The sequence below is a fragment of the Dipodomys merriami genome, unplaced genomic scaffold (assembly GCF_024711535.1).
Source record: "Dipodomys merriami isolate MVZ:Mamm:240054 unplaced genomic scaffold, mDipMer1.0.p SCAF_286, whole genome shotgun sequence".
NCBI classification, from domain to species: Eukaryota; Metazoa; Chordata; class Mammalia; order Rodentia; family Heteromyidae; genus Dipodomys; species Dipodomys merriami.
The window spans coordinates 555,240-680,444 of NW_027204337.1; the positions used below are offsets into that span (position 1 = coordinate 555,240).

At 39.0% G+C, this 125,205-nt stretch overlaps 1 protein-coding gene, 1 non-coding gene and 1 pseudogene across 2 annotated transcripts; all 3 read right to left on the minus strand.

Annotated features, from left to right (window-relative positions):
• Positions 1–13,645: 13,645 nt before the first annotated feature.
• On the minus strand, positions 13,646–14,729 carry LOC138838631 (zinc finger protein ZFP2-like; annotated as a pseudogene).
• Positions 14,730–14,913: 184 nt separating this feature from the next.
• Positions 14,914–93,054, minus strand: LOC138838632 (zinc finger protein ZFP2-like). The gene is given in 9 exon segments (XM_070038033.1): positions 14,914–14,941; positions 17,148–17,284; positions 20,087–20,145; positions 60,695–61,395; positions 61,564–61,824; positions 64,282–64,418; positions 67,232–67,375; positions 89,881–90,024; positions 92,893–93,054. Coding segments are annotated over 9 exon segments (1,773 nt in total).
• Positions 92,878–92,984, minus strand: LOC138838652 (U6 spliceosomal RNA). Its single transcript, XR_011375697.1, has one exon. It is a non-coding gene; the product is annotated as a U6 spliceosomal RNA (small nuclear RNA).
• Positions 93,055–125,205: the final 32,151 nt, after the last annotated feature.

Sequence of the window (125,205 nt, forward strand, 5' to 3'; positions counted from 1 at the left end):
AGTTAAAGACCCAGGACAAAAGCTAGAGCACACACTTCCTCAAACCAAGAAAAGACCAGGACTTGCAGTACTGAGGGTGGGAGTCAATGGCACTGAAGCCTTTGCTCACATTTTGTCTGCTCCTAGCAGACACCCCAGGGTCTACAACTGTCTCCCTCTCTCTTATCAGAGAACCTACATTTGTCTCTTAGGTGTTTATTGTGATTTTTTTGTAATCCCTTCCATAAAAAATAATTGGGAAAGACTGGATTGGAAACTTTCACTTTTGATTTTAGTTCTCCAGTGTATGGGTTCTCCATGTCTCTATTGTGGACCAGAACTATTCCTCATGAAAATGGGAATCAAAGAGCATATTTGAATGTATAGACTTCAACTTAAAAGCACCTCTAACAATATAAAGAAAAAATAATTTCATTCTTTAAAACTAAATTCCTGGGAAATGGGGCTGTGGCTCAAGTGGTAGAGCGCTCACCTTGAGCTGAAGAGCTGAGGGACAAGTGCTCAGGCCCAGAGTTCTAGCCCCAGGACCAAAAAAAAAAAAAAAAATCCTCCCTAAAACTAAATTCCTGAGACACAAAGAGATAAGGATCAGGTAAAAACTGGGGTGCTCCCAAGAGTACCTGTGAAATGTAGTTTTCTTTTCTTTTTCTTTTTTTTTTTGGTGGGGGGGGTTCAGTCATGGGGCCTGAACTCTGGACCTGAACTCTGTCCCTCAGCTCTTCAGCTCAAGGCTGGCGCTCGACCACTTGAGCCACAGAGCCTCTTCTGGCTTTATTATTTTAGTTGATGTGGTGCTGAAGAAACAAACCCAGGACCTCATGCATGCAAGGCAAGCGCTCTACCACTGAGCCACCTTCCCAGCCCTCTTTTTTTTTTTTTTATGTTAGTCATGGGTCCTGAAGTGTGGGCCTAGGTACTGTTCCTCGGCTCTTCAGCTCAAGGCTAGTGCTCTACCACTTAAGCCACAGTGCCATTTCTGGCTTATTCTGCTTATGTGGGACTGAGGAATCGAACCCAGGGCCTCATGCATGCAAGACAAGGACTCTACCACTGAACCACCTTCCCATCCCTGAAATATAGTTTTCATTGTTCAAGCCTACATTTGTGATGAATTTCTTTATTCTTTTATCCTTTTGTTTTGTTTGGTTTTGTTTTGGGTCATGTCACTTGAACTGTGAGCCTAGGAACCATCACTTAACTCTTCAGCTCAAGTGAAGTGGTCTACATTGTGAGCTAAAGCACCAATTCTGGTTTTCTGGTTTTTATTGGAGATAAGTGTCTCACAGACAATGCTGGCCAGGCTGACTTTGGACTGCGATCCTCAAGTTTCAGCCTTTTGAATAGCTAGGATTAAAGACATGATATAGCAGCACCCAGCTTGCATTTCTTTTCTTTTATGTCCCAGCCTTGGGGCTTGAACTCAGTGCCTGGACACTGTCCCTAAAGTTTTGCTCAAAACTAGCACCCTACTCCTGGAGCCACAATTCGACATTTGGCTTTGTCTATGTATGTGGTACTGAGGACTTGAACCAGGGCTTCATGCAGGTTAAGTAAGCACTCTACCACTGTTTCAGGACAGCCACAACACCAACAGTGCTCTGGAAGGGCAATGGGATGATAATGGAACAGACTGAGAGAAGGCCAATGACGAATCTCTCTTTATTCCAGCAATAACCTTAGCTATAGACACTTTCTAGATCTGTCCAGTGCTTGCATCACATTTTTGAAGGACTCACTGTGCCAACAAGTGCAGACCATATGCATCCTTCCTCATTGTATTTCAACCTTTGTCCAACAAACACCTAGAGGTAAGCCTCCAGGCCTAGAAGCTAAAAGGAACACTCCCTCCTACAAAAAGGGCAAGTACTTATAGCCCTGAAGATTGGAATCCATGGTTGTGGAGCTTTTGCTCACCCCTTGCCAGCTCCTGGCACCTCATGGTCTGCACCACTTCCCCTTATTTCATTTTGTAAATTGAGCAAGTGTTTATCAGCCTGAACCTGGAAAATCAGCAGATCATACATCTCTTGAAGAATGGAAGAAAAAAGAAATACCAAAACAATAAACAGGAAAATGCCTAAGAAATAGCAAAAAGAGTGCTAATTCCCCAGGTGAATCCCTGAAGGTAATTGAGAAGTGATACAGCTAAGCCTGCGTGGTGCAGTGACCAATACCAGATATCTGACCCTGAAGCTGCATAATGCCTAAGCTTAAATGATCAGAGGGCAAGGTTCCTCAAATATGTCACTAGATATTGGTACAAGTCATATTTCCATCATATTTAAGAAGGATAACACAGATGTACTGACGATTAGCATGACACATCATTTTTAACTGGGTCTTTAGCAGGTCTATGTGATTATCAACATACATCATTGCTGTTTCCAAATCATAAAACATATCACAATCATTTTATCTACTCCCACCTGCATATCAAGGGTACCAAAAACATTTCAAACTAAAGCATTAACATGTTGTGCTGTATATATGGTTTCTACAAGGATCACAGGAGAAGCAGTAGCGCTAGCAACAAGAGTCAGGTTAGCAATAATGAGGGCAACCAATATTCCCCAAAATCTGCAGCAATGGCTAAGAGTCCTCTGAACCTCAAAAGCAAACCGAGACCCAAACTTGTTATACCATGGTTCTATGAACAGAACATGCAATGTAAGTTAAGGGGATTGCATAGTAAGCTAGGATTACTCATGCAGTTAGTGAGAACACTGCAAGAGGCAGGAAACACCACCTCACCCATGAAAACCATACCCAGCCCAACTACTAGCATGTATGGATACATAACACAAGCTTGCACAGTAAATGATACAAAACCATGAAACAGGACAGGTCTCTGAAACAGAGGTATGGGATGGTGAGTGGCATTGGTTCAAATAGGCCTCATGGCAGCAGCCAGGCTCAAGATGTCAGGGTGAGCTTGTCCACACAAACAGACAAACATGGGAGCCAGCAAGATACCACTAATCACAACACTCCTCTGAGACCAGTCCTGCCTTACATACTGGGAGACTCCTACCACCAGAATAGTGGACAAGATGTGAAATCCACAGGCCATCCAGGGCGATGGATCATCACAACCATGGGAATCGCTGGGCATAGTGGAACCCAAGAAGGATGCACCACATCTCCTGCCAAAGGAATCCTACAAGTGTTATGCATAAGGTCCATCTTTTTCCATTGGTTCATCTTTTCCTCCAGAGGAAGTCAGATCCATAATCTATCCCTGAATACCTTACCATACTTGTACCTTCTACCTCAGGATCTGCAATAGTCAATAACTGTGATCAATGAAGAAAGAGGATATAATATTTGTATAATAATGAGACTTACATCTGTGAGCAATGAACAATTCAAAAATAATGTACGAAGTAAATTCTATTTATACAAGTACAACAAACATAATACTTAGAAATGAATGTTTGAAAAATGTAACCAAGAACAATGACAACTATGGGAAACAGCTAGTCTAGGAAGCACCCAATTTTACCTGATCCTTATGTCCTAGCCTCTCAGGAACTTACTTTTAACTTTTACAGAAAGGAAGAATTATTTTTCCTTCATATTTTATAGGTGCTCCAATGTTGCCGTCTATCCATCCAAATGTGCCTCAGGATCTCCATTTTCATGAGGAATAGCTAAAGTCCACTAAAAGAGGGATGGAAAAACCTTACATTGGAGGACTGAATAACAGGCATGAAAATTTCCTACACAATCCTTCCCAATCATAATGTGGGGAAAGGATCATCAACAATCACAACAAACCCTTAAGAGACAAGCTTAGCATGTCTTATATGAGGTAGGGAGGCAAAAGATTTATTGCACAGTGTAATGGATACAGTCTGGGAAAACAAGTCTTAGGTCCCCTAGATATGTGACCTAGACTTGCTGACAGGAACTTCTAGGGTCAGAGAAGAGGTAGAAAATCAAAACAAAATAGTATATAAAAAACAGAAAAGTAAAAACACACTGGTTTGCAGGAAGTAATCAAGCTTCACATGAACATAGACCTGCGCTGAACTCTACCTCCTCCCACATTCATACTGATCTACCTAGACAACCATTTTTTTTTGAAGAGTCTTGGAGGAGGTGTACCATTTTCTAAGAAAATCCTGGGAGGAAACTTTTCACTAGTCTCCTGAAGCAATTAGTAAAAGAAAGGCAAGTACAGCACCGCAAATGCACACAGTGCCCAAGCTCTGAGTTCAAGCCACAGGACCAATAAAAAATGAGGGAAAAACTTTATAAGGAAAGGCAAATTTCAGACACAAATAACCAAAAACTTCTTAAAATTTCATACACGATATTTGGGAGTAACTGGGAAAGTAATGAGTAAAATTTGACAAATCAATTTAATTCATACATTATAAACTATATCTGTCTTTAAATTCTGTTATTTTATTGCAGTATATATATTAGAGCAGGGGAAGATGATGCCAGAATCAATCATTTTACTGTCTGCAAGTACTTTTTTTTTAATGTACTGAAGGTGAGTACATTAAAAATTGAACCAAAGGAACACTTCAAACATTTTTGCTTATGTGGTGCTGAGGATTCAAACACAGGGCCTCATGCATGCTAAGCAAGCACTCTACCACTGAGCAATCTTCCCAGACCAGTTACTATCAAATCTGATGTCATGAAGTATTCCTCCCCTTCTCTCTTATTCTCTTCTTTTCCCTTTCCCTCTGTTCCCCTCCTCTCCACTACTCTCTTGTTCTTTCTTCTTCCTTCTTTTCCCTAACCTTTTGCTTCCCTTCCCCACCTTCTCCACTCATCTTCTTTTCCCTTTATATCTGAGATGAAGACTTGCGAGTATCAGTACAGTTAGGTTTCTAACTTAGAAACACATGTAATACACATACTTCATGGTTTTCTTGAGCTACTATTGGAGCTTGAACTGCAGGTCTCACAGTCAGTCACCTTCCTCACTCACTGTTGGCACTATCACTTGAGCCATACCTCTAACCTGTTCATTAGCTGCTTAGTTTGAGTTGTCTATCCAGGCTGGCTTGCAGACCTCAGTTTCCTCCTTAGTAGCTAGGCTAAAATGACAGTCTTGAGCAAGAAGTTCTTGCCTTGATTTTTCTTACCTCAACATTTAACATTAACACTTAATTGGATACTACAATGAAAGTTTATTGTTACTGGTTTATGTAGAATTAATATTCAAAATAAACTGAAATAGTTTATCTTTCAAATTAAGTGTTGTATTGTGTTTCTAACAATTGTAACTGTTCTAACTGCAGTATATTTCTTCACTAAGCAAATCATTTATGCTGGAGGTATTTTTTATAATTAATGTAATTTAATGTTATTGTGGAGGTGATGTATAGAGAGATATAATGATATGGGTGAGGTGAAAAATACCCTTCCTTTCATACATTGTCTTCCATGCCTTCAATCTCTCCCTCCTATCTCTACTCTTGAATTGTATATTTTACTTTCATCACCCTATTTCCCTCACATTTTATGGCTCTGCCATACACACCAGAAGGTACACACGTGAAAACACCATACATAATTGAAAGCAATTGTTTTTATTTCACAAGTGAAATAAGAAAGTAGCTCCCTTTAATATTGAATAAATCACAATGAGAGCATACATATGTTTTTACATATTCATTCTAGTTTCCTTCTGTTTGTTGTACTGTTAGATTATTAGCAACATATTGTTGGATTTCATTGTACTTATATCATAGATTTATTTGTCATACTGATTTCAAGACAATTTGTCTTCAGATCTATTCTCAGTGTGTCTGTCTTGGTAAATATAAGAGCATAGTGCTTTATAAACAGCATTTTGTAAAGATAATGCAATCCATGTGTTTCTAGTGACCTTTTGTCTAGTTACTCAGTCATTAAGAGGAGTATTACTTCTCCCATCATAATGATAGATTAAAGAAATTATCATTCTTTGGCCTTTTAATCATGTCTTTGTAGACTTTACTTTTCAGAATCGAACTTTTGTTATACAGATTTATAATTTGCCTGTTATTATCAATGCTCTGTATCTGTGGTAACACAATTTGTGCTGAGGTTCTTTTCCTTTCCTATTATGACTACTTGTATTTTTCAGTATTGATTGTTGCTTATGGTATGTTTATACTGATTTACTTTTATTTCTCAATAATTAATGTATGTCTTTTTGGCTTATTGAGTTTTTTGAGTATGTTTTCTTCTGTTCAAATCAGACAGTACCTGATATAGTTACTATTTTTATATTACAATATTAACATGGTTTCATTTTAGTGATTACTTTGCTATTTATTATGTTTGTCTTATCTGATGTGTATTTCTTAGTTTGCTTTCATGTAACCTGCACACATCGTTCTACACAGTGCAAATCACCTCTCATATAATTTCCAGGGAATATTATATACACCGTAAATCACCTCTGATACCTATTCCAATTTAAATCCTACTAAATAGTTGTTACAATGCATTGTTCATTGGATAATGACGGTTTTTTCAAAGGCTGCACGTTTACTATAGGTACCATACTTTGTCAAGTCTTTGGGTTCTATGGTTTGTTGAATCAGTGAAACAAACAAATATATAAGGCCTAATATATTCCTTTGAAAATGCTACTGTAGGGGCTGGAAAGGTGGCTCAGTGGAGAATGCTTGCCTTACATGCATGACGCCCTGGGTTAGGTTGCTCAGCACCACATAAACAGAAGAAGCTGGAAGTGGTGCTGTGGGTCCAGTAGTAGAGCATTAGCCTTGAGCTGAAGAGCTGAGGGACAGAGCCCAGGCCCAGAGATCAAATCTCGTGAATGATGAAAAGAGAAAACATACCACAAATAACATAGCGCATATAATAATATTTAAAGGTGCTGGACACAAGGGTCTCATGGTAGCAAACCTGAGACCCGAGGATTGAGATTTCATCCAGCCCTTTCAGAAAAGTCAATGAAACTCTTATCTACAATTAATCACCTAAAAATCCAGGGGTAGAAATTGATAGATGGCTCCAGTGATAGATCCTTAAGATAAAATGGTCAGGGACAGCACCCAGACAATGAGATCAATACCTAATATTGGTATATTTTACTGTGTTATATGGAAATAAATGCTGCTTTCCAAAGGGGATGGAATTGTGCAAAAATGCATATTGTTCAACAAGTAATGAAATCAATTGAGTAATCAATCAAGTAATGAAATCAATACCTGGCTTATGTAACTTTGACATACATATATACCTCTCTCTCTATATATATATATATACATATATACACACACATATGTATATATACATAGGTGTATATATGTATATATGTATATATACATAGAGGTATATATGTATACACACATATGTATATATACATAGATGTAAATATGTATGATATACACACATATGTATATTTATGTACATAGATATGTGTATGTACATGTATATGTATATATAGACATACAGGTATATGTATGTACAGATGTATATGTATATATATCACATTTACAATAAATTTTTTTGTGGGGTCTGGTCCTGGGGCTTGAACTCGGGGCCTGGGCCATGTCCCTCAGGTCTTCAGCTCAAGGCTAGCACTCTACCACTTGCGCCACAGTGCCATTTTCAGCTTTTTATTTTCTTTTTGCTTATGTGGTGCTGAGGAATTGAACCCAGGGCCTCAGGCATGCAACCAAGTGCTCTACCACTGAGCCACCTTCCCAGCCCCAAAATAATTTTTATAAGAATGCAAAAACAACAGAAACATAGAATAAGTTCTCCTATGGATGTAGGTAGCATTTGGAGCCAGGAGGGTGAGCACACACAGTAAAGGAGGTGAATACCGTTAAAAAAAAAAAAGTGTGTGTGTGTGTGTGTGTGTGTGTGTGTGTGTGTGTGTGTGTGTGTGTGTGTGGTGTTTATCAATGAAACTTGCTGACACTGGGTTTTTTGTTTTCATTTGCTCATTTGTTGTTGTTGACATTCCTGGGGCTTGAACTCAAGGTGTGGGAACTGTTCCTGAATTTCATTATTCTGAAGGCTACCACTCTCCGACTTGAGCTACAACACCAGTGCTTCTAGGGGTGTTTGGTAGTTTTTGTTGTTTGTTAGGTATTGAAATATCAAACTTAGTGCCCCATGCATGCTAGGAAAGCACTTTATCACTAAGCCACATTGCCAGCCCCAACCATACTATTTTCAGAAAGGAGGCAGGGCTGGGAGTGTGGCTCAGTGGTAGAGTGCTTGCCTTGCATACATGAGGCACTGGGTTCCACTCCTCAGCCCCACATCAGCAGAAAATTCATTGTGACTTATCACCAATTAAATGCCACAAAATTAGAAGTGACATTCTGGCTGGAAGTGGTAGCATGCCAGCCTTTAGTGAAAAGCTTAGGGAATATGCCAGGCCCTCCCTGAGTTTAAACCCCACAGCTAACAATTAAAAGAAAAAAGAAACAATTATGAACAAACAAAAACCTAAATACTTGCTCATTGCCTTTGTTCTTCTATTTTTCTTTGTTATTGTAACTGTATACTTCATATCATTCCATTTTCTACTTTCTTCCTTTCACTTTGGGTAATTGAACCTTGGGAATTGCACATGGAAGGTGGATACTCCATACCAACCTATTCTTTTTTCTTTTAACATAAAAACTCTACTAATAGTACAAGCAAGGTAGCAAAGTGGTATAGTGCTTGCATCGCATGAATGAGGAGCTGGGTTCTATTCCTCAGGTCCACATGCACAGAAAAACCTGGAAGTGGGGCTGTGGCTCAAGTGGTAGAATGCTACACTTTAGCAAAAGCAGCTCAGGGACAGCACCTGGCCTCTGAGGTCAAGCCTAAGGATCAGCAAAACAAAACATCTGCTCATTTAGTCAATGTTTCCCCTGCAATTTAAAAGACAAACTTACAAGTGACTTTAGTTCACTTGCAATACTACTGTCCTCCTTTCCAGTGAGTGCAGGGGCCGCACACAGAAGAGACTCTCTGCCTCTGCTGTCACTTCTAAACTAGCTGTTGTACAACAGTAAGCAGCAACACATACATTTCTCTTCTTATTATTTTGAACACAATGGCCTTTGTCAAGATAGGTAAAAATAAGTGAAGGAAACCTTTCCTTTTCACTTATTTTGTGATTGAAATGGATCTATCTTGCTGATGAATTAAGTTGGACACTCTTGTCTTTTGAGTTCTCTCTGAACTATGTTTCAATTTGTTTTCTCTTAGGACACACAGACACACAGACACACACACACACACACACACACACACACACAAATATCCTGAAGAATTTTAACTAGTTCATCAGACAATAGTTTTATTACCAATTCTTCTTGTCCACAGCAATTGTATCATCTATACAAGACAAGACAATTACATTAGGCCACTGGCTTAACTTGACTAACAGGTCCCTGTGTCAACAATCAACCCTCCTGAAACCTGGGCACACCATGTCCCATGCTAGATTTGCCAGGTGGTGCTGGTGGTGTACTGATGGGTAGCACAGGCCCTGTTCTGGGCTCCTCACTCCTGTTCCAAGGGTCTGCCAGGCTTGCATATTTCATGAAGACTTTGGCACTGTGCTCCTTTCCTCGGCTGTCTCCTCACCAATCTTTTCTTTCCTGTATCTTCCATTTTGAGTTCTGGCCTAGACTATGAGCCCAGACAACTTCCAACACACCTGATGAAGTCTCCACATCAAACTTTTGGTAACAAACATTTAAGTTAGAATGCACATATAAAGATTTGGTCTGGTTTTGCTCAGACCCCATGGACAAGTGAAGAAAAGATGGTTAGCTGTGGATGCCCCAGGTAGTGATCTTCTCAAAGTACTGACAACTCTATAACAGGGACTTCATACAAGGATGTTTCTGATCCAGAAACCTGAACAAAAAAAATTTAAAAGAACCTCAGAATTCATTGAGGAAACAGAAAAGAGAGGTTAGGGTAAGATGTTTCTCAAAGGAGGAGGAAAAATGTACACTTAATACCATGCTAATTATGGGAGGAAAAATGACCTAGAGGTGGACAACAATAAAGATATAAGTGCTCAAGGTAATGGAAGGAGGCCTTGAGTGGTCCCTGAGGTTCTAGTGAAAATCCTATGAGAGCCTTGTTCAGTATCCACTGTGGTCAGTATCCCAGCTTCTGTCCCTTCCAGTCACTCTGAAGTGAATCATTCCTGGTTAACCTCAGGAAGAAACAAGGATTCACCTAAAATCCTGCTCTCTCATTGGGATCAAGATTGCTTGGGAACTAGAGGGTTTTAGTTAAATACTTAGACCTCTGGAGAGCAGACTCTTCAGGGTCATGACTTTGGGTCATATGAACTGCCCCTGCTGATGATATCACAATGTTCATTTTTTTTAATTTAATTTTATTTTATTTGTGAACATACTGTACAGAGGTGTTACAATTCCATGGGCAGGATAATGCGTACATTTCTTACCAAGCATTGCACCCTCCTCCTTTGGTTTACCCTTCACATCCCTTCCCAGCCTATCACAATGTTCTGTAACATAGATGTGACTCTGTTTGTATACTTTATCCAGTAATGTTCAATGAATGGCTATTGAAAATAATCTAATTTAGAGTTGAAATCTTTGAACAAAGGCACAAATCTTCTAAAGCCTAACTTTGGATATTGCTACAGGATGAACATTGTGGTAGGACCATTGACATTCTGAAAAATTATACAACTAAACCCACTTGTAGTGATTAGGTCTAGGATGGATATGTACCCAAGTCACGGTTCACCACTTTTCTTCTCAGGACATAGGAGCTTTTAGAATGAGCTGAAACTAAACATCCTGTCATTCACCCCTGGGTGTGGCCTAGAAATAAAGTGTAATCCATAAGGGAAGAACAACAAAATTGCTTCTACACATATGGACAGAACAGACTGAAAAGATAATTTCTCCTACATCTGTGTGCACACAGTAGAAGACCACTGTTTTCTCATTCAAATATATTGGTATTCTGGGATCATAAATGATCACTATTGACACCTTCTTTTCTTATGATACTGATTCAAGCATATTGAAATATTTGGCCACATTTTATATGTTGAGATCTCTCTTGGAATGTCTAATTCCCACAGATGTGGACCACATTGTCCTACATAGTAACTTGAACCTCTGCAAGGACGTATGAACTAGTCAGAAACATAAAGGTATATGCATGTCTATTCACATGACAAAAGATACCAAACTATTTGTGACAATTTATCATTACCCAGGCTTTAAGACATTTCAATATCAACTTCAATTGATGGACAATGACTATACCCTATGGAGTATTTTAGGTTTCTATAGGAGTAGAAACTTTCCTGCACGAAGACCAAAGAACCCATTTTTAAAAATACCTTCCCCGGCCTTGAAGTTCTTTCTACTCAGGGCCTGGGTACTGTCCCTGAGATTTTGTAATAAAGGAACAAAAGTGATGACAGTCTATCAACATGATTCACAGCACTACTTGTGGGAAATTAGGTGAAAACAGTCTCAGAGCATTCCTACCTAGTTGGCCTTTCAATTGTGATTTTAAAACTCATACTCTTGAGCAATTAAGAATTCCAATGTGAAGCACCAGTGCCCTGTTAGATCAGGAGATCTTAACTACTTGATCCAAGCAGGACTCATGGTTTCCACAGAATACGATATAAAATTCATAACATCATATTGACATAGGCAAAGGTCCTTTTGCAATCACTTGGTAAAGGACTGTTTACCTATCATTCTGTAAACCACATCCAAATTCTTCCACTAAATATTTGGAAGAATGCATTGTTTGCACAGATCATATTAGTGGTCCTCAGGTTGAATTCAGGGACAAAATTAGTGAGGCTTCCTTTACCTTCTATACCAGATGCCTTTTTGTATCACTGATTTTTCACCTTAAAGTCTTGCTTCTTTGTCTGGGCCTTTCAACACACTAATTTTATACTTACATATCACAAGTAGCAAACAAGATAGGCACATATGACCAGATCCATCCTTTTATTGGCTAAGAAAACATATTCATGAAGCTTTTGCACTGAATGGCCTACAAATACTAATTTTCTAATTTCAGCCTCCTGAGTAGCTAAGATTCCACACATGAGGGAGTGTCATTGCTCATTTTTAATTGCAGGTTTTAAATTAAAAGAAAGAAAGGGTACTTTACCAACTCAGTGAGCAGTAAATCCCTTAAATTTTGAGCTCAAGCAAAAGTATTTGCCAAAGGATAATATTGAATGACACCATCCCCACTCAACACGACGAGAGGATGACAAATGTTAGCTCAAAGAAAGCTGACGAGTGAAGAATGGTTTCCCTTCACACCTAGCTTACCTCTTCCATGAAGGATTTCTCCGTACAATTTACAGAGGTTTTCTGACAAAGATTTTCCTACAGTGGGCTTCTTTCCTGGGTGAATGTTCTAACATTTGCTGAAGGTTGGCTTGTGGTTGAAAGACTTCCTCTCATGTTTATATTTACAGAGATTCTGTCATGTGTCCAGATCTCTGATACCTGTACAGATGGAACTTTGGGCAAAATGTTTTCTGTACTCATAATTTCTTTCCTGTCTCTGCTCTCACATATGCTGAAGACTCAGTTCTGATTGAAAGTCATTTCACATATGTTCTATGTACTACTTTCTTTTCTCCTATGTGAGTCAGTTCTCTGATAAACATGAGGTATTTCTTTCTGATCAAAGGATTTCCACATTGTAATAGTTTTCATTTTACTTTATTTTTTTGTGAACATACTGTACAGAGGGGTTACAATTACATGGGCAAGATAATGAGTACATTTCTTATCAAGCATTGCAGCCTCCTCCTTTGTTTACCCTTCACATCGCTTCCCAGCCTTACCCTACTCCACCACCCTATTCTCCCCCCCACACCAAAGTTGAAAAGTTCATTTTTGACTTGACAACTTGTACTTCTCATTGTTGCAACAGGTCCACCTGTATGCTTAAATGACTTGTTTTCCCCCTTCTCCTCCACAAATTATACTGACATCAAATATAGTGAAAGCAGGGATTATACTGTGGGGGAGGGACATACAAAGCAACAAAGAAATAATCTTATAAATGCATTAGAAAGAAATGCATGAAAGAAAAAAAAATATTTAAATACATAGCTAAGGGTTCATTTTCCTAACAGCACATTATCTGACCTTTTCTGCTTGACTCATACATATACTAGATATTGCAAATAATAGGTCCGATGGTTTCCCTTATTCACATTTGTAATATTTTTAAGATTACTCTGTTGTGTGTGTCCTATGAACTTGGATCCATGAATACTTAGTAAAGGACTTTCCACAATTGTTACATTTGTATATTTTCGCCTGTGTCGGTTCTCTGATGCAAAATGAGTTAGGACTTTTTTTTGAAAACGTTTCCATTTATTTTTCCTACATAGGATTTATCTCCTCCTTGTGTGTGAGGGTGTGTGTGTGTGTGTGTGTCTCTGTGTTTTGTGTGTTTTATGATGAACCATGAGCTGTGTCTTACAAGTCAAAGACATTCCCATTTGGTACAATCCTAAGTTATTTCATTTGTGTGAATCAACTTCTGTGTGTTAAGCTGTGACCTCCAGGTCTTTCCACACTGGTTGCATTCATAAAGTTTCTCTCCTTGTGTTCTGTGATGGATGTTAAGGTTTGCCTTCCAGATGAAAGAATTTCCATGCCTACTACATACATAACATTTCTCTCTGGTGTGTTTTTTTCTGATGGACAGAAAGGTGTATGTTCTGGGTGAAAGACTTTCCACATAGCTTACATTCATAAAATTTCTCCCCTGTGTGCTCTCTGGTTGACAGTAATGTATAGATCTTGGCTGAAATATACTTTCAACACATATGACATTCATAAGGTTTCTTTCCTGTGTGTTTTCTGATGGGCAGTAAGGTATGACTTCTTGGTGAAAGACTTTCCACACACGTTACATTCATAAGGTTTCTCTCCTGTGTGTGTTCTCTCGTGGACAGTAAAGTGTATCTTCTGGGTGAAAGACTTTCCACACATGTTACATTCATAAGGTTTCTTTCCTGTGTGTGTTCTCTGGTGGGCAGTAAAGTGTATCTTCTGGGTGAAAGACTTTCCACACATGTTACATTCATAAGGTTTATCTCCTGTGTGTGTTCCCTGGTGGACAGTAAAGTGCAGCTTCTGGGTGAAAGACTTTCCAGACACATTACATTCATAAGATTTGTTTCCTATGTGTGTTCTCTGGTGAACAGTAAGGGGTGACTTATGTGTGAAAGACTTTCCACACATATTACATTCATAAGGTTTCTCTCCTGTGTGTGTTCTCTGGTGTACAGTAAGGTCTGACTTCTTGGTGAAAGACTTTCCACACATGTTACATTCATAAGGTTTCTCTCCTGTGTGTGTTCTCTGGTGTACAGTAAGGTCTGACTTCTTGGTGAAAGACTTTCCACACATGTTACATTCATAAGGTTTCTCTCCTGTGTGTGTTCTCTGGTGGTCAGTAAGATATGTCTTGCAGGTGAAAGACTTTCCACAAATGTTACATTCAAAAGATTTCTCTTCTGTGTGTGTTCTCTGGTGGACAGTAAGGTATGCCTTACTGGTGAAAATCTTTCGATATATTTTACTTTCATATGGTTTCTCTCCGGTGTGTGTTCTCTGAGGGACAACAGAGTGTGTCTTCTCAGTGAAAGACCTTTTACATTGTTTATATTCTTCAACTACAGAAGACACCTGGGGACTATGTACAGCACACATCTTACCAGGTTCACTGAAAACACCCATGTTCTGACACCCAGTGACCTTTTCTGTCCTCATCCCTAAGGAATTCCCATTATTCTTAATCAGTTCTGACTTCTGTTTTGAGCTCAAATTAAAACTTCTTATAAGTCTCACTTTTTCCTCCTCTGGGTTAATATTCATGACTGCTACTTCAGAGAGATATTTATTGTGATTCTCCTGACAGGTGCTAATCACATCCTCTATTTGTGTTACATCTAAAATGCATAATATAAAAATAGACAAAAACATAAATGAGATCCATAAATTCCTTACTGTAAAGGTATTTTCTCACATTTTAACTGTTACAAGATTTTCAAATATCAAAGCATTTTTTTATGCAGAATATAAACTTTTCTCTGCATGTACTAACTATGAATGTAGTACTGACTTTAAAATGGAAAATAATGTTTTTCTGTATTTCAGATTTTTTTATTTTTTTCTAGGAAATATTTACTGAAATTATTCATCAACATACTCTTAATGGTTCCATTCTGAATGTCACTCTATGCCCAGCACAACTCATAAGCTATTGTCCTGATGAGAGAATAGCAGCACTACCATTCTCCTATTTTCCTCCTACCTGCATAATACTAGTTTAAAAGAAAATGAGATCTCCTTTTGTACATTTCTTATTGTCTTTTTCTCTTAAAGAATGACTTCACCAGGCGCTGGTGGCTCACGCCTGTAATCCTACCTACTCAGGAGGCTGAGATCTGAGGATCCCGGTTCAAAGCCAGCCCAGGCAGGAGAGACCGTGAGACTCCTATCTCCAATAAACCACCAGAAAACCAGAAGTGGCGCTGTAGCTCAAGTGGTAGAGCAATCGCCTTGAGCTGAAGAGCTGAGGGACAGCACCCAGGCCCAGAGTTCAAGCCCCACGACCGACAAAAACAAAACAAAACAAAAAAAAAGAATGACTTCTCTACAGACAAAGAATTGCTAACATTAAATACACTAGCACACCAAATTCAGTTTGCCTCCATGTGAATTCTGGATTGACAATTCCTTGAGACAAAGGATCACCTACTTCTCTGCCACACATGACTCAGGGGCACTAGGAATACTATTGCTCTGTACAGCTCAAGATAAACAGACCAACTGGGCTCTGGACCCATCATCACCATTCAAGATGCTTTAACTCACCTATAAAATTCTTGTCTGAGGCTTCTCTTATCCATGGATCTGCACCTTGCTCCAGCATCACAATCAATTTAGGTTTAGGAACACAGTGTCCTATGATTAAGAAATACTGGAGAATTATTGCTCTTGTTGGGTCATCATTAACGTAAGGTCACAGACATCCTGTTCACAAGGTTGCTCCTAAATCTGGTTCCTCAATTGTTTTTGGGGGTTGGGGGTCCAGTTCTGGGGCCTAAACTCTGGTTCTGGGCACTGTCCGGCAGATCTTCAGCTCAAGGCTAGCACTGTATCACATGAGCCACATAGGCAATTTCAGCTTTTTTTTTTCTGCTTCTGTGGTACTGAGGAATCCAACACAGGGCCTCATGCATGGAAGGCAATTCCTCTGCCACTGAGCCACCTTCCCAGCCCATGGTTTCTCAATTCTTAACAGCTCCATGGTGGAGCAGCATCCAGCTTTGGGTTTATTTTGCCAACTGTGTGGCTTGAACTCAGCTCTTTTGCTAAAAGATAGCATTCTACTAGTTTGAGTCTTGGCTACATTTCTAGTTTTTGAATGGTTAATTGGAGATAAGAGTCTCATGGTCATTTTTCTACAGCTCCTGGTTTCAAACTGAAACCTTCAGATGTCAGCCTCCAGAGTATCTAGGATTGGTAGCTTGAAGCACTAAAACCTGTAGCAGGTTTGGCTTACAAATACAAACTTTTACCTATTGATTTCCAGAGCATACTATCAGTAGTAATGTATGGTCTATTCTAGACTGTAGATCCACCTATAATAATTACCCAAGTCTGGGAAGTCAGTCTCCTATTAGTGGATCATAGCTTAGAACTTTTCTCGAACTATTGATTTGCCTTCTTAAAGAACGAGAATAAAATTAGCTCTTGTGTTACATTTAATGAAGTTGAAGTTTCCCTTAGAAAAAAATAACACTTCCCATGGCCTGGAATCTTTTTTTTTTTTTTTTTTTTTAGAAATTGTAATGGTCCAAATGCTTACACCTGGAATCCTACACTTAGGAGGTGAGATCAGAAGAGGAGGCTTGAAACCAACTTGGGCACGGAAACTCAGAATATACCCCAGAACAAAAGTGAAAATAGAATTGTGGCTCAAGCACTAGTGTGAAAGACAAACAACACCAAGCTCTCAGACTCAAATTTGACTGGCTTTTATACTAGCAGTTTTTTACCTGGGAATGGACTGGAATCTTCTCCCTAAATAACATAAATAGTCTAATGTCTACTAAAATAAAGGCACTTGATCTTCCAAGTGAAAATAACCTTTGCTCACCCAAGGACATGAAGTTGCTATAGGTCTCCAGCATTACATCTCTATGAAGGGTCCTCTGACCAGGATCCAGATCCTGCCACTCCTTCCAGGTGAAGTTCACAGCCACATCATCAAATGATATCAGCTTCTATAATGGCACATTTCCATCAAGAAATTAGACCTGGGTTATGAGAATTCCAACCTGGAATTTCATTATGCTGCAGGTATGCTTCTGTCTTACATAAAATGTTTGCAGCTAGCTTTGTTATCTATTCACTAGGAGAATTAAATACCAAACTAGAAATATTTGACAATACATAAACCTGGTCGTGAAAATACACAGATTTGCAGGGTGCTGGTGACTTATACCTGTAATCCTAGCTATTCAGGAGGCTGAGGTCTGAGGATCAAGGTTCAAGGCCAATCCAGGCAGGAAAGTCCATGAGACACTTATCTCCAATAAACCACCAGAAAATGAAAGTAGCACTGTCACTCAAGTGGTAGCACTCACCTTACCCTGAAGAGCTGAGGAAAAACAGCCAGGCCCAGAATTCAAGCCCCAAGACCAATAAAAAATTACAGTTTCCATAATGCATGCAAACACATTTCTGCTGCTAGCAATAGAGTCAAGATCAAAACTCTAAGGAGACAATAATCTGGCATGATAACATTAAATCTAAGGAGGTGTCTGAAAAATTATATTATTATTTTTGATAAAATTTAATTACATACCAGGGTAAAAATGAATTAAACCAATATTTTTCCTGTTTGACACATACTGCTTCACCATAAATCCTATTTTGACCTTCAATTAACAAGTACTCTCAAAAGCAAGCAGCACACATTCAGGATATCACATGGAATACAGAACATAGAACATTGCTAGATCTATGAAAAGCAGTGTCCACATGAATATTAAAAAAAAAAAAACAGTAACAGTACTCCAGAAAGTAACTAATGATTGATTAGGCCCTTATAAGATTTAATTGAGTTCCCACATAAAATATCCATGGTTTACCATGTTTGGTTTAAATGCTAAATATTGAAATGTGGTCATAGATATCCTGATATTTCCTTCTCATGTAAAAAAGAACTGCTACCATGAAATTTTGTAAACTTTGCCTACATTCTACAATACTAAATAAAGGTGGAGGGAAAAAAATGTTCCTTACAAGGTTTTCATTTTAATAGCCCTTCATGGAAGGTGAAGGCAAATATAGAGAGGCTCAAGGAACACTCAAGATGACAAAAATGATAAATATGACCAAATGCTCAAATGTGTTACATATTCCTGAGTCCTTTCTCCAGTAGATCTCTAAGGTTATATTTTCACTTGTGTTAGTTAATAGTAAAATACCTCAGAGGTCAAAATCAATTAGTGAGCCAACATCAGTGAGATTTTGTGACAAGTGATATTTCTAATAGAGAACATCTTGTCACTGTATTATTTTTTTTCAACACTAGTTCCAATCTTATACTGGCAATGAATTAAAATATTCAAAAGTAGTGGGAAAGAAAAACAAAACTGAATAGCACATCAAATGAAGCTAGACCAACACAAAATCAGGAGAAAACAGATTTTCTTGCAGTGTATCAATTGGTAGAAGGAAGTACTTTTCTGTAGGGAACTCTGAAGTTGAGCTGAAGGGGAAAAGGTTTGAGAGGTTGGAATTCTAGCCTGACACCACTGAGAGAAATGAGAGCTGGCCGCAGAAGGGTTAAAAGAGAATTCTGGAGAGGGTTAAGAGACTGGAGTACAGGCCTTTTCCATACTGTTGGAAAGATAGCATCTGAAACTGAGCTGCTGTTCACCTTGAAGGCTAGGTAAGGTGAACTCCATGTCTGCATTTTCTCTTGATGCCAGTCTTCTGTCACAGGAGAATAAGGAAACATGTTTTCCTGAAAACCTGTTGTGGCTCTGATTGTACTATTAATATAGATACTTCATTTTGGCATGTTATCAATGGTAATCTTCCCTGTGTGAACTCAAGGAACTATGCTAGCTTGATGGCACCCAGGGACCAAGTGCCAGAGAGCCTTCAGAACCCTGGTTTCCCCTAAGTCTATCTGTTTATGTTTTTGTGTTTCTCTAATTTTCTTTGTTTCTGGAATCCTGTAGAACTCTCTAGGCAACAATTTTCCTATACTATGGGTAAGAAAAATGTCAATCCTAAGAGCCATGTGAGCAACATAAAGCTGATCTCTAAGAGAATCTTGTTCCAGATAGATCATTTGAAGAAACAACTGAGACACATATGGAGGAAAGAGGGATTGAAAAAAGAAAAAAATGATAAAAGATACAATGAGAGAGTAAGAAAATTAACCAACACTAGTGAGTAGAAAATCAAAAATGGAGGTAGAAAATAGAGGAAACAAATCTTGTGAGAATACTTTATAAAACAAACAGGACTGTGTAGAAAGACCATAAAGCTTAGCAACAAATACAGGCTAATTTTCAAGTAAGACCAAGACCATGAAGCAGTCCAAGAACTATATATGGAAAGTAATTTAAATACATATAGGTTAATCATTCCTTAATAACACACAAAGGTGTGCATGACCACGCTATTTCAGCAATTCCAGGAAAATTTCATTGAGATAGTTTAATGTTATTCATGAGGAAGTGATCTGGTGGCAATCTATCCTTCAACTTCCATGAGAAATAACCTGTTCTGTGTCATTACATCACATAACAGGTGTGACTACATTTTATGACAAGTTGAAACCTAGACATTCTGAAGCCAATCTGAATTCAACTTAGAATATAACCATTCAATCTGCTAAACCTACAAGCAATCTTTATCTGCTAATTTACAAGCCTTCTTTATCTGATTTATGAATATGCTCCTGAGGCTGAATCTGTGTGGTTGGTATTGTTTTTAATTCTTGGACATCTTTAGGTTGATATAGTGGAATGGAAAACAAATGAAAAATAAAAAAATCAACTCACCAGAGATCCATTCATTCTGTCTTGCTGCTGACAATGATCAGAAGATTCGGGAAGCATGGCTGGGATTTAAGGGAAATGATGCATTCAGAAATGAATCTGTGAGATTTTGGGCCCAGAATTTCCTCTTGCAAACATGATACATGTACTGGAAAACTGTAAAGCCTTCTTTTTTTAATTTTTATTTATTTTTTATTGTGAAAACCTAAAGCCTTCTTATAAGCGAAGAATTTTTAATGTCTTAGGCAGAGCATTAAAGTGTCCAATAAACACAAATCCAGCCCATTTCCTGATAAATAGATATTATTTAACCTACTAATTTATATATTTATGTACACACTAAATTGGAAAAAATGAATGTTCCCACTGAAATTATTGAATAATTGAAAGCAAATACATATATTTCCACTAAAAGTCATTCGTTATTACTGAATATACTTCAGGATGTATGAACTGCTTTTTTTCCTTTTTTTTTTTTTTTTTGCCAGTCCTGGTGCCTGAACTCTGGGCCTGGGCGCTGTCCCTCAGCTCTTCAGCTAAAGGCTAGTGCTCTACCACTTGAGCCACAGCACCACTTCCAGCATTTTCTGCTTATGTGGTGCTGAGGAATTGAACCCAGGGCCTTATGCATGCAAGGCAAGCACTCTACCACTGAGCCACTTTTCCAGCCCATGAAATGCTTTTTTAATGCAAAAGTATCCTCGGAATCCTTGGGTTTTGTGTTCTACCACATTCATTTACATATTTAAACACCATGGAAAGCATTTATGATGTAACAGTAATTTTCACCCAAAGTTAGATAGAAAAATGTATATAGAATATATTTCTTATGTTATACTATTTCAATAATGGGTGTCAAATCGCACATTTCACTCTACCCATTGCACACATATGCAATGATTAGCAATTTGCCATTTAAAATGCTTTGTCCAAAGGACATGAGTAAACATGAGGTAACCCAGATTTGAGAAGTCCCTAAGGTTCATTTCCCTAAACAGTCATGCGAAGAACCTTGGCCATCCTAAAGATATAACATAAAATAATCGATATAGGCGTGACACACCTGAAGATAAGTAACACCTACAAAGCATACAATCTTGAGTAAGACATATTACCTCAAGTTTTCTTCTGTGAATTTTCTTTTTTAGGCCACATGTCCCAGACCAACACTTTCTGTACTACCAGGCACAACCAACTGATTAGAGCTAGGATTAGCAAATCCATAGATGGCACACTTAATGTAAGTTTGCATGATGACATACTAAAAATCATTGTTAACAGGCTGAATAAATTAGCAAGAAGAGGATTAGGGATTACTACATGAATAGATACTTTCAGTCATAACAATTATTCCAACATCCCAAACCACAGCCTCAGATATCCTTTGATAACTTTGCTCTGGCTTATTCCTCAATCCAGCTCATCACGACTCCTAGAAATTAGTTTAAATCTTGCAACAACACAAAGTGATTGAGAGTGGTGTAGGAAAGAGTACCACCTGAATCTGGTGCTCAGGGAAGTAGCAACAATTTTTGCATAAGGCAAAGGAAGCTAGCAACATCTTCCCCTTCTTGTGGTTTTCTGTTTTTCCCTTTAGGGATTCTCAGAATTGACAGGGTCTGTCCATTTATGATGGAGATTCCTATTAATAGGGTGCTCTGCTTCAAACATTGCTAGGCTTCGTTCCTAAAAATACAGGACCAATATCCAATATCCCATGTACAACTGTCTCTAGAAACAGAGTCGAACACAAACACTTGTGAAATCAAGCCAGGAGATTAAAAACTCAAGCCAAACAGATTAAAATATCTCTAGGAGAAACAACACAGAAGCAATAAATTCAACTTCAATGTAAGAGGACTCAAGGCAGTCACAAACCCTACAATTTCACTAGAATTCTTCCTCTACTCCTTTTACACCTAGGCAAAGCAAATAAAGTCATATGGGTTAATAGAAGAATCCCTTGGTCTTGGAGTACAAATGCACAGCTCTTGGGCTCTCCTCATCTGCAGAATCACCAAGCTTGCTCTCAGATATTTGGGAACCAGGTTCTTATACCTCAGGGCCTAGAGCCTAATGACAGCACAAACTCCTGAACCTCAAGCAAATTACCAACTCCAGACTGGAGAAAAGTCTGGAGGGGGCAGTAGGAGCTTTAACCGAAGTGTAATGTTCTCCCTTTGAGCTGACGAGCTCAGTTATGGTGCTTGCAGGCCCAGAGTTTAAGCCACACCAATGACCAAACAGAAACAGAAAAAGAAAAAGAAATCCGTGGAGGGGAGACTCCGGCAGCAATCCCACAGTTCCTACCTGACATCAGTTCCAAAGCCTGAGATTCCTTCAAGTTACAGCTCCCAAGCTCCACTGCACAGAGCTGTGGGCCGGACTCCTGGCTCCCACCTATGGAAGGCCAAACTTTACTTCAGGGCACTTCCAGCAGCAAGGCAAAGGGAAAGAATCCAGAAGAAGCCCACTTAAAATGCCCATGGTGGGCGGGGAGACGCATGCACAAAAGGATCTTCTGCCCCACCTCTGCCCTCCAAAACAACAAAAACAACCCAGGACTATAAATGAAAATGTCCTTCTTGGAGACTACAATTCCCACAATGCCCGGCACCACCCTGGTCACAAGAGTGCTTGAATGCATTGGGACTTTTCTCTCCCTGCTGTAGGAGCTAAGCTGAATTTTACTTGTAAAACACTATTTCCTTCCTGAAACCCGCCACAAAATGTAAATATATGGGGACAAGTGGATGCATTGACTGTTTGGTTCTTTGTTCTAATAATGAAATTGAGTTCATGTGACTGTGTTGCTCATATATTTCTTTTTGTTCCATTCCTGTGTTCTGCTGAATGTAAATTATATCTCTCTTTTGCCTTAAATTGTTTAATATCTCCCCTCCCATCTTACAAAGGTACTCACAGACACTGAACTTATACCAGGTCAATTCCCATTGCTGTAATGTACACAAGGGCATAGAATAGGAAGATTGTTACATGGATATGCAGCATAATCCTTGTGTTGATTTGCATTTCGAAAAAATCTAACAATTAATTTTCCAGAACATCCCCAATTCTATCTATTAAATCAAAGGAGTTTTAGGTTGTTTCTGCAGTTTGCTTTTCATCTAAGGGTGTTATGATTGTTGTTTTTGCTCTTGGTCCTGTGGCTTGAACTCAGAGCTTGTACACTATCTGTGAGCATTTGCTGTGCTCTATTTGCATGTCCTTTAATAATTTCTTCAGGTAAGTAGTGAAAAGTTTCCTCACAGGGATTCTGAAGTACATGGCACATTACCCTGATTTTCCTACAAAGAGAGTGATTTGGGGGTCAGAATGAATGCAGGTGTGTAGAAAAGTGAAGTTTAGGGTAGGTCTATGTTGATGTAATGCTTAATCACTTGCAAATCAGTCTGATTTTGTCTTTTCATTTTTGCATGTGAAAATCTCTTTAGTAGTCTTACCTCCTCTCTGAAACTTAAAGTTCCTCTCAGTAGCTTTAGGCTACATATCTAGGGGACCTCAGACTTGTCTTCTCAGACCTTATCCATTAAGCTGTGGAATAAATCTTTTGTCTCCTGCCCCAGTCTCATCAGAGCACAAGCAAGACTTCTGTGGTCCAATGGGATGGTAATTAAGGAGACAGAGAGTGGGCTGATGGCACAATTCTGCTATGTCTCTCAAATGCTTGTGTAATATTGGTCTAAGCCCACTCTGCCAAAAAGTGCAAACAGCACACTTCTTTCCTCATTCTATTTCAATCTAAGTTTTCCACCAAAGCTTCCCTTCACTTAAAGCCCCAGGCCAATCAGCTAGAACACACACTTCCTCAAACCATAAAGGGCAAGGACTTGCAGTCCTGAGGGTGGGAGTCAATGGTCCTGAAGCCTTTGCTCACATTTTGCCTGCTCCTGCAGGAACCCCAGGGTCTGCAACAGTCTCTCTCTCTCTCTCTCTCTCTCTCTCTCTCTCTCTCTCTCTCTCTCTCTCTCTCTCTCTCTCTCTCTCTCTCTCTCTCTCTCTCTCATAATCAGAGATCCTATACTTGTCTCCTAAAACTTATTTTGATTTTTGGTGATCCTTTACATACAACATAATTGGGATGGATTGGATTGGAAACTTTCTTACCTGATTTTATTTCTCCAGTGTATGGGTTTTGCATGTCCATTTTGTGGAGCTGAACTATTCCTCATGAAAACTGGGAATCAAAGGCCATATTTGGATTATAGACTTCAACTGAAAAGCACCTCTGATAATATAAAGAAAACCTAATTTCATTCTGTAAAAGTAAATTCCTAAGAGGCAAGGAGAAAAGGATCAGGAAACACTGGCGTGCTTCCAAGATTATCTGTGAAGTGTAGTTTTCACTTTTCCATCCTGTATTTCTGATGCATTTATTTATACTTTTATCCTCTTTTTGTTTGTTGTTGGGTCATGGCACTTGTACTCTGAGCCTGGGAACCATCACTGAGCTCAAGTGCTCTACTATGTGAGCCACAACACACTTCCGGATTTTTAGTGGTCACTGGAGATAAGTGTCTCACACATGTTGCTGGCTAGTCTGACTTTGAACTGGGATCCTCAGTTTCAGCCTATTGAAAGCCAGGATTACAGACATGAGGGACCAGCACCCAGCTTATATTACTTGAGTTTTATGTCCCAACCCTGGGGCTTGAACTCAGTGCATGGACACTGCCACTGAACTTCTTTTGTTCAAGACTAGCACCCTACTACATGAGCCACATTTCCACAGTCTGCTTTTTCTCTGTATGTGGTAGTGAGGAGTTGAACCAGGGCTTCATGCATGCTAGGTAAGCATACTACCACTGCTGGGGGCCAGCCACAACACCAGCAGTGCTCCAGAAGAACAAGGGGATGATAATGGAAGATACAGAGACAAGGCTAATGATGAATCTCTCTTTATTTCAGCAACAACCTTAGCTATAGACACTTTCTATATCTGTCCAGTGATTGCATCACTTTATTCTAGGACTCAACCTGGCAACAACTGCAGATTATATGCATCCTTCCTCATTCTACTTCAACCTTTGTCCACCAAACTCCTACAGGTAAGGCCCCAGGCCCAGAAGCTAAAAGGAACACTCCCAGAATCAATCAGTTAAGTGTCTGTAAATACCTGATCCTGGGCTGGGAAGGTGGCTCAGTGGTAGAGCACTTGCCTTGCATGCTCGAGGCCCTGGGTTCGATTCCTCAGCACCACATAAAAAAAAAGCCGGAAGTGGCGCTGTGGCTCAAGTGGTAGAGTGCTAGCCTTGAGCTGAAGAGCTGAGGGACAGTGCCCAGGCCCAGAGTTCAGTCCCCACGACCGGACCCAAAAAAAAAAAAAAATACCTGATCCTATGGTTTGAACTCTGGGCCTGAGCACTAACCCTGAGCTCTTTCCCCCAAGTTGAGCTCTCCAGAACTTGAGCCACAAGGTCACTTCCATTTTTCTGGTGGTTAATTGGAGTTAGAGCTCATGAACTCTCCTGCCAAAGATGGGTTTAGACCAGCATCTTCAGATCTCAGCTGCCTGAGTACCTAGGATTACAGGCATGAGCTACTGGCACCCAGCTGCAAATACCTTTTTAAACTGAGAGGAGAGATATTCAAATTTTTAAGGCAAAACAGAGACATAATTTATGTTCAGAGGAACATACACTTTGAATAAAAACAAAATCAATAACCATGGAGTCGTATAACATCAATTACATTAATAAACTAAGAATTAAAAAGCCAAATTATCTAATGCTCCTAATACAATTCTATGTTTTGGTTGATCTCACAATGTTTCAGGAGGTAAATGGATTTTACAAGAGGAAACTCACCTTAGTTTCCCACAGTTGGGAGAGAAATGTCCCCAAGCAACCAAGCACACTTAGGACCAATTCTCTGGTACCAGTCCAAACCCTGTAACAAGCCCACTTCCTCTAGTTGAATGCATGGTATTATGGGAATTGTAGTTTTTATTGGGGCACAGATCCTTTGAAAGTGTGGAGGGGGGCTAGGGTAAGGCATTTGAGTCTCCTTGGCTGCCACTGTTGGTGTTTTTAGTTTGCAAATTCGGGTTTCTTTCCTTTTACCTTGCTGCTGGAAGAGCTCTGAAGTACAGCTTTGCACTCCATAGTCAGAGCCAAAAGGAAGAAGCCCAGTGCCTCTTCTTCATAGGCACTTGGGAGCTGTAACTTGAAGCAATCTGATTTGGGAGCCAGAGTCTGCCCTTAGCATCTTTCCCTAGTCTGGGGTTGATGATATTTTATGGGCTCTTGGGTTTGTGCTGCCATTAGCACTTGTTCCTCCAGCTGTCAGAAATTGGCTCACAAACCTCTGGTCCTGTAGACATGGAGAGTCAGGAGTTGTGCGTTTATACTCCTGAACCTAGAGATTCTGGTACTGACCCTTGTGACTTCATAAACTTGCTTTTTGTGTATTGAAGCCTATGAATAGTAAATATTCCTTGAAAAAATGTCTTATATAAACACATTGATCCTCTTTTCACCCTGTGCACTTCCTATGGCTTTCAAAATGCTGCTGGCACAGATATACTCCAATGAATGTATCTGTTTTTAACAAATTACAATTTCTCCACTAATATAATTAGCCTATTTTACATCACTTAAATTGAGAGAGACTGGCTGTCAGGTGGTTCAGTGGTAGAGTGCTTGCCTTGCATGAATAAGTCCCTGGGTTTGAATCAAACATAAGTAGAAAAAACTCACAGGGCACTGTGGCTCAAGTGGTAGAGTGCTAGCTTTGAGTTTAGGAGCTGAGGAACAGTTCCCAGGCTCAGAGTTCAGGCCCAATGACAGCCAAAATAAATGAGAGAGACTTTCTATATATGTATTCCAAATCAATTGTTAAAATATAATTTGAATATAATACAATGACCTTGATATATGTGCTTGTCCTGATTCTAGAATTCAAGGTCTGGAAACTGACTATGAAATTATTTGGCTACTTTATTGGAGATAAGTCTCTCAGACACTCTTGTACCCATGACTTCAATTTGTCATCCTTGTAGTGATCCTTTAGGTCCATCCCAGGGGACCAAAAGCAAGCACAGGAGAAAGATTATTATAAGGTTTACTAGAAAGACAGTATTTCCCAGGAGAGGGAGCACATTCATCTGTCTCTTTTCAGGTAGCAACAGGAGCTGGGGGCAGGAAGTTAGGTAGGTGCATGCTCAGGTTGGTGTGGGTAGAGAGAGGGAGTGGTCAGCAGTATGGAGAGAACTCTAGGTCTGGGAGGAGCTCAGGTCTGGGTGGAGATGAGGAGCAAAGGCAGGGATAATACTAACTTTCCTCAGATCTCAGCCTTCTGACTAGCTAAGATTACAGCCATTAGACATGAGAGCCCAGTTACAATGTCCTCTTTTAAATTCAGATTCTATTCTAATAAAATAATATGAAATAGAAAACTTGAAAATTTTAAGGCAGGATGTTCAGTCACTAATGTGGATGAGGTTGGTCCAAATCCCAAAACAAACAGCAAATACCCCACCATGAAATCTGTAACACTCCTCAGCTTAAGTATTGTGAATGTGAACACTTAGACTATAATAAATTCACTTTAAGTTTTTCAAAGTAAGAAAACATTCTTGTGATGTAGGAAAACCCATTACTAATGTGCAAAACCTGCTTTTAAAGGATTCATATGGTCTTTCCTATCAAAAACTACCTCACTGAAGTAAACAGAATAGATTTTCTCTTTTTGTAAATGTCACTGCAAAGTTTATGTATTTTATGTTATCAGTTACCATTGTGGGTAAGTGTAAGGAAAACCAGGATGCTGGATAAAAGAATTTCCTGTATACCAACATTTATGAGCAAAAGCACATCCCTATATAAGTTGTTTCTTTTAAATTTTATGGATCTACATTTTGGGGTGTATTTTCTGTTAATATTGTTTAGTAACACATAAGACTTTACTCTTCTGTGGATTTGTCTTTAGTGGAGACTTTAATGCTCTACTTGATTCAGGAATGTTTCTTCTCCCATAAGGCTTTATGCTTTTCCAGTCCACTATCATGTTCTGACCAGAAACTTCGAGGGTAAAATCACACAGTTTCTTTTCTGACTCTCTCATTTGGCTTCTCTCTAAGCCATGGCTCCAGAATCTTTACTCATTGTCATAAGCAAGAAAGAGTGAAAGGATCTCTGATGAGATTCTTTTATTTCTCACTCTGTTTGACATTCCATGTTATGAACCTAACTGTGTCCAAAATTGAAAAACAGAAAGAAAAAAAAAAGATTCAGCTTTAGGAACATGTTTCTAAAAAAGCTAAGGATGGCTTGTAGATTTAGTAGATGATCAAATCTTGCCTTCTAAGATAAGTGCAGATTTGCTTTAGTTTGTTTCTCATTTTTTAATGTGAGGACAAAGTTACTTCACTTTTTTGTGCTTCAATGACACCTAGGAGGTAACTTCTCATGGAAGGTAAAGGTTGGCTAGAATCTGGTCGGGCATCACATCCACAAAAATAACATTAGACTATTGTAATAAAGTTTTAATGGATTTGCTGAAAAAGTGTGTTCAAACATAATTTTGACTGCTGTACAGGACTGAGTGTATTATAAGTAGTTCAATTAATCTCTGTAAATACTTTTGGACTTCTTTGTGGTATTTGTCTTTCTTGAAACTTAGTCCTTATTTGATGGCATTTATAGAAATCTTTATTTTTCTCTAAGTTACGTACAAGTGTAGAAGTGCTGGACCATATTTCTATGTAATTCTATATTTAGTTCTTTTTAGGACTTTTTGTCCCATCTTTGACAGTTTTACATACCTGAGAGAAATGCACCAAGTTCACATTGTTGTCACATCTCTCCTAGCTTTTGTTAGACTGTGGAAGGATTTTTGTTGTCTTGTTTAAAACTATGGCCACATTAACATGTATAAAATGGTTATTTTATTGTACTTCTGATTTGAATTTTCTCATGATTATTGATACTTTTATATTTTAATCTTCACAATAAATTTTTTAAAAATGGAAAAACAAGAGAAACACAGAGTAAGTTCTCCAGTGGATGTAGGTAGCAGTTGGTGCAGGGAGGGTGAGCAGACATAATAAAGGAGAGGAATATGGTTTTATAAAAGTGTATTTGTGTGTGTGCGTTTGTGTGTTGTGTTTATCAATGAAACTTGCTGACTTTGGTTTTTTGTTTCATTTGCTCGTTTCATCTTGTTTTTGTTGTTCTTGTTTGACATTCCTGGGGTTAAAACTCAGGGCTTGAAAACTGTTCCTGAATTTCATTATGCTGAAGGTTACCACTCTACCATTTCAGCTACAGCACCAGTGCTTTTAGGGGTATTTGGGGGCTGTTCTTGTTTATTAGCTACTGAGATATCAAACTTAGTATTCCATGCATGCTAGGCAAGCACTTTATCACTCGCCCGCATTGCCAGCCCCAACCACACTGTTTTAAGAATGGAGGCAGGGCTGGGAGTGTGGCTCAGTGGTAGAGTGCTTGCCTTGCATACATGAGGCACTGGGCTCCACTCCTCAGCCCCACATCAGCAGAAAATTCATTGTGACTTATCACCAATTAAATGCCAGAAAACTACAAGTGACAGTATGGCTAGAATTGGTAGCCTGCCAGCCTTTAGTGAAAAGATTAGGGAATATACCAGGCCCTCCCTTAGTTTAAACCCCACAGCTAACAATTGAAAGAAAAAAGAAACAATCCCAAACAAACAAAAACCTAATTACTTGCTCATTGCCTTTGTTGTACTTTTCTTTGTAGTTATAACTGAATACTTCCTGTCATTCCATTTTCTACATTCTACTTTTCACTTTGAGGGGTTGAATCTTTGGACATGCACATGGAAAGTGGATACTACATACCAACCTATTCTTTCTTCTTTTAACATAAAAAGTGTGCTTATAGGACAGGGAAGGTAGCTAAGTAGTACAGTGCTTGCATCCCAGGAATGAGGAACTATTTCCTCAGGTTCTCATACACAGAAAAAGCCAGAAGTGGTGCTGCGGCTCAAGTGGTAGAATGCTACCCTTAAGCAAAAGCAGCTCAGGGAAAGCACCTGACCCCTGAGTTCAAGCCTAAAGATCAGCAAAAAAAAAAAAAGTCTACTCATTTAAATTAGTCAGTGCTTCCTCTGGAATTTAAACGACAAACTTACAAGTGACATAACTTCACTTTCAATAGTATAGTCCTCCTTTCCAGAGTTCAGGGACCGCACACAGAAGAGACCTTAGGCCTCTGCTGTCATGTATAAACTAGCTGTTGTACAACATTAAGCATTAACACATACATTTCTATTATTATTTTGAACACAATGGGATTTGTAAGGGTAGGTAAAAATAAGTGAAGGAAGCCCTTCCTTTTCACCTATTTGTTGTGATAGTAATGGATCTATTTTGCGGTGCACCTAAGTCCCACACTTGTCATTGAAGTTCTCTCTGGGCTGGGAAGGTAGCTCAGTGGTAGAGCTCTTGCCTTGCATGCCTGAGGTCCTGGGTTCGATTCCTCAGCACCACATAAGCAAAAAGAAAAAAGCCAGAAGTGGTGCTGTGGCTCAAGTGGTAGAGTGCTAGCCTTGAGCTGAAGAGCTGAGGGACAGCGCCCAGGCCCAGAGTTCAGGCCCCATGACCGGACCCCCCCCAAAAAAAAATGGCAGTCTAAGTTCTGGGGCTGGGAAGGTGGCTCAGTGGTACAGCGCTTGCCTTGCATGCTCAAGGCCCTGGGTTCGATTCCTCAGCACCACATAAGAAAAAAGCCGGAAGTGGTGCTGTGGCTCAAGTGGTAGAATGCTAGCCTTGAGCTGAAGAGCTGAGGGACAGCGCCCAGGCCCAGAGTTCAGGCTCCACGACCGGACCCAAAAATAAATAAATAAATAAATGAAGTTCTCTCTGAACTACTTTTCAATTTCTTTTCTTCTTAGGACACACACATTCACCCACATCCTGAAGAATATTTCCTAGTTCATCTAACAATGTTTTACTACCAATTCTCTAGTCCAAAAGTAATGGTATCATCTACATAGGACAAGACTATTACATTAGGCCACTGACTTCTCTGACAGGTCCCTGTGTCAACAGTCAGCCCTGCAGGAAACACGTGTACACCTTGGCCCATGCTGCAGGTGCCATGCTGTGCTGGTGGTGGACTGATGGGGAGCACATACCCTGCTCTGGGCTTCTCACTCCTGTCCCAAGGGGCTTGCCAGGTTTGCCTATTGCATGAAGACTTTGGCACTGCCCTCCTCTCCTCAGCTGGCTCCTTACCAAACTTTTCTTTTGTGTACCTTCCATTTTGAGTTCTGGCATAGACCATGAGCCCAACCAACTTCCACCACATCAGATGAAGTCTCCACATCAAACTTTTGGTAACAAACATTTAAGTTAGAATACACATATAACATTTTGGCTGGGTTTGGTTCAGACCCCATATACAAGTGAGGCAAAGATGGTTGGCTGTGGATGCTCCAGGTAGTCATCTACTCAAAGTACTGAGACCTCTATAACAGGGACTTCAAACAAGGGTGTAAGTGATCAGAAAAATGAAAGAGAGAATTTTAAAAGAATTTCTTAATTCAAATTCATTGAGGGAACAGAAAAAATATACACTTAATGTTAAGCTAATTATGGGAGGAAAAATGACCTAGAGCTGGACAAACATAAAGATATAAGTGTTCCAGGTAACACAAGGGGACCTTCGTTGGTCACTGGGAGTCTAGTGAAAATCCTATGATAGCCTTGTTCAGTACCCACTGTGCTCAGTATCCCAGCTTCTGCCCCTTCCAGTCATTCTGAGGTGCATCATTCCAGGTTAACCTGAGGAAGAAACAAGGGTTCACCTAACATTGGGGTCAAGAGTGCTTGGGAATTGGAGGTTGTTGGTTAAATACTTAGATCTCTGGAGAGCAGACTCTTCAGGGTCCTGACTGAATCATATTAACTGCCCCTGCTGATGATATCAGAATTTTCTCTAAAATAAATATGACTTCATTTGTATACTTTATCCAATAACATTCACTGAATGGGTATTGAAAATAATCTAATTTAGAGCTGAAATCTTCATACAAAAGCAGAATTCTTCTAAAGCCTAATTTTGAAAAGGGCTACAGGATGATCTGTGTGGTAGGACCCTTGACATTCTGAAAACTTTTGTAACTTAACCCATTCTTAGTGATTGTGTCTATGGTGAATATGTACCTAAGTCATGGTTCACCACTTCTCTTCTGAACATAGCTTTTAGAATGAGCTGAAACTAGATATCCTGTCAATCACGCGTGGGAGTGGCCTTGAAATAAAGTGCAATCAGAAAGGGAAAAACAACAAAAATGCTTCAACACATCTGAACAGCTCAAACTGAAATGCGTATTTCTCCTACATCTATGTGCACACAGCATAAGACCACAACCTTCTCGTTCAAATATCTTGGTATTCTGGGACCTTAAATCATCACCAGTTGATTCCTTCTTTTCTTATATTACTGTTTCAAGTATACTGAAATATTTGGCCACATTTTATATGTTGAGATCTCTCTTTGAAGGACTCATTCTGTACTTTACAAACATGGACCACATTGTCCTGCATAGTAACTTGAACTTCTGCAAGGACCTATGGACTAGACAGAAACATAAAGGTATGTGCATGTGCATTCACATGAAAAAAGATACGAAACTATTCGTGACAATCTACCATTACCCTGGCTTATAAGATATTTCAATATCAACTTCAATTGAGGACAATGACTATACCCTATGGAAGAGTTTATGCTCATACAAGACTGGTAACTTTTCTGCACGAGGGCCAAAAACCCATTTTAGAAAATATCTTCTCTGGCCTTGGAGTGCTTTCTACTCAGGGCCTGGGTACTGTCCTTGAGCTTTGGTAATAAAGGGACAAAATTGTTGACAGTCTATCAACTTCATTCACAGCACTACTTGTGGGAAATTTGGTGATAATTGGCCATAACACTCTCACAGCAATTCCTACCTAGTTTGCTTTTCAATTGTGATCTTTAAACCTCATACTCTTGAGCAACTAACAATTCCAATGTGAAGTACCAGTGCCCTGTTAGATCAGGAGATCTTACTTACTTGATCCAAGCAGGACTCATGGTGTCCACATAACAGGATATAAAATTCATAACATCATATAGCCATATGGAAAGGTCCTTTTGCAATCACTTAGTAAAGGACTGTTTACCTATCATTGGGTAAACCACATCCATATTCTTCCACTAAATATTTGGAAGAATGTATTGGTTACACGTATTTTATTATGGCTCCTCAGGTTGAATTCAGGGGCAAAAATTTGTGAGGCTTCCTTTACCTTCTATACCAGATGCCCTTTTGTATCACTGATTTTTCACCTTAGGGTCTTGCTTCTCTGCCTGGGCCTTTCAACACACTAATTTTATAATTACATATCACAAGTAGCAAACAAGATAGGCACATATAACCAGAGCCATGCTTTTATTGGCTAAGATACCATTTTCATGAAGCATTTCCATGGGATGGCCTACAAATACTATCTAATTTCAGCTTCCTGAATAGCAAGGATTCAACACATGAGGGAGTGTAATTGCTCATTTTTAATTGCTAGTCTTAAATTAAAAGAAGGAAAGGGTATTTTACCAATTCAGTGAGCATTTAGTCCTTTAAATTCTGATTTCAAGCAAAGTGTTGGCTAAATGATAACAGAAATAATAAAAAAAATTAATTAAATAAGTTATCATCAGGCATACTTTGAATGAATGTGGCACATTGGTTCATAATTTGAGCTATATAACAAGCCTAGGTGGGACTCTGATCTGTGAACCATCCCTTTTCAGAAAGTTTCCAGTCTTTAAACATGGGAGAATGAACTATTTCCAAATGGATGTGGTGTGTGTGTGTGTGTGTGTGTGTGTGTGTGTGTGTGTGTGTGTGTGTGTGTGTGTGTGTGTGTGCGCGCGTGTGTGTGTGTGGTACAAGTAGGAAGGCCAAGGGCACAGGTGCCTCCCAATACCCCTATTTTTTTAAACTAGGCCTCTGTAGATAAGCAGAAGGGTTGGGCTGGGAAGGTGGCTTAGTGTTAGAGCACTTGTCTTGCATGCACGAGGCCCTGTGTTTGATTCCCCAGCACCACATAAGCAAAAAGAAAAAAAAGCTGGAAATGGCACTGTGGCTCAAGTGGTAGAGTTCTAGCCTTGAGCCGAAGAGCTGAGGGACAGCACCCAGGCCTAGAGTTCAGGCCCCACAACTGGACCCCCCCCAAAAAAAGGAGAAGGGTAAACAATGTGAGGGAAGGGGTTAAAGAGCAACTACTTAACTCTTGCAATGTGAACTCCTCTGTCCTTATCTTATAAATAGAATCATAGGCAGGATTAAAGGATCCTTTTTTTATTGTGAAAATACCATAAAGAGTAGTTATAATTTTTGAACAATTGAAATAAATACAGAAATTATTGAAGCCACAGGAAGCCTGAGCTGAAGCACTGAAGCAAACTTCCTGTTACCAGAGAGAGATTTCTTCAGAACAGCCCACAGGGCTCATGCTCTGATTCCTAGCTTTTATGGAGACCAAGATGAGACAATCTACTTTGAAGCCAGTTCAGGCTGGCTTCAACTCAGGTCCTAAGTTCAACAACTTATATTGGCACAAAAACATTCCTTCATGAGAGTGTGAAAGTAGAGCTCTTCATGTAACCAAACAGCTCTGGACATATCTAGAATGACTGGCATTTAAAGGATCTGGAGTCTTGGTCTAGGTTTACCAATTAAGCACTTTCTGATATAACAGATATTTTTTCTAAAGACCTCCAGGATATCTTTAATTACATAACTATACAGTGGCATCTATCTTGGCTCTAGAAATTCTAAATTTAGGTCAACCTTTGTGTTTCTGTAAAAGAAGACAGTATATTTGTTGGAAGCCACATTTTGGAAGATGGAATACTGGAGTCTATTACACAGCTAGCTGTCTGCAAGCAGCCTGTTGTAACAAAGACTTGCAGTCCACAAATACACTTAGACAACTTGGAAACAGGACAGAAAGGGGGAAAAAGGATAAAAACAACACCAAGAAACCAATCAGCACCAAGAGAGTGCTGAATTGGGACACTATGATGACCAGAGACAAGCCAGGAGACAGGACAAAGGACATGATTACAGAGACATGTGGCATGGCATCTGGTGCCACTGCTGGTCCAGCCTAAATAGGGCCTAAGCAGGAGACAGCGCTACAGGAAATTCCCAGTCCCAGGCACTGGACTATCAGTTTGAGTAACATATCAGCCAAATGCCCATGCCTGCTTGCAGGGATCCAGCCACACCCATCATTTGAGAGGCAAGTGATGGATGGGGCATTTCCTTCACCCTGCATGAAAACAAGATGCCAGACCCCACCATCTACCATGTGGCCAATAGGGCACCAGCCACACCTGACCTCATTACTTAATATTACTGAATTATTAAATCAATTTATAAAATGTTACATCCTCTTTATCATTTTGTAAACAGTTCAAGAATTTGCTTTTTATAAAAGCCATTCTTCTTGCGCCGGAGCTCTGAAAAAATAATGCTCACATTCACCAAAAATTAAACATTCTTCTTTTGTTCTCATGTTCTTGCCTCCTATCATAACAGTCTTTACTCATCTATTGTACCCATAACCATGTTGCAGATGATCTGAATCCAGTCCCGAATGGCCAGAGCTAATATTTCTAAGAAGAGTTTTTTAAATTACCTGACACAAAATTCCTTAGTATAAAAGACACAAGTTAATAACTTCAATCTCTGAATTACTCATTGAGACTGGTTGTTTCTACATGCTTTGGATAATATTGAATGACACCATACCACTCAACACGATGACAGGATGAGGAATGTTGGCTCAAAGAGAGCTGAAGAGTGAAGAATGGTTTCCCATCACACCTAGCTTACCTCTGCCATGAAGGATTTCTCTGTATAATTTACAGAGGTTTTCTGACAAAGATTTTCCTACATTGGGTTTCTTCCCAGGGTGAATGTTCTAATACTTGCTGAAGGTTGGCTTCTTGTTGAAAGACTTCCTCTCATGTGTATATTTGCAGAGATTCTGTCATGTGTCCAGGTCTCGGATACTTGTCCAGATGTGACTTCTGGCAAAATGTTTTTTATACTCATAATTTCTTTCCTGTCTATGCTCTCACATATGCTCAGGACTCAGCTCTGGTTGAAAGTCATTTCACATATGTTTTATGCACTACTTTCTTTTCTCGTATGTGAGTCAGTTCTCTGATGAACATGAGGTATTCCTTTCTGATCAAAGGATTTCCAAATTTGTAATATTTTTAAGATTACTCCATTGTGTATGTCCTATGAACTTGGATTCATGAATACTTCGTAAAGAACTTTCCACATTCGTTACATTTGTATTTTCTCGCCTGTGTCTGTTTCCTGATGCAAAGTGAGTTAGGACTTTTCTTGAAAACCTTTCCATTTATTTTTCCTACATAAAAATTTCCCTCCTCTTTCTGTGTGAGGGTGTGTGTGTGTCTGTGTGTCTGTGTTTTGTGTGTTCTGTGAGGAACCCTGAGCTATGTGTCTTGTAGTTCGAGGACTCCACATCTGCTATATCATAAGGTCTCTATCCTGTATTGGTTCTTTATTGCAATTTCAATTTTCTTACAGATCAAAGACTTTCCCATTTGGTACAATCCTAAGTTATGTCATTTGTGTGAATCAACTTATGTGTATTAACCTGTGACCTCCAGGTCTTTCAACACTGGAACACTGGTTGCATTCATAAGGTTTCTCTCCTTGTGTTCTGTGATGGATATTAAGGTGTGCCTTCTAGGTGAAAGAATTTCTATACCTGCTACCTACATAACATTTCTCTCTGGTGGGTTTTTTCTGATGGAAAGAAAGGTATATGTTCTGGGTGAAAGACTTTCCACATAGGTTACAATCATAAAAATTCTCTCCTGTGTGTGCTCTCTGGTGGACAGCAAGGTGTACCTTCTGGCTGAAAATCTTTCCACACATATGACATTCATAAGGTTTCTTTCCTGTGTGTTTTTTGATGGACAGTGAGGTTTGAATTCCAGGTGAAAGACTTTCCACACATGTTACATTCATAAAGTTTCTCTCCTGTGTGTGTTCTCTGGTGGCCAGTAAGATAGTACTTCTTGGTGTAAGACTTTCCACACATGTTACATTTAAATTGTTTCTCCTTTGTTTGTGTTCTCTGGTGGACAGTAAGGTTTGATTGGGTGAAAGACTTTCGACACTCATTACATTCATAAGGTTTCTCTCTAGTATGTGTTCTCAGGTGGACAGTAAGGTGTACCTTCTTAGCAAAAGACTTTCCACACATGTTACATTCATAAGGTTTCTCTCCTGTGTGTGTTCTGTGGTGGCTAGTAAGATATGACTTGCAGGAGAAAGACTTTCCACAAATGTTACATTAAAAAGGTTTCTCTTTTGTGTGTGTTCTCTGGTCAACAGTAAGCTTTGAGTTCTTGGTGAAAGACTTTCCACACATGTTACATTCATAAGGTTTCTTTCTTGTGTGTGTTATCTGACGGACAGTGAGATTTGACTTCCAGGTGAAGGACTTTCCACACATGTTACATTCAAAAGGTTTCTCTTTTGTGTGTGTTCTCTGGTGGCCAGTAAGCTTTGATTTCTGGGTGAAAGTCTTTTGACACATGTTACAGTCATTAGGTTTCTCTCCTGTGTGTGTTCTCTGAGGGACAACAGCGTGTGTCTTCTCAGTGAAAGCCTGTTCACTCTCTTTGCATTCTTCAACTACAGAAGACACATGAGGACTATATGCAGCACACATCTTACCAGGTTCACTGAAAACACCCATGTTCTGACAACCAGTGACCTTTTCTATACTCATCCCTATGGAGTTCCCATTATTCTTAATCAGTTCTGACTTTTGTATGGAGCTCAAATGAAAACATCTTATAAGTCTCACTTTTTCCTCCCCTGGGTTACTAGTCATGACTGCTACTTCAGATAGATATTCATTTTGACTTTCCTGACAGGTGCTAATCACATCCTCCATTTCTGGGACATCTAAAATGAATAATAGATAAATAGACAAAAACATAAATGAGATCCATAGATTCCTTAATGTAAAGATATTTCCTCACATTTCGTTGCAAGATTTTCAAATACGAAAGCATTGCTTTATGCAGAATATATACATTTCTCTGCAATGTAGTAATTAAGAAAGTATTACTGACATTTTACAATGCAAAATAGCATTTTCTGTATTTCAGATTTTTATATTTTTCTCCAGGAAATATTGACTCATATTATTCATCTACGTACTTTTACTGCTTCCATTCTGAATCTCCCTCTAAGCCCAGCACCACTGATAAGAAATTGTCCCAATCAGAGGATAGCAGCCCTAGCATACTTCTATTTTCTTCCTACCTGCATAATACTAGTTTAATAGAAAATGAGATCTTCTTTCTACATTTCTTATTGTCTTTTTCTCTTTAAGAATGACTTCTCTACAAACAAAGAGAATTGCTAACAATTACTAAACTGTTATACCAAAATCAGTTTGTCTCCATGAGAATTCTGGATTAACAATTCCTTGAGACAAAGGATCACCTAGTTCTCTGCCATACATGACTGAGGGGCACTAGGAATACTATTGCTCTGTACAGCTCAAGGCAAACAGACAAACTGGGCTCTGGACCCATCATCACCATTCAAGATGCTTTAACTTACCTGTGAAATTCTCTTCTGAGCCATCTCTTATCCATGGTTCTGCACCTTGTTCCAGCTTCACAATCAATTTAGGTTTAGGAAGACAGTGCCCTGTGAATATGAAATAGTGGAGAACTATTGCTCTTGCTGTGTCATCATTAATGTAAGGCGGTAGACATCCTGTTCACAAGGTTGCTCCTAAATATGGTTTCTCAATTGTTTTATTTTTTTGGGTGGTGGGTTCTGTTGTGGGGCCTGAAATCTGAACCTGGGAACTGTCTCTCACCTCCTAAGCTCAAGGCTAGCACTCTAACACATGAGCCAGAATGCCAATTCTGGTTTTTTTTTTCTGCTTGTTTGGTGCTGAGGAATTGAACACAGGGCCACAAGCATGCAAGGCAAGCGCTCTACCACTGAGCCACCTTACCAACTTATGGTTTCTCAATTCTTAACAGCTCCATGGTGGACTTTCCCCCAGCTTTGGGTTTTTTTTTTGCCAATGTGTGGCTTGAACTCAGCTCTTTTGCTCAAATCTAGCATTCTACTAGTTTGTGTCTTGGCTATATTTCTAGTTTTTGAATGGTTAATTGGAGATAAGAGTCTCATGTTCATTTTTCTACAGTTGCTGGCTTCAAATCAAAATCTTCAGATTTCAGCCTCCAGGGTATCTAGGATTCCAAGCTTGAAGCAATGTAACCTATGTCAGGTTTGGCTTACAAATATACACTTTCACACTTTCCATTACTGATTTCCAGATCATACTGAGAGTAGTAATGTATATTCTATCTAGACTGTAGATCCACCTATAATAATGACCCCAAGTCTTGGAAGTCAGTTTCCTGTTAGTGGATCATAGTTCAGAACTTTTGTCCAACTACTGATTTGCCTTCTTAAAGAATGAGAATAAACGACTGGGAAGGTGGCTCAGTCATAGAGCACTCACCTTGCATTCCTGAGGCCCTGGGTTTGATTTCTCAGCACCACATAAGCAAAAAAAAGCCAGAAGTGGCGCTGTGGCTCAAGTGGTAGAGCACTAGCCTTGAGCTGAAGAGCTGAGGGACAGTGCCCAGGCCCAGAGTTCAGGCCCTATGATGGGACCAAATAACAACAACAAAAAAGAATAAGAATAAAATTAGCTCTTGAGTTACATACAATGCAGTTGAAGTTTCCTTTCAAAAGAAATGACATGTCCCATGGAGTGGAATCCTTTTTTTTAAGAAAATTTAATGGTCCAAAACTTTACACCCATAACCCTACATTTAGGAGGTGAGATCAGAAGAGGCAGGCTTGAAACCAACCTGGGCACAGAAACCCAGAATATACCCCATAACAAAAGCCAAATGGCTCATGCAGTAGCATGAAAGGCAAACAACACCAAGATCCCAGACCTGAATTTGGCTGGCTTTTATACTAGCAGTTCTTTACCTGAGAATGGACTGGCATCTTATACCTAACTAACATAAACAGTCAAATGTCTACTAAAATGAAAACACTTGATCTTCCAAATAAAAGTGACCTTTGCTCACCCAAGGATATTAGGTTGCTATAGGTCTCCAGCATTACATCTCTATGAAGGGTCCTCTGACCAGGATCCAGATCCTGCCACTCCTTCCAGGTGAAGTACACAGCCACATCATCAAATGACATCAGTTTCTGTAATGGCACATTTGTATCAGGAAATTAGACCTTGGTCATGAGAATTCCAATCTGAAACTCATTATACTACAGGTATGCTTTTGTCTTACATAAAATGTTTGCAGCTTGCTGTGTTATCTATTCATTGGGAAAATTAAATAGCAAATTAGAAATATTTGACAATACATAAAGCTGGCCATTAAAATACACAGATTTGCAGGGCACTGGTGGCTTATGCCTGTAATCCTAGCTATTGAGGAGGCTGAGGTCTGAGGATCAAAGTTCAAGGCCGGCCCAGGCAGGAAAGTCCATGAGACACTTATCTCCAATAAACAACCAGAAAACTGAAAGTAGCACTATGACTTAAGTGGTAGAGCACTTACCTTGATGTGAAGAGCTGAGGGACAACAACTAGGCCCAGAATTCAAGCCAAAAGACCAATAAAAAGTTACAGATTCCCTAATGCATACAAACAAATTTCTGCTGGTAGCAATAGATAAAAATTCTAAGGATAGGGGCTGGGAAGGTGGCTCAGTGGTAGAGTGCTTGCCTTGCATGCATGAGGCCCTGGGTTTGATTCCTCATCACCACATAAGCAGAAAAACCCAGCAGTGGGGCCAAGACTCAAGTGGTAGAGTGCTAGCCTTGAGCTGAAAAGCTGAGGGACAGTGCCAAGGCCCAGAGTTCAGGCCTCCACGACAACATTAAGTCTAAGGTGGTGTCTAAAAATTATGTTATCTGTACAACTCATTATGCTGAAAAATGAACTTTACAACTTTGGTGGGGAGGACCGGGGCGGAGGGGTGGGGGGGAGGATACGAAGGTATCTGAAGTAGAAACAAAGCAGGAGGCTACAATGCTTGATAAGAAATGTGCTCGTTATGTTACCCATGTAATTGTAATCCCTCTGTACAGTATTTTCACAATAAAAACGTATTTAAAAATTTATATTATCATGTTTGATAAAATTTTACTACATATCAGGGTAACAATGAATTAAACAAATATTTTTTCTACATTTACATTTACTGCTTCACCATAAATCCTATTTAGACCTTCTATTAACAAGTACTCTCATAAGCAAGCATAACACATTCAGGATATCACAAGGGATACAAAACATATAACATTACTAGATTGATGAGAAGCAGTGTCCACATGAATGTTAAAAAACAGTAACGGTACTCCACAAAGTAGCTAATGATTTATTGGGCCCTTATAAGATTTGATTTAGTTATCACATAAAAACATCCTAGGTTAACCATGTTTGGTTTAAAGACTAAATAGTGAAATGTGGTCATAGATACCCTGATACTTTGTTCCTATGTAAAAAAGAACTGCTACCAAGAACTTTTGTAAACTTTGCCTACATTCTACAATACAAAATATAGGTAGGAGGGGAATAAAATGTTCCCTGACAAGATTTTCATTTTAATAGGCCTTCACAGAAGGTGGAGGCAAATTTATACAGGCTCAAGGAACACTCAAGATGACAAAAATGGTAAATACTTATACTGGCAGTGAATGAAAATATTTAAAAGTAGTGGTATGGAAAAGCAAAACAGTACCACAACAAATTAAGTTAGACCAAAGATAACAGAATCAGGTGAAATCAAATTTTCTTGTAGTTTATCAACTAGAAGAACGACGTACTTTTCTGTAAGGAACTCTGAAGTTGAGCTGAAGGGGGAAAAGGTTTGAGAGGTTGGAATTCCAGCCTGACAGCATTGAGAGCACTGAGAGCTGGCTGCAGAAGGCTTAAAAGAGAATTCTGGAGAGGGGTAAGAGACTGGAGTGCAGGCCTTTTCCTTACTGTTGGAAAGATAGCATCTGAAACTGAGCTGCTGTTCACCTTGAAGGCTAGATAAGGTGAATTTCATGTCTGCATTTTCTCTGGGTAGCAGTCTTCTGTCTCAGGAGAATAAGGAAACATGCACCCCTCAAAAACTGTTGTGGCTCTGATTGTAATATTAATATAGATATTTCAATTTTGCATGTTATCAATGGTAATCTTCCCTGTGTGAACTCAAGGTACTATGCTAGCTTGCTGGGAACCAGAGACCAAGTGCCAGAGAGCCTTCAGAACCCTGGTTTCCCTAAGGCTATCTGTTTATGTTTTTGTGTTTCTCTAATTTTCCTTGTTTCTGGAATCCTGTAGAACTCTCTAGGTAACAATTTTCCTATACTGTGGGTAAGAAAAATGTCAATCCTAAGAGCCATGTCAGCAAAGTAAAACTAATCACTAAGAAAAACTAGTTCCTAGATAGATCATTGAAGAAAAGAAAAAACTGAGAGACATATGGAGGAAAGAGAGAATGAGAAAAGTAAGAAAAAATGATAAAAGATAGACACAAAGAGAGAGAAAGAGAAAAATAACCAATACAAGTGAGTAGAAAATCAAAAGTAGAGAGAGATTGTAGAGGAAAGAAATCTTGTGAGAATACTTTAGAAAACAACAAGATTTTGTAAAAAGACCATAATGTTTAGGAACAAATATAGCCTAAGCTTCAAGTAAGACCAAGACCATGAAGTAGTCCAACAAGTATATATGGAGAGTAATTTAAGTACATATAGGTTAATCATTCCTTAAGAACACACGAAGCTGCGTATGACCACACTATTTCAGCAATTCGAGGAATGTTTCATTGAGATAGTTTAATGTTAATCATAAGGATGAGATCTCCTTGCAATCTACCCTTCACCTTCCATGAGATGTAACCTGCTCTTTGTCACTATATCACGTAACAGGTATGACTACATGTTATGACAAGATGAACCTAGACATTCTGAAGCCAATCTGAAATCAACTTAGAAAGAATATAACTATTTAATCTGCTAAACCTACAAGTAATCTTTATCTCCTAATCTATAAGCCATCTTTATCTGATTTATGAATGTGTTCCTGAGGCTGAATCTGTGTGGTTGGTATTGTTTTTAATTCTTAGACATCTTTAGGTTCATATAATGGAATGGAAAACAAATGAGAAATAAAAAAACACTCACCAGAGATCCATTCATTCTGTCTTGCTGCTGACAATGAACAGAAGACTCTGGAAGCATGACTGGGATATAAGGCAAATGACGTATTCAGAAATGAATCTGTGAGATTTTGGGTCCAGAATTTTCTCTTGCAAACATGAAACATGGGCAGCAAAACCATAAAGCTGTCTTATAAGAGAAGAATCTTTAATGTCTCAGACAGAGAATTAAAGTGTCCAATAAACACAAATCCAGTCCATTTCCTGGTAGATAGCTATTATTAAACCAACTAATTTCTATGTTTATGTACACATTAAATTCGAAAAATTGAATGTTCCCAAAAACTATTGAATAATTGAAAGCAAAAACATATCACATTTCCACTAAAATTATTTATTACTGAATATACTTGGGGATGTAGGAACTGATTTTTTTAATACAAAGATATCCTAGGAATCCATTGGAATCAGTGTTCTACCTCATTCATTTACATATTTAAACACCTGGGAAAGCATGTGTAATGGAACTCAGTAGTTTTCACAAAAGTTAGAGAAAAAATGTATAAAGAATATATTTCTTGTGTTATAATATTTCAATAATGATTGTCAAGTGGCACATTTCACTGTACCCATAGCACACCTATGCAATGATTTGCAATTTGCCATTTCACATGCTTTGGCCAAAGGAACATGAGTAAAGATGAGGTAAACCCAGGTTTGAGAAGTCCCTAATGCTCATTTCCCTAAACAGTCTTGGGAAGAACCTTGGCCATCCTAAAGATACAACATAAAATACTCCATATAGGAGTGACACACCTGAAGATAAGAAACACTTACAAAGCATACAACCTTGAGTAAGACATATTACCTCACATTTTCTTCTGTGATTTTTCTTTTAAGGCCAAATGTCCCTGACCAACCCTTTCTGCACTACCAGGCACAACCAAACAATAAGAGTTAGCATTAGCAAATCCTTACATGGGACATTTAACATAAGTTTACATGATTACATACTAAAAATCATAGTGGTAACAGGCTGAGTAAATTAGCAAGAAGAGGATTAGGGATTACAACATGAATAGATACTTTCAATCATAACAATTACCTCACCATCCCAAACCACAGCCTCAGGTACCCTCTCATAACTATGCTCTGGCTTATTCCTCAATACAGTGCATCACAATTCCTGGAAATTAGTTCAAATCTTCAAACAACACAAAGTAATTGAGAGTGGTGTAGGAAAGAGTACCACCTGAATCTGGTGCTCAGGGAAGTAGCAACAATTTTTGCATAAGGCAAAGGAAGCTAGCAAAATCTTCCCCTTCCTGTGCTTTTCTGCTTCTTCCCTTTAGGGCTTCTCAGAATTGACAAGGTCTGTCCATTTAGGATGGAGATTCCTATTCATAGGGTGCTCTGCTTCAAACATTGCTAGGCTCCATTCCTAAAAATACAGGACCAGCACTCACTACTCCAATATCCCATGTACAACTGTCTCTAGAAACACTGTCGAATACAAACATGTGTGAACTCAAGCCAGGAGATTAAAAACTCAAGAGAGCTGGGCGCAGGGCTCCTGGCTCCCACCTATGGAAGGGCAAACTGTACTTCAGGGCACTTCCAGCAGCAAGGCAAAGGAATATAATCCGGAAGAGGCAGACTTAAAATGCAGGTGGTGGGCGGGGAGACACATGCGCAAAAGCATCTTCCGCCCCACCTCCACCCTCCAAAAAACAAAAACAACCCAGGACTTTCAAAGTAAATATCCTCCATGGAGACTACAATTCCCACAATGCTCGGTGCCACCCTGCTACATACCTGGGAACAAGTGTGCTCTTGTGCATTGGGACTTTTCTCTGCCTTCTGTGGAAGTTAAGCTCAGTTTCTTCTTGAAAACCACTGTTTCCTCTTGAAATACATAAGACCAACCAGAAAATGGATATATATGGAGAGAACTGGATACATTGGATTTTTGATTCTTAGTTCTAATAATGAACTTGAGGTTATGAGAGTGCGTTGCTTATACCTTTCTGTTTATTCAATGCCTGCCTTCTGCTGAATGTAAATTATATCTCTGTTTTGTTTTAATTTTTTTTAATATATCCCCTCTTACTTTACAAAGATGTTGCCAGGCATCGGTGGCTCACGGTTCAAAGCCAGCCTGGGCAGGAGAGACCATGAGACTCTTATTTCCAATAAACCACTAGACAACCGGAAGTGGTGCTGTAGCTCAAGTGGTAGAGCACTCACGTTGTGCTGAAGAGATGAGGGACAATCACCCAGGCCCAGAGTTCAAGCCCCACAACCGACAAAAAAAAACAAAACAAAACAAAGCAAAAATATTCCCAACCACTAAACTTATACCTGTGTCATTTCCCATTGCTGTAATGAAAACACTGGCATAAAATAGTGAGATTGTTAGGTAAATATGCAGTATAATACTTCTGGTGATTTGGATTTCACAAAATCTATCAATTAATTTTCCAGAAACTTCCCAATTCTATCTATTAAATCAAATGAGTTTTTGTTTTTTTCTAAATTTTGCATTTCATTTAAGGATTTTATGTTTTGTTTTGTTGTTGGTCCTATGGCTTGAACTCAGAGCTTGGGCACTGTCTGTGAGCATTTGCTGAACTCTATGTGCATTTCCTTTAAAACTTTGTTGAAGTAACTAGTGAAAAGTTTTCTCACAGGGATTCTTATGAACATGGCACATCACCTCCATTTCCCTTCAAAGAGATAGTGGTTTAGGGTGTCAGGAATGAATGCAGGAGGGATAGAAGAGTGAAGTTTAGGCAAGGCTATGTTGATGTGAAGCTTAATCACTTGCAAACCAGTCTGCTTTTGTCTTTTCATTTTGCATGTGAAAATCTCTTTAGACTTCTTACCTCTTCTCTGATCCTAACAGTTCCTCTCAGTAGCTTTAGGCTACATATCTAAGGGACCTCAGACTTGTCTTCTCAGACCTTATCCACTAAACTGTGGAATAAATCTTTTGTCTCCTGCCCCAATGCCATCAGAGCACACGCAAGGCTCTGAGAGCCAATGGGATGATAATTAAGGAGACAGAGAGATGGCTGATGACACAGTTCTGCTATATTTCTCAAATGCTTGAGTAATATTGGTCTAGACCCACTGTGCCCAAAAGTGCAAACAGCACACATCTTTCCTCATTCTATTTCAATACATCTTTTCCACCCAAGCCTCCGGTCAGTTAAAGCCCCAGGACAAAAAGCTAGAACACACACTTCCTCAAACAAATAAAGGGCAAGTACTTGCAGCCCTGAGGGTGGGAGTCAATGGACCTGAAGCCTTTGCTCACAATTTGTCTTCTCCTGGCAGGCACCCCAGGGTCTACAACAGTCTCCCTCTCTCTTATCAAAGAACCTACCCTTGTCTCTTACATGTTTATTGTGATTTTTTGTAATCCCTTCCATAAAAAATAATTGGGAAAGACTGGATTGGAAACTTTCACGTTTGATTTTAGTGTATGGGTTCTCCATGTCTCTATTGTGGACCAGAACTGTTCCTCATGAAAATGGGAATCAAAGAGCATATTTGAATGTATAGACTTCAACTTAAAAGCACCTCTAACAATATAAACAAAAAATAATTTCATTCTTTAAAACTAAATTCCTGGGAAGTGTCACTGTGGCTCAAGTGGTAGAGTGCTCTCCTTGAGCTGAAGAGCTGAGGGACAAGGGCTCAGGCCCAGAGTTCAAGCCCCACAACCAAAAAAAAAAAAATTCCTCCCTAAAACTAAATTCCTGTGATACATAGAGATAAAACTGGGGTGCTTCCAAGAGTACCTATGAAATGTTGTTTTCTTTTCTTTTCTTTTCTTTTCTTTTTCTCTTAGTCATGGGGCCTGAAGTCTGGGCCTAGGTACTGTTCCTCGGCTCTTCAGCTCAAGGCTAATGCTCTACCACTTAAGCCACAGTGCCACTTCTGGCTTATTCTGCTTATGTGGTGCTGAAGAATGGAACACAGGGCCTCATGCATGCAAGGCAAGCACTCTACCACTGAACCACCTTCCCATCCCTGAAATATGGTTTTCATTGTTCAAGCATACGTTTGTGATGAATTTCTTTATTCTTTTATCCTTTTGTTTTGTTTTGTTTTGGGTCATACCACTTAAACTGTGAGCCTAGGAACAATCTCTTAGCCCCTCAGCTCAAGTCAAGTGCTTTACATTGTGAGCTAAAGCACCAATTCTGGTTTTCTGGTTTTTATTGGAGATAAGTGTCTCACAGACTTTGCTGCCCTGGCTGACTTTGGATGCAATCCTCAGGTTTCAGCCTTTTGAAGAGCTAGGATTAAAGACATGAGGTACCAGCACCTAGCTTGCATTTCTTTTCTTTTATGTCCCAGCCTTGGGGCTTGAACTCAGTGCCTGGACACTGTCCCTAAAGTTTTGCTCAAAACTAGCACCCTACTCCTGGAGCCACAATTTCACATTTGGCTTTTTCTATGTATGTGGTATGAGGACTTGAACCAGGGCTTCATGCAGGTTAAGTAAGCACTCTACCACTGTTTCAGGACAGCCACAACACCAACATTGCTCTGGAAGGACAATGGGATGATAATGGAACAGACTGAGAGAAGGCCAATGACGAATCTCTCTTTATTCCAGCAATAACCTTAGCTATAGGCACTTTCTAGATCTGTCCAGTGCTTGCATCACATTTTTGAAGGACTTACTGTGCCAACAAGTGCAGACGATATGCATCCTTCCTTATTCTATTTCAACCAAGAACAATTCAAAAATAATGTACAAAGTAAATTCTATTTAAACTAGTATAATAAACATAATACTTAGAAATAAATGTTTCAAAAATGTAACCAAGAACAATGACAACTATGGGACACAGCTAGTCCAGGAAGCACCCATTTTTACCTGATCCTTATGTCTTGCTTCTCAGTAACTTACTTTTAACTTTTACAGAAAGAAAGTATTATTTTTACTTCATATTTTATAGGTGTTCCAATGTTGCCGTCTATTCATCCAAAAGTGCCTCACAATCTCCATTTTCATGAGGAAAAGCTCAGGTCCACTAAAAGAGGGATGGAAAACCCTTACACTGGAGGAATGAATATCAGGCATGAAAATTTCCTACACAATCCTTCCAAATCATGATGTGTGGAAAGGATCATCAACAATCACAACAACCCCTTAAGAGACAAGCTTAGAATGTCTGATATGAGGGAGGGAGGCAAAAGGTTTATTCCATAGTGTAATGGATACAGTCTGGGAAGACAAGTCTGAGGACCCCTAGATATGTGGCCTAGACATGCTGACAGGAGCTTCTAGGTTCAGAGAAGAGGTAGAAAATCAAAACAAAATAGGATATGCAAAACAGAAAAGTAAAAACAGACTGGTTTGGAGCAAGTAATCAACCTTCACATAAACATAGACCTGCCCTGAATTCTACCTCCTCCCACATTCATCCTGATTTACCTAGACAACCATTTTTTTGAAGAGTCTTGGAGGAGGAGTACCATTTTCTAAGAAACCAGTGAGAGGAAAATTTTCACTAATCCCCTGAATCAATTAATAAAAGAAAGGCAAGTACAGCACAGCAAATGCTCACAGGCAGTGCCCAAGCTCTGAGTTCAAGCCACAGGACTAACAACAAAATGAGGGATAAACTTTATAAGGAAAGGCAAATTTCAGACACAAAAAACCAAAAACTCCGTAAAATTTCATAGATGGAATTTGGGAGTTTCTGGGAAAGTAATGAGTAGAATTTGACAAATCAATTTAATTCAAAGATTATGAAGCATAGCTGTCTGTAAATTCTGTTATTTTATTCCAGTATATATATTAGAGCAGGGGAAGATGATGCCAGAATCAATAAGTTTACTGTCTCCAAGTATTTTTTTTTTTTTTTGGTGGATCTTGTGGCTTGATCCCAGCCTGAGCACTGTCCCTGCGTTTTTCAACTCAAAGTGAGCTCTCTATCACTTGAGCCACAAGGCCACTTCCATTTTTTTGGTAGTTTGGTGGAGATAGGATTTATGAACTTTCCTGCCCAGGTTGGCTTTGAACTGGGATCCTCATATCTCAGCTTCTTGAGTACCTAGGATTACAGGCATGAGCCATTGGCACCCAGCTACAAATACCTTTGAAAAGTAAGAGTAGAGATATTCAAAACTTTAAGGAAAAACAGAGACATAATTTACATTCAGCAGAATGTACTGTTTGAACAAAAACAAAAATAAAAACTACGTAGTTTCATAACCTCAATTATACTAAAAGAACTAAGAATTAAAAAACCAAAATATACAATGCTCCTAATACATTTGTGTTTTTAATTGGTCTCATAATATTTATGTTGGTAAACTGAATTTTCTTTTTTTTTTTTTTTTTTTTTTTTTTTTTGTTGGTCGTGGGGCTTGAACTCTGGGCCTGAGCGCTGTCCCTCAGCTCTTCAGCTCAAGGCGAGCGCTCTACCACTTGAGCTACAGCGCACTTCCGGTTTTCTGGTGGTTTATTGGAGATAGGAGTCTCACGGTCTCTCCTGCCCGGGCTGGCTTTGAACCGCGATCCTCAGATCTCAGCCTCCTGAGTAGCTAGGATTACAGGCGTGAGCCACCAGCGCCGGGCGGTAAACTGAATTTTCAAGAAGAAACTCACCTAAGTTCCTGCAGCTGGGAGAGAAAGGTTCCCATGCATCCTTGCACACTTAGGATCAAATGTCTTCTGCCACTCAAAACCCTGTAACAAGCCCACTTCCTCTAGGTGAATTGTGCATCGCATTCTGGGAATTGTAGTTTCTTGTGTGTGGGCAGGGGAGGGAGGGGAGGAGTAATCGGAGTAGGTGGGGGGCGGGGAAAGAGGCGCCAATGCCACCTTGCCCACTGTTGGTGTTTTTAGTTTGCAAATTCGGGTTACTTTGCTTTTCCTTATCTGCTGGAAGTGCTCTGAAGTACAGCTTTGCACTCCATAGTCAGAGTCAAGAGGTAGAAGCACAGCTTCTCTTTTTCTGGGGAACTTGGGAGCTGAAATATGAAGCAATCTGAGGCTCCTAGCCAGAGTCTGCTCTTCCCATCTTTCCCCAGTCTGGGGTGGATGATATTTTAAGGCTCATGGGTTTGTGCTGCCAATATCACCTGTTCCTCCAGGTGCCACAAAGTGGCTACAAACCTCTGATTTTCGAGACAAGGAGAGTCAGGAGTTGTGCGTTTATACTCCTGACCCTAGAGATTCTGGTACTCACCCATGTGATTTTATAAACTTGCTTTTGTGAATTGAAGCCAATGAATGGTAAACATTCCTTGAAAATGTCTTATATAAACCATACTGATCCTCTATTCATTATCTGAATTTCCTATGGATTTTGAAACTTTCTAAATGCTGCTGGCACAGATATACTCCAATTGATGTGTCTGTTCTGACAAATTACAATTTCTCCATTAATATATTTAGCCTATTTTACATCACTTAAAATGAGAGAGACTGGCTGGGCAGTTGGTTCAGTGGTAAAGTGCTTGACTTGCTTGAATGAAGCCCTGGGTTTGAGAGCTCAGAACAAAAAAGCCAGAAACAGCCAACAGTGTACTGTGGCTCAAGTAGTAGAGTGATAGCTTTGAGCTGAAGGTCAGAGGGACAGTGCCCAGGCTCAGAGTTCAGGCCCCACAAAGACAAAAAAAATGATAGAGGTTTCCTCCACATCTACACCAAAAGCAATTGTTAAAATATAATAATTGTTAAATATAACAAATGTTAAAATATGTTAAAATTTGAATACAATACAATGCCCTTGATATGTGTCTGCCTGTCCTGATTCTTGAACTCAAGGTCTGGAAACTGACCTTGAAATTATTTGGTTCAATGATAATGTTCTGCCACTTAAGCCGCATTTGCACTTCCCACTACTTTGGTATTTTATAGGACATAAGACTCTCAGACTTTCTTATCACCCTGGCTTCAATCAGTGATCCTTGTAGGGTTTCTTCATGTCCATCACAGGGGACCACAAGCAGGCATGGGAGAACGATTATTATAAGGTTTATTAGAAGGACCATATTTCCCAGGACAGGGAGCACAAGCATTTGTCCCTCTTCAGGTTGCAACACAATCTGAGGGGCAGGAAGTGAGTTAAGTACATGCTCAGGTGTGTCTGAGTTGAGAGAGGGAGTGGCCAGCTGTAGGGAGGGAACTCTAGGTCTGGGAGGAGCTCAGGTCTGGGTGCAGCTGAGCACTAAAGGTTGGGATAATACTAACTTTCCTCAGATCTCAGCATTCTGAATACCATAGATTGCAGCTATTAGACATGATAGCCCAGTTACAATGCTCTTTTTTAAATTCAGATTATATTCTAATGAAATAATATGAAATAGAAAACTTGAAAATTTTAAGGCAGAATGTTCAGTCACTAATGTGTATGAGGACAGTCCAAATCCCAAAAGACAGAAAATGCCCCCACCTTGAAATCTGTAACACTCCTGATCTTAAGTATTGTGAATGTGAACACTTAGTCTATAATAAATTGTTTTAAGTTTTTCAAAATAAGAAAACATTCTTGTGACAGAAAAACCCAGTAGTAATGTGCAAGTATTGCTTTTAAAGGATTCATAGTGTCTTTCTGAGCAAAAACAACCTCAATGATGTATACAGAATAGATTTTCACTTTTTGTATATGTCACTGTATTTTATATTAACAATTAAAATTCTACATAATTGTAAAAACTACATCACTACTCGATAACAGAATATCCTGTGTAATCAACCAATAAGTACAAGCAAAAGCACATCGGGATATAATTTGTTGGTTTTAATTTTGATGGATCTAAATTTTGGGGTGTATTTTCTGTTAATGTTGTTTAGTAACACATAAGACTTCAATTTACTAGGGCCTTGGCTGGGGATGGTTGACTGGGATTTTGTCACTCCTCTGACCAGCATTTTATGTTGCATCTTTATTAGGCCCTGTATCTCCAGCAGAATGGACATGATTCTTAATATGACTACTTAGGAAAGTGAGGGACTTCTCAATCTGTGTTTATATCATCATTACTGAGGTACCTTTGGCCAAAGCAGGTTCAAACTCAAATTGCAAGTCATTGTACAAGGTATGCTAATTATTTGCATAAAGGATAATGTGCCATATGACAACCATTACTGAAATATTATATAACAAAAAATATGTGTTGTATATATTTTATCTCTATAACTTTGTGTGAAAATACTGTTCATAACATACATGTCTTTGAATATGTAAATAAATGAGGTAGAGTACAAATAATCAATAGAATCCTAAGATACCTTTACCTTAATAGAAAAATAGTTTATATATCCCTAGATGTATTTCAGTGGTAATTACTTTTAGTGAACAGGTGGCATGTTTTCCTTTTTTGGGTTCAATTTTTCAACAATCTTTTGTAGGAGCTTTAGTTTTATTTTCTGTTTTTTTGGGAGGTGCGGGGGGTCTGGTGGTGGGGCCCGAACTCTGGGCCTGGGCCCTGTACCTTAGCTCTTCAGCTGAAGCCTAGCGCTCTACTACTTGAGCCACAGTGCCACTTGCAGCTTTTTTCTTTTTGCTTATGTGGTGCTGAGGAATCGAACCCAGGGCCTCAGGCATCCAAGGCAAGTGCTCTACCAGTGAACCACCTTCCCAGCCCCCGTGCATATGTCTTTAGTGGACACTTTAATGCTCTTCTTAAGACAGGAATGATTCTACTCCCATAGGAAGGCTTTTCCAGCCCACATATCATTTTTTTATTTTTTATTTTTTATTTTATTTATTTATTTATTTATTTTTTTTTTGTCAGTCGTGGGGCTTGAATTCTGGGCCTGGGCGCTGTCCTTCAGCTCTTCAGCTCAAGGCGAGCGCTCTACCACTTGAGCTACAGCGCCACTTCCGGTTTTCTGGTGGTTTATTGGAGATAGGAGTCTCACGGTCTTCCCTGCCCGGGCTGGCTTTGAACCGCGATCCTCAGATCTCACTCCTGAGTAGCTAGGATTACAGGCGTGAGCCACCAGCGCCCGGCTCACATATCATTTTTTAAGCAGGAACATCTAGGGTAAAATCCCACAGGTTCTTTTCTGACTCCCTTATTTGCCTTCACTCCTAGCCATGGTTCCAGAATCTTTATTCATTGTCAACAGCAAGAAAGAATGAAAGGATCTCTAGTGAGATTCTTTTATTTCTCACTTTGTTTGACATTCCATTTTATGAATCTAAGGGTGTCCAAGATTGAAGAAAAGAAAAGAAAAAAGAATCAGCTTCAAGAACATGTTTCTAAAAATGCTAAAGATGTAGCTGGACACCAGTGGCTCACACCTGTAATCCTAGCTACTCAGGAGGCTGGGAGCTGAGGATCAGGGTTCAGAGCCAGCCCAGGCAGGAAAGTCTGTGAGACTGTTATCTCCAATAAACCACTAGAAAACCAGAAGTGGTGCTGTAGCTCAAGCTATAGATCGCTCGCCTTGAGCTGAAGAGCACAGGGACAGAACCAAAGCCCAGAGCTGAAGCCCCAGGACCGACAAAAAAAAAAAAAAAAGAAGCTGAAGATGGTTGGAGATTTAGCAGATTATAAAATCTGTCATTCTAAGTTAAGTGCAAATTTGCTTCAGTTTGTTTCTAGTTTTTCTAGTGTGAGAGAAAGTTGTCCCACTAGTTATGTGATTTAGTGACACCTAGGAGATGACTTCTCATAGAAGGTGAAGGATGGCTAGCAACTGCTCCGACATCACATCCTTATATGTAATATTAAACTATCCTAATGAAATTTTACTGGATTTGCTGAAATAGTGTGGTCAAACATAACTTCAAATATTCTACAGGACTGAGTGAGCTATAAGTACTTCAATTAATCTCTGTAAATACTCTTGGACTGCTTTGTGCTCTTTGTTTTACTTGAAACTTAGGCTGAGTTTGATGGTATTTATAGAAATCTCTGTTGTTCTCTATGGTGTTCTCATAGGAGTTCTCTTTCCTATTTTCCCAATTCATTCTATTTTTCATGTTTATTAGCTTTTTTTCTTTCTTTTGTATTACATTTATTTATTGTGAAAATACCATAAAGGGAGGTTACAATTACATGGGCAAGATAGTGAGTACATTTCTTATCATGCATTGTTGCCTCCTCCTTCGTTTCCCTTTACCATCCTTCTTTCTTCTTTTTTTTTTTTCAGTTGTAGGTCTGGAACTCTGGGCCTAGTCGCTATACTTAAACTCTGCAGCTCAAGGCTAGTACTCTACCAGTGGTGCCACATCGCCACTTCCAGGTTTCTAGTGGTTAATTGGAGATAAGAGTCTCACAGATGGTCCTACTTGGGCTGGCTTTCAACCTCTATGCTCAGATCTCAGCCTCCTGAGTAGCTAGGATTACATGCATGAGCCACCACCATGTGAGTTCACTAGCTTTATTTCTCTCTTCTCTTGTTGTCTATTTTTCTCTGTCTCTTTTTCTCTTTCATTCTCTCTGCTTCTCTTTCCTCCACTTGTCTCTTAATTTTTCTTTTCTTCAAATGTTTTATCTGGGAAGTAGCTTCTCTTACTGATCAGTTTTCTTTTGGTGACATGGCTCTTAGATTTGACATTTTTGTTATTCATTATACAGGAAAATTGTTGCTAAACATAAAATAATTTGAGTTTCCAGATTCTATTATCTTTCTCTGGTTTAAAATCTCATTTGATGTGGTTCCAGCATTTTCCTTTTTCTTCTTGCTCTGCTTGAATATTTGCATTCACTGATATTATAACATAGAAGCTTGTTGTGAAAATAAACATACAGTGACTATAGTTTTGGTATTGGAAATATCACTAATGGAAAATTCTGACATACATTTGCTAAGTAGTAAACTTTAATCTCAGGAACTTCAATACTAAATAGCATGTGTGGCAATGTATCCTTGGGAATCTAGTGGAAGAAATGGTTCAGGAATATGTGACACACTTGAGCAATAGTCAGTGAAATCATCTGCAAAACCTACACAGATTATAATAATTTGTATTTTTGTCCATGTGTGTTTGCTATTAATGCTATTTGTAGTGTGTATTTCCAACTAAACACTGTTTGAGCATGTGTTCAAACACTCAGTTTGTTTATTATTTTAGTAGGTAAAATAGATATGTTTGTCACCCATATGTCTTCACAGAATCCAAAATTTGATTTTTCCATGTTTCTTTGGATGATAGGTCTAGCTATGTAGTCCAGCAAGCTCTTATTTGTTAAATAAGTTTATTTATTGTGAAAATACCATACAGAGGGGTTACACTTACATGAGCAAAATAATGAGTACATTTCTTATTAAGCATTGTTGCCTTCTCCTTTGTTTTTCCCCTACCATCCCGGCCCTCCCATCTCCTGGACTACACTCCCCCACCCACCTCCAAGCAAGCTCTTCATCTTTTTATGTAGCCTAGGCTGGCAAATAATCTTTCTTGAGTTTCCCAAGTCCAGGGAGAATACTTGTGTTTCAGACTGTGTGTGGCTACATTAGCCATTCTTATGTGTAGACTTCATTAATAAAACACTGGGCCACACTGTTGTGAAGCCATTCCATCCATCCAGCTACAACACTTTTCATCTTCCATCTGTGAAGCTATTTGATCATTGAATAGGCAGCCCCTGTTCCTCTCTATCCCAGTCTCTGGAATCATCTTACATTTGGGCTCCACAAGTTTGTTGATCCTTGGAAGCTCAGTAAGGGAAATTATACCATGGCTGCTCCTTTATGATTGGTGTGTTTTATTTAGCTTATTTTACTTAAAGTTCATCCCTGCCATAAAATGTAGTAAAGTTTTCTCCTTTGAACACATTTATTGTTTTACATGCTTCAATGTTTTGCTTATTGTGAGTAGATTTTGAGAAGTGATTCTCCAAGCATTTGTTGTACTCCCTGCTTTATCTGCTGTTGCACACAAGCATAGAAATGCTGGACTATATTCCTATATAATTCTATGTTTAGTTCTTTTTAGGACTCTTCGTACCATCTTTGATAGATTATTTGTTTGTTTGTTTGTTAGGTCGATCAAGGGGCTTGAACTCCGGGCCTGAGCCGTACTCCCTCAGCTCTTTAGCTCAAGGCTAGTGCTCTACGACTGGAGCCACAGCACCACTTCTGGTTTTCTGGTGGTTTTATTGGAGATAAGAGTTTCACGGATTTTCCTGCCCATGCTGGCTTTGAACCGTGATCCTCAAATCTCAGCCTTCTGAGTAGATATGATTACAGGTGTGAACCACGGGTACCTGGCTTCATCTTTGATATTTTTATATACAAGAGAGAAATGCACCAAGGTTCACATCCTTTTCACATCTTTCCTAGATTTTTTGAGACTTTGGGAATATTTTGGTTGTTTTTATTTAAAACTATGTCCATACTAGCATGTATCAAGTGTTATTTTATTGGAATTTTGATTTGAATTTTTCTCATGACTACTGATATTAAACTACTTTGATATTTTAATGTACTACATGTGTATGTCGTTTTTAGAAAAATCTCTTCAATCTTTTTCCAACTTTAAAATTAGATTTTGTTGTCTGGGTTACTTGAAGGATTTTCTTTATATTTTCTAATTCATATTGGTTAGCAATCCATTTAGAGATATATGCAAATATTTCTCACATACATGCTTTTTTCCCTTTATTGGTAGTGTTTTTCAATATATAAGGTTTTCATTTGTATTTATTTATTAGTTATTAATTTATATATTGTAGGTCATGGGGCTTGAACTCTTGGCCGGAACACTGTCCCTCAGCTCTTAAATTCAAGACTAGCACTCTACCACTTTGGCCACAGCACCACTTCTTGTTTTATGGTGACTTCCTGGAAGTAAGAATTTCACAGCTATACCTGCTCAGGCTGACTTTGAGACCCGATCTTCAGATCTTACCCTCTTGAGTACCTAATATTACAGATGTGATCCATCAGAGACTCACATTGTTTGTTGTTTCTTTGTTTTTTCCAAGAAGTAGTTTTGGAGTTTTATTTATGGGATTACTGTCAAATCTTGCTTTATTTTTTTTTTCTTTTCTTTTCTTTTTTCTCAGCAGTGAGTCCTGAACTGTAGGCCTGGGTGCTGTCACTCAGCTCTTCAGCTCATGGTGAGTACATTACAGATTGAACCAAAGGAACATTTCCAACATTTTGCTTATGTGGTACTGAGGAATTAAACCCAGGCCCTTATGCATGATAAGCACGCACTCTACCACTGAGCAATCTTCCCAGACCAGTTACTGTCAAATCTGATGCCATGAAACTTTCCTCCCCATCTCTCTTCTCTTCTTTTCCCTTTTCCTCTTTTCCCCTCCACTCCACTACTCTCTTGTCCTCTCTTCTTCCTTCTTTTTCCTGACCTTTTGCTTCCCTTCTCTCCCTCCTCCACTCATCTTCTTTTCCCTTTATATCTGATGAAGACTTGCTAGTTTCACTACAGTTAGGTTTCTAACTTAGAAACACAGTAATAAACATACCTCATGGTGTTCTTGAGCTACTATTGAGCTTGAACTGCAGGTCTCATAGTCAGTCAACTTCCTCACTCACTGTTGGCACTATCACTTGAGCCATACCTCTAACCTGTTCATTAGCTGCTTAGTTTGAGTTGTCTATCCAAGCTGGCTTGCAGACCTCAGTTTCCTCCTTAGTAGCTAGGCTAAAATGACAGTCTGAGCAAGAAGTACTTGCCTTGATTTTTCTTACTTCAACATTTAACATTAATACTTAATTGGATACTACAATGAAATAATTTATTGTTTATGGTTTATGTAGAGTTATTTTGCAACCTAAACTGAAATAGTTTATCTTTCAAATTAAGTGTTGTATTGTTTTTCTAACAACTGTACCTGTTCTACCTGTGGTAGATTTTCTTCACTAAGCAGATTGTTTATGCTGAAGGTATTGTTTTATAACTAATGTAATTTAATCTTATAATGGAGGTGATGTATAGAGAGATATGTCATGAGTGGAGGTAAAAAATACCCTTCGTTTCATACAGTGTCTTCCATGCCTTCATTCTCTCCCAATCTCTCCCTCTTATCTCTACTCTTGAGTTGTATATTTTACTTTCATCATCCTATTTCCCTCACATTCTATGACTCTGCCACACCCACCAGAAGATATACATGTGAATACACCATACATAATTGAAAACAATTGTTTTTATTTCACAAGTGAAGTAAGAAAGTAGCTCTCTTTAATAAATCACAATGATAGCATACATATATTTTTAAATATTCATTCTAGTTTCCTTCTGTTTATTTTACTGTTAGATTATTGGAAACATATTGTTGGATTTTTTTGTATTTATATCATAGATTTATTTGTCATACTGATTTCTAGACAATTTGTCTTCAGATCTATTGTCAGTGTGTCTGTCTTGGTAAATATAACTGCATAGTGCTTTATAAACAGCATTTAGTAAAGATAATGCTATCCCTGTGTGTGTTTCTAGTGACCATTTGTCTAGTTATACAATCATTAAGAGGAAAATTACTTCTCCTATCATAATGATAGATTAAATAAATTATCATTCTTTGTCCTTTTAATCATGTCTTTGTAGACTACTTTTCAGAATAGAACTTTTGTTATACAGATTTATAATTTGCTTGTTATTATCAATGCTCGGTATCTGTGGTAACACAATTTGTGCTGAGGTTCTTTCCTTTCATATTATGACTACTTGTATTTTTCAATAATGATTGTTGCTTATGATATGTTTATATTGATTTTATTTCTTGATAATTAATGTATGTCTGTTTGGCTTATTGAGTTTTTTGAGTATGTTTTCTTCTGTTCAAATCAGACAGTACCTGATATATTTACTATTTTTATATTACAATATTAACATGGTTTCATTTTAGTGATCACTTTGCTATTTATTATGTTTATCTCATCTGACATGTATTTATTAGTTTGCTTTCATGTAACCTGCATACATCGTTCTATACCATGCAAATCACCTCTAATATAATCTCCAGAGAATCTTCTATACACTGTACATCACCTTAGACTTCGGGCAAAATGTTTTCTATACTCATAATTTCTCTGCTGTGTTTGATCTCACATATGCTGAGGACTCAGTTCTGATTGAAAGTCATTTCACATATGTTCTATGCACTACTTTCTTTTCTCCTATGTGAGTCAGTTCTCTCATGAACACTGAGATATTCCTTTCAGGTCAAAGAGCTTCCACATTAGTAATATTTTTAAGATTTCTCTGCTGTGTGTTATATGAACTTGGATCTATGAATACTTAGTAAAGGACTTTCCACATTTGATATATTTGTATTTTCTCATCTGTGTGTGTTCTCTGATGCAAACTGAGTTAGGACTTTTTCTTGAAAACCTTTCCATTTTTTCCTACATATGATTTCTCTCCTCTTTGTGTGTGAGAGTGTGTCTGTGTTTCTGTGTGTTTTGGGTGTTCTGTGATGCACTCTGAGCTGTGTCTTGTAGTTGGAGGACTCCACATCTGCTATATCATAAGGTCTCTATCCTGTATTGGTTCAGTATTGCAATTTCAATTTTCTTACAGATCAAAGACTTTCCCCATTGGGTACAATCCTAAGTTATTTCATTTGTGTGAATCAACTTATGTGTGTTAAACTGTGAACTCCAGGTCTTTCCACACTGGTTGCATTCATAAGGTTTCTCTCCTTGTGTTCTGTGATGGATGTTAAGGTTTGCCTTCCAGATGAAAGAATTTCCATGCCTACTACATACATAACATTTCCCTCTGGTGGGTTTTTTTCTGATGGACAGAAAGGTGTATGTTCTGGGTGAAAGAATTTCCACATAGGTTACATTCATAAAATTTCTCTCCTGTGTGTGCTCTCTGGTGGACAGTATGGTGTAGCTTCTAGCTGAAAATCTTTCCACACATATGACATTTGTAAGGTTTCTTTCATGTGTGTTTTCTGATGGACAGTGAAGTTTTACTTCCAGGTGAAAACCTTTCCACACATGTTACATTAATAAGGTTTCTCTCTTGTGTGTGTTGTCTGGTGGCAAGTAAGGTATGACTTCTTGGTGAAAGACTTTCCATACATGTTACATTCATAAGGTTTCTCTACTGTGTGTGTGTTCTCTGGTGGCGAGTAAGCTTTGACTTCTGGATGAAACACTTTCCACACAGGTTACATTCATAAGGTCTCTCTCCTGTGTGTGTTCTGTGGTGGACAGTAAGGTACACCTTTTGGGTGAAAGACTTTCCACACACATTACATTCATAAGGTTTCTTTCCTGTGTGTGTTTTCTGATGGACAGTGAGGGTTGACTTCCAGGTAAAGGACTTTCCACACAAGTTACATTCATAAATTTTCTCTCCTGTGTGTGTTCTCTGGTGGGTAGGAAGATATCCCCTGTGGGTGAAAAACTTTCCATAAATGTTACAATTCAAAAGGTTTCTCTTTGTGTGTGTTCTCTGGTGGCAAGTAAGCATTGATTTCTGGGTGAAACACTTTCCACACAGGTTACATTCATAAGGTCTTTCTCCTGTGTGTGTTCTGTGGTGGACAGTAAGCTTTGATTTCTTGGTGAAAGACTTTCCACACATGTTACATTCATAAGGTTTCTCTCTAGTGTGTGTTCTCTGGTGGACAGTAAGGTATGCCATCCTGGCGAAAGACTTTCCACACATGTTACATTCATAAGGTTTCTCTCCTGTGTGTGTTCTCTGGTGGTTAGTAAGATATGCCTTGCAGGAGAAAGACATTCCACAAATGTTACATTCAAAAGGTTTCTCTTTTGTGTGTGTTCTCAGGTGAACAATAAGCTTTGATTTCTGGATGAAATACTTTCCACACACGTTACATTCAAAAGGTTTCTTTCCTGTGTGTGTTATCTGATGGACAGTGAGAGTTGACTTCCAGGAGAAGGACTTTCCACATGAGTTACATTCATAAATTTTCTTTCCAGTGTATGTTCTCTGGTGTCTAGTAAGATATGTCTTGCACTTGAATGACTATCCACAAATGTTACATTCAAAAGGTTTCTCTTTTGTGTGTGTTCTCAGGTGAACAGTAAGCTTTGATTTCTTGGTGAAAGACTTTCCACACACATTACATTCATAAGGTTTCTTTCCTGTGTGTGTTATCTGATGGACAGTGAGGGTTGACTTCCAGGTAAAGGACTTTCCACACAAGTTACATTTATAAATTTTCTCTCCTGTGTGTGTTCTCTGGTGGGTAGTAAGATATTCCTTGCGTGTGAAAAACTTTCCACAAATGTTACATTCAAAAGGTTTCTCTTTTGTGTGTGTTCTCTGGTGGACAGTAAGCTTTGATTTCTGGGTGAAACACTTTCCACACAGGTTACATTCATAAGGTCTCTCTCCTGTGTGTATTCTGTGGTGGACAGTAAGCTTTGATTTCTTGGTGAAAGACTTTCCACACATGTTACATTCATAAGGTTTCTCTCTAGTATGTTTTCTCTGGTGGACAGTAAGATATGCCATCCTGGCGAAAGACTTTCCACACACATTACATTCATAAGGTTTCTTTCCTGTGTGTGTTCTCTGATGTCTAGTAAGATATGCCTTGCAGGTGAAAGATTTTCCACAAATGTTGCATTGAAAAGGTTTCTCTTTTTTGTGTGTTCTCTGGTGGACAGTAAGCTTTGATTTCTTGGTGAAAGACTTTCGACACACGTTACATTCATAAGGTTTCTCTCTTGTGTGTGTTCTCTGAGGGACAACAGGGTGTGTCTTCTCAGTGAAAGACTTTTCACATTGTTTATATTCTTCAACTACAGAAGACACATGAGGACTATAGGCAGCACACATCTTACCAGGTTCACTAAAAACACCCATTTTCTGACACCCAGTGACCTTTTCTATCCTCATCCCTAAGGAGTTCCCATTATTCTTAATCAGTTCTGACTTCTGTATGGAGCTCAAATGAAAACTTTTTATAAGTCTCACTTTTTCCTCCCCTAGGTTACTATTCATGACTGCTACTTCAGAGCGATATTTATTGTGACTTTCCTGACAGGTGCTAATCACATCCTCCATTTCTGGGACATCTAAAATGAATAATAGAAAAATAGACAAAAACATAAATGAGACCCACAAATTCCTTACGATAACGATATTTCCTCACATTCTGTTACTAGACTTTCAAATATCAAAGCATTGCTTTATGCAGAATATATACTTTTCTCTGTAATGTAGTAATTAAGAAAGTAGTACTGACATTTTACAATGCAAAATAATGTTTTTCTTTATTTCAGATTATTATATGTTGTCCCAGGAAATATTTCCTGAAATTATTCATCTCCATACTCTTAATTCTTCCATTCTGAATCGCCCTCTATGCCCAGCACCACTGATAAGAAATTGTCCCCATCAGAGGATAGCAGCCCTAGCATACTCCTATTTTCCTCCTACCTGCATAATACTAGTTTAAAAGAAAATGAGGTCTCCTTTCTACATTTCTTATTCTCTTTTTCTCTTTATGAATGACTTCTCTACAGAAAAAGGGAATTGCTAACACTACCTACACTGGCACACCAAATTCAGTGTGTCTCCACGTGAATTCTGGATTGACAATTCCTTGAGACAAAGGATCACCTAGTTCTCTGCCACACATGACTCAGGGGCACTAGGAATACTATTGCTCTGTACCGCTGAATATAAACAGACCCACTGGGCTCTGGATCCATCATCACCATTCAAGATGCTTTAACTCACCTGTAAAATTCTTGTCTGAGCCTTCTCTTATCCATGGTTCTGCACCTTGCTCCAGCTTCACAATCAATTCAGGTTTAGGAACACAGTGCCCTGTGAATAAGAAATAGTGGAGAACAATTGCTCTTGCTGGGTCATCATTAATGTTCGGTGGCAGACATCCTGTTCACAAGGTTGCTCCTAAATCTGGTTTCTCAATTGTTTTTGTGGGGGGCCGCCGAGTTGTGGGGCCTGAACTCTGGGCCTGGGAGCTGTCTCTCAGCTCTTAAGCACAAGGCTAGCACTCTATCACTTGAGCCACAACACCAATTCTAGCTTTATTTCCCTGCTTATGTGGTGCTGAGATATCAAACACAGGGCCTCAAGCATGCAAGGCAATCACTCTACCCCTGAACCATCTTCCCAGCCCATGGTTTCTTTATTCTTAATAACTCCATGGTGGAGTTTCCCCCAGGTTTGAGTTTATTGTGTCCATTGTGTGGCTTGAACTCAGCTCTTTTGCTCAAAGCTAGCATTCTACTAGCTTGAGTCTTGCCTACGATTCTAGTTTTTGAATGGTTAATTGGAGATAAGAGTTTCATAGTCACTTTTCCACAGTTGCTGGCTTCAAACCAAAATCTTCAGATTTCATCCTCCAGAGTATCTAGAATTCCAATCTTGATGCACTAAACTCTGTGTCAAGTTTGGCTTACAAATACACACGTTCACCTACTGATTTCCAGATGATACTGTCAGTAGTAATGTATATTCTATCTAGACTGTAGATCCACCTATAATAATTACCCCCAGTCTGGGAAGTCAGTCTCCTATTATTGGATCATACTTTAGAACTTTTGTACAACTATTGATTAGAAATATTAAAGACTGAGAATAAAATTAGCTCTTGAGTTACATATAATGAGTTGAATTTTCCCTTACAAAGAAATGACACTTGCCATGGACTGGAATCTTTTTTAGGTTTTTTTTGTTGTTGTTTGTGTTTTTTAGAAAATGTTATGGTTCAAAGGCTTACAACTTTAATCCTTCATTGACGAGGTGAGATCAGAAGTGGCAGGCTTGAAACCAACCTGAGCATGGAAACCCAGAATATACCCCAAAACAAAAGCCAAAATGGAGTTGTGGTTCATGCAGTAGTGCGAAAGGCAAACAACACCAAGCACCCCGACCTGAATTTGGCTGGCTTTTATACTAGCAGTTTTTTACCTGGGAATGGACTGGAATCTTATACATAGATAACATAAACAGTCAGATGTCTACTAAAATAAAAGCACTTGATCTTCCAAATAAAAGTGACCTTTGCTCACCCAAGGACATGAAGTTGCTATAAGTCTCCAGCATCACATCTCTGTGAAGGGTCCGCTGACCAGGATCCAGATCTTGCCACTCCTTCCATGTGAAGTACACAGCCACATCATCAAATGACATCAGCTTCTGTAATGGCACATTTCCATTAAGAAATTAGACCTAGGTCATGAGAATTCCAATCTGGAATTTCATTATGCTGCAGGTATGCTTTTGTCTTACATAAAATGTTTGCAGCTTGCTGTGTTATCTATTCACTGGGAAAATTAAATAGCAAATTAGAAATATTGGACAATATATAAACGTGGTCATTAAAACACACAGATTGGTAGGGCACTGGTGGCTTATCCTCGTAGTTATTCAGGAGGCTGAGGTCTGAGGATCTAGGTTCAAGGCCAGCCCAGGCAGGAAAGTCCATGAGACACTTATCTCCAATAAACCACCAGAAAACTGAAAGTAGCACTGTGACTCAAGTGGTAGAGCACTCACTTTGACCTGAAGAGCTGAGGGATAACAACCAGGCCCAGAATTCAAGCCCCAAGACCAATAAAAAATTACAGTTTCCATAATGCATGCAAACACATTTCTGCTGCTAGCAATAGAGACAAGGTAAAAAGTCTAAGGAGACAATAATCTGGCATGACAACAATAAGTCTAAGGAGGTGCCTGAAAAATTATATTATCATTTTTTGATAAAATTTTAGTACATATAAGGGTAACAATGAATTAAACAAATATTTTTTCTGCATTTACATATACTGCTTCACCATAAATCCTATTTAGACTTTATATTAACAGGTACTCTCATCAGCAACCAGAACACATTCAGGATATGACATGCAATATAGAACATAGAACATTACTAGACCTATGAGAAGCAGTGTCCACATAAATATTAAAAAATACTAACAATACTCCAGAAAGTAGCTAATGATTTATTTTTCCCATATAAGATTTAATTGAGTTCACACATAAAAATATCCTAGGTTAACCATGTTTGGTTTAAATACTAAATATTGAAAAGTGGTCACAGATACCCTGATATTTCCATCCTATGTAAAAAAGAACTGCTACCATGAAGTTTTGTAAACTTTGCCTACATTCTACAATACAAAATATATGTGGGAGGGGAATAAAATAAAATAATATTTTCATTTTAATAGGCTTCATGGAAGGTGGAGGAAAATGTATAGAAGCTCAAGGAATACTCAATATGACAAAAATGATGAATATGAACAAATGCTCCAATGTGTCACATATTTCTGAGTCATTTCTCCAGTAGATCCCTAAGGATATATTTCCACTTGTGTTAGTTAATCGCAAAATTCCTCAGAGATCCAAATCAATTCCTGAGAAATCATCCATGAGATTTTGCAACAAGTGATATTTCTAATAAAGAACACCTTGTCACTGTATTTTTTTTTAAATCAAAACCAGTTCCTATCCTATACTGGCAGTGAATTAAAATATTCAAAAGTAGTGGGAAGAAAAGACAAAACAGAATACCACATCAAATGAAGTTAGACCAAAGATAACAGAATCAGGAGAAAACTGATTTTCTTGTAGTTTATAAGTTGGGTGAAGGAAATACTTTTCTGTGGGAAACTCTGAAGTTGAGCTGAAGGGGGAAAAGGTTTGAGAGGTTGGAATTCGAGCCTGACCGCAATGAGAACACTGAGAACTGGCCACAGAAGGGTTAAAAGAGAATTCTGGAGAGGGTTAAGAGACTGGAGGGCAGGCCTTTTCCTTACTGTTGGAAAGATATAATGATAGCATCTGAAACTGAGCTGCTGTTCATCTTCAAGGCTAGGTAAGGTGAACTTCATGTCTGCATTTTCTCTGGGAGCCAGTCTTCTGTCTCAGGAGATTAGGAAACATGTTTTCCTCACAACCTGTTGTGGTTCTGATTGTACTATTAACATAGATACTTCATTTTTGCATGTTATCAATGGTAATCTTCCCTGTGTTCACTCAAGGAACTATGCTTGATTGCTGGCACCAAGGGACCAAGTGCCAGAGAGCCTTCCGAACCCAGGTTTTCCCTAAGTCTATCTGTTTATGTTTTTGTGATTTTCTAAGTTTGTTTCTGGAATCCTGTAGAACTCTCTAGGCAACAATTTTCCTATACAATGGGTAAGAAAAATGTCAAACCTAAGAGCCATGTCCGCAAAGTAAAACTGATCACTAAGAAAAAATAGTTCCCAGATAGATCATTTGAAGAAAAGAAACAACTGAGACACATATGGAGGAAAGAGGGAATGAGAAAAGTAAGAAAAAAATGATAGAAAGATAGATACAAAGAGAGAGAAAGAGAAAAATAACCAACACTATGAGTAGAAAATCAAAAATAGAGAGAGAAAATAGAGGAAAGAAATTTTGTGAGGATACTTTAGAAAACAAACAGGAATTTGTAGAAAGACCATAAAGTTTAGCAACAAATATAGCCTAAGTTTCAAGTAAGACCAAGAGCATGAAGTCGAACAAGCACTATATATGGAGAGTAATTTAAGTACATATAGGTTAATCATTCCATAACAACACATGAATGTGTGTCTGTCCATAACACTATTTCAACAATGCCAAGAAAATTTCATTGAAATAGTTTAATGTTGCTCATGAGGATGTGATCTGTTTGCAAGCTATCCTTCACCTTCCATGAGAAGAAACCTGCTCAGTGTCATTACATCAAATAACAGATTTGATTACATTTTATGAGAAGATGAAACCTAGACATTCTGAAGCCAATCTGCATTCAACTTAGAAAGAATACAACCATTTAATTTGCTAAACCTACAAGCAATCTTAATCTGATAATCTATAAGCCATATGAAAATGTTCCTGAGTCTGAATCTGTGTGGTTGGAATTGTTTTAAATTCTTGAACATCTTTAGGTTCATATAATGGAATAAATCCAAATGAGAAATAAAAAAAAAAAAACTCACCAGAGATCCATTCATTCTGTTTTGCTGCTGACAATGAGCAGAAGATTCTGGAAGCATGGCTGGGATACAAGACAAATGACGTATTCGGAAATGAATCTGTGAGACTTTCAGCCCAGAATTTCCTCTTGCAACATAATACATGGGCTAGAAAATGGCAAAGACTTCTTATAAGAGAAGAGTCTTTAATGTCTCAGGCAGAGGATTAAAGTCTACAATAAATACAAATCCAGTCCATTTCCTGGTAGATAGATACTATTAAACCAACTAATTTCTATGTTTATGTACATACTACATTTATAAAAGTGAATGTTCAAACAAAAAATATTGAATAACTGAAAGCAAAAACATATAACATTTCCACCGAAACTATTTATTACTGAATATACTTCGGGATGTATGAACTGCTTTTTTTAATGCAAAGGTATCCTAGGAATCCATTGGAATTTGTTTTCTACCTCATTCCTTTACATATTTAAACATCATGGAAAGCATGTATGACGTAACTCAGTAGTTTTCAACCAAAGTTACAGAGGAAACTATGTACAGAATATATTTCTTGTGTTATACTATTTCAATAATGGTTGTCCAATGGTACATTTCACTCTATCCATTGCAAACATATGCAATGATTTGCAATTTGCCATTTAACATGCTTTGGCCAAAGGAACATGAGTAAAGATGAGGTAAACCCAGGTTTGAGAAGTCCCTAATGTTCATTTCCCTAAACAGTCATGGGAAGATCCTTGGCCACTCTAAAGATACAACATAAAATATTCCATATAGGAGTGACACACCTGAAGATAAGCATCACCTACAAAACACACAACCTTGAGTAAGACATATTACCTCAAGTTTTCTTCTGTGATTTTTCATTTAAGGCCAAATGTCCCCGACCAACACTTTCTGAACTACGAGGCACAGCCAACACATGAGAGCTAGCATTAACAAATCCATAGATGGGACATTTAAGATAAGTTTCAATGAATACATACTAAAAATTATAGTGGTAACCCAGGCTAAATAAATTAGCAAGAAGAGGATTAGGGATTACTACATGAATAGATATTTTTAGTCATAACAATTACCCCACCTTCCCAAACCACAGCCTCAGGTACCCTCTGATAACTAGCCTCTGGGTTATTCCTCAAGCCAGCTCATCACGACTCCTAGAAATTAGCTTAAATCTTGCAACAACACAAAGTGAGAGTTGTGTAGGAAAGAGTACCACGTGAATCTGGTGCTTAGGGAAGTAGCAACAATTTTTGCATAAGGCAAGGGAAGCTAGCAACATCTTCCCCTTCCTGTGCTTTTCTGCTTCTTCCCTTTTGGGCTTCTCAGAATTGAAAAGGTCTGTCCATTTAGGAAGGAGATTCTTATTCATAGGGTGCTCTGCTTCAAACATTGCTAGGCTTCATTCCTAAAAATACAGGACCAGCACTCACTACTCCAATATCCCATGTACAACTGTCTCTCGAAACAGGATGGTGAACAAACATCTGTGAACTCAAGCCAGGAGATTAAAACCTCAAGCCAAAAAGATTAAAATATCTCTAGGAGAAACAACACAGAAGCCCTAAATACAACTTCCATGTAAGAGGACTCAAGGCAGGCACACACCTCACAATTTCACTAGAATTCTTCCTGTACTCCTCTTCCACCTGGGCAAAGCAAATAAAGTCACATGCATTAATAGAAGAATCCCTTGGTCTTGGAGTACAAATGCACAGCTCTTGAGCTCTCCTTGTCTGCAGAATCACCAAGCTTGCTCTCAGACATTTGGGAACCAGGTTCTTGCAGCTCAGGGCCCAGAAGCTAATGGCAGCACAAACTCCTGAACCTCAAGCAAATTATCAATCCCAGACTGGAGAAAAGCGTGCAGGGGAAAGCGGGTGCTTTGGCTCAAGTGTAAAGCTCTCCTATCGAGCTGACAAGCTCAGGAACATTGCTTGCAGGCCCAGAGTTCAAGCCCCACCAAGGACCAAAAAAAACAGAACCAGAAAAAGAAACCCATGGAGTATAGACTCCAGCAGCAATCCCACAGTTCCTACCTGACATCAGTTCCAAAGCCTGAGATTCCTTCAAGTTACAGCTCCCAAGCTCCACTGCACAGAGCTGGGCCACTGCCTCCTGGCTCCCACCTATGGAAGGCCAAACTTTACTTCAGGGCACTTCCAGGAGCAAGGCAAAGGAAAAGAACCCAGAAGGGGCAGACTTAAAACGCCCATGGTTGGCGGGGAGACGCATGCGCAAAAGGATCTCTGCGCCACTTCTGCCCTCCAAAAACAAAAACAACTCAGGACTTTCAAACCAAAAGCCTTCCAGCGAGACTACAATTCCCATAATGCTCGGCGCCACCTTGCTTCACCTCTGCTCAGAAGAGTGCTTGAATGCATTGGGACTTTCTCTCCCTGCTGTGGGAGCTTAGGTGAATTTCTTCTTCAAAACCACTGTTTCCTTCGTGAAATATTGTAAGACCAACCAGAAAATGGATATACATGGGGAGAATTAGATGCATTGACTTTTTGGTACTTAGTTCTAATAATGAAATTGAGGTTATGAGACTGTTTCTCATACCTTTCTTTTTGTTCTATGCCTGTGTTCTGCTGAGTGTAAATTATATCTCTGTTTTGCTTTACATTGTTTAATACCTCCCCTCTCATCTTACAAACGTACTCATAGACACTGAACTTATAACCGGTCATTTTCTTTAGAGTAATTTACACACTGGCATAGAATAAGAAGATGGTTATGTGGATATGCATCATAATCCTTGTGTTGATTTAAATTTTGCAAAATCAAACAATTAATTTTTCCAGAAAATCCCCAACTCTATCTATTAAATGAAAATGAGTTTTTAGCTGTTTCTGAATTTTGCTTTTCATTTAAGGGTTTTATGTTTTTACTTTTTCTGTTCATCCTGAGGCTTCAACTCAGAGCTTGGTCACTGTCTGTGAGCATTTGCTGTGCTCTACTTGGATTTCCTTTAATAATTTCTTCAGGTAACTAGTGAAAAGTTTCCTCACAGGGATTCTTAAGAGCATGGCACATTTCCCTGATTTTCCTACAAAGAGAGTGGTTTGGGGGTCAGAATGAATGCAAGTGAGTAGAAGAGTGAAGTTTAGGCTAGGCTATGTTGATGTGAATCTTAATCATTTACAAACCAGTCTGCTTTTGTCTTCTCATTTTGCATGTGAAAATCTCTTTAGAATTCTTACCTCTTCTTTGATCCTAAAACTTCCTCTCAGTAGCTTTAGGCTACATATCTAGGGGACCTCTGACTTGTCTTCTCAGACCTTATCCATTAAGCTGTGGAATAAATCTTTGCCTTCTGCCACAATCATACAGAGCACAAGTAAGACTTCTGTGGGCCAACGGGATAATAATTAAGGAGACAGAGAGATGGCTGATGGCACAATTCTGCTATATTTCTCAAATGCTTGTGTAATATTGGTCTACGCCCACTGTGCCAAAAAGTGCAAACAGCACACACCTTTCCTCATTCTACTTCAATCTATTTTTTCCACCAAAGCCTCCCTTCACTTAAAGCCCCAGGCCAAACAGCTAGAACACACACTTCCTCAAACCAAGAAAGGGCAAGGACTTCCAACCCTGAGGGTGGGAGTCAATGGCCCTGAAGCCTTTGTTCACAGTTTGCCTGCTCCTGGCAGGCACCCCAGGGTCTGCAACAGTCTCCCTCTCTCATATTCAGAGATCCTATACTTGTCTCTTAAATATTTATTGTGACTTTTGGTGATCCTTTACATACAATATAATTGAGATGGTTTGGATTGGAAAGTTTCATGCCTGGTTTTAGGTCTCCAGTGTTTAGGTTTTCTTTATCCCCTTTTTGGACCTGAATTATTCCTCATGGAAATGGAAATCAAAGGGCATATTTGGATTTATAGACTTCAATTTAAAAGCACCTCTAATATTATAAAAAAAAATTTAATTTCATTCAAAAAAAGTAAATTCCTGAGAGGCAAGGAGAAAAGGTTCAGAAAGAATTGGAGTACTTCCAAGACTACATGTGAAGTGTAGTTTTCATTGTTCAAGCCTGTATTTCTGATGCATTTACTTATATTTTTATCCTTTTTTGGGGGGTCGTTCATGGCACTTGTACTCTGAACCTGGGAACCATCTCTGTGCTGAAGTACTCTACCATGTGAGCCACAACACACTTCTGGATTTCTAGTGGTCACTGGAGATAAGTGTCTCACACATGTTGGTGGCCAGGCTGACTTTGAACTGGGATCCTCAGGTTTCAGCCTATTGAACAGCAAGGATTACAGATATGAGGAACCAGCACCCAGCTTGCATTTCTTGTGTTTTATGTCCCAACCCTGGGGCTTGAACTCAGTGCATCGACACTGTCACTGAACTTCTTTTGCTCAAGACTAGCATCCTACTACTTGAGCCACAATTCCACATATTGCGTTCCTGTGTATGAGGTAGTGAGGACTTGAACCAGGGCTTCATGCATGCTAGGTAAGCATACTACCACTGCTTGGGCCAGCCACAACACCAGCAGTGCTCCAGAAGAATAAGGGGATGATAATGGAAGAGACAGAGACCAGGCCAATGATGAATCTCTCTTAATTTCTGCAATATCCTTAGCTATATACACTTTCTATATTTGTCCAGTTCTTGCATCACATTGTTCTAGGACTCAATGTGGCAACAACTGCAGATCATGTGAATCCTTCCTCATTCTAGTTCAACCTTTGTCCACCAAACTCCTACAGGTAAGGCCCCAGGCCCAGAAGCTAAAAGGAACACTCCCTCCTATGAAAATGGCAAGTACTTACAGCCCTGAAGGTTGCAGTCCATGGTTGTGGAGCTTTTGCTCACACCTTGACAGTCCTGGCACCTCTGAGTCTGCAACAAGTCCTCCTTTTTATTTTGTAAATTGAGCAAGTGTCTATCAGCTTGAGCCTAGAAAATGCAGCAGATCATACATCTCAATAAGAATGGAAGAAAAAGGAATACAAAAACAAGAAACAGGAAAATGCCTAAGAAATGGAAAAAGGATTGCTATTTCCCAGGTTGAATCCCTGCAGATAATGGAGAACTGATGCAGCTAAGTCTGCAGGGTGTGCTACCTATAGGGTGGAGTGACCAATATCAGATTTCTGACCCTGTAGCTGCCTAATGTCTAACCTTAATTTATCAAAGGAGGGCTGGGAAGGTGGCTCAGTGTGGCTCAGTGGTAGAACCCTTGCCTTGCATGCATGAGGTCCTGAGTTCGATTCCTCAGCACCACATAAGCAAAAAGAAAAAAGCAAGAATGGCACTGTCGCTCAAGTGGTAGCCCGCTAGCCTTGCAGCGCCCAGGCCCAGAGTTCAGGCCCTATGACCAGATCCTCCCCCCCAAAAAAATATTATCAAGGTCCGGATTCCTCAAATATGTCACTTGATATTGGCCCATATCATACTGAGGGATAACACAGACGTACTAACCATTCGCATGTCACATCATTTTTAACTGGGTCTTTAGCACATCTACTTGATTATCAATATACATCATTGCTGTTTCCAAATCATAAAACATATCACAATCTTATCCAAGCCCGCCTGCATCCCAGGGCACCAGAAACAGGTTCACAGCAGAAGCAGTAGCACTAGCAAGAACATTTAGGGTAGCAAAAATGCTGGCAACCAATATTCCAGAAAATCTGCAGCAATGGCTAAGAGCCTATAAACCTCAATAGAAAACAGAGACCCAAATTTATCATACCATAATGGTTATATCAACTGAACAAGCAACATAAGTTAAGGTGATTGCATAGTAATCTCAGAGTATTTATGCAGTTAGTGAGAACACAATTGTTCCTGCTAGAGGCATCAAAAACTACCCTACCCTTGAAAACCATACCTAGCTCTATTATCAGCATGTATGGATACATAACACAACATTGCACAGTAATGATACAAAACCATGAAACAGGACACGTCTCTGATACAGAGGTATGGGATAGAGAGAGGCATTAGTCCAAAGGCCTCAGCAGCAGCCAGTTGCAGATTTCAGGGTGAGCTTGTCCAAACAGGCTGACAAACATGGGGGCCAGAAAGGTACCACTGATCACGTCACTCCTTGAGCCCAGTTATGCAAAGCATACTGGGAGACTTCCACCAGTACAACAGTAGACAAGATGTGAAATCCACAGGCTCTCCATAATCCACATGCCCTACATGGGGGTGCATCATCACAACCACAGGAATCTCCAGGCCTAGTGGAACCCATGAGGGGTGTACCACATCTCCTGCCGAAGGAATTCTAGAAGTGTTATGCATGAGCTCCATGTTTTCCATTCGTTCACCTTTTCCTCCAGAGAACGTCAGAACCATAATCTATCCCTGAATACCATACTATATTTGTACCTTCTACCTCAGCATCTGGAACAGTCAATCATTGAGATGAATGAAGGAAGAGGATATAATATTTGTATAACAAATAATGAGACTTACTCTGTGAACATTGAACAATTCAAAAATAATGTAGGAAGTAAATTCTATTTCTACTAGTACAATGAACATAATACTTAGAAATGAATGTTTGAAAAATGTACCCTTGAACAATGAAAACTATCTGACACAGCTAGTCTAGGAAGCACCCATTTATACCGGATCCTTATCTCTTTGCCTCTCAGGAACTTACTTTTAACTTTTACAGAAAGAAAGAATTATTTTTCCTTCATATTTTATAGTTGCTCCAAAGTTGACATCTATACATCCAAATGTGCCTCATGATCTCCATTTTCATGAGGAATAGCTCAGGTCCACTAAAAGAGGCATGGAGAACCCATGCACTGTAGGACTGAATATCAGCCATGAATATTTCCTACACAATCCTTCCCAATCATGATGTGGGGAAAGGATCATCAACAATCACAACAAATACTTAAGAGGAAAGCTTGGGATGTCTGATATGAGGGAGAGACGCAAAAGGTTTATTCCACAGTGTAATGGATACAGTTGGGAAAACAAGTCTGAGGACCCGCAGGTGGCAGAAACTTCTAGGATCAGAGAACAGTTAGAAAATCAAAACAACAGGATATGCAAAACAGAAAACCAAAAACAGACTGGTTTGGATCAAGTTATCAAGCTTCACATGAACATAGACCTACCCTGAACTCTATCTCCACCCACATTCACCCTGATCACCATAGACAACCATTTTTGAAAGAGTCTTGGAGGAGGAGTACCATTTTCTAAGAAACCCCTGGGAGGAAACTTTTCACTAGTTTCCTGAAACAATTAAGAAAAGAAAGGCAAGTAGAGCACAGCAAATGCTCACAGACAGTGCCCATGCTCTGAGTTCAAGCCACAGGACCAACGACAAAAGGAGGGAAAAAATATTAAAGGAAAGGCAAATTTCATATGCAAATAACCAAAAACTCCTTAAAATTTCATAGAGGGAATTTGGGAGTTTCTGGAAAAATAATGGGTAGAGTTTGACCAATCTATTTAATTCTAAGATTATAAAGTATGTCTACCTTAAAATTCTGCTATTTTATTCATATATATATGTATGTATATGTATATATTTAATGTATATACATACATATATATACATATATATGTTATATATATATATATATATATATGTATATATATATGTTAGAGAAGGGGAAAATGATCCCAGAATCAATCAGCTAGGTGTATGTAAATACCTGATCTTGTGGCTTGAACTCTGGGCCTGAGCACTATCCATGAGCTGTTCAACTCAAGGTGAGCTCTACACCACCTGAACCACAAGGCCACTTCCGTATTTTGGTGGTAAATTGGAGAGAAAGCTCATGTATGTTCTTGCCCAAGCTGGCTTTGGACCAGCATCCTCAGATCTCAGCATCCTTAGTGCATAGGATTACAGGCATGAGCCACTGGCACCCAGCTGCAAATACCTTTTTAAAGTGAGAGGGGAGATATTCAAATTTTTAAGGCAAAACAGTGACCTAATTTATATTCGGAGGAACATACTTTTGAACAAAAACAAAATCAATAAGCATGGAGTCTCATAACCTCAATTACATTAATAAAACTAAGAATTAAAAAGCCAAATTATCTAATGATCCTAATACATTTCTTTGTTTTGGTTGATCTCACAATGTTTCAGGAGGTAAACTGATTTTTCAAGAAGAAACTCACCTTAGTTCCTGCAGCTGGGAGAGAAAGGTCCCCATGCATGCATGCACACTTAGGACCAAGTGTCTGGTGCCAGTCCAAACCCTGTAACAAGCTCACTTCCTCTAGTTGAATGCTTCGTGTTATGGGAATTGTAGTTTCTATTGAGGAACGGATCCTTTGAAAGAATGGAGGGCTGCCGGGGTAAGGCCCTTGAACCTACTTGGCCACTGTTGGTGTTTTTACTTTGTAAATTCAAGTTTCTTTCCTTTTGCCTTGCTGCTGGGAGTGCTCTGAAGTACAGCTTTGCATTCTATAGTCAGAGCCAAGAGGAGGAAGCCCAGTGTCTCTTGTTCAGAGGAACTTGGGAGATGTAACTTGAAGCAATCTGAGTCGTCAGCCAAAGTCTGCCCTTACCATCTTTCCCCAGTCTGAGGTTGATGATATTTTTTGGCCTAATGGAATTGTGCTGCCATTAGCACTTGTTCCTGCAGGTGCAAGAAACTGGCTGAGAATCCTCTGGTTCTCTAGACAAGGAGAGTCTAGAGACTGCACCTAGAGATTCTGGTACTCACCCATGTGGCTTTATCAACTTGGTTTTTGTGCTTTGAAGCCAATGAATGGTAAACATTCCTTGAGTATGTCTTATATAAACATAGTGATCTTCTTTTCACCCTCTGCACTTACTATGTTGTTTGAAACTTTCAAAATGCGCCTGGCACAGATATACTCCAATTATTGTGTCCTTTCTTGACAAATTACAATTTCTCCATTAATATAATTAGTCTATTTTACATCACTTAAAATGAGAGAGACTGGCTGGGCAGGTGGTTCAGTGGTAGAGTGCCTGCTTTGCATGAATGAGACCCTGAGTTTGATTCCTCAGAACCACATAAGCAGGAAAAGCTGGCAGTGCACTGTGGCTCAAGTAGTAGAGTGCTAGCTGTGAGTTTAGGAGCTGAGGAACAGTACCCAGGCTCAGTGTTCAGGCCCCACAACCAACAAAAAAGGAGAGAGAGAGAGAGAGAGAGAGAAGAGAGAGAGAGAGAGAGAGAGAGAGAGAGAGAGAGAGAGAGAGAGAGAGAGAGAGAGAGAGAGAGAGAGAGAGAGAGACTTCCTATCTATGTATTCCATTTTAATTGTTAAAATATAATTTGAATACAGTACAATGACCTTGATATGTGTGTGCTTGTCCTGATACTTGAACTCAAGGTCTGGAAAATGAGCATGAAATTATTTGGTTCAATGATAATGTTGTACCACTTAAGCCACACCTCCCCTTCCATCTACTTTGAGTATTTTATTGGAGATAAGTCTCTCAGACATTCTTTTACCAATGGCTTCATTTTGTGATCCTTGTAGGGATCCATCATGTGCATCCCAGGGGACCACAAGCAGGCACAGGAGAAAGATTATTATAAGGTTTACTAGAAGGACTATATTTTCCAGGAGAGGGAGCACATGCATGTGTCTGTCTTCTGGTAGCAACAGGAGCTGGGGGCAGGAAGTTAGGCAGGTACATGCTCAGTTAGGTGTGGATAGAGGGAGGGAGTGTTCAGCAGTATGGAGGGAACTCTAGGTCTGGGAAAAGCTCAAGTCTTGGTGGAGCTGAGGAACAAAGATGGGGATAATATTAACTTTCCTCAGATCTCAGTCTTCTGAGAAGCTAAGATTACAGCCATTAGACATGAGAGCCCAGTTACAATGTCCTCTTTTAAATTCAGATTATATTCTAATAAAATAAGATGAAATAGAAAACTTGACAATTTTAAGGCAGATTGTTCAGTCACTAATGTGGATGAGGACAGTCCAAATCCCAAAACACACAAAAATATCCCACTTTGAAATGTGTAACACTCCTCATCTTAAGTATTGTGAATGTGAACATTTAGGCTACAATAAATACGTTTTAAATTTTCTCTTTTTTTGGGGGGTGGTTTAGTCGTGGGGTTGAACTCTGGGCCTGGGTGCAATCCCTCAGATCTTCAGCTCAAGTCTAGCCCTCTACCACTTGAGCCATAGTGTCATTTCTGGCTTTTTCTTTTTGCTTATGTGGTGCTGAGGAATGCAACCCAGGGCCTCTGGCATGCAAGACAAGCGTCTACCACTGAGCCACCTTCCCAGCTGCACCTTAATTTTTCAAAGAAAGAAAATATTCTTATGATGTAGAAAACCCCAGTACTAATGTGCAAACACTTCTTTTAAAAGATTCATATTGTGTTTCCTATCAAAAACAACCTCATTGAAGTAAACAGAATAAATTTTCACTTTTTGTAAATGTCACTGTAAAATTCATGTATTTTATATTAACAATTACCATTGTGGGTAAATGGGAAAAAAAAAAAACAGAACGCTGGATAATAGAATTTCCTGTGTCATCAACCAACAAGTATAAGCAAAAGCACATACCTATATAAGTTGTTTCTTTTAAATTTTATGGATCTATATTTTGGTGTGTATTTTCTGTTAATATTGTTTAGTAACACATAAGTTTAGTCTTCTGTGGATTTGTCATTACTGGATACTTTAATGTTCTACTTGATTCAGGAATGTTTTTCTCCCAAAAGACGGCTTTATGCTTTTCCAGCCCACCTATCATGTTCTGACCAGGAACTTCTAGGGTAAAATCACACAGGTTCTTTTTGACTCTCATTTGGCTTCTCTCCAAGCCATGGTTCCAGAATCTTTATTCATTGTCAACAGCAAGAAAGAATGGCAGGATCTCTGATGAGATTCTTTTACTTCTCACTGTTTGACATTCCATTTTATGAACCTAAGTGTTTCCAAAATTGAAGAACATTAAAAAAAAAAAGATTCAGCTTCAGGAACATGTTTCTCAAAAAGCTAAAGATGACTTGGAGATTTAGCAGATTATCAAAACTTGCCTTCTAAGTTAAGTACAGTTTTGCTTTAGTTTGTTTCTCATTTTTTAATGTGAGGACAAAGTGGTCCCACTTGTTATGTGATTCAATGACACCTAGGGGGTAACTTCTCATGGAAGGTAAAGATTGGCTAGAAACTGGTCAGACATCACATCCTCATACACACATTAGACTATCCTAATGAAGTTTTACTGGATTTGCTGAAATAGTGTGTTCAAACATAACTTTGATTGTTGTACAGGACTGAGTGTGTTATAAGTACTTCAATTGTCTCTGTAAATACTCTAGGACTGCTTTGTGGTATTTGTGTTTCTTGAAACTTAGGCTGTATTTTTGATGGTATTTATAGAAATCTCTCTTTTCCTCTAAGGTATGTACAAGTGTAGAAGTGGTGGACCATATTTCTATGTAATTCTATTTTAAGTTCTTTTTAGGACTCTTTGTACCATCTTTGATACTTTTACATACTTGAAAGAAATGCACCAAGGTTCACATTGTTGTCACAACTTTCCTAGGTTTTGTTGGAGTTTGGAAGGATTTTTGGTGTTTTTTTAAAACTATTGCCATACTAACATGTGTAAAATAGTTATTTTATTGTAATTTTGATTTGAATTATTCTCATAACCATTGATTCTACTTTTATATTTTAATCAGCTATTTGTGTATGTCCGTTTTAGAAAAGTCTCTTGAATCTTTTTCCTATTTTAAAATTAGATTTTTTTTGTGTGGGGGTTACTTGTAGGATTTTCTTTTTTTTTTCTTTTTGGTCCGGTCATGGGGCCTGAACTCTGGGCCTAGGCGCTGTCCCTGCACTCTTCAGTTCAAGGCTAGCACTCTACCACTTGAGCCACAGTGCCACTTCCGGCTTTTTTATTTTTTCTGCTTATGTGGTGCTGAGGAATCGAACCCAGGGCCTCATGCATGCAATACAAGCACTCTACCACTGAGCCACCTTCCCAGCCCCTTGTAGGATTTTCTTTATATTTTCTAATTCAGACTTCTTAGGAATCTATTTAAAGACATATGTAAATATTTTCTCCTACCATGCTTTTGCTTCTTCATTCATAGTTCTTTTCATTATACAAGATTATGGTTATGTGCACTTAATCTTGTTTGATTTTTTTCTTTTTTGGTTTTGTATTTATTTTTTAATTTTTACTTGTTATTTATTTTATTGGCTTTGTTTTGTTTTGTTTTTTTGGTCAGTTCTGGGGCCTGAACTCTGGGCCTGGGTGCTATCCCTCAGCTATTCAGCTCAAGGCTAGCACTCTACCACTTAAGCCACAGCACCCACTTCTGACTTTTTCTGCTTATGTGGTACTGAGTAATGGAACCCAGGGCCTGATGCATTCGAGGCAAGCACTCTACATTGAGCCACCTTCCCAGCCCTTATTCATTAATTTATTTATTGTCAGTCATGTGGCTTGAAGTCTGGGTCTGAGCTTGTGCTCAGCCCATCAGTTCAAGCCTAGCACTCTACCACTTGGGCCACTGGTTTTCTGGTTTTCTGGCTTTCTGGTGCTTCATTGGAGATAAGATTTCACAGGTTTTCCTGCCCAGGCTGGCTTTGAACCATGATCCTCAGATCTGACTCTCCTGAGTAGTTAGGATTCCAGGTGTGAGCCCCCAGAGCCTGGCACTTGTTTGTTTGCCTCTTTGTTGCATGAGTCACTTTTGGTGTCTTATTTAAGATTTACTGTCAAATCTAATGCCAGAAGGCTTTCTTCCTCTCCTGTCTTCTCCTCCTCCTTTCCCTTTTCCTCTTTTTCCCTTCTCTCCACTACTCTCTTGTCTCCTCTTCTTCCACCTTTTCCCTGACTTCTGGCTTCCCTTCTCTCTCTCCTCCACTCATTTTCTTTTCTCTTTATGTCTGAGATGAAGACTTGCCAGTTTTCACAACCATTAGGTTTCTAATTAAAAACACATGTAATACACATAACTCAGACTCCACCATAGCTTTCTAGAGATACTATTGGAGCTTGAACTCCAGGTCTCACAGTCAGTCAGCTTCCTCACTCACTGTTGGCACTATCACTTGAGTCTTACATCTAACCTGTTCATTAGCTGCTTAATTTGAGTTGCCTATCTAAGCTGGCTTCCAGACCTCAGTTTCCTCCTTAATAGTTAGGGTTAAATGACAGTCTTGAGCCAGAAGTGCTTGTCTTGTTTTTTCTTACCTCAACATTTAACATTAACACTTAATTGAATACTACAATGAAACAGATTATTGTTATTGGTTTATGTAGAATTAATATTCAACCTAAATTGAAATAGTTTATCTTTCCATTTAAGTGTTGCATTATATGTCTAATAATTGAAACTGTTCTTCTAACTATGGTAGATTTTGATCACCAAGCAAATGGTTTATGCTGGAGGTATTATTTTATTATTAATGTAATTTAATGTTATTATGGAGGTAATGCATACAGAGATTAATACTTTTATTTTTATACAGTGTCTTCCATTCCTTCACTCTCTCCCAATCCCTCCCTCCTATCTCTACTCTTGAGTTGTATACTATATTTTCATCTGCCTATATCCCTCAAATTCTATGGCTCTGCCACACCCTCCAGAAGATATACATGTGAATACACCATACATAATTGAAAGCACTTGTATTTATTTCACAACTTAATTAAGAGAGTGGCTCCCTTTAATATTCTATAAATCATAGTGATAGCATACATTTGTTACAGATCCATTCTAGTTTCCATCTGTTTGTTTTACTGATAGATCATTAGAAACATATTGTTGGATTTTATTGTGTTTATAACATAGATTTCTTTCTCATACTGATTTCTGAAGAGCTAAAGTAACTCTATTTTAAGATCAAGCCCCTTGAGCTGTGCTGCGCTCAGAGTAACCACCAAAGAAAGCTGTGCTGCCAAAGGAAAAAATAGTTCTCAGAAAAACCGCAGGTTGCCACCATCCCTGCCCAACCTTAAGGAACAGAACAGTTGCCCAGGTGTTCCATCATAAAAAGGCAAGTACAGTCCGGGTGTACTTAAACCCCCTTAACCAATGAACTTGCTTGTGTGGAAACCCCCCTGAACTTGCTTGTGTGGAAACCCCCTAAACTTGTGAACTTGTTTAATACTATAAAAGTTGTACTAATTTTGTGCTCGGGGCCTCTTAGCATTACCAGTTACTGAGTGCACGGAGGACCAAGCTCAAGTTTGCAAAAAATGACTCTTTGTTGTTTGCATTGTCCGTGGTCCCTGGTGGTCTGTGAGGGGGCATCTGAAACCAGGTACTTCAATTTCTAGACAATTTGTCTTCAGATCTATTCTCAGTGTGTCTGTCTTGGTAAATATAACAGCATAGTGCTTTATAAACAGCATTTAGATAAAGATAATGCCTTCCACATGTGTGTGTGTGATGACCATTTATCTGGTTGTTCAGTCATTAAGAGGAGTATTAGATGCCAGGCCCCGGTGGCTCACGCCTGTAATCCTAGCTACTCAGGAGGCTGAGATATGAGGATCACAGTTCAAAGCCAGCACGGGCAAGAATGTCCATGAGACTCTTATCTCCAATAAAGCACTAGAAAACCGGAAGTGGCAGTGTGGCTCAAGTGGTAGAGCACTCACCTTGATATCAAGTTGAGGGATAGCATGCAAACCCTGAGTACAAGCCCCACGACCAACCAAAAAAAAAGAGGAGTATTAATTCTACAATCATAATTATAGATTAAAGAAATTAACGTTCTTTAGCCTTTTAACCATACCTTTGTATACTACTTTTCAGAATAAAATTTTGATTATATAGATTGATGATATACCTGTTATTATCAATGCTCTGTATCTGTGGTAACACAATTTGTGCTGATGTTTATTTCCTCTCATATTATCAGTATTTTACTTTTCATTATTGCTTTTTGCTTCAGGTATCATTATTGATTTATTTTGATTTCTTAATAATTAATGTATATTTCTTTGGATGGCTTATTGAGTTTTTTGAGTATATTTTCTTCAGTTTAAATCAGAAATTACCTGATATATTTAGTATTTTTAGATTACAATATAAATATGATTTCATTTTAGTAATTACTTTGCTATTTATTATGTTTGCTATTTATTATGTCTCATCTGATTCTTCTTTCTTAGTTTGCTTTCATGTAACCTACAGACAGCATTCTATACAGTGCAAATCACCTGTAATATAATTTCAGGCAATCTTCTATACACTGCAAATCACCTCTGATACCTATTACATTTTAAATCCTACTAAATAGTTGTTATACTGCATGGTTCATGATAATGTCAGTTTTATCAAAGACTCCATGTTTACTATAGGTGCCATACTTTGTCAAGTATTTTGGTTCTATGGTTTGTTGAATCTGTGAAACAAACAAATATGTAAGTCCTAATATACTCCTTTGAAAATGCTACTAGAGGGGCTGGGAAGGTGGCTCAGTGGTAGAGTGCTTGCCTTTCATGCATGAGGCCCTGGGTTCGATTGCTCAGCACCACATAAACAGAACAAGCTGGAAGTGGTGCTGTGGTTCAAGTGGTAGAGCAGTAGCCTTGAGCCGAAGAGATAAGGGATAGAGCCCAGGCCCAAAGATCAAGCCCCGTGACTGATGAAAAGAAAAAAGAAAAAAATGCTCTTATACAGTAGCTGTAACCTAATCTTGTAGTTTGACTGTTTCTTTAATAAAGAAGTAACCCCAAGCAAATCGTTTAAATGGGGATGCAGGTGGACCCATTGCAACAATGAGATATACAAGTCATTATGTCAAAAAACGACCTTTACAACTTTGGTGGCGGGAGAGGATTGGGTAGGAGGGTCGGGGGAATGGGCAGGGATGGGAAGGGGAAACTAAGGAGGAGGCTACAATGCTTGATAAGAAATGCTCATTATCTTGCCCATGTAATTGTAACCCCTCTGTACAGTATTTTCACAATAAAAAATAAATAAATAAAATCTAAAAAAAAAAAAGAAGTTACGACAAATTTTGTGTACAGAATAAAGACCATCCTTAGGATGAAGCACAGAACTTCTAAATATGTAAAACATGCATCATAATTGTTGCTATACTATAGAACTGCAAGAAAGTAAATTTCCCAAACAGTCTGATTTTTCTTATGGCAGACATAGGTAGTTGTTACTGGAGGTACTGCATTGCATTATTACTAGGTACTCTAAGAGTTTACAATATTGTCACAATACTAGCCTATGACATTATATAATATAGTTACTTTTCAATGGAATAATTCCATTGAAAATCTGAATCAATTACACTTTTTAATTTTTTGTTGGTATTCTTTGAACACTGGTCCTCATATTTGCCAGGCAAGTACAGTACTAATTAATGCATATTACTAATCCACATACTTTGTTTTGATTACACTTATTTTTTTATTGAATCTTCATGCTTTATGAATCATGAATATGGTGCTGTGTTTTCCCTTCACAAATCATTTTAGACAGATTACATTAAATATATGTTCTATACATTCCTTTATATTACCTACACATTTATAATTTTCATGTGTAGTTTCATGTTGACATTTTCTGATTGTCTTGAAGCAGGATAAATTTCTTGTAACACTTTCAGAGAGAGATGTGTTATTAATTAATTACCTTTCCTGAAAATAGCCATAATTTGCATTTTTAGAAGTGTGAATTGACTAAGAAAGAAAAACTTAAACACAGAAAAATATTATTTTCCATCATAAAATATCATTATTACTTTCATAATACCTTAGAGAGAAAGGCATATAATTCTCATAAATCAATTCCAACTTTGTTATTTTAAAATCTTAAATTTAAAAAGATAATGTGTCATCTTTACAATGAAGAGTTTTGGGATATCAATTAAGTTTTTATATTTTTTTTCCTATGAATCATTTTAGAGGTGCAAAAAAAGAGATGCTGTGATTAAGTCTTTCCAGGATAAATCTCTGTGTGAAATAGTCACAACTACTGATACAGTTGAAGGAAGAGTGTGATTAGGAACAACTTTTATTTTGAGCTCAAAATATAAGGAAGAGCTGACTAGGACTAATGGGAACCCTGAAGGATGAGGACTGAGGATTTCAGTGAACCTGATGAGATGCATGCCCAGGGTGTCTACTGAAGTTGAAGAACCCCACAGATATTTTGAGCATTTTTATCCAAAATTGTGAGAATGCAAATGAGCTGCAACATTTGAATATGGTAGAGAATGGAAGGTAGTACAATAAGAGACCATATTCTTTAGACAGTATTGGAGGACATTCCAGTAAACATAATGAATATAGAGAAGAGTGTGATAATTCTACTGTCCTTGCCCAAGAAATATTTCAGGGAGGGAGGAAAACACCTGAATGTACTGTATGTGCAAAATCATTCCACTTAAGACCTACAGTAGGGCTGGGAAGGTGGCTCAGTAGTAGAGCACATGCCTTGCATGCCTGAGGCCCTGGGTTTAATTCCTCAGCACCACATTAGCAAAAAGAAAAAAGCCAGAAATGTCACTATGGCTCAAGTGGTAGAGCACTAGCCTTGAGCTGAAGAGCTGAGGGACAGCACCCAGGCCCAGAGTTCAGGCCCCCATGACTGGAGCCAAAAAAAAAATACCTACAGTCAGTTCACATAAAAAAAATGTACACAGGAGAGAATCTTTATATTTGTACTTGATTTGCAAAATCTTTCAATAAGGACATACACCTAACAAAACCTCAGAGGATGTATCCACAGGAGAAGCTTGATGAGCATCAGCAGTGTCCAAAATCTATGTCTAAGAAAACAGAACTGATTTTCCCTCCACAAGAGCCCACAGTAGAGAAACCCTATAAATATGAAGAATGTAAGAAAATTTCAATGTACAAGTCAGTTCTCAGCACGCACCACAGAATTCACACAGAAGAGAAACCTTATTTTTTATTTTATTTTTATTTATTTGTTTTTTTGGGTCTGGTTGTGGGGCCTGAACTCTGGGCCTGGGCGCTGTCCCTCAGCTCTTAAGCTCAAGGCTAGTGCTCTACCACTTGAGCCAAAGTGCCACTTCTGGCTTTTTTCTTTTTGCTTATGTGGTGCAGAGGAATCGAACCCAGGGCCTCATGCATTCAAGGCAAGCGCTCTACCACTGAGCCACGTTCCCAGCCCGAAACCTTATGAATGCAAGAAATGTAGAACTCACTTTGCATCAGAGAGCACACAGGAGACCAAAATTATGAATGTAACAAATGTGGAAAGTCTTTCCACCATTAAGTCAAACCTTCATGTTCATCAGAGAATGAACATACGACTATCAGGAAAGTAGAAAGTCTTTCAACTGGAAGGTACAACTTGCATTTCATCAGAGAACACATAGAGGAGAGAAACCTTATGATTGCAACAAATGTGGAAAATCCTTCAAGCAGAGGTCACAGCTTTGCAGCCATAATAGAATTCACACAGGTGAGAAACCCTATGAATGTAACAAATGTTGAAAGTCCTCCTGGAATTCAGATTGCAACACACATAAGAGAAATCACACAGGAGAGAAGCGTTTTGAATGTCACAAATGTGGAAGTCCCTTCAGATTGAAATGAAAGCTTACTTTGCATCAGAGAACACACCCATGATAGAAACCTTATGCATGTAAGAAATGGGTAAGTCCTTCACCCTGAATTCACACATCCATTCACCTATGAGGATTCACACACCTGAGAAACCTTAAGAATGTAATAAATGTGGGAAATCTCACCTGGAAGATAACTCATTTTGCATCAGAGAAACCAAACAGGTTACAACAAGTCTTACAGCTTGAACTTACAGACTAGGCACTTTACGATTTTTAATTGGGCTTGGGTCTGGAACTCTGGGCCTGGGCACTGGCCATGAGCTCTTCAGCTCAACGCTACTGCTCTACCAGTTGAGGAGCCTCACCACTTCTGGTTTTCTGAGTTGTTTATTGCAGATAAGAGTCTCCTAATCTTTTCTTGCCCAGTCTTGCTTTGAACCATGATCCTCAGATCTCAGTCTGCAGAGAAGGTAGGATTAGAGGCCTGAGACACTAGTGCCTAGCAACACTTTCCTGAATCATTTCTTCTCAAGGCTAACAATGCTCTACCACTTGAACCATAGCTACACTTGCACTTTCTTGTGATAAAGACAAGAGTCATAAGCATTTGGTTTTGGAGTAGTAACCAAAAGGACTTCAGTGCTTACTTTATATTTAATTAACCACTAGTGATGAGCCTCTTATGATTGATTCACTCAGCCCATTTTTTTGTTCTGCTGAGTGAGTTATAATGAAACACTAGTGTCCCTGATGTGTTTTCTCACTTTCCTAGAGGGTGAAAGTGAGTTCTCAGGAGGATGAACACCTCCCTTCCACCACTACTATTCCTTTCTCCAGCTCCCTTTTGATAGTTGTACCAAAACACAATTAAGACATAGTAGCAGTAAAAAAAAAATGTAATGTAAAATATTGGAAATATGTTAAAAATGAAGTGCAGAAGCTAGCTAGAAGATGGTTACAGGAATGCATAAATTGAGAGACACAAACAGATAGAAGTAGGATTGTTCTTAGATATTCGATAGGTAAAATACAGGTAAAAAGTGATCCTCATCATTTTGTATTCCACAAATAGGTAAATACAGTATTTTGAAGTATAACTGGATGTTGATCCATCATGTCTACAATCCTAGCTACTCTTGAGGCTGAGCTCTGAGGATCATAGTTCAAAGCCAGCCTGGGCAGGGAAGTCTGTGAGACACAGATCTCAATTAATCACCAGACAAGCAGAAATGGTGCTGTGGCTCAAGTGGTAGAGTGCTCACCTTGAACTGAAGAGCACTGGGACCACTTAGGACCTATAGTTCAAGCTCAGGGCCAGCACAAAAACAAACAAAAAATTCATTACTAAATACCACAAATAACATAGTACATGTAATAATATTTAAAGGTGCTGGACACAAGTGTCTCATGGTGGTAAACCTGAGATCTGAGGATTGAGCTTTCATCCAGCCCTTTCAGAAAAGTAAATGAAACTCTTATCTACAATTAATCACCTAAAAATACAGGAGTAGAAAGAGTGAAAGAGCCTTAAGATAAAATGGTCAGAGATACCACCCAGACAATGAGATCAATACCTAATATTGGTACTTTTAATGTGATATATGGAAATAAATGCCAGTTTTAATAAGTGGGTGGAATTGTACAAAAATGCATACTGGCTCATGTGATTTTCACCCATATAGATAGATAGATAGATAGATAGATAGATAGATAGATAGATAGATAGATAGATAGATAGATAGATAGATAGATACGTGTGTGTGTGTGTGTGTGTATAAAATCTTCAGAAAAAAATTTTAAGAATGAAAAAACAACAGAAACATAGAATAAGTTCTCCTGTGGATGTAGGTAGCAGTTGGAACAGGGAGGGTGAGCAGACAGGGTAAAGGAGGTGAATATGGTTTTTTAAAAGTGTGTTTGTGTAGGTGTGTGTGTGTGTGTGTGTGTGTGTGTGTGTGTGTTATGTTTATCAATGAAACTTGCTGACATTGGTTTTTTTTGTCTTCATTTACTCATTTGTTGTTGTTGATGATTTTGTTTGATATTCCTGGGGCTTAAACTCAGGGCTTAAGAACTGTTCCTGAATTTTGTTATGCTGAAGACCTTCACTCTCCCACTTGAGCTACAGCACCACCTCTAGGGGTGTTTGGTGGTTGTTGTTGCTTATTAGATACTGAGAAATCAAACCCAGTGTTCCATGTATGCTAGGCAAGCACTTTATCACTAAGCCATATTGCCAGCCCCAACCACACTATTTTAAGAAAGGGGGCAGGGCTGGGAGTGTGGCTCAGTGGTCGTGTGTTTCCCTTACATTCATGAGGCACTGGTTTTCATTCCTCAGCAGCACATCAGCTGAAAATTCATTGTGACATATCACCAATTAAATGCCAAAAAACTAGAAGTGCCATTGTGGCTGGAAGTGGTAGCATGCACTTTAGTGAAAAGCTTAGGGAATATGTCAGGCCCTCCCTGAGTTTAAAGTTCTCACACAACAATTGAAAGAAAAAACAAATGGTCCCAAACAAACAAAAACCTAATTACTTGCTCATTGCCTTTGTTCTTCTATTTTTCTTTGTAGTTGTAACTGAATACTTCATGTCATTCCATTTTCTACTTTCTTCCTTTCACTTTGGGGGACTGAACCTTGGGAATTGCACATGGAAGGTGGATAGTACATACCAACACATTCTTTCTTCTTTTAACATAAAAAGTCAGCTTATAGGACAGGGAAGGTGGCTAAGTGGTACAGTGCTTGCATCACATGAATGAGGAGCTGGGTTCTATACCTCAGGTTCACATACCCAGAAAAAGCCAGAAGTGGTGCTGTGGCTCAAGTGGTAGAGTGCTACCCTTGAGCAAAGGCTGCTCAAGGACAGCACCTGAGCCCTGAGATCAAGCCCGAGGACAAGCAAAACAAAAAGTCTGCTCATTGAAATTAGTAAATGCTTCCTCTGCAATAAATAGTACTGTCTTTCCAGTGATTGCAGGGGACACTCACAGAACAGAACTTATGCCTCTGCTGTCACTTATAAACTAGCTGTTGTACAACAGTAAGCATCAACAGATACATTTCTGCCCTTATTATTTTGAACACAATGGGATTTGTAAGGGTAGGTAAAAATAAGTGAAGAAAACCATTCCTTTTCACTTATTTGTTGTGATTGTAATGGATCTATCTTGCTGTGCACTCAAGTCCCACATTCTTGTCATTTGAGTTCTCTCTGAACTACTTTTCAATTTGTTTTCTTCTTAGGACACACACAAACACACACGTCCTGAAGAATTTATATGAGTACACCTAACAATTGTTTTACTACGAATGCTTCTTGTCCACAAGCAATTGTATCATCTACATAGGACAAGACTATTACATTAGGCCACTGACTTGTCTTACAGGTCCCTGTGTCCACAGTCAGCCCTGTAAGAAACATATGCACAACCTGGCCCATGCTGCAGGTGCCATGCTGTGGTGGTGATGGACTGATGGGTAGCACAGGCCCTGCTCTGGGCTTGTCACTCCTGTCCCATGGGGCTTGCCAGACTGGTCTCTTGCATGAAGACTTTGGCACTGCCCTCCTCTCCTCAGCTGGTTCCTTACCAAACTTTTCTTTTTCTGTACCTTCCATTTTGAGTTCTAGCCTAGACCATGAGCCCAACCAACTTCCACCACACCAGATAAAGTCTCCACATCAAACTTTTTGTAAGAAATATTTAAGTTAGAATGTTTTGGCTGGGATTTGCTCAGACTTCATATGCAAGTGAGGCAAAAGATGGTTGACTGTGGATGCTCCAGGTAGTCATGTACTCAAAGTACTGAGACTTCTATAACAAGAACTTCATACAAGGGTGTAAGTGATCCAGAAAACTTAAAGAATAAAATTTAAAAGAAATTCAATATTCATTGATGGAACAAAAAAATGTACACTTAATGTTAACCTAATTCTGGGAGGAAAAATGACCTAGAATTTGAGAATCATAAAGATATAAGTGTTCAAGGTAATGCAAGGGAGTCTTGGGTGGTCCCGGAGGGTCTAGTGAAAATCCTATGATAGCCTTGTTCAGTATCCACTGTGCTCAGTATCCCAGCTTCTGTCCCTTCCAGTCACTCTGAGGTGCATCATTCCAGGTTAACCTGAGGAAGAAAAAAGGTTCACCTGACATCCTGCTCTCTCATTGGGGTCAAGATTGCTTGGGAACTGGAGGTTCTTGGATAAATACTTAGATCTCTGGAGAGCAGACTCTTCAGGGTCATGACTTTGGGTCATATTAACTGACCCTGATGATGATAACACAATTTTCTATAACATAAATATGATTTTATTTGTACACTTTATCCAGTAACATTCAATAGATGGCTGTTGAAAATAATCTAATTTAGAGCTGAAATCTTCATACAAAAGCTGAACTCTTCTAAGGCCTAACTTTGGAAATTACTACAGGATGAAAGTTGTGGTAAGACCCTTGACATTCTGAAAAATTATATAACTTAACCCACTCTTAGTGATTGGGTCTAGGGTGAATATGTACCCAAGTCATGGTTCACCACTTCTCTTCTCAGGACATAGGAGCTTTTAGAATGAGCTGAAACTAAATATCCTGTCACTCACCCCTTGGAGTGGCCTTGAAATAAAGTGCAATCAGAAAGGGAAAAACAACAAAAATGCTTAAATACATCTGACAGATCAGACTGAAAAGAGTATTTCTCCTGCATCTATGTGCACCTAGTACAAGACCACAGTCTTCTCGTTCAGATATATTGGTATTCTAGCATCTTAAATCAACACTATTTGCCTCCTTCGTTTCTTATGATACTGTTTCAAGTATACTGAAATATTTGGCCACATTTTATATGTTGAGATCTTTCATTGAAGGTCTCATTCCACTCCATACAGACATGGACCACATTGTCCTACACAGTAACTTGAACCTCTGCAAGGACCTATGAACTAGTCAGAAACATAAAGGTATATGCACGTCCATTCACATGACAAAAGATACCCAAATATTCGTGACAATCTATCATTACCCAGGCTTATAAGACATTTCAATATCAAATTCAATTGAGGGACAATGACTATACCCTATGGAGTACATTAGGCTTACACAGGAATGATAACTTTTCTGCACAAGGGACAAAGAGCCCATTTTAAAAAATATCTTCCCTGGCTTTGGAGTTTTTCTACTCAGGCCTGGGTACTGTCCCTGAGCTTTTAAAATAAATAACCAAAAGTAATGATAGTCTATCAACTTGATTCACAGCACTACTTGTGGGAAATTTGGTGATAATTGGCGCTAACACCTTCACAGCATTTCCTACCTAGTTTGCCTTTCAATTGTTATCCTTAAAACTCATATTCTTGAGCAACTAAGAATTCAGATGTGTAGCACCAGTGGCCTGTTAGATCAGTAGATCTGAACTACTTGATTCAAGCAGGAGTCATGGTTTCCACACAATAGGATATAAATTTTATAACATCATATAGACATATGCAAAGGTCCTTTTGCAAACACTTGGTAAAGGACTGTTTACCTATCATTCTGTAAACCACATCCAAATTCTTCTACTAAGTATTTAGAAGAATGTATTGTTTGCACAGGTCATATTAGTAGTCCTCAGGTTGAATTCAGGGGGAAAATTTGTAAGTCTTCCTTTACCTTCCATGCCAGATGCCCTTTTGTATCACTCAATTTTCACCTTACAGTCTTGCTTCTCTGCCTGGGCATTTCTAGACTAATTTTTATAATTACATGTCACAAGGAGCAAACAAGATAGGCACATATCACCAGATCCACCCTTTTATTGATTAAGATACCATTTTCCATGAAGGTTTTGCATAGGATGGCCTACAAATATTACCGTTCTAATTTAGCTTCCTGAGTCGCTAAGATTCCACACTTGAGGGAGTGTAACTGGCTAGTTTTTAATTGCTGGTCTTATATTAAGTGAGCAGTAAGTCTCTTAAATTTTGAGCTTAACCAAAAGTATTGGCCAAGTGATAGTAATAAAAATGATTAAAGCAATAATTAAATATGTTATCATCAGACCTATGTTGAATGAATGAGGTATTTTGGTTCCCACCTTTTAATTTCAGCTATATGACAGGCCTAGGTAGAAGGACTCCACTCTGTGAACCATCCCTTCTCAGAAAGCATCCAGTGTGTAAACATGGGAGAATGAGCTATTTCCAAATGCCTGGTGTATATGCCTCTGTGTGTGTGTGTGTGTGTGTGTGTGTGTGTGTGTGTGTGTGTGTGTGTGTGTGTGTGTGTATGTGTGCCACAAGTAGGAAGGCCAAGGGCACAAGTGCCTCCCAATCCCTCCATTTTTGTACTAGGCCTGTATAGACCACCAGAAGGGTGAACACTGTGAGGGAAGGAGTTAAGCTAGCAACCTAGCTAAATTTGGCAATGTGAAGTCCACTGTCCTTATCTTGTTAATGGAATCATGGCCAGGATTTAAGGATTTTCTTTGAACAATAAAAACAAATACTGAAATTGTTGAAGGCACAGGAAGCCTGAGGTGAAGCACTGAATGAAACCTCTTGTTCCCAGAGAGAGAAGATTTCTTCAGAAAAGCCCACAGGGCTCATGCTTTGATTCCTAGCTTTCATAGAGGCCAAGATGAGAGAATCTCCTTTGAAGCCAGCTCTGGCAGAAAAGACAGTAGAAATATCTCTACTTAACCACCAAAAATCAAGATGTGGCACAAGTGGTAGAGTGATAGTGTTGCTTTAAAAAAAGAGAAAATATCAAGTATGTTAAATCAGTTCCTGAGGTGAAGACCTCATATTGGAACAAAAACATTTGTTCATGAAAGTGTGAAAGTAGAGCTCTTCATGGAAGCAAACAGCTCTGGACTTATCTAGAATGACTGGCTTATATAGGATCTGGAGTCTTGGTCTTGGTTTACTAATTAAGCACTTTCTGATGTAACACAGACATTTTTTCTAAATGCATCCAGGCTATGTTTAAGTACATAACTATACAGAGGGATCTATCTTGGCTCTAGAAATTCTAACTTTAGGTCAAACTTTGTGTTTATGTAAATGAAGACAGTATACTTGTTGTAAGGTGAATTATCCCAGAAGTCACATTTTTTATTGTATAAATGATGTAATTAGGCTCTCGGTAAGTTTAGAACACTACTTTGTAAAAATATGAAACACTTCACGAATGTACGTGTCATCCTTGCACAGGGGCCATGCTAATCTTCTCTGTATCGTTCCAATTTCAGCCAATGTGCTGCCGAAGTGAGCACAGAAGCCACATTTTGGAAGACGGAATACTGGAATCTTTATTACACAGGTAGCAGTCTGCAAGCAGCCCATTATAACAAAGGATTGCTGTCGACAAATACACTTAGACAGCTTGGAAACAGGCCAGAAAGGAAAAAAAGAGTAAAAACAATACCAACAAACCAATACAGCACTGAATTGGGACACCATGATTAACAGAGACAAGCCAGGAGACAGGACACAGGACAGGATCACAGAGACATGTGGCATGGTGTCTGGTGCCACTGATGGTCCAACCTAAATAGGGCCAGAGCAGTGGGCAGGTCCACAGGAAACTCCCAGTCTCAGGCACTGGACTAACAGATTGAGTAACATATCAGCCAAATGCTCACCCCTGCTTCCAGGGATCCAGGCACACCCATCATCTGGGAGGCAGGTGATGGATGATGTCATTTCCTTCCCTGATCATGAAGACAAGATGGCAGACCTCACCATCTACCCTGTGGCCAGTATGGCACCAGCCAGGCCTGACCTCCTTACTTAATATTACTGATTTTATTAAATCACTTTATTAAATGTTACAGCCTCTGCATCATTTTCTAAATAGATAAAGAGTATACTTCTTGTAAAAGCCATTTTTTTACTTTTTTTTGTTGTTGTGAAAATATCAAACCCAAGGGTTACAATTACAGGAGCAAAGTAATGAGTACACTTCCTATCTAGTATTGTTGCCTCCTCCTTTGTTTCCTCTTACCATCCCTGCCCTCCCATCTCCCACACCCCCCACCAAACTTGTAAAATTCATTTTACAACATAACATCTTGTACTTTTCATTGTTGGAATGAGTACACCTATATCTCTATTTAAACAATTTTTCCCTTCCCCCCCACAAATTATATCAATATCAAATACAGTGAAAACAAGGATTATACCATGGTAGAGACATACAAAGCAACAAAGAAATCATCTTATATATATATTAGCAACAATAGGAAGCAAGAAAAAACATTGGTGTCCTTATCTTCAGTTTTATTTCCCCTAACATCAACTTATCTAACCGTTTCTGCTTGTCTCACACATATACCAGTTATTATAAGGGAACCATGGAACCTATGTTTCTTTGGGCCTGGCTTACTTCACTCACTATAATTTTTTCCAAGTCTTTCCATTTCCTAATAAATGGGGCAATTTCATTCTTACTGATGGAGGCATAGAATTCAATTGTGTGACACATTTTCTTGATCCATTCATCTACTGAGGTGCATCAGGGTTAGTTCCTTATATTAGCTATGATAAATAATGTTGCAATAAATGTAGTCATTCTGGTAGCTTTAGGATATTCTTGTTTGTGATCATTTGGGTAAATGCCCAAAAGTGGGATTGCTGCATCACAGGAGAGCTCTATGTGTAGTCTTTTGAGGAACTTCTATAAATATACCTGGAATACAAAAAATGAAATACCCAACAACACATCCTCAAAGAAACAACTGCCTAATAAATAGGTGGGCTAAAGTCTTAAAGAGAAAATTCTCTGAAGAGGAAAGGATGGCCAATAGACAAATGAAGAAATGTTCAACATCCTTAGCCATGAAAAAATACAAATCACAATATTGAAATACCACCTACATTTTGGGGTGTATTTTCTGTTAATATTGTTTAGTAACACTTAAGACTTGACTCTTCTGTGGATTTGTCTTTAGTGGATACTTTAAAGCTCTACCTGATTCAGGAATGTTTCTTCTCCCATAAGAAGGCTTTATGCTTTTCCAGCCCACCTATCATGTTCTGACCAGGAACTTCTAGGGTAAAATCACACAGGTTCTTTTCTGACTCTCTCATTTGGCTTCTCTCCAAGCCATGGTTCCAGAATCTTTACTCATGGTCAATAGCAAGAAAGAAGAAAGGATCTCTGATGAGATTCTTTTATTTCTCACTCTGTTTCACATTCCATTTTATGAACCTAACTGTGTCCAAGATTGAAGAACAGAAAAAAAAAAAGATTCAGCTTCAGGAACATGTTTCTGAAGAAGCTAAAGATGGCTTGGAGATTTATCTGATTATCAAATCTTGCCTTCTAAGTTAAGTACAGTTTTGCTTTAGTTTGTTTCTCATTTTTTAATGCAAGGACAAAGTTGCCTCACTTTTTATGTGATTCAATGACACCTAGGAGGTAACTTCTCATGGAAGGTAAAGGTTGGCTAGAATCTGGTCAGCCATCACAGCCTCGTACATAACATTAGACTATCCTAATGAAGTTTTAATGGATTTGCTGAAATAGTGTGGTCAAACAGAACTTTGACTGTTGTATAGGACTGAGTGTGTTATAAGTACTTCAATTAATCTCTGTAAATACTCTTGGACTGCTTTTTGGTATTTGTCTTTCTTGACTCTTAGGCTGTATTTCACGGTAATTATAGAAATCTCTGTTTTTCCCAAAGGTATGTACAAGTGTAGTAGTACTAGATGATGTTTCTATGTAATTCTATATTCGGTTCTTTTTAGGACTCATTGTCCCATCTCTGATAGTTTTACATACCTGAGGGAAATGCACCAAGGTTCACATTGTTGTCACATCTTTCCTAGCTTTTCTTACACTTTGGAAGGATTTTTGTTGTTTTGTTTAAAACTACGGCCACACTAACATGTATAAAATAGATACTTTATTGTAATTTTGATTTGAATTTGTCTCCTGATTATTGATACTACTTTTACATTTTAATCAGCTATTTGCATATGTCCTTTTTAGAAAAGTCTCTTCAATATTTTTCCCATTTTAAATTAAATTTTTTGGGGGGGGTTTACTTGTAGGATTTTCTTTATATTTTCTAATCCAGATTTGTTAGGAATCTATTTAAAGACATATGCAAATATTTTCTCCTACCATGCTTTTGCTTCTTCGTTGATATATCTTTTCAGTATACAAAGTTTTCATTGTATGCACTTAATCTTATTTTGTTTGGTATTTTTTTTTTGTTCACTTATTTATTTACTGTCGCTCATGGGGTTTGAACTCTGGGTGTGAGCTTGTACCTCAGCCCTTCAGTTCAAGGCTAGCACTCTACCACTTGAGCCATGCCTGCACTTCCACTTTCTTTGCTGATAAAAACAAGAGTCATAAGCATTTGGATTTTGATAAGTAACCCCAAAAGGATTTCAGTGCTTACTTTATGTTTAATTAACCACTGTGATAAGCCACTTGGATTGATTCACTCTTAGCCCATTTTGTAGTTCTGCTGAGTGAGTTATAATGAAACGCAGGTGTGCCTGATGTGAAGAATTTGTTTTTTCTCACCTTTCCAGAGGCTGAAACTTAGTTTTCAGGAGGATAAACCTCTCTCTACCACCACTACTATTCCTTGCTCCAGCTCCCTTTTGATCATTGTACCAAAACAAAATTAACACATGGTAGCTGCACAGAAATGTAATGAAATCATTAGAAATATGTTAAAAAAAATTGAAGTGCACAAACTAGCTAGAAAATGGTTACAGAAATCCATGGAATGAGAGACACAAAGAGAGAGAAGTAAGATTGTGCTTAGATATTCGATAGGTCAAATACAGGTAAATAGTGATCCTCATCTTTTTTTTTTTTTTTTTTTTTTGCAGTCCGGTCATGGTGCGTGAACTCTGGGCCTGGGTGCTGTCCCTCAGCTCTTCAGCTCAAGGCTAGCGCTCTACCACTTGAGCCACAGCACCACTTCTGGCTTTTTTCTTTTTGCTTATGTGGTCCTGAGGAATCGAACCCAGAGCCTCATGCATGCAAGGCAAGCACCTTACCACTGAACCACATTCCCAGCCCCATTTTGTATTCCAAAATAGGTAAATACATTATTTTGAAGTACAACCAGATGCTGATGGATCATGCCTGCAATTGTAGCTAGTCTGGAGGCTGAGATCTGAAGATCACAGTTCAAAGCCAGCTTGGGCAGGGAAGTCAGTGACACTCTTATCCCCAATTAATCACAGGAAAAAAAAAGTGGTGCTGTCGCTCAAGTGGTAGGGTGCTCACCTTGATCTGAAGAGCTCTGGGACAGCTCTGGGACCATTAGTTCAAGCCCAGGACCAGCACAAAAACAAACAAAAGTCCACTACTAAACACCACAAACAACATAGTGCATGTAGTACTATTTAAATGTGCTGGACACAAGTTTCTCATGGTGGTAAACCTAGGATCTGAGGATTGAGTTTTCATCCAGTCCTTTCAGAAAAGTCAATGAAACTCTTATCTACAATTAATCACCTAAAAATCTACAAGTAGAAATGGTGATAGAGCCTTAAGGTAAAATGGTAAGGGATAGCACCCAGACAATGAGATCAATACCTTACATTGGTACATTTTAATGTGATATAGGGAAATAAACGCCAGGTATAATAACTGGGTGGAATTGTGCAAAAATGCATACTGGCTTATGCAATTTTTACTCATATATATGTATATATATAATCTTCACAATAATTTTTTATGAATGCACAAACAACAGAAACATAGAATAAGTTCTCCAGTGGATGTAGGTAGCAGTTGGTGCAGGGAGGGTGAGCAGACAGGGAAAAAGAGGTGAATATGGTTTAATAAATGTGTATTTGTGTGTGTGTGTGTATCTATGTGTGAGTGTTTGTGTGTTGTGTTTATCAATGAAACTTGCTGACATTGGGTTTCTTGTTTTCATCTACCATTTCATCGTGTTGTTGTTGTTCTTGTTTGACCTTCCTGAGGCTAGAACTCAGGGCTTGAGAACTGTCCCTGAATATCATTATGCTGAAGGCTACCACTCTACCATTTGAGTTACAGCACCAGTGCTTCTAAGGGTATTTGGGGGCTGTTGTTGTTTATTAGGTACTGAGATTTCAAACTTAGTGCTCCATGCATGCTAGGCAAGCACTTTATCACTAAGCCACATTGCCAGCCCCAACCACACTGTTTTAAGAAAGGAGGCAGGGCTGGGAGTGTGGCTCAGTGGTGGACTGCTTGCCTTGCATATATGAAGCACTGGTTTCTATGCCTCAGCACCACATCAGCAGAAAATTCATTGTGACTTATCAACAATGAAATGCCAGAAAACTAGAAGTGACATTCTGGCTGGAAGTCGTAGCATGCCAGCCTTTAGTGAAAAGCAGAGGGAATATGCCAGGCCTTCCCTAAGTTTAAACCCCACAGCTAACAACTGAAAGAAAAAAGAAACAATCCCAAACAAAAACCTAATTACTTGCTCATTGCCTTAGTTCTTCTATTTTTATTTTTTTTTGTAGTTGTAACTGAATACTTCTTGTCATTCCATTTTCTACTTTCTTCCTTTCACTTTGGGGGGTTGAAATTTGGGACTTGCACATGGAAAGTGGATACTGCCTACCAACCTATTCTTTCTTTGTCTTCTTCTTCTTTTTTGGGGGGGGGCGGTCGTGGGGCCTGAACTCTGGGCCTGGGCGTTGTCCCTCAGCTCTTCAGCTCAAAGCTAGCGCTCTACCACTTGAGCCACAGCGCCACTTCTGGCTTTTTTCATTTTGCTTATGTGGTGCTGAGGAATCGAACCCAGGGCCTCAGGCATGCAAGGCAAGCGCTCCACCACTGAGCCACCTTCCCAGCCCCTATTCTTTCTTCATTTAACATAAAAAGTCTGCTTATAGGACAGGGAAGGTAGCTAAGTGGTACAGTGCTTGCATTGCATGAATGAGGAACTGGGTTCTATTCCTCAGGTTCTCATACACAGGAAAAGCCAGAAGTGGTGATGTGGCTCAAGTGGTAGAGTGCTACCCTTGAGCAAAAGCAGCTCAAGGACAGCACCTGTCCCCTGAGTTCAAGCCTAAAGACCGCAAAACAGAAAGTCTGCTCATTTAAATTAGTCAATATTCCTCTGGAATTTAAGTGACAAACTTAAAAGTGACATAAGTTCACTTTCAATAGTATTGTCCTCCTTTCCAGAGAGTTCAGGGACAGCACACAGAAGAGACCCTAGGACTATGCTGTCATTTATAAACTAGCTGTTGTAAAACATTAAGCATCAACACATACATTTCTGTTCTTATTATTTTGAACACAATGGGAAATGTAAGGGTTGGTAAAAATAAGTGAAGGAAACCCTTCCGTTTCACCTATTTATTGTGATAGTAATGGATCTATTTTGCTGTGCACTCAAGTCCCACACTTGTCATTGAATTTCTCTCTGAACTACTTTTCAATTTCTTTTCTTCTTAGGGCACACACATTCACACACATCCTGAAGAATTTTTACTAGTTCATCTAACAATGTTTTACTACCAATTCTTCTAGTCCACAAGTAATTGTATCATCTACATAGGACAAGACTATTACATTAGGCCACTGACTGCTCTGACAGGTCCCTGTATCAACAGTCAGCCCTGCAAGAAACACGTGTGCACCTTGGCCCAAGCTGCAGGTGCCATTTTGTGCTGGTGGTGGACTGATGGGTAGCACATACCCTGCTCTGGGATTCTCACTCCTGTCCCAAGGGGCTTGCTAGGTTTGCCTATTGCATGAAGACTTTGGCACTGCCCTCCTCTCCTCAGCTGGCTCCTTACCAAACTTTTCTTTCTTGTACCTTCCATTTTGAGTTCTGGCATAGATCATGAGCCCGACCAACTTCCACCACATCAGATGAAGTCTCCACATCAAACTTTTGGTAACAAACATTTAAGTTAGAATGCACATATAAAGTTTTGGCTGGGTTTTGCTCAGATCCATATACAAGTGAGGCAAAGATGGTTGGCTGTGGATGCTCCAGGTAGTCATCTACTCAAAGTACTGAGACCTGTATAACAGGGACTTCATACAAGGGTGTAAGTGATCCAGAAAAATGAACGAGAATTTTAAAAGAACTCCATTCATTGAGGGAACAGAAAAAAATGTACACTTAATGTTAAGCTAATTATGGGAAGAAAAATGACCTAGAGCTGGATAAACACAAAGATATAAGTCCTCAAGGTAATGAAAGGTGTCCTTGGGTGGTTCCTGAGAGTCTAGTCAAAATCCTATGATAGCCTTGTTCACTACCCACAGTGCCCAGTATCCCAGCTTCTTTCCCCTTCCAGTCACTCTGAGGTGCATCATTCCAGGTTACCCTGAGGAAGAAACAAGGATTCATCCAACATCTTGTTCTCTCATTGGTATCTAGATTGATTGAGAATTGGAGGTTCTTGGTTAAATACTGAGATCTCTGGAGAGCAGACTCTTCATGGTCCTGACTTTGAGTCATATTAACTACCCCTGCTGATGATATCAGAATTTTCTCTAAAATAAATATGACTTCATTTGTATACTTTATCCAGTAACATTCACTGAATGGCTATTGAAAATAATCTAATTTAGAGCTGCAATCTTCATACAAAGGCAGAACTCTTCTAAAGCCTAATTTTGAAAAGGGTTATAGGATGACCCGTTTGGTAGGACCCTTGACATTCTGAAAACTTATGTATCTTAACCCACTCTTAGTGATTGTGTCTAGGGTGAATATGTACCTAAGTCATGGTTCACCACTTCTCTTCTGAGGACATAGCTTTTAGAATGAGCTGAAACATAATAACCTGTCATTCACGCCTGGGAGTGGCCTTGAAATAAAGTGCAATCAGAAAGGGAAAAACAACAAAAATGCTTAAACACATCTGAAGAGCTCAGATTGAAAAGAGGTTTTCTCCTACATCTATGTGCACACAGCACAAGATCACAGTCTTCTCGTTCAAATATATTGGTATTCAGGGACTTTAAATCAATTCTACTTGATATTTCTTTTCTTATGATACTGTTTCAAGTATACTGAAATATTTGGCCACATTTTATATGTTGAGATCTCTCTTTGAAGGTCTCATTCCGCACTTTACAGACGTGGACCACATTGTCCTGCATAGTATCTTGAACCTCTACAAGGACTTATGAACTGGTCAGAAACATAAATATATGTGCATTTGGATTCACTTGATAAAAGAAACCAAAATATTCGTACAATCTATCATTACCCTGGCTTATAAGACATTTCAATATCAACCTCAATTGAGGACAATGACTATACCCTATTGAGGACTTTTGGCTTAAACAAGAATGGTAACTTTTCTGCATGAGGGCCAAAAACCCATTTTACAAAATATCTTCCCTGGCCCTGGAGTTCTTTCTACTCAGGGCCCGGGTACTGTCCCTGAGCTTTGGTAATAAAGGAACAAAAGTGTTGACAGTCTATCAACTTCATTCACAGCACTACTTGTGGGAAATTTGGTGATAATTGGCCATAACACTTTTACAGCTCTTCCTACCTAGTTTGCCTTTTAATTGTGATCTTTAACCCTCATACTCTTGAGCAAGTAAGAATCCCGATGTGAAGCACCAGTGCCCTGTTAGATCAGGAGATCTTAATTACTTGATCCAAACAGGACTCATGGTGTCCACATAACAGGATATAAAATTCATAACATCATATAGAAATATGCAAAGGTCCTTTTTTTTTTTTGTAGAGATACTATACAGAGAGTTACAGTTACATGAGTGAGGTATTGAGTACACTTCCTCTTGAACATTGTTACCCCCTCCATTGTTTTCCCCCTGCCATCCCCCCCTCCCTCCCTTCCCCAAGGTTCTTTTTTTTTTAATTGTGATTAAGTGATTACATAATTTCCGGAATTTCCAGTATTGTGGAATAATGATGTTCATTTAAAGTCACAAGTTCATTCTAACTTTCCTGGAGCAAATTGTCTATCACAGTCTGTAACATATAACGGTGTTCACATGTTATATACCATATATGTGATCAGCAGCATGGGGATATTTAGTAGTGGTTCAACCAGATAAGTCGGAGTTCTTTGTTTCTTAAGCCCTGTTAGTTTTGTCATATCGCCTAACACTTTGGATTTAGCATCCGCTTATCAGGGAGACCATGTACCGTTTGTCTCTTCTTTCTTGGCTTACCTCGCTCAACATGATTCCTTCTAGCTCCATCCATTTCCCTGCAAGTTCCATTATTTTGTCATTTCTAATGGCTGCATAATATTCCATTGTGTATAGATACCACAATTTTTGGATCCATTCATCTGTGGTGGGGCATCTAGGTTGTTTCCATATCCTAGCTATTGCGAACAGTGCTACAATAAACATGGAGGTACACGTGTCCTTGTATATTGGTTCCTGTTTTTCAGGGTAAATGCCTAGAAGTGGTATGACTGGGTCGTAAGGGAGGTCAATCTTTAGCTTTCTAAGGACCCTCCAGACTGCTTTCCAAAGTGGTTGTATAAGTGTACATTCCCACCAGCAGTGTAATAGCGTTCCTCTTTCTCCACATCCCCTCCAGCATTTGTCGTTGGCTGATTTGTGGATGTGGGACATTCTGACTGGGGTAAGGTGGTATCTCAGGGTTGTCTTTATTTGCATTTCCTTCACCACCAGGGATGATGAACATTTCCTCATGTGTTTCTTTGCCATTTTTATTTCTTCATTTGAGAAGTCCCTCTTTAGTTCCCTTGTCCATTTAGTAATTGGTTTGTTAGGTTTGGGAGGGATTAGTTTCTTGAGCTCCCTGTATATACAGGATGTTAACCCCTTGTCTGATATATTGCTGGTAAATATTTTTTCCCAATTAGTTGGTTGTCTTTCTAGCTTAGTTGCAATAGATTTAGCTGTGCAGAAGCTTTTTATTTTAAGGTAGTCCCATTTGTCGAGTCTCTCTCCAACTTGTTGTGACCCTGGGACTTTGTTTAGGAAGTTCCTTCCTGTGCCTATTAGTTCAAGTGTCTCTCCTACTCTGTCCTGCAGTAGTTTCAGAGATTCAGGTTTAATGTTAAGGTCTTTAATCCATTTTGAGTTGATGTTGGTGCATGGTGATAGGCTGAGGTCCATTTTTAGTTTTCTGCATGTGGCTGCCCAGTTTTCCCAGCACCAGCGGTTGAAGAGGCTGTGTTTCTTCCATTGTATGTCTTTGGCTCCTTTATCGAATATCGGCTGGCTGTAGGCTTGTGGATTTATTTCTGGGTCTTCTATTCTGTTCCATTGGTCTTCGGGTCTGTTTTTGTGCCAGTACCATGCTGTCTTTGTTATTATAGCTCTGTAGTAGAGTTTGAAGTTCGGCATGGATAGCCCTCCCATATTGTCTTTATCCCCTAGAATTGTTTTGGCTATTCTAGATCTTTTGTTGTTCCCTATGAATTTTTGGACTGTTTTCTGTATTTCAGTGATGTACATCATTGGGATTTTAATAGGAATTGCATTGAATTTGAATATTAGTTTTGGAAGTATTACCATCTTTACCTATCATTGGGTAAACCACACCCAAATTCTTCCACTAAATATTTGGAAGAATGTATTGATTACACGTACCTCATTATTGGTCCAAAGGTTGAATTCAGGGGCAAAAATTTGTGAGGCTTCCTTTACCTTCTATACAAGATTACCTTTTGTATCACTGATTTTTCACCTTTGGGTCTTCCTTCTCTGCCTGGACCTTTCAATACACTAATTTTATAATTACATATCAGATGTAGTAAAAAGATAGGCACATATTACCAGAGCCATGCTTTTATTGGCTAAGATACCATTTTCATGGAGCTTTTGCATGGGATGGCCTACAAAACAATCTAATTTCAGCTTCCTGAGTAGTTAGGATTCCACACATGAGGGAGTGTAATTGTTCATTTTTAATGAAATTAAAAGTGGAAAGGGTACTTTACGAATTCAGTGAGCATTAACTCCCTTTCATTCTGAATTCAAGCAAAGTGTTGGCCAAATGATAATAACAAAAATAATACAAAACATTAATAAAATATGTTATCTTCAGGCATACTTTTAATGAATGTGGTATTTTGGTTCATAATTTGAGGTATATAACAGGCCTAGGTAGGACTCCAGTCTGTGAACCATCCCTTCTCAAAAAGCATACAGTTTGTAAACATGGGAGAATGAGCGATTTCCAAATGGATAGAGTGTGTGTGTGTGTGTGTGTGTGTGTGTGTGTGTGTGTGTGTGTGTGTGTGGTACAAATAGGAAGGCCAAGGGCACAGGTGCTTCCCAATCCCATTATTTTTACGAGGCCTGTGTAGATAAGCAGAAGGGTTTGCCTGGGAAGGTTACTCAGTGTCAGAGCACTTGCCATGCATGCATGAGGTCCTGGGTTCAATTCCCCAGCACCACATAAGAAAAAAAAAGACCTAGAAGTGGCACTGTGGCTCAAGTGGTAGAGTGCAAGCCTTGAACTGAAGAGCTGAGGGACAGCACCTAGGCGCAGAGTTCAGGCCAACAGTCCGGACCCCCCACCCCAAAAAAGTAGAATGGTGAACAGTGTGATGGAAGGGGTTAAGAGAGCACCTAGCTAAATCTTGCTATGTGAAGTCCACTGTCCTTATCTTGTAAATGGAATCATAGGCAGGATTAAAGGATTCCTTTTTAATTGTGAAAATACTGTAAAGAAGAGTTATTATTTTTGAACAATTGAAATAAATACTGAAATTGTTGAAGCCACAGGAAGCCTGAGCTGAAGCACTGAAGAAAACCTCATGTTCCCAGAGAGAGATTTCTTCAGAACAGCCCACAGGGCTCATGCTTTGATTCCTAGTTTTATGGAGGCCAAGATGAGAGAATCTCCTTTGAAGCCAGCTCTGGCTGGGTTCAACTCAGTTCATGAGTTCAACACCTCATATTGGCACAATAACATTCCTTCATGAATGTGTGAAAGTATTGCTCTTCATGTAACCAAACAGCTCTAGACATATCTAGAATGACTGGCTTATATAGGATCTGGAGCCTTGGTCTTGGTTTATTAATTAAGCTCTTTCTGATGTAACAGAAATTGTTTCTAAATGCCTCCAGGATATCTTTAATTACATAACTATACAGTGGCATCTATCTTGGCTCTAGAAATTCTATTGTTAGGTCAACCTTTCTGTTTCTGTAAAAGAAGACACTCTATTTGTTCGAAGCCACATTATGGTAGATGGAATACTGGAGTCTATTTCACAGCTAGCAGTCTGCAAGCAGCCTGTTCTAACAAAGACATGCAGTCCACAAATACACTTAGACAGCTTGGAAATAGGACAGAAATGGGAGGGGAGAGAATAAAAACAGCACCGAGAAACCAATCAGCACCAAGAGAGTGATGAATTGGGACACTGGATGACCAGGGACAAGCCAGGAGAAAGCACACAGGACATGATTACAGAGACATGTGGCATGGCATCTAGTGCCACTGCTGGGCCAGCCTAAATAGGGCCTAAGCAGGAGGCACGTCTACAAGAAATTCCCAGTCCAGGCACTGGACTATCAATTTGAGTAACATATCAGCCAAATGCCCATGCCTGCTTGCAGGGATCCAGCCACACCCATCAGTTGGGAGGTAAGTGATGGATGGGGCATTTCCTTCCCCCTGCATGAAAAAAAGATGCCAGAACCCACAATCTACCATGTGGCCAAAGGGCACCAGCCACACCTGACCTCCTTACTTAATATTACTGTATTATTAAATCAATTTATAAAATGTTACATCCTCTTTATCGTTTTGTAAACATTCAAAAATTTGCTTTTTGTAAAAGCCATATTTCTTGAGCTCCACCTCTGAAACAATAATTCTCACATTCACCAAAAATTAAACATTCGCCTTTTGAATAGTTTATTTCTTCCTTCTTCCTCATTCCTTCAATTCCTTTTTCCATCTCTCACTTCCCTACTCTTTCCTTCCTTCCTCTCAGGGTCTAGAAGTGATGCTGTAGCTCAAGTGGCACATGGTTTTATTTGTTTGTTAACTTCAATTTTTGTGAGAGATTGATCAATATCTTTGTGTGCTTGATTATTTCCCCTAATGTCATATCCACTTTGGCATTCTATGAGATAACACAGGTGCGACACATCGTCCACATGGTCTTTTATTATAGCTCACTCAGCAGAACAATTAAATGGGCTAAGAGTGAATCAATCACAAGTTTTTCATCACCAGTGATTAATTAAAGAAAAGTGCAAGCACTGAAGACACTTTGGGGTTCTCCCCCAAGACAAAATGCAGCGCTGCGAAGGTGGCTCAGTGGTAGAGCGTTTGCCTTGCATGCTTGAGGCCCTGGATTCGATTCCTCAGCACCACATAAGCAAAAAGAAAAAAAAAGCGGGAAGTGGTGCTCTGGCTCAAGTGGTAGAGCGCTAGCCTTGAGCTAAAAAGCTGAGGGACAGCGCCCAGGCCCAGAGTTCAGGCCCCACGACCGGACCCAAAAACAAACAAACAAACAACCAAAATGCAGAGATTCTAGTCTTTATTAATCCATCATATTTTTTAAATATAAATTTTATTGTAAAGATACTGTATTGATTGGTTATAACATTATGTGAGTTAGGTCATTAATACATTTTCTATCGAGCATTGTTACCCCTCCAAGAAAGACTTTACTACTGTTATGACTTTTTCTAGAAAACCTTTCCATTTTTTCTACATATGATTTTTCTCCTCTTTGTGTGTGAGGGTGTGTGTGTGTCTGTGTGTTTTGTATGTTCTGTGATGAACCCTGAGCTGTGTCTTGTAGTTCGAGGATTCCACATCTGCTATATCATAAGGTCTCTATCCTGTATTGCTACTGTATTGCGATTTCAATTTTCTTACAGATCAAAGACTTTCCCATTTGGTACAATCCTAAGTTATTTCATTTGTGTGAATCAACTTATGTGTGTTAAGCTGTCTTTCCACATTGGTCACATTCATAAGGTTTCACACTTTCACACTTTCACCTACTGATTTCCAGATCATACGGACAGTAGTAATGTATATTCTATCTAGAGTGTAGATTCACCAATAATAATCACCCCAAGTCTGGAAAGTCAGTCTCCTATTAGTGGATCATAGTTTAGAACTTTTGTCCAACCACTGATTAGAAATCTTAAAGACTGAGAATAAAATTAGCTCTTGAGATACACATAATGAAGTTGAAGTTTCCCTTAGGAAGAAATGACACTTCCCATGGACTGGAATCTTTTTTTTTTTAAACAAAATGTAATAGTCCAAAGGCTTACATTTCTAACCCTATATTTAGGAGGTAAGATCAGAAGAGGCAGGCTTGAAACCAACCTGGGCATGGAAATTCAGAATATACCCCAACACAAAAGCCAAAATAGAGTTGTGGCTCAAACAATAGTGTGAAAGGCAAACAACATCAAGCTCCCAGACCTGAATTTGGCTGGCTTTTATACTAGCAGTTTTTTTTTTTATTCACAAGAGAATGGACTGAAATCTTATACCTAAATAACATAGTCAAATGGCTACTAAAATAAAAGCACTTGATCTTCCAAATAAAAGTGACCTTTGCTCACCCAAGGACATTAGGTTGTTATAAGTTTCCAGCATTACTTCTCTATGAAGGGTCCTCTGACCAGGATCCAGATCCTGCCACTCCTTCCAGGTAAAGTACACAGCCACATCATCAAATGACATCAGCTTCTGTAATGGCACATTTCCATCAAGAAATTAGTCCTGGGTCATGAGAATTCCAATCTGGAATTTCATTATGCTGCAGGTATGCTTTTATCTTACATAAAATGTTTGCAGCTGGCTATGTTATCTTTTCACTGGGAAAATTAAATAGCAAATTAGAAATATTTGACAATACATAAACCTGGCCACTAAAATACACAGATTTTCAGAGAACTGGTGGCTTATGCCTGTAATCCTAGCTATTGAGGAGGATGAGCTCTGAGGATCAAGGTTCATGGCCAGCCCAGGCAGGAAAGTCCATGAGACACTTATCTCCAATAAACCACCAGAAAACTGAAAGTAGCACTGTGACTCAAGTGGTAGAGCACTAACTTTGCCCTGAAGAGCTGATGGACAATAACCAGGCCGAGAATTCAGGCCCCAAGACCCATAAAAAGTTACAGATTCCCTAATGCATGCAAACACATTTCTGCTGCTAGCAATAGAGACAAGATAAAAATTCTAAGGAGACAATAATCTGGCATGATGACATTAAGTCTAAGGTGGTGTCAAAAAAATTATATTATTATTTTTGATAAAATTTTAGGATATATCAGTAGGTAACAATGAATTAAACAAACATTTTCTCTGCATTTACATTTATTGCTTCACCATAAATCCTATTTAGACCTTATATTAACAAGTACGCTCATAAGCAAGCAGAACACATTCAGGATATCACATGGTATACAGAACATAGAATATTACTAGATCAAAGAAAAGCAGTGTCCACATGAATGGTAAAAAACAGTAACAGTACTCCAGAAAGTAGCTAATGATTTATTGGGCCCTTATAAGATTTGATTTAGTTCCCACATAAAAATATCCTAGGTTAACCATGTTTGGTTTAAATACTACATATTGAAATGAGGTCTTAGATACCTTGATATTTCCTTCCTATGTAAAAAAGAACTGCTACCATGAAGTTTTGTAAACTTTGCCTACATTCTACAACACAAAATATATGTGGGAGGGGAATAAAATACTCCTTGAGAAGATTTTCATTTTAATAGGCCTTCATGGAAGGTGGAGGCAAATTGATAGAGACTCAAGGAACACTCAGGATGACAAAAATAATAAATATGACCAAATGCTCAAATGTGTTAAATATTCCTGAGTCATTTCTCCAGTAGATCCCTAAGGATATATTTCCACTTTTGTTAGTTAATAGTGAAATTCCTCAGAGATCAAAATCAATTCCTAGCAAACACCTGTGAGATTTTGCAACAAAGGATATTTCTAATAGAGAAAACCTCATCACTGTATTATTTTTTTTTTTTTTATCAAAACTACCTATCTTATACTGGCAGTGAATGAAAATATTTAAAAGTACTGGTATGGAAAAACAAAACTGAATACCACAACAAATAAAGTTAGACCAAAGATAACAAAATCAGGTGAAATCAAATTTTCTTGTAGTTTATCAGTTGGAGGAAGGACGTCCTTTTCTGTATGGAACTCTGAAGTTGAGCTGAAAGGGAAAAAGTTTTGAGAGGTTGGAATTCCAGCCTGACAGGACTGAGAGAACTGAGAGCTGGCTGCAGAAGGGTTAAAAGAGAATTCTGGAGAGGGTTAAGAGACTGGAGTGCAGGCCTTTTCCTTACTGTTGGAAAGATAGCATCTGAAACTGAGCTGCTGTTCACCTTGAATGCTAGGTAAGGTGAACTTCATGTCTGCATTTTCTCTGGGCACCAGTCTTCTGTCTCAGGAGAATAAGGAAACATGTTTTCTTCGCAATGTGTTGTGGCTTAGATTGTAATATCAATATAGATACTTCAATTTTGCATGTTATCAATGGTAATATTCCATGTGTGAACTCAAGGAACTTTGCTTGCTTGCCTGCAACCAGAGACCAAGTGCAAGAGAGGCTTCAGAACCCTGGTTTCCCCTAAGACTATCTGTTTATGTTTTTGTGTTTCTCTAATTTTCTTTGTTTCTGGAATCCTGTAGAACTCTCTAGGCAACAATTTTCCTATACAGTGGGTATGAAAAATGTCAATCTTAAGAGCCATGTCAGCAACATAAAGCTGATCACTAAGAAAAACTACTTCCCAGATAGATCATTGAAGAAAAGAAAAAACTGAGAGATATGGAGGAAAGAGAGAATGAGAAAAGTAAGAAAAAATGATTCATAAATAGATACAAAGAGAGAGAGAAAGAGAAAAATAACCAAGACAAGTGAGTAGAAAACCAAAAGTAGAGAGAGATTATAGAGGAAAGAAATCTTGTGAGGATACTTTAGAAAACAAACAAGATTTTGAAAAAAGACCATAAAGTTTAGCAACAAATATAGCCTCAGCTTCAAGTAAGACAAAGACCATGAAGTAGTCCAAGAAGTATATATGGAGAATAATTTAAGTACATATAGGTTAATCATTCCTTAAGAACACACGAAGGTGCATATGACGACATTATTTCAACAATTCCAGCAAAATTTCATTGAGATAGTTTAATGTTACTCATGAGAATGAGATCTGGTTGCAATCTACCCTTCACCTTCCATGAGATGTATCCTGCTCGGTGTCACTACATCACATAACAGGTATGACTACATGTTATGACAAGATGAAACCTAGACATTCTGAAGCCAGTCTGAAATCAACTTAGAAAGAATATAACCATTTAATCTGCTAAACCTACAAGTAATCTTTATCTCCTAATCTACATGCCATCTTTTTCTGATTTATGAATACATTCCTGAGGCTGAATCTGTGTGGTTGGTATTGTTTGTTATTCTTGGAAATCTTTAGGTTCATATAATGGAAAGGAAAACAAATGAGAAATAAAAAAAAAAAACTCACCAGAGGTCCATTCATTCTGTCTTGCTGCTGACAATGAACAGAAGACTCTAGAAGCACAGCTGGGATATAAGACAAATGATATATTCAAAAATGAATCTGTGAGATTTTGGGTCCAGAATTTTCTCTTGCAAACATGATACATGGACTGCCATACCATAAAGCTGTCTAAGAAGAATCTTTAATGTCCCAGGCAGAGCATTAAAGTGTCCAAGAAACACAAATGCAGTCCATTTCCTGACAGATAGATATTATTAAACCAACTAATTTCTATGTTTGGTACACATTAAATTCGAAAAAATGAATGTTCCCACAAATATTATTGAATACTTGAAAGCAAAAACATATCACATTTCCACTAAAAGTATTTATTACTGAATATACTTCGGGATGTAGGAACTGCTTTTTTTAATGCAAAGGTATCCTAGGAATCCATTGGAATTTGTGTTCTACCTCATTCATTTACATATTTTAACACCAGGGAAAGCTTGTATGATGTAGCACAGTAGTTTTCACCCAATTTAGAGAAAAAATGTCTACAGAATATATTTCTTGTGTTATAATATTTCAACAATGGTTGTCAAATGGCACATTTCACTGTACCCATTGCACACCTATGCAATGTCTTGCAATTTACATTTAACATGCTTTGGCCAAAGGGACATGAGTAAAGATGAGGTAAACCCAGGTTTGAGAAGTCCCTAATGTTCATTTCCCTTAACAGTCTTGGAAAGAACCTTGACCATCCTAAAGATACAACATAAAATACTCCATATAGGAGTGATTTCACCTGAAGATAAGCAACACCTACAAAGCATACAACCTTAAGTCAGACATATTACCTCACGTTTTCTTCTGTGATTTTTCTTTTAAGGCCAAATTTCCCTGACCAATACTTTCTGTAATATCAAGCAAAACCAACCAATAAGAGCTAGCCTTAGCAAATCCTTAGATGGGACATTTAACATAAGTTTGCATGATTACATACTAAAAATCATAGTGGTAACAGGCTGAATAAATTAGCAAGAAGAGGATTAGGGATTACTACGTTAATAGATACATTGTCATAACAATTACCCCACCATCCCAAACCACAGCCTCAGGTACCCTCTCATAACTTGGCTCTGGCTTATTCCTCAGTCCAGCGTATCACAATTCCTGGATATTAGTTTAAATCTTGCAACAACACAAAGTGATTGACAGTGGTATAGGAAAGAGTACAACCTGAATCTGGTGCTCAGGGAAGTAGCAACAATTTTTGCATAAGGCAAGGGAAGCTAGCAACATCTTCCCATTCCTGTGCTTTTCTGCTTCTTCCCTTTAGGGCTTCTCAGAATTGACAAGGTCTGTCCATTTAGGATGGAGATTGCTATTCATAGGGTGCTCTGCTTCAAACATTGCTAGGCTTCATTCCTAAAAATACAGGACCAGCACTCACTTCTCCAATATCCCCTGTACAACTGTCTCTAGAAACAGGGTCATGTACAAATACTTGTGAGCTCAACCCAGGAGATTAAAACTCAAGCCAAACAGATTAAATTATCTCTTGGAGAAACAACGCAGAAGCCCCAAATACAAGTGCAATGTAAGAGGACTCAAGGCATGCATATTTGCCACAATTTCACTAGAATTCTTCCTGTACTCCTCTTATACCTGTGCAAAGCAAATAAAGCCACATGGGTTAATAGAAGAATCCCTTGGTCTTGGAGTACAAATGCACAGCTCTTGGGCTCTCCTCATCTGGACAATGACCTAGCTTGCTCTCAGACATTTGGAAACCAGGTTCCTGCATCTGAAGGCCCAGAGGCTAATGGCAGCAAAAACTCCTGAACTTCAAGCAAATTATCAACCCCAGACTGGAGAAAAATGTGGAAAGGGAAGTAGGCGCTTTGGCTCAAGTATAAAGCTCTCCCTCTGCGCTGAGGAGCTCAGGAATGCTGCTTGCAGGCCCAGAGTTCAAGCCGCACCAAACAAACAGAAACAGAAAAAGAAACAGAAACCCATGGAGAGGAGACTCCCCAGCAATCGCACAGTTCCTACCTGACATCAGTTCCAAAGCCTGAGATTCCTTCAAATTACAGCTCCCAAGCTCCACTGCACAGAGCTGGGCGCCAGCTTCATGGCTCCCATGTGTGGAAGGCCAAACTGTATTTCAGGACACTTCCAGCAACAAGGCAAAGGAAAAGAATCAGGAAGAGGCAGCCTTAAAACGCCTGTGGTGGGCGGGGAGACACATGCGCAAAAGCATCTTCTGCCCCACCTCCACCCTCCAAAAAACAAGAACAAATATCCTCCTTGGAGACTACAATTCCCACAATGCTCGGTGCCACCCTGCTATATACTTGGGAACAAGTGTGCTCTTGTGCATTGGGACTTTTCTCTGCCTGCTGTGGGAGTGAAGCTCAGTTTCTTCTTGAAAACCACTGTTTCCTCTTGAAATATATAAGACCAACCAGAAAATGGATATATATGGGGAGAATTGGATACATTGGCTTTTTGATTCTTAGTTCTAATAATGAAATTGAGGTTATGAGACTGCGTTGCTTATACCTTTCTGTTTATTCAATGCTTGCCTTCTGCTGAATGTAAATTATATCTCTGTTTTGTCTTAATTTTTTTTAATATATCCCTTCCTACTTTACAAAGATATTGCCAGGCGCCAGTGGCTCAAGCCTGTAATCCTAGCTACTCAGGAGGCTGAGATCTGAGGATCCAGGTTCAAAGCAAGCCCGCTCAGGAGAGACTGTGAGACTCCTATCTCCAATAAATCACTAGAAAACCAGAAGTGGTGCTGTAGCTCAAGTGGTAGAGCGCTCCCTTTGAGCTGAAGAGCTGAGGGACAAGCACCCAGGCCCAGAGTTCAAGCCCCACAACCGCCAAAAAAAAAAAAAAAAAAAAAGGTATTCACAACCATAAACTTATACCTGTGTCATTTCCCATTGCTGTAATGAAAACACTGGCATAAAATAGTGAGATTGTTAGGTAAGTATGCAGCATAATAATTCTGGTGATTTGGATTTCACAAACTCTAACAATTAATTTTCCAGAAACTCCCCAATTCTATCGATGAAATCAAATGAATTTTTGTTTTTTTTTTTTTCTGAATTTTGCATTTCTTTGAAGGATTTTATGTTTTGTTTTGTTGTTGGTCCTATGGCTTGAACTCAGAACTTGGGCAGTCTGTGAGCATTTGCTGTGCTCTATTTGCATTTCCTTTAAGAATTTGTTCAAGTAAGTAGTGAAAAGTTTCCTCACAGGGATTCTTATGAACATGGCACATCACCTCCATTTCCCTTCAAAGAGATAGTGGTTTAGGGTGTCAGGAATAAATGCAGGAGGGATAGAAGAGTGAAGTTTAGGCTAGGCTATGTTGATGTGAAGCTTAATCACTTGCAAACCAGTCTGCTTTTGTCTTTTCATTTTGCATGTGAAAATCTCTTTAGAATTCTTACCTCTTCTCTGATTCTAACAGTTCCTCTCAGTAGCTTTAGGCTATATATCTAGGGGACCTCAGACTTGTCTTCTCAGACCTTATCCATTAAAATGTGCAATAAATCTTTTGTCCCCTGCGGCAATCCCATCAGAGCACAAGCAAGGCTCTGAGAGACAATGGGATGATAATTAAGGGGACAGAGAGATGGCTGATGACACAGTTCTGCTATATTTCTCCAATGCTTGCGTAATATTGGTCTAGACCCACTGTGCCCAAAAGTGCAAACAGCACACATCTTTCCTCATTCTATTTCAATACATCTTTTCCACCCAAGCCTACAGAGAGTTAAAGCCCCAGGCCAAAAAGCTAGGACACACACTTCCTCAAACCAAGAAAGGGCAAGGACTTGCAGTCCTGAGGGTGGGAGTCAATGGCCCTAAAGCCTTTGCTCACATTTTGTCTGCTCCTGGCAGGCACCCCAGGGTCTACAACAGTCTCCCTCTCTCTTATCAAAGAACCTACCCTTGTCTCTTACATGTTTATTGTGATTTTTTGTAATCCCTTCCATAAAAAATAATTGGGAAAGATTAGATTGGAAACTTTCACTTTTGATTTTAGTTCTCCAATGTATGGGTTCAAGATGTCTCTATTGTGGACTGGAACTATTCCTCATGAAAATGGGAATCAAAGAGCATATTTGAATGTATAGACTTCAACATAAAAGCACCTCTAACAATATAAAGAAAAAATAATTTCATTCTTTAAAACTAAATTCCTGGGAAGTGGCACTGTGGCTCAAGAGGTAGAGCGCTCGCCTTGAACTGAAGAGCTGAGAGACAAGTGCTCAGGCCCAGAGTTCAAGCCCCACAACCAAAAAAAAAAAAAAATCCTCCCTAAAACTAAATTCCTGAGAGACAAAGAAATAAAACTGGGGTGCTTCCAAGAGTACCTGTGAAATGTAGTTTTCTTTTCCTTCTTTTTTTTTTTCTGTTACTCATGGGGCCTGAAGTCTGGGCCTAGGTACTGTTCCTCGGCTCCTCAGCTCAAGGCTAGTGCTCTACCACTTAAGCCACAGTGCCACTTCTGGCTTATTCTGCTTATGTGGTGCTGAAGAATCGAACCCAGGGCCTCATGCATGCAAGGCAAGCACTCTACCACTGAACCAACTTCCCATCCTTGAAATATAGTTTTCATTGTTCAAGCCTACATTTGTGATGAATTTCTTTATTCTTTTATCCTTTTGTTTTGTTTGGTTTTTGGTTATGCCACTTGAACTGTGAGCCTAGGAACCATCCCTTAGCCCTTCAGCTCAAGTCAAGTGCTCTACATTGTGAGCTAAAGCACCAATTCTGGTTTTCTGGTTTTTATTTGAGATAAGTGTCTCACAGACATAGCTGCCCTGGCTGACTTTGGACTGCAATCCTCAGGTTTCAGCCTTTTGAATAGCTAGGATTAAAGACATGAGGTACCAGCACCCAGCTTGCATTTCTTTTCTTTTATGTCCCAGCCCTGTGGCTTGAACTCAGTGCCTGGACACTGTCCCTAAAATTTTGCTCAAAACTAGCACCCTATGTATGTGGTACTAAGGACTTGAATTAAGGCTTCATGCATGTTCGGTAAGCACTCTACCACTGTTGCAAGACAGCCACAACACCAACAGTGCTCTGGAAGGACAATGTGATAATGGAACAGACTGAGAGAAGGCCAATGATGAACCTCTCTTTATTCCAACAATAACCTTAGCTATAGACACTTTCTAGATCTGTCCAGTGCTTCCATCACATTGTTCTAGGACTCACTGTGCCAACAAATGCAGACCATATGCATCTTTCCAATTTCTATTTCAACCTTTGCCCACCAAATACCTAGAGGTAAGCCTTCAGGCCCAGAAGCTACAAGGAACACTCCCTCCTACAAAAAGGGCAAGTACTTATAGCACTGAAGGTTGGAGTCTGGGGTTGTGGAGCTTTTGCTCACACCTTGCCAGCTCATGACACCTCACGGTCTGCACCACTTCTGCCTTTTTCATTTTGTAAATTGAGCAAGTGTCTATCAGCCTGAACCTGGAAAATCAGCAGATCATACATCTCAGGGAGAATGGATGAAAAAATAAATACCAAAGCAATAAACAGGAAAATACCTAAGAAATAGCAAAAAGAGTCCTATTTCCCCAGCTGAATTCCTGCAGGTAATGGAGAAGTGATACAGCTAAGCCTGCATGGTGGAGTGACCAATACCAGATATCTGACCCTGAAGCTGCATAATGCCTAAGCTTAAGTTATTGAGGGCAAGGTTCCTCAAATATGTTACTGGATATTGGTACAAGTCATATTTCCATCATATTCAAGAGGGATAACACAAATGTACTGACAATTAGCATGACACATCATTTTTAACTGGGTCTTTAGCAAGTCTATGTGATTATCAACATACATCATTGCTGTTTCCAAATCATAAAACATATCACAATCATTTTATCTACTCCCACCTGCATATCAAGGGTACCAAAAACATTTCAAACTAAAGCATTAACATGTTATGCTGTGTATATGGTTTGTACAAAGATCACAAGAGAAGCAGTAGCGCTAGCAATAAGAGTCTGGGTAGCAATAATAAGGGCAACCAATATTCCCCAAAATCTGCAGCAATGGCTAAGTGTCTTCTGAACCTCAATAGCAAACCAAGACCCAAACTTATTATACCATGGTTCTATCAACTGAACATGCAATGTAAGTTAAGGGGATTGCACAGTAAGCTAGGATTACTCATGCAGTTAGTGAGAACACAATTGTTCCTGCAAGAAGCATGAAACACCACCCCACCCTTGAAAACCATACCCAGCCCAACTACTAGTATAATATGGATACATAACACACGCTTGCACAGTACATGATACAAAACCATGAAACAGGACAGGTCTCTGAAACAGATGTATGGGATGGTGAGAGGCATTGGTTCAAATAGGCCTCCTGGCAGCAGCCAGACTCAAGATGTCAGGGTGAGCTTGTCCACACAAACTGACAAACATGGGATCCAGCAAGGTACCACTGATCACGTCACTACTCTGAGACCAGTCCTGCCTTACATACTGGGAGATTGCTACCACAAGAACAATGGACAAGATGTGAAATCCACAGGCCCTCCAGGACGATGGATCATTGCAAACATGGGAATCACTGGGCATAGTGGAACCCAAGAGGGATGCACCACATCTCCTGCCTAAGGAATTCTACAAGTGTTATGCATAAGCTCCATCTTTTTCCATTGGTTCACCTTTTCCTCCAGAGGAAGTCAGAAACATAATCTATCCCTGAATACCTTACCGTACTTGTACCTTCTACCTCAGGATCTGCAATAGTCAATAACTGTGATCAATGAAGTAAGAGGATATAATATTTGTATAATAATAAGACTTACGTCTGTGAGCAATGAACAATTCAAAAGTAATGTAGGAAGTAAATTCTATTTATACTAGTACAATAAACATAATACTTAGAAATGAATGTTTGAAACCTGTAACCAAGAACAAGGACAACCATGGGACACAGCTAGTCTAGGAAGCACCCACTTTTACCTCTCAGGAACTTACTTTTAACTTTTACACAAAGAAATAATTATTTTCCCTCATATTTTATAGGTGCTCCAATGTTGCCGTCTATACATACAAATGTGCCTCATGATCTCCATTTTCATGAGGAATAGCTAAGGTCCACTAAAAGAGGGATGGAAAACGGTCACACTGGAGGATTGAATATCAGGCATGAAAACTTCCTACACAATCCTTCCCAAACATGATGTGGGGAAAGGATCATCATCAATCACAAAAAACCCTTAAGAGACAAGCTTAGAATGTCTGATATGAGGGAGGGAGGAGGGAGGCAAAAGATTTGTTCCACAGTATAATGGATGGAGTCTGGGAAGACAAGTCTGAGGACCCCTAGATATGTGACCTAGACTTGCTGACAGGAACTTCTAGGTTGAGAGAAGAGGTAGAAAATCAAAACAAAATAGGATATGCAAAACAGAAAAGTAAAATCAGACTGGTTTGGAGCAAGTAATCAAGCTTCACATGAACCTGAACCTGCCCTGAACTCTACCTCCTCCCACATCCATCCTGATCTACCTAGACAACCAATTTATTGGAGGAGCAGTGCCACTTTCTAAGAAACCCCTCAGAGGAAACATTTCACTAGTCCCCTGAAGCAATTACTAAAAGAAAGGCAAGTACATCACAGCAAATGCTCACAGACAGTGCCCAAGCCCTGAGTTCAAGCCACAGGACCAACAACAAAATGAGGGAAAAACTTTATAAGGAAAGGCAAATTTCAGACAGAAATAAGCAAAAACTCCTTAAAATTTCAAAGATGGAAATTGGGAGTTTTGGGGAAGGTAATGAGTAGAGTTTGACAAATCAATTTAATTCAAAGATTATAATGTATATGTCTTTAAATTCTGTTATTTTATTCCAGTATATATATTAGAGCAGGGGAAGATGATGCCAGAATTAATCAGTTTACTGTCTGCAAGTACTTTTTTTTGTTTTTGGTCGATCTTGTGGCTTGAAACCAGCCTGAGCACTGTCCCTGTGTTTTTCAGCTCAAAGTGAGCTCTCTACCACTTGAGCCACAAGGCCACTTCCATTTTTTTGGTAGTTGGTTGGAGATAAGACTTATGAACTTTCCTGCCCAGGCTGGCTTTGAACGGGGATCCTCATATCTCAGCTTCCTGAGTACCTAGGATTACAGGCATGAGCCATTGGCACCCAGCTGCAAATACCTTTGTAAAGTGAGAGGGGAGATATTCAAAACTTTAAGGAATATGAACACCATTATATATTACAGACTGTGATAGACAATTTGCTCCAGGAAAGTTAGAATGAACGTGTGACTTTAAATGAGCATCATTATTCCACAATACTGTGAATTTCCGGAAATTAAGTAATCACTTATTCACAATCAAAAAAAAAAAAAGAACCTTGGGGAAGGGAGGGAGGGAGGGGATGGTAGGGAGAAAACAATGGAGGGGGTAACAATGTTCAAGAGGAAGTGTACTCATTACCCCACTCATGTTACTGTAACCCTCTGTATAGAATCTTTACAATAAAAAAATTAAAAAAAAAACTTTAAGGAAAAACAGAGACATAATTTACATTCAGCAGAACGTACTTTTTGAACAAAAACAAACATAAAAACTATGTAGATTTATAACCTCAATTATATTAAAAGAACTAAGAATTAAAAAGCCAAATTATGCAATGCTCCTAATACATTTGTGTTTTTAATTGGTCTCACAATATTTATGTTGGTAAACTGAATTTTCAAGAAGAAACTCACCTAAGTTCCCGCAGCTGGGAGAGAAAGCTCCCCATGCATCCTTGCACACTTAGGAAAAAGTGTTTTGTGCTAGTCAAATCCCTGTAACAAGCCCACTTCCTCCAGGTGAATTGTGCATTGCATTCTGGGAATTGTAGTTTCTATCAGAGCATAGATCCTTTGAAAGTGTGTGTGGGCGGGGGAGAGAGAGGAGGGGTAATTGGGTGGGGGTGGGGGAAGAGCCCCCAATGCCACCTTGCCCACTGTTGGTGTTTTTAGTTTGCAAATTCGGGTTTCTTTCCCTCTGTCTTGCTGCTGGAAGTGCTCTGAAGTACAGCTTTGCACTCCATAGTCAGAGCCAAGAGGTAGAAGCCCAGCTTCTCTTTTTCAGGCGAACTTGGGAGCTGAAACATGAAGCAATCTGAGGCTCTTAGCCAGAGTCTGCCCTTCCCATCTTTCCCCATTCTGGGGTGGATGATATTTTAAGGCTCATGGGTTTGTGCTGCCAATAGCACTTGTGCCTCCAGGTGCCAGAAAGTGGCTACAAACCTCCGATTTTCGAGACAAGGAGAGTCAGGAGTTGTGCGTTTATACTCCTGACCCTAGAGATTCTGATACTCACCCATGTGATTTTATAAACTTGCTTTTTGTGAATTGAAGACAATGAATGGTAAACATTCCTTGAAAATGTCTTATATAAACATATTGATCCTCTTTTCATCCACTGCACTTCCTATGGCTTTTGAAACTTTCAAAATGCTGCTGGCACAGATATACTCCAATTGATGTGTCTGTTCTGACAAATTACAATTTCTCCACTAATATATTTAGCCTAATTTACATCACTTAAAATGAGAGAGCCTAGCTGGGCAGGTGGTTCAGTGGTAGAGTGCTTGCCTTGGGTGAATGAAGCCCTGGGTTTGATTCCTCAGAACAACATAAGCAGAAAAAGCCAGCAGTGTACTGTGGCTCAAGTAATAGAGTACTAGTTTTGAGCTGCAGGTCAGAGGGACAGTGCCTAGGCTCAGAGTTCAGGCCCCACAGGGACAAAAAAAATGAGAGAAAAATGAGAGAGGTTTCCTATACATGTACACCAAAAACAATTGTTAAAATATGATATTTGTTAAATATAACAAATGTTAAAATATGTGAAAATTTGAATAAAATACAATACCCTTGATATGTGTCTGCTTGTCCTGATTCTTGAACTCAAGGTCTGGAAACTGACCTTGAAAGCCGCATTTGCACTTCCCACTACTTTGGAAGTTCATTGGACAGAAGTCTCTCAGACTTTCCTATCACCCTGGCTTCAATCTGTGATCCTTGTAGGGTTTCTTCATGTCCAACACAGGGGACTTGTGGCAGGCACATGAGAAAGATTATTATAAGGTTTATTAGAAGGACCATATTTCCCAGGAGAGGGAGCACAAGCATTTGTCCCTCTTCAGGTTGCAACAGAATATGGGGGGCAGGAAGTGAGTTAAGTATATGCTCAGGTGAGTCTGAGATGAGAGAGGGAGTGGCCAGCTGTAGGGAGGGAACTCTTGGTCTGGGTGGAGCTCAGGTCTGGGTGGAGCTGAGAAGAAAAGGTGGGGATAATACTAACTTTCCTCAGATGGCAGCCTTCTGAGTAGCTAAGATTACAGCCATTAGACATGAGAGCCCAGTTACAATGTCCTCTTTGAAATACAGATTATATCCTAATAAAATATTATGAAATAGAAAAGTTGACAATTTTAAGGCAAAATATTCAGTCACTAATGTGGATATGGACAGTCAAAATCCTAAAACAAACAGAAAATACCCCACCATGAAATTTGTAACAGTCCTCATATTAAGTATTGTGAATGTGAACACTTAGCCTATAATAAATTCACTTTAAGTTATTCAAAGTAAGAAAACATTCTTGTGATGTGGGAAAACCCAGTCCTAATGTGCAAACACTGCTTTTAAAGGATTCATATGGTCTTTCCTATCAAAAACTACCTCACTGAAGTAAACAGAATAGATTTTCTCTTTTTGTAAATGTCACTGCAAAGTTCCTGTAGTTTATGTTACCAATTACCATTGTGGGTAAGTGTAAGAAAAACCAGAACGCTGGATAAAAGAATTTCCTGTGTAATCAACCAACAAGTATAAGCAAAAGCAAATACCTATGTAAGTTGTTTCTTTTACATTTTATGGATCTACATTTCTGACTGTATTTTCTGTTAATATTGTTTAGTAATACATAAGACTTCACTCTTCTGTGGATTTTTCTTTAGTGGAGACTTTAATGCTCTACTTGATTCAGGAATGTTTCTTCTCCCATAAGAAGGCTTTATGCTTTACCAGTCCACCTATCATGTTCTGAGCAGGAACTTCTATGGTAAAATCACACAGGTTTTTTTCTGACTCTCTCATTTGGCTTCTCTCCAGGCCATGGTTCCAGAATCTTTATTCATTGTCAACAGCAAGAAAGATGAAAGGATCTCTGATGAGATTCTTTTATTTCTCACTCTGTTTGACATACCAGGTTATGAACCTAACTGTGTCCCAGATGGAAAAACAAAAACAAAAAAAATATTCATTTCTCAGACCTGCTCTTGTCGGGACGAGGGAGGACACCTAGTGGAGGAACTGGAAAAGGTGGGGAGATGGCAAACAGACAACTCACACACAAGTGGAGTGAGTGCTGAGTGCGATTTATTGCAGAGGATATCAAGCTTTTATAGCAAAAGTGTCGATGAGAAAGGGCAAAAGGTTACACAATCTTGCTGCAAGACTTTGTTCTTGGGTGGTCACCAGCTGGTCGCCTGATCTTGTTTTTTGGATGACGAGCTATGATGATAGGCACTTGTTTTCGGCTTTACCTCTATTTTTAAGAAATACAATGGGCTTCGATGTTTATCACCAATTAACCATTAACCAGAGCATATGGGCAAGGTGCTGAACAGAAAGGCATGAACTCTAGTTCTTCATAGTTACTTTTGTTTAGTTTTGTACTTTATACGTTTCAAATCTTTTCTAAGCAATTGTACTTAGAGGGTTCCCAATTTGTGGCCAAAAATCATGATATTAAGCATACTTAGTTAAATCTGGTCATATATCAAATTTAAGCTCATAGTGTCTTTTTTGTAACCCTTTCACATCATCGTTTACTCTTCTCCATAGAGGCCTTAACTGTCTCATAAGATCTTTCTTGTTCCTTCTTTAATAGTAAGCACCAAGGAGACCTAGATCTAGGAAGTCTCTCAGTAAATGAAAGAGACTAATAGGAAGTTCTTTCTGCTCAGTAGTTTTTCCAATGTTTGCCATCCTTATCATACACACCTGTTAAAGGCTATGGATCTGGGGGAAGTCTTTGGGGTCCTCTAGATAATGGAGGATCCCACCATTTTCCTCTGATAAGCCATTGCCTCCTTCCATCTACCAACTTTTTAGGAATTTTATTTAGCTTTTGGTCTAAATATCTCTCTACAGCTTTCTTATGTACAGGATATCTATATGAGTCTATTGTATATGCTTTAGGATTAAAGGAAAGTCTCCAGTCGCCATATACTCTTTCTGCTCTGTGCCCACAGCTTCTTATAAATCTCTTACAAACAATTCCTTCTGCTGAAGTGATGTCATGAAACCCCCAATACTTTTATATTCACTTATGACTTGTCTACTAGCCTCCACAAGAGGGGTTTTCAGGGTAGCATTTAACTCTGGTGAATTAGTCATATTCTCAGGACACTCATCAAATGTTGGAGTCGTCCATACTTTTAAGAAAGAGCCTTGAATAAGGGAATGTTGAGCATGAGTAAGTACAATGAGCAGCAGGAACAGTAAACGATTAATAGGCACTCCTATACAGTGATGAAAAGAAAAACAGGAACAGAAACACATCTTTCCCAGGGGCTTGCCAGCCTTTCCAGGAGGTAGGCCTCTTTGAAGCCTCATTCCCTGAGGTAGACTTCGGTGAAGTCCCATTCTCTGAGATAGGTCTCTTTGAAGCCCCATTCTCTGAGGTAGACTTCGGTGAAGTCCCATTCTCTGAGATAGGTCTCTTTGAAGCCTCAATCTCTGAGGTAGACTTCGGTGAAGTCCCATTCTCTGAGATAGGTCTCTTTGAAGCCCCATTCTCTAAGGTAGACTTCGGTGAAGTCCCATTCTCAGAGATAGGTCTCTTTGAAGCCTCAATCTCTGAGGTAGACTTCGGTGAAGTCCCATTCTCAGAGATAGGCTTCTGTGAAGCTCCATTCTCAGGTCTGAAAGCAGGTTTCCCATGCTAAGCAGACTCCATCGGAGTAGGCATGGCAGATTCAGCTTTAGGAACATGTTTCTCAAAAAGCTAAAGGTGGCTTGTAGATTTAGCAGATGATGAAATCTTGCTTTCTAAGTTAAGGCAGATTTGCTTTAGTTTGTTTCTAGTTTTTTAATGTGAGGACAAAGTTGCCTTACTTTTTTTGTGATTCAATGACATCTAGGAGGTAACTTCTCATGGAAGTAAAGGTTGGCTAGAATCTGGTCAGACATCACATCCACATACACACATTAGACTATCCTAATGAAGTTTTAATGGATTTTCTGAAAAAGTGTGGTCAAACATAATTTTGACTGTTGTACAGGACTGAGTGTGTTATAAGTACTTCAATTACTCTCTGAAAATACTCTTGGACTTCTTTGTGGTATTTGTCTTTCTTGAAACTTAGTCCTTATTTGATGGTATTTATAGAAATCTTTCTTGTTCTCTAAGGTACGTAGAAGTGTAGAAGTGCTGGACCACATTTCTATGTAATTCTATATTCAGTTTTTTTAGGACTTTTCGTCCCATCTATGATAGTTTTAGATACCTGAGAGAAATGCACCAAGTTCACATTATTGTCACATCTTTCCTAGCTTTTGTTAGACTTTGGAAGGATTTTTGTTGTTTTGTTTAAAACTATGGCCACACTAACGTGTATAAAATGGTTATTTTATTGTAATTTTGATTGGAATTTTCTCATGACTATTGATACTACTTTTATATTTTAATCTTCAGAATAATTTTTTTAATGCAAAAATGAGAGAAACATAGAATAAGTTTTCCAGTACATGTAGGTAGCAGTTGGAGCAGGGAAGGTGAGCAGACATGGTAAAGGAGAGGAATATGGTTTGATAAAAGTATATTTGTGTGTGCGTCTATATGTGTGTTTGTGTGTTGTGTTCATCAATGAAACTTGCTGATAGTGGGTTTTTTGTTTTCATTTCATCATTTCATCTTGTTTTTGTTTTTCTTGTTTGAGATTCCTGGGGCTAGAACTCAGGGCTTGAAAACCATTCCTGAATTTCATTATGCTGAAGGCTACCACTCTACCATTTGAGCTACAGCACCATTGCTTCTAGGGGTGTTTGGGGGCTGTTGTTGTTTATTAGGTACTGAGATATCAAACTTAATGTTCCATGCATGCTAGGCAAGTACTTTATCACTAACCCACATCGCCAGCCCCAACCACACTGTTTTAAGAAAGGAGGCAGGGCTGGGACTGTGGCTAAGTGGTAGAGTGCTTGCCTTGCATACATGAGGCACTGGGTTCCATTCCGCAGCACCACATCAGCAGAAAATTCATTGTGACTTATCACCAATTAAATGCCAGAAAACTAGAAGTGACATTCTGGCTCGAAGTGGTAGCATGCCAGCCTTTAGTGAAAAGCCTAGGGAATATGCCAGGCCCTCCCTGAGTTTAAACCCCACAGCTAACAATTGAAAGAAGAAGGAAACAATCCCAAACAAACAAAAACCTAATTACTTGCTCATTGCATTTGTTCTTCTATTTTTCTTTGTAGTTGTAACTGAATACTTCCTGTCACTCCATTTTCTACTTTCTTCCTTTCACTTTGAGGGGTTGAACCTTTGGACTTGAACATGGAAAGTGGATCCTACATAGCAACCTATTCTTTCTTCTTTTCACATAAAAAGTCTGCTTATAGGACAGGGAAGGTAGCTAAGTGGTACAGTGTTTGCATCCTAGGAATGAGGAGCTGGGTTCTATTCCTCAGGTTCTCATACACAGAAAAAGCCAGAAGTGGTGCTGTGGCTCAAGTGCTACCCTTGAGCAAAAGCAGCTCAGGGACAGCACCTGACCCTTGAGTTCAAGCCTAAAGACCAGCAAAACAAAAAGTCTGCTCATTTAAATTAATCAATACTTCCTCTGGAATTTAAACGACAAACTTACAAGTGACATAAGTTCTCTTTCAATAGTTTTGTCCTTCTGTCCAGAGAGTTCAGGGACCACATACAGAAGAGACCCTAGGGCTCTGCTGTCATT